This window comes from Ptychodera flava, chromosome 15 (genome assembly GCF_041260155.1).
Source record: "Ptychodera flava strain L36383 chromosome 15, AS_Pfla_20210202, whole genome shotgun sequence".
Taxonomy (NCBI): Eukaryota; Metazoa; Hemichordata; class Enteropneusta; family Ptychoderidae; genus Ptychodera; species Ptychodera flava.
The window spans coordinates 32,886,139-33,008,672 of NC_091942.1; the positions used below are offsets into that span (position 1 = coordinate 32,886,139).

The 122,534-nt window shown below is 37.4% G+C and overlaps 1 protein-coding gene and 5 long non-coding RNA genes across 9 annotated transcripts; 1 reads left to right on the plus strand and 5 right to left on the minus strand.

Moving 5' to 3' along the window:
- Nucleotides 1-2,700: 2,700 nt before the first annotated feature.
- On the plus strand, nt 2,701-119,333 carry LOC139151940 (uncharacterized). 2 transcript variants are annotated; one of them, XM_070725002.1, is made up of 7 exons: nt 2,701-3,005; nt 5,990-6,227; nt 106,861-106,981; nt 109,296-109,391; nt 115,371-115,664; nt 117,097-117,183; nt 117,799-119,333. In XM_070725002.1, exons 3-7 carry the CDS (start codon nt 106,924-106,926, stop codon nt 118,626-118,628), a joined length of 1,365 nt encoding a protein of 454 aa, XP_070581103.1. In that variant the 5' UTR covers nt 2,701-3,005; nt 5,990-6,227; nt 106,861-106,923; the 3' UTR covers nt 118,629-119,333. The 2 variants fall into 2 exon arrangements, with proteins under 2 accessions (XP_070581103.1, XP_070581102.1); XM_070725001.1 differs by lacking the exons at nt 2,701-3,005; nt 5,990-6,227 and adding an exon at nt 104,508-104,644.
- Nucleotides 12,747-14,752, minus strand: LOC139151937 (uncharacterized). Its single transcript, XR_011556510.1, has 3 exons — nt 14,575-14,752; nt 13,985-14,126; nt 12,747-13,378 (listed from the first exon to the last, which is right to left on the minus strand). It is a non-coding gene; the product is annotated as an uncharacterized lncRNA (long non-coding RNA).
- On the minus strand, nt 31,100-66,421 carry LOC139151938 (uncharacterized). 2 transcript variants are annotated; one of them, XR_011556512.1, is made up of 3 exons: nt 66,126-66,421; nt 65,691-65,823; nt 31,100-31,881 (listed from the first exon to the last, which is right to left on the minus strand). It is a non-coding gene; the product is annotated as an uncharacterized lncRNA (long non-coding RNA). The 2 variants fall into 2 exon arrangements; XR_011556511.1 differs by lacking the exon at nt 31,100-31,881 and adding an exon at nt 64,329-65,325.
- On the minus strand, nt 37,683-39,622 carry LOC139152391 (uncharacterized). Of its 2 annotated transcripts, none has more exons than XR_011556620.1 (3): nt 39,471-39,622; nt 38,976-39,117; nt 37,683-38,343 (listed from the first exon to the last, which is right to left on the minus strand). It is a non-coding gene; the product is annotated as an uncharacterized lncRNA (long non-coding RNA). The 2 variants fall into 2 exon arrangements; XR_011556621.1 differs by having other exon boundaries at nt 38,976-39,120; nt 39,471-39,618.
- On the minus strand, nt 55,920-58,194 carry LOC139151939 (uncharacterized). Its single transcript, XR_011556513.1, has 3 exons — nt 57,910-58,194; nt 57,462-57,594; nt 55,920-57,088 (listed from the first exon to the last, which is right to left on the minus strand). It is a non-coding gene; the product is annotated as an uncharacterized lncRNA (long non-coding RNA).
- LOC139152392 (uncharacterized) lies at nt 78,157-80,447 on the minus strand. The gene is made up of 3 exons (XR_011556622.1): nt 80,194-80,447; nt 79,716-79,848; nt 78,157-79,312 (listed from the first exon to the last, which is right to left on the minus strand). It is a non-coding gene; the product is annotated as an uncharacterized lncRNA (long non-coding RNA).
- Nucleotides 119,334-122,534: the final 3,201 nt, after the last annotated feature.

A 122,534-nucleotide genomic window follows, 5' to 3' on the forward strand; every position in this document is an offset into this window, starting at 1 on the left:
TCTTAAAGTTGGACATTTATTTGTGTAATTATTTTCAACGTGCACGACATTACCCGTAGATTCTGTCTACCTCATCAAGGTTTAGGCCTCTTTACCGAGCAAGCGATGTCCTTTTCGGAGAAGTGCCCCATTTTGAAACGAAATTTGAAAAGAGCTGTGTCACATAGTCATAGTAAACTAAAGATTCACATTCATCTATTTACATACAGTTGTGAAGATGAGAATACAAACAGAAGCGAGTGATACAGTTCTGTGTAAAGCTACAAGTTGATTTATTAAGATACAATCCAACTTACACAGCAACTAGTAATACCATAGTGATTACAAAACTTATTGAACAAGGCTTAAAAGCATCAGAATCTTACCACAGAGTTACGTTTCTCATAATGTATACTCTTATGATGAACGCTGGAGAAAACGGGAAAAAAACTCTAAACGAAGGCGACAAAGCAATGCAAACATAGTTGACGAAATTAAGTGATTGCGGTTGGCCAAGAGTTTTTATCTGAGGATCCTAGTGTCAGTAATGAATATATTTTACATTACATGTTAATCGCTCTAAAACAGTATATTCACAACCAAAAGCGGAACATGTTTTGTAACTTTGCGCCTTACAATTTAACGTAGATAGTTCATAAAAGTTACTTAAATCCAAATTAGTCCCAATCGTGTTTGTTATTGTTTGAAGTGGACAATATGTATTTGGACAAAGAAATCAATAGTTATGATTAACGTTTTAACGAAAGGAATCGCTTACTGTAAAGGGGACTTGACTTGGCTATGATGGACGTCGACTTTCACTTAATTTAGTGAAAGAGTATGATTTTTTTATTACTTCTATGGCAAATTTAAACGAAATTTTCAAAATCTTAAGTTGAAAGCTACAAATACTCTTTTTAGTCCACCGAGAGATATTTCTCATATGCAAATTTCCCTGTGAAAGTTGCTTTTGATCTTTTTGATCATTGGATGTTCTCATTCTGACCTATAGATAACACGATTGGAACTAATCTGGGAAAATTGCAATCTGCAATCTGCAAAAGTACGCAAACCAGTTTTTCTTTTCAAATTACACACTTGTTTTTATGAGTAATATGTAATATGCAACATTCAGCTATAGGGCTCCTAACACTTTAGAGAAATTTGAAAAATATGAAAAGTATGAAGATCCAATTATCCCCAAATTAGTTCTAATCGTGTTGGTTGTGGAATTTGGAGGAATGGAATTACTGACTAGAGAAAGTTCTTAGATACCCATGCCATAAAGAACACAATAAGATGAATACAATACTCTGATTTCTACAAAATTATATAAAGATACAAAAGTACAAGTTATCACTAACCAACAATTCTATTGCTACATTCGCTACAATTCTATTGTTTCGAGCCTACGCCATCGATACATTGAAACGAGATTAAACAGCTCAGTGTGACAAGTTGCTGTAGAATAATAAGAACACACGGCAACTTATCCTTCTCACGGAGGAAATCTGCATACTATTCCAATGTATTTTACCGTTGTAAACGAGTTATGGGTTGACAATATGATGTCGGGAGGGGGGAGGCGCTTGGAAGATTTTCGGAATCAAATTTTAAGAGGTTGCCTTTTGAAAAAATTCCAGCCAAGGATGGCAGTAAAATAAGAATGTTTGCCGACAAATATGAAGTAAAAATAATGCATAGACGAGCACTTTGAGTCTGTCCTTAAAATTTTCGGCACCCGATTTTATAACATCTTTAATTTTTGTAAAACCCTTTTGGCACACCATGTTTATAATATATTTCAATGTGGGTACCTTTCGCTCACCTTATTTTCATGTAATCTTGTATTTTCTGCTTAACTTTGATTACAACATTTTCATAACATCTGAATTCATTACATTTCATTTCAGTAATGCCCTGATTTGAATAAGATTTTAACCCACACTCTTGCTGTCGTTTGACATATACTGTGTTTTAATTTGTAACATTAAGTAGCGTTAATAATCACCTCAGAAATCGCTTGTCTAATAGGTCTTTAACGTTTCAAAATTTTTCTTCCATCTGTCTGTATAAGTGTCCACCTTGTATGAGAGAAATATTGCAAAGAAACTGTAAGCCTAATGGCAGTTTTCTATTGTGGCAATTGTTAAATGTCTGTGTATAGGTGTTCTGTTATATGAGCCATACTGAAACAACTCTTCTGCCATAGGATTGTTGTCAACGGACCTCTGCATTCACTATATCTGGTTTTATGCTATACTAGTCTTCCATGCCATCCACTCTTTTAGTAGCTACAGCACCATTAGCCCTATACTTATTCTTATTGCGCGGGTAAATTGAGAAATGCCCTATTTGAGGCTTTGGTTGTTTTCAGGAGCTTGTCGACCGGAAAGAGAGGGGGTGCAGGGCAAAGAGAGGGAGATAGTAGTGAAACGTTTGCGGTTCGGAGAGAGCAGAGTGGAGCTTTTTGTGAGAAGAAGGTAAGCGGAGAAATTTCCCGGTAGGCAAATTAGTTATTTTTAGTTCCAGAGGGCCTGAAAAGCTCTCCTGGAACTATTGTTTTGCTTGAGTTCTATGGACATTCTTTCTCGGTTGGAATTTTAACTTTATCCTGAGGGGGCGCCACACACTCGATTGCATGAAATTTTTCATGATGCTCGGTAGAGTGCGCTTAGATATAGCCTTGCTCAAGGTTGCCTTGCTCATTCACTAGCCTCGGGTGTTCAGCCAGATATGGGGCAGGGCTCAAACAAACCAGCATGCCTTTGCAAGCAAGGAATTTTGTTTCATACATTTATAAACTATCCAACTATGTGTTACCGACCAGTCGAAAAGAAAAGCCTTCGATTGTGCTACCATCGGGCACAGTGCCATGCATTAGGCAATCACACGATACTCAGCGGAGTCTACTGTCCACGGTGAAACACTCCTGAGTGTCCAGTGCAGTGGTTATTGTGAGCTGTAACACTGTTGCTGTGATTATTCAAAACAGGAAGTTTATCGCAAAGATAATGCAGAATATTGTGAGTAAATATTATTATTATTATTATTATTATTATTATTATTATTATTATTATACTTTATTGTCCTAAAAAGGATAATCACCTTACAGCTCAGAGGATAAAAATAACGACCTGACAGACATAAAAAACAAAAACAAAACAAAACACAAACTAAGTCAGAAAACACACGGAAAAAAATACACTTCAGAGATTGAGTCTCTTAATGGCTGTTGGGACAAAGCTCTTTCTGTACCTTAATTTGTTACACTTCAAGCAGCGAAATCTCCTTCCTGAAGGCAATAATTCAAAAGAGGAATACAAAGGATGGTTTACGTCAGCAGTGATTGATCGTGCTTTGCGCAGTATTGCACTATCCGTGAGCACTGAAAGGGACGGAGTGGGTTCACCAATTATCTTAGCAGCAGTTTGCGAGATTTTTAACAACTTATTGCGATTTACGGTAGAGAGCAATGAAAAGTAGCAGATATTGCAATAAGTCAGAAGTGGTTCAATAATACTCCGATATAGTAAGAGTAACAGATGTGAATCCACATCAAAGGAACGCAGTCTTCTAAGCACGTGCAACCTCTGCTGACATTTCTTTGAAGGGCTGTTGTATGATGACTAAATGAAAGTTTACTGTCGAGAATTACGCCAAGGTACTTGAAAAAGGTCACTTGTTCAACAGGTTCTCCATCAATACAAATCGGGTCATTTTGGTCAGGAACCTGACGAAAGTCGATTGTAAGCTCTTTCGTCTTTGATACATTTAGCTCTAGGAAATTCGAGCTACACCAATCAGAAAAATATTTAACAGAATTTATGTAATCAATTTTCGAGTTTAAGTCACTAAGGAGAGCAAGTACAGCTGCATCATCTGAAAATTTGAAAAATGGGCTAGTTGGAGAACTACTTTGGCAATCATTTGTATACAAAATAAACAAGAACGGACTTAAAACACATCCTTGTGGGGCACCAGTGTTTGTAGAAATCATCGTGGATTTGGACTGTCCAACCCTTACACACTGTGGTCTGTCAGTTAGGAAATTATAAACCCAATGAATAATTGAAGATGGAACATTGAACTTCATTAATTTATCTATCATAATATGTCGCTGAATAGTGTTAAAAGCAGAACTGAAATCAATGAATAGAATCTTGGCATAGTTACCAGCTTTATCAAGATGTTCTAACAATCTATGGAGAAGGCAAGCGACTGCGTCATCTGTACCTCTTTTACGTTGATATGCAAACTGATTTGGGTCCAGTTTTGATTGAACGTGGGGGAGGAGATTTGACAGGATCAACCTTTCAAAACATTTAATAATATACCGGTTAAAGTCTGTTGAGAGAGAGGTAGAAAGTTTCTACCTGCAGTTAGTCGGCCGAGCTAGGGAGAGATGTAGTAGCATCAGTCTTCCTTAACAAACAAGCCTTGATATGTGTTTGCACCATTTTGAAGGTGACGTTCTGTATATAAATCATATCAGTGTGCTTTTGAATAAAATACATACCAGCCAGAATTGCATCATTCAGTTGCATTTTTCGGCGCGCCCTTCGGGCGCATTACTTTACTTTATCATACACATATATCAGAAATATCTGAAAGTTTTCAAATTGAAAGCTGGTCTTGCGAATCACCATACCAGCCAAAATTGCATACTTCAGTTCCTGTGATTGGCTCGCCCTTCGAAGGGGCAGAGTACACAGCGAGAGTAAGCCTATAGGGTAAGATGTCGCCGGGCCGACTACTTGCCTTCTGTCCGCCACCCCAAGTCGACATATCTTTTTTTATTTACATATTTATTCAACTTCAATAATTTTTCGCTACACATCAAAGAAAAAGACATCCTAACTTACAGTGTATGAAATGAAATATTTAACATATTACATCGCGTAAAAGCTTGAAATTTTGTGCTTGAGCTCTCTGTAATAGCTCACTTTTAATCACTACAGTAGATGGAATAGAATACTTCAAATTACAGGTGTTGTATTTATGTATAGCCCATTTTCCTATTAAAATAATCAAGTTTACTAATTTATCTTTTTTCCTTTTCATTTCAATTCCTCCTACAATTATTTTATAATTCAGTAACAATTTGAAACCCAATACTTTTTCCAAGATATTTTCAACATATTTCCATATATTCGTAGCAACTATACAATCCCAGTATCTATGTTTATATGTATCCCACACTTTACATGAATCACACAAAGGAGAATTTCTAATCTTCCATTGAAATAACTTAATAGCATTTGGCACTCTGCGTATCATAAATTTCCAATGAAATGAGTGTAATTTTGTTTCTGGAGTGATTTTCTTAGCTAACGTCCACAGTTTACTTTCATCAAAATTACAATTACATTCCATTTCCCAAACTGAAATTGCACTTGTTTTGATCAAATTACTTTCCATCAAAATTTCATAAATAACTTTTGTTTTCATATGTCTTATTTCTATCTGAACTCCATTAATAACAAAAACATTTAAATAGTCATCAACAACAAGTCGACATATCTAAACGAAGGACATTAACGAGTTTTCACACACGACTTATAAACAATCCTTCGAGAATTAATTTGATACATCCCTAAAATGACTTGTATAGGACTCTTCATTTATCGTGTTATCATTTTTAGTATAAATAACTTGAATTTTACTTGGCACAATATATCCATAAGAGCTTCTAGAGTTGATTTAGATTGGACGGTATAAAAACGTCATTGACCAAATACTGAACTGAAGTTAAAATTTCCCATCTTTCAGTTTCAGAATAAACACACCGTTTTTGTATACTAATTCACTTATACAGCAGGTTTCGAAAGTTTATATTTCTTCGGCCATGCACGTGGCGATCAATACTCGAATTTTCTTGGATGTTGTTGGTCTAAGGCATTTTTGATGATGTTGTTTTCAGTATTAAATGAAGTAATCTGGTTTGATTAAGTTCGTCATCTGATTCTGTTTCTTCGATCTCCTTAATTTTATTTATTCTTCCTTGCAGCTATTTTCATTGATGGCTGTTGCTCAACGACCAGTTCAGATAAATTAATACCGAACGGAAAAGATAAGGCAAGTGGCATGAAAAAAATTAACGAATAAATTTGGCTTTCTAGCGGAACAACACCCATCTCAGACTGTCAGCAATTTCCCCTGTCGTAAGCTGTATGATCATGAAAGATTGGTATGAAGTCCATATGGTTACAAATGTTATAAGTATGGACTTGTACGTCCAGAGAAAGGTTAGTATAAGTGAACCAATATATTATGCTGCGTCCACAAATAAAGGTGAAAGGGGGAGGCTGGAGGAATCGCGATTGAAATCTTATTTATTTTTCAGGCCACCCTCAATACCCTTAAAAATGTTCATGTCTCCCCATCCATATGATCAAACTTTTTCAAATCTCCTTCACAAATTATCATATACTGCCTATTTTTAATTTAAGGGATTTACTTTCATAAAAAAATAATATGCACTGCTCAGTTCTGCTCGCAGATGTTCGACGCGACCTGTTACTAGTAGTTTATGAATAATTATTACTAACATTAGAACCATTGGATGATATAAAAATGTTGCAAACTTTTGTATTACCTACCAAACCTTAGACTCGGAAAATGTAAAAGATAAAGAGAAACCACAATATGTGCAGGTCGAAACCTTATACGAAGAGCAAAACTTTCAAGTTCCCCTCTACTCTCCTAGAATTTTAGAATCCCCCTTTACCATTATTTGTGAATGCAGCCTTAGGGACGATTCAGAATTTACTTCCAGGGGGAGGGTGGAGGATTTTCTATTTTCTCGGTGATTTTTTTCCATGGCCCCCCCTAGTAAATTATAGAAAAAATCTATGGCCCCCCCTCATCTTTCCTGTTTTTTTTCCATGGCCCCCCTAATATATACATGCATGCTTATACGGTACATTATAGACATATCTAGTCTAACAAGTTGCAGGAACTGTAGGGCCTAGTGGACATTAATCGATGATATAACAAATCATTTCGGGTTATGTGACTATAAAAGAATGATTTGCAGGGACTGCAAGTTGCACACTTTTGGAAAGGGTAGCAATAAACATATCTTGTTGTAAATTTCTGAAGAAAAGTAAATTACTAAATATGAATACTTTTTTTGTTATGTCTCACTGATACATATGATGCACACAAAGACAAGCAAAGATGTCAGTTAGAAATGGTGAACAGAAAATCAGAGGAGCAGATAATTGGCAAAGTGATATATATCTTGAAGTTTAATGGTACATCATTTGCAGATATCCAGATATTTCTGGAAAGTGAGATGTACATGTACATGCACACGTTCAGCATACATTTTCATTTGATGATGCTGAATATTTGCAGACTCACGGTGAAAGTTTTAAACATTAGGAATTAAAATTGGTGAAAAGCCAACTTGTTTTTAATTTTCTCTTTTTTTTCTAATTTGGTTATCATAAAACCAAGTAGCTGCCACTGAAAGCAAAAATGCTGAGGAATATTTCAGAACATTTCTTGGACAAAAACACCTTATCCAAAACATGAATTCACATTTTATTCTGCTCATTCCATTCACAATCCAATGTTCATATTAAAATGCAGACAACCTGTGCAAGTCAAAATTCACATTTTGTCAGCAGTATTTTTCAAAATGACAGAGCATGCATATTTCAAATTTTTTAAACAAACTTTAATTTTAAAATAGTCATGATGCGCATGTTTCAGATGACACGAAACAATACATGTTAATTTATTTTTTTGCCTTTTCTGCCAGCCGCCACTGTGAAATATTTGATTATACATATCAGAATGAATGGGACACATAAGTATTAGCATCAATACACAATGTGTAAGCCTATCCACATTTCTCCTAGCCTCATACACGCTGAGATCACTTCTTGGACTACAGCAAATTTCTTGTTTACACAATATTTCAACAATCCGACACCATAGCATTGGTGCAGTGCCACATGATCTTCTGGATGCACATACAGGATTATTGAAAATCGACCCTTTTGTAAATTTTTCACCATATATTTTTGACAGTAATACATAATATTTTATTTTCAACATTAAAAAACTATTCGCTGAAAAAGCACCTTGAAGATGAGACGGCCATAAATTTATTTTCAAAAAGTTTATAGTAGATTTAAGCACTGTAAAAAGTTATGTAGAACATTTAAAAAATTTAGAAAGGGTAAAATTGATGAGAATGAAACATAGAAAAAAGGAGCAGAAGAGTAGCAGTAGCAGTAGTTCACTCAAAGGATGAAGTGGGTGTATATTTGGGGTAAAAAACCTCAATTTTTGTATTAATGATAAAAATTTATTTAAGTCAAAATCTAGACAGTATTTTCTGAAACGTAATATTTTACTTGAAAGGAGAGTATTCATGTAGAAAAAACAACTGTTTTATTTGGCATTATCCATCCTCATTTTAAAATTGTAGGGGTTTAAAGACTGACACTCTAATAATTGATTAAAATCATGATCAGCAAAATTAAAATGCCTCGTATTCAAATGCCTCTTATTAAAAATGTAAGAGCTTTATTGCCAAACAAAACCAATTGATAGTTGTTGTGTTATATAGCATTTAAAAAACATAATGTGAAATTTCAGAAAATTTGACCCAGCCGGAGTGGAGTTAAATTCTTTGGAAATTTTGAAATTGGGAGGCAAAAGAAGCCAAGAAATCGGATGATTTGCATACATTTGCATAAATTAACACTTCTTTATCATGCAACTTTCAACTGCTTTACAAGCTACAAGGTAAACCCAACCTTAAAAAGACATTTGCTGTAATTTTTAGCATTTGTTCAATGTTCATCTCTGTGTATCAGCATTTGTTTGTTATTCTATCACTACATAGAACACCCAATGCTGTATTTAGCAACATACCAGTGTGAACATAAATGACCATTGTTATTGTTGATAAATGAATTCTAGTCTGGACTTGATCTGAGATCTCTTTTCAACAAAAACAACCCTGACTGTTCACTGTATGGTTTGTATTGACATGCTAAATACTGGACATTTCATAACGCTTCAGGGAGGAGAACAAGATACGCTATAGATGCATAAAACAAACCACTGTGAATATTACCGAATTTGGCAGCTAAAGGAGTTTAACTAAACATGTTGAGTTTATCTGTCACCCAGGTAGCGTCTATGGTTCTCTTTTGTAGAGATCAGAAATTCTGGGCAAATATGGAATTGATGTTTTTTTTTCCTTGGCCCCCCCCTAAAAGATCGCGGTATTTTTGTCTGGCCCCCCCTAAATTTTCTAGGGAAAAATGGGTGGCCCCCCCCCTGAAAATCCTCCGCCCCCCTGGAAGTGAATTCTGAATCGTCCCTTAGCGGACTTTTTAAGGCTGTCATGCTGGCTGTTTAATCACGGTCCGGACCGTGGTTCAATAAAACTTTCATCCAGATCAAAAGTTGTTCGCCCGTTTCCTAGTGTATGAACCTTTCGACCATGGTTACTCGACAGTCGACGATAAAACATTCGCCAGATATTACGGTTTTCTGTGTGCCCAAAGAATCCTTGTGTGTGGTGTGCCCGAGCCACGAAGATGCGTGTACTCGGCAAACCGTCGGTGTGCGCAAGCGCAAGGCTAATGTGCATGGATTTTGCAAATCAAAAGGCGTCTCCCTGGAACACCGCCTCTTCGTCAACATCAATACTGTCTTATTAAATAAAGACGTTTTCTTTGCAATCAATTTTAATGAGTTCAATGACAGCGTGAAATAACGTGAACAGTGTACAACAGTTATAAACCAAAGCTATATGCGTAATAAGTGATCGGGGATAACCCGACCGAGCTAGTGACGCTGTACACAAAAGTAGCGAGCGGAAAAATCCAGCATTTTTTAATAGCTTGGGTATGAGAAAAACATGACTTTTACCCTCGCATTCTGTATTCAAGACAGTTAAATCTTTGTTTGCGGTTGGCCAGTTGGTCATTTTAGTTCCTTTATTTGTTTGAGCTCTCGTCCGTTCACATCATAGACTGGTACCAGTCATTTGCCTTTTCTCGGCAGCAGTTTACAGTTTATTCTTTCAATATATTCTATGTTGATATTGAGTACATGCCCACAGACTTAGAGCGAGTCTATCCACACTTGCACTGTCATGGGGACGCTTCGTTTGCGTTCCCTGTTAATGAGTTCATTTCAAGCTTTCAATAACAGTCCTCTGTGTAAGTTGACAAGCCGTTGAAACGTATCTAATGTGCGTTTAAGTGAAGCTGGGGAAACCCCGGCTGAGCAAATGACGCTGCACACAGAAATAGCGAACGGGAGAATCCAGCATATATCTAGGGTAAGAGAAAAACAAGACCCCTTATCCTAGCATCATTTGTTCAAGACCTGGACCAGCTTAAACGAGAGAGGAATAAAAAGCAGAAATATGAGGCTACCTAACTCTGTATTCGCGTGCTTCTTTATGTGAACGGAAGGCCCCTTCCCATTATGAGCTTCAAAATTACGTGTTGTAATTAAAATCATATATGCACGTTACGTATGACACCAACATTTTCTTTGCCGCATTTCAGTCTCGGCAAATAATAGGGTTCAGATTACTTGGCATTATTGATCTGCGATTGAAACACAGAGCCACATCAGGTGTATAAATATTCGTAAAATGTGAGAATAGTAACATAATAGAAGTATTTGTCCAATTTTATTCTTTGGGTTTTCTTTCTCCTCTTTTTACGTCATTTTTATATCAGCTTGATTTTTTCGTGAGGATAAAACAATTTTACATTTTTTATGTGTCCACGTCGTGAGTCTTATGTCTTAGGATCAGATATAGGCCTATATGCGTCATATTTATTTAATCATCAATTGACAAGACTAGCTCTATGCCGGGGCTCTATGTGGACATTTTATTTTGGTGTCTGTTTTAAGGAGCCTCTGTGGTATGCATATTTCTAGTGCAAACCACAGCATACCAGTTTACACTACATCGAACAAAGCTTGTTTGTAAGAATCAGGGGTCGATCATGTTTGCACGACGCAGGAATCTGCACAGAGCAGTCACACCGCGTTTTGAAGTAGCAGAGACTTCTCATTGTATTATCTAGGTTATCCACAGTATCTCCATACTGCCTCAAGCTCAGCAACGACGAGAAGATTAAGATTGCTGATTGAATGTGAAAAAAATATCACGCGGCCGTCCCTGATATGCATAACGCCATTCAACCCTGACGGACTTGTAAGGTTGGTGACCCCAGGAGACCTCGGTCCAGCATCATTTTATGGGGTTTGATTTCGTAGGGCTTGTTGATGAAGTCCTGAACTCTAGGTCTCATTTTGACGAATTAGCTTTAATCATGGGCCAATTTGAATTTAACAGTGCGCATACGTAGGTGTGTTAAGACCTCTAAGGTGTCCCTGACTTCAAAGGTGTTTTTCAACTTGGGCGGCACACCTTCGAATGACAATATTGGGATGATCCGCCCGCCCGTCTGCCAGCTGTGTAGTAAGAGGGAAAATTCCATGAGTCATTCATAACACAAACCTATTCTGATAATGATATGAAAAAAGGCGGAACAACTGTTAATAATGTCAAACCAGTGCAATTTATTATTAAACCTACATACGTGGAAATAATTATGTACTTGATCTGCACTTTGCAAGAAACCCTTGCAAGAAAATCTTTCCCATCGTGCCCACTGAGAAATTCCAAAGACGAGGAGAAAACAGTTTTTCCTTTTTCTCTGTGGAAATATTAATGTTTACCGGTCTTGATCAGTTGGCAACCTCTGTTAGAGTTATGTATCGATTCTACTGAATGCACCTTGATTTCGTAACGTTCCAGGTTTAATTTATCACTGGCGCTAAATCATGACGAGACGTGTATACAGTGTACATACATCTGATAAGCTTACATGTGCTGTTTTTCAGTCTCGCAAAATGTTTTAACTCATTTCAGGCGGCAAAGGCCGAACACGGGGCACACAGTCCTGCCCATTAGCATGTCTGGGTCATGCGGGGCCATTTATACTAAAGATACGCCTATGATATCATCGGCTAGAAAAAGCTCAACCAAGCCAATGAATGTTAACCTATACCCTCGTTAAGTCGGCGTTCTGAGTCAATACATGGTTGATAATTTAGATGAAATCCCGGCGAAGAGTTCATCGCTTATTTGCTCAAATTTAGAGCATTGGCCGTATAAGGCGTTAAAAACCATTTTTGGAGGAGGGGGAGGGTAAAAGGGGTACTGAAACAAACTGACTCTTCGTTGGGTTGGGGACTTGAAAACGTGAGACTGAAATGGGAACTCGAAAACAAATGACGTAATGCTTCTAGGCAGCCGATTTTAGAAGTAGCTTCATGGACCGACATAGAACAAAGTCACACAAAAATTACCTTCAACAAATACATCCGTAAAATCTTACATGTATCTTGTTCAGGATCTCGGCTTCGTCTTTTGGCCTTCGCCCACACTCCAAAAGGATGAAGGCCAAATGATGAAGTCGAGATTCTAGACAAAAACTCGTCATGCACAAACACTAAAATCACACGAACACTCTCACATCCACAAATCACGTCAAGAGAAACGTTGTGCAAAACGGGTATCCAGTTCAGGATGTTTAAGGATAGTATGGCAGTGTGGCCAGAGGGCTAAGAACTACTACAGGATAAAGAAGTATAGCTATACATGAGGTTCTGCTCAAAATATGATTCGGTCATTTGACGTGTTTTCTCCACTGCAAAAGAAGAAAACTTTCAGTCAGACGAGACAGACACGAACGAAGGAGGTGTACATTTAGTCAATTTGGTTTTATTTGCCGACTACCCGAGTGTTTTTATTTTGTACATATTGTATGCATACAAAGTATCTTCGTTACTCTTCATGCAAATTCAGAATCATAAATAAATTCTGTCTAAGTCTACTGCGAAATGTGGATATCGAAAGTGAAAGTAATACAAATGAAAATGACTAAATTCAGATTTACAAATGCACGAATTGAAACAATGTGAAGTCACTTCAGTAAATAAAAAACGTACAACACAAACTGGGAGTTTCTCTACATCTTTTACTTGCTGCAACCCGTTGCCCCCTCGTCGCTCGTCCTAGTAAAATTTCGTAGTAATTGTGTGAGTTTAGTATATTCTCAAGCCAATATTTAAAACAGTATAAAAGTAGCATGGGATATATTTGTAAGTGATTTATATATGTTATTTTAAATTAGTAACCCCGTCTAAGAAGCAAATTTGTCAAATTATGAGTCCCGTCATATCCCCCCCTATCGAGTCCAGCTTGACTTTTAGAATCAGGCGTCGATCATGTCCACACGACACGTTGCAGGAATCTGCACGACGCAGTCACACAGTGTTGAAGTACCAGAGACTTCTCATTGTATTGTCTAGGTTATCCACAGTATCTCCAGTTCTGTAACGACGAGAAAATTAAGATTGTTGGTTAAATGTGACAAAATAGTACCCTTTTTGCGGTAGAGTCTTTTTTATAGAGTAATTTTTGTGTCGGTAGAGTAACCGAGTTGGTGTCATTTTCATTCGATCTGTTAGATACGGACTGTGGCTGACATGATTTGTTGGCTGTTGCGTTAGTCGTCTCGCACCCCTGCAACTCTTTTACTTTATTATCGCAATGCCTGGTGTAAACAAGTAAATTTCCCAATAATCACTGCCACTAAATGTCATGGCGAAGAAACAGACATATATATATATACCTAACATAAACGCACTCTCTGAGAACACGGTCGCTCATTGATTGTTAGGCACTTCGTACAGGGGCAATCCATTTGTCGGCTTTATCTAACAGCAAATGGGCCAACATGATAAAAATTCAAAGGGAAACAATGGGCTAACACCAAGTCAACACTCAACGTCAACAGGAACTCATGGGAGAACCAGGGGTTCAGGAATGCCCCTTAAAAATTAAGTTGTTTAAATTGCACCTGATCATGAAATACTTTCGGGGAAATATCAAACTTGGACAAAAAATAAACTCGCTTTTCAAATATTATGTATTTACCCAATGGATGGTAGTAGTGTTGATGTGGCCATCGCCATCGCGTCTTCACTGTTTGAGACATGGGCATGCTGTATATACGACATCCCATTGTTTGCTGACATATAAGTTTCATCATATTTTGGCGGTTTGCTTACCACTGAGCCTGCAAATGCAATTACAGAAACAAAACAACATCATCGGTAAATTGTTCTGCTGAAAATTCTGTATCAAAGTTAAATAAAATTTCATGATAATGCTCATGTCTGCCACATGACACTTTGTCCTCTAATGCAAAAATGATGTGGCGGAGATTGTATAAGACTGAACCAATCATTGTTTGTTGAAGACAGTTCGTTAAGAGCCTAAAAGAGAGACTACACTGAAATGAAATCTTCCAAGGAAGGAAGCTGATGTATAGATTTTTTGTAAGAAAATACAAAACTAGGTTTACATCACTGCGAGGAGGAACAAATATATGAATAGCCCACAGACAATATGATTTGTACAATGAGTAGCTTGTAAGACAGCGTAAGAGTGAATATGGATTACATGAGCTTACAGATATTATACTTTAACAGAAATCCACAGTGACACACACTCAAAAATCTTACCAGAGTAAATTGGCGTCGCCATGGAAGATTCAGAGAACTGTGGCTATTGTCCAATGAAGTGTGCCATTTTGTGAATAAAAGGAAACGATCGTCGATGTAGCACTTGGACTGTAGCTGGGACTTGCTCAGAAAATAGAATGTCGTCAAACGTGACGGCAACAGCCTTTATACAACCGATGATGTCACCTACTTGCGCACGCAGCATTGGGTTTTCCCCGTGTCGGTTCTTTCATTCTGGACTTTCCCGTTGCTATCTTAAGCTTTCGCATAGTGCAAACGGCGTTTTCCCTCTTTCGAGTTTACGTTATATTCCAAAGCAAAGAGAAAGATATGGGCCATTTTAACAGAAGGAAACATCCATCTAACAATTAAGCCCTTTGTTGTTTATTGAAATTTTATCAAGTTGGTTAATTTACTTTTAGATAAAGCTAATAATTAACCCTCCCTTAAACACGTTCTGCACTCACAAAAATGCAATATGCCCAAGCTATTTCAATACCGAAAGAGGTACAGTGCAAAGTATGTGTCTATCCAAAAGGCCGCGTAAACATCTAACAATGTATCTACTGATGAAACAAAGGCAGGTAAATGAGCGGCTTTTGGTTTACACAGAGAACCCTACTGAGAAAGAAAAACTATTATGTGTATGTATCGGCTACAATTCAGAGAGAAAGTATGGTTGTAATAGCAAGATTAGAAACCAAGCCCATTCCAGTAGTGTACTGTAGCAGCACTTAGATCAAGCTAGTCGTTCGTGCTGCAATAAAAGTTATACAGGCGAGTCATGGAAATACTTTGCTTTGCATATAAATGTGATTATCACAAAACATTTTTAACAAAGTATCGGACCAGCTGCAAAACGGAAGACCTGTTTTCCTTCGGGACTGTTTTTGGCTCTAGCAGACCAATTTCAATACCGCAAACACCGACAACCAACAACGCAAATTCGGCACACATACGTCACCGATATAAATAACGGCGTATATTAGTGATTATCAAAGAATATTAATGGTTTATTCGTACAATTGACGAATTTCATATTATGGAAAATCTCCATGAGGTGTACTTGAAAAAGGTAAACATATCAGTGATTAATATGCAGGAACCTAATATGAATGTATGAGTGAACACTGGTAAGGCCAAGAAAAATAAATAGTTTGTTTCTCATCCTAGACATATTGCAAAAATGATGCGGTTATTCCTCAACTAACAAGAACGCGCAAAAAATCATGAAAACGACATACGAATGCACGCAGTCTAAGCCACCTTGAGGTAATCCAATTCTGGCCAGGTCAATTGCTCCTGCCGAAGAGCACATAAAATGACGGTAATGAAACAGTGGGAAAATCGTGAATTCTGGCCAGTTGCCGTGTTGTCAAAGACTGAGTTCAGTGACCAACCAAGAAGATTTTTTTCAAAAGTACAAGACATATATGAATAAGATGCTACTCAAAATTGAAAATACTGGAAGGTTAAAATATTCAATCAAATAAATGTTATAATCTCTGAAATTTTGTGTGTAATAATTGCAAATTTGGTTAAAAAAAATAATTCCATTCAGTCATATATTTTTTCAGGTAATCTTTACTGTTCAAGATTTTACTTTTGTATTATTTTATGACGTGAATGTGAAAATTTAGAAAATCAAGCATGGTGACCCCATCTCTTTCTTTAATATTTGATTATTCTCATATGCTCAGGTATGCAGTGAAAGTGACACTGCAGTAGCAGGGTAGTATCTGATAGTGACACTGCCCGTAGGCAGTGGACTGTGTAACGTTGACCGAGTCTGTCTGGGATTGAAAACAGTTTAAAAATTGAGTTCAAAGTAATATAATGTACACTGTTCAGATCTTACTGATTTTATTTGAGGCCTTTCCTGTGCTGTCAACACTATGCAAACCTCCCGATTACTCGCCATCATCTTTACACAATAACAAATTAATAAAATTGTCCATTATAAACGGGCAACAGTTACCCAACACGCTTCAGTTATAACGACTTTCTCGGGCTGACATACCGAAGCCGTCTCCTATATGCCGAGACAATAAGCTTTTTCAGACTTGTTTCGGGACTTTCCAAACGCTTATCTGTCATACACCTTTACGACGTCGTACGTTGACCTCGCGTTTGTGCAAGAACGACACAAACAGTCGCTAGGGGTCCTGTCAAAGCTGTCTTTCCTTCAAATGATGGTTCTTTTCGTCCGACCTTTTGTACGACAATTGTCCAACGTAAGACACGGGTCATGACATGGGTACGCGTTAGGGTATACAATACAATATAAGAAAAACAAAATGGCTTTTACATCGCGGCATTTTATTCTCAACACGTACACAGAATCTCCGCAGAAAGGAATTGGAAGAATACAATGCAATTTGTTCTGTTTCACAATTTACAGAACATGTTAAACCTTTTTTAAAAGCTGGAAAATAAATTCTTTAAAATATTGTCATATAAGACTAGCCTTATTGGGCAATGTAACTTTAAATTTCATGATAGAGCATGTCTCTCATACTAAGTTGCACACCAGTCTATTAATTTTGATTATGTCATTCATGGTGTGTGGAGAACACCCTTCGTATAAGAAAAATATGTTCTGTTTTTCACTTCGTGTGTCTATTTTGTGCGAACATGAATGATTTGCAAACCGTTCGTGCCACAGTGCGGGGGGGGGGGGGGTCTTAAGGTGACATATGCATCATGTGATGACAACAGTTGGACAGATGCTATGCTTGAAGGCTGGCTTTCTTCAGCTGCTGTGCGAAACGTGTGGAGATAATTTTTTTAAAATCCTGAAATAAGTTGCCACAGAGTCAAACGGCGCAAATGCATGTGGCGTCATTAAAACTGACAAGGTAATAATAGTCGTATAGAGGCTATAGGGCCTATAGAGACAGATCCTGGTCAATAGTACCATACAAATATTGTTTTGTTGAAAAGCAACCATCGTTATGAAAAGATTAAGAGTTAATGGAGGGGTGCATAAAAATTAGGAAAACTTTGTCATGCACTTCCAGCAGTTTACTGTGACCTGGTGAATATAGATAACGCCAGAAGAGAAATGGAGGGACGGAACCGAACGCGATAGATCCGTCCGATTTTAGCAGAGTTTGAGTTTCAGTGTTTCGTAAGGGAACGAGGGTCTAACGGGTGTCAGCCGTAAACAACTGCTTGTGCTTCCACGGATGTCAAGAACAAACAGCCTTTATTGCTTAGGTTTGGATTGAATAATACTTTCCCACTCCAAGACCACCGATAAACTACAATAAACTATTTTCCATACATATTGGGTGTATGCCAACATTGACTGCTCTAACGTTATAAATAAGTACATATACGGCAAACCCATTCTATTTGTGCTTGGCCTACTGCCAGGCCGTGCCAGCACTCAGAGGTAATGGCTGCTGATGAATCAGACGGGAGACTATAAAAAAATAACAAAAGTTTCAGACAATCAATACAAGATAGTCGATGTGACTAGGTGACCCTTACAGAGGACAACCTTTGTCGTCAAGCCCATCCAACTGCAACCTCTAGGTGGCGGTACATACTTTTGCTATTGTTTAAATGGCGGAGAGCAGTGCACTGGCGGGCAATATGGTGGACGGTACTGGTCGTGGTGCTTCATTCTCATCGACTTCTGCACAAACCGCAGTGTCAATTTGTATTCAATCTGGCAAAAGTGAATAATACTTGGATCACTGAAAGGTGTAAACAATTCTACATCGTCCTAAGGAGTATGTTTCTGTTTGTTGTTTGTGAAAGGCCCCAAGACAAACAGTTTATCCACAGTAGGAGTGTTCTTGGAGTTTGTGGGCGGTTACCATCGTAGGGTGGGGTTACTGTGAATGTTGAACAAGAATAGGTTCTATTGGTGACAATCTCAACTTGGAACTGTCCTGTCAGATGCATTGGGTTTTCCCGAATTTGTCATTTTTGTAATATTGTGTAATTTGTAATGTTGTGTCAGCGACAAGTAAAACCAAATCTTTGTCAACGGTTTACATTAACTCACTGAAACAAATCATATGCACACCATTATGACTACCAATATTTTGTTTCAAATTCACAGTATTTATCGTGCATAACTTATGTCAATTCTTTCAATCTGGACTTTCGCGTTGCTATTTTAAGTTTTGGCAAAATGCAAACGTCATTGTCTCTCCTTGAGTTTACGTCATAATCACAGCACAGAGAAAGATCTCGGCTTTTTCTTCAGAATGAAACATCCACCTAAGGCGCCGTAAAATAAATTCTTTGTTTGCCGTCCGCGTGCGGGTAGGTTTTTGGACGAAATCTGAAAAACAAACACAGATCATATACTCGAAAATACGGTGCGTTGAGTCCTTCCTTTGTTCGCAATGTCGCAGCAATTTACTTAAATGTCGCAAAAACGCAAATGCCCTACGATAGTTTCAATACAAATCAGATTACCTATCGTAAAGGGGTACACCAACCGCTGTACGTAAAGTGTACATGTGCACCTCCTGTTAAAGTGGACTGCAGTATACCGTAAGTGAAGATCGATCGACCGTTTCACAAGTTTATTTCTCCCTCAAAGTTTCCAAATCGCGGAAGTGCGCTGTATACAAGACGGATCGAAAACAATTCTTGACTGGTTTAGCTTCGAATAAGGCATGGAACTGAATTTCCATCAGCTTCTGCGCGATCCGCGATTGATCACGAGGGGGCAAGCAGCCCTGTGGTGGGGCAAGCAGTTACCGCCTGTGAAATGTTCGTTGTTGAATGCTCCAAATAGTTCGTACGCAGTATAAGTTGCTCTTACTTTGAACATTGTTTTTGTGCTAAAAACGATGTGGTCATTTTATAAGTCCGGATTAGAATTCAGTTTTCAAAAATAGCAATGGTCATTCGGCATAGCGTGCACGCCGTGCACAAGTTGTCAATCATTTCCAGTCGTCCGTCGTGTGTGTAGCGTTCACGTTCGTTCGTGTGTGGAGCAAATGACAGCTCTCGGTCTACACGTAGGCTACCTTCCGCAAAGTTATGCTCTATTTCAAAGAAAGCATAGTCCTAGCAATTTATCACAGACGAAGATACGCTATTTTTCGGGAACAAATATCGACTGAATCTCGACGGCGCGGGCGAACACTGTAAACGTCGCGCCTGACCCTGTTTGCAATGCGTACGGAGCCCACGGTATACGCGACCAGCTTCGAGTTCGTCGTTTCCGCAAATTATTCACGTAATTCTTCGGAATATACAGGCGCTACACTCTTGTGTTTACATTGTTCGGATTAGTAATGTCGTAGTCTGTGAAATTATCGATTTCATTACATGACTTTTGATCGTGGGAGAAACATCGGCCGCCACGTTGTTTGTTACATATTTACGAGCACACCGAAGATCGACCAAAAAAAAAAAGGTCCGACGCACCAAAATTGATGACATAGACGCGGGTTGTCGTGACGTAGAACGACTAGAGAATAAATCCCGTATTTTTGTTCGGAGACGACAAACTTGGCTTGTGCATGTGATAAGGCCTCTTTACCGAGCAAGCTATGCCCTATTCGGGAAATGCCCCAAACGAAATTTGAGTTATGTCACGTCGTCATAGTAAACAAAGCTCCCCATTCGTGTATTTAGGCCTACAGTTGTTGGGGAGTAGTGTGAGGATGAGAATACTAACAGAAGCGACTGATCAGTTCTGTTTAAGCTACAAGTTGATTTATTACAATATGAATTGAGCTTACATAGCAACTAGTAATACTAGAGTGATTACAAGACTAATCAAACAAGTCCAAGAAACATATATTCTTACCACACATGCAGTTACTGTTCTCATAATATATACTCTAATGATGAACACTGCAGAAAACGTGAAAACTCTGAAGTATTTGCGGTAAAGCAATTTGAGCGGGAAACATAATTGACATAAAGTGAATGTTGCTGGCCGAGAGTTTTTATCTAAGGACCCTAGAGTCAGTAAAGAATATATTTTACATTACATGTTAATCGCTCTAAAACAGTATATTCACAACAAAAAGCGGAAAATGTTATATAATTTTGTGCCTTACAATTACGGAGATATTCAACATTAGTTGATAAAATATGTAATTACAACAACATGGAGACAGTTTTGCGACTCGACAATGGTAGCCTGCTTTGGCAGTTGTCATTAAGTTTGAAGGATTAGCTAACTGTTCTAAACTGTCCTAAAATGCAACGCAAGGCACCACCAAGGTCCCTCCCTTGTGGAGGGACCGTGGTACCACTTACTGGAACAGATGAAAGGCAAAAGAAATTAATAAAATTTGTTAAAACTTTCAAATCGAACCAAATCGCTGTAAATGATTAACTAAATTATGCACGGAAATTCCCCGAAGTGCAAATTCAGCAACTAGTCTGGCTCCCTGCCTTTTGTTCAAACGCTGCTGGCGCTACTGAGCAGCGCAGCCAGCGGTAGAAATGTGGCAGGGACCAGACTAATTCATCAACTCGCACGGCTGTCAATTTGAGAACAAGCACAAAGGATCTGGACAGTGACTACAGAGATGTAGCCATGAAAGAACTAGACCGTTAGTTGATCCATTTTAGTTGAATTTAAAATGTCAGTGATTTCTCACGATTTTAGTACTCTATTTCTGCAGTAAATGTCTCTTTTATATTTTAAAGCAAAATAGGGAGTTTTATTGTTTGATGATTTTGTGAAGTCATCGTTTGTTATGTTACTAATTTTAGTTTACGGCTCCCTTTGACATTATCTATGGAGTGATTTACTGTCGAATTGAAGACATAGCTGGAAATTCAAACTGGCTTGCTATAGGAATATAGCGGAAAATAGTTAAACAGTATATAAGCAGAAAGATGGCAATTTTCATCAACGCCATGTTGAGAAGTCTCTTTTGTAGACTATCGTGGCTATCACTGGATCTTAGTTCAGAAACTACTTTTGCTTGTGTACACATTGGAAAAAAGAACTCGGAAAGGAACAGTGATTATTGGGAAAAGTCGTTCGAATTCCACACATTATAGTATAGCAAATGGAAGTATCGGGTGGTTAGATAATTGAGTGACAACACACTCAACCCATGAGCCAATAATCAATATCAAAACATTGCATGACATGGTATCATATGAACATTTTCCATCGAGTGTGACTATTTAATGGCAGGTCTATACTCAACTGGATTTTGATTGTACTGACACTTGCCGCGTTGGTCAAAAGCCACATCAAGTAAAGTGCTATTGGTCTGCCACTGATAATCTGTTAAGATAGTATGCGCCTCGGAAGTAAAAGACTGACATGTAAACTTTTGCTCAATATTTCCCAAGTGAAAGTTTCAACCATTCTGTTATCAAATCAACAATGAAAATCGAGGTCGCCGTGCAAAGATTGGAGTATAGAGAAACAAGTTACTCAAAACTTTGCGATATTTAAATTCAAAATCAAGTCTTCAAGTCCAAATGATCGCTTTTTGCATCTCATCATGTCATATCGTAATTACGAATGTCAAGTCTTTATGTCCAAATGATCGCTTTTGCATCTGGTCATGTCATATCGTAATTACTAATGTGAAGTCTTCATGTCCAAATGATCGCGTTTTGCATCTCATCATGGCATATCGTAATTACGAAAGGCATGTCGTAATAACAAATGGCATAACTTAATTGTGATAGCCATTCAAATTATAGCCTACCACTAACGCGGGTCTGCTGAACTTTATTCCCTCAATTTATTGTGTGGCGATGCCAGTTATATGCCTGCAAACTTGGTGCGAGTCTATCCGCCCAAACTTGCACTGTCATACGGTCGCATCGTTTGCATTCCCTATAATGGGTTCACTCACAGCTTTCAAAAACAGTCCTCTATGTAAGTTGACAAGGGGTTGAATAGTATCTAGAACGAAAGGTAAACTGATGCTAATGTGCATAATAAGTGAAGCTGGGGAAAACCCGGCTGAGCAAATTACGCTGTACACAGAAATAGCGACCGGGAAAATCCAGCATTTATCAAGGTTAAGAGAAAAACTAGATTCCGTGCATCCTTTGTTCAAGACCTGGTCCTTTTTTCATGTATTTTTGGTTTTCATGTCTGCTTGAAGTTTTTCTGTGAATATAGAACACTTTCACATTCACCGTGTTTATATGTTCGTGTTAGCTATCTATGCATCAAGCTGTGTATATGTCTTCTCGACCTATCTGTAATCTCCATTGATTATAGCAGTCTTTGTGCGCACTCAACGACCTATAGCTGTTCACTGCTCGTGTTAACGTTCTTTTGATAACCTCGACAAGAGTTCATCGTATTGAATGAACCGTGATTCGTACTGTTCGGCTATATTAGCCTTCAGGTTTAATTGAACCTTGGCCCTGGCACCAAATCATGACAAGACACGTATATACAGTGTGTATATATCTGATACATGTGCTTTTTTGCAGTCTCGGAAAATTTCTTACACTGTCCACACTGTCCTGCTCATTAGCATGTCTGGGTCATGCGGGGCCTCTTGCTAAGCGCTCAAGAAAGGCAATGAATGTCAATATCAATGTCAAACCCTCTCTGAGTCGACATTCAGAGTCAATACATGATTGATAATTAGATGAGACTTTGGTGAAGAGTACTTTGCCTCAATTTCAGAAAAATTAGAATATAAGTTGCGTTCAAAACCAACTTTGGGCAGAAAAGGAGTGGGGATGGAGTTGGGTATTCGAAAAATCTGACTCTTCGTTGGGTCGGGGACTTAATGAAAACATTTTGAAACTAAAATGGGGACTTGATAGCAAATAATGCTGCTACACAGCCGATCGGAAGTATCTTATTGGACTCAGATTCAATAAAAAGTCATACAAAAATAAACAAAAACATCGGCAAATACTCATCTTTTTCAGATCTGCACTTTGTCTTTTGGCCTTCGTCCGCACTCCAAAAGGATGAAGGCCAAAAGTTTAGATCCTAGACAAAGGCTCGTCATACACATACACATACACTGAAACATGATAGGATCTCGACTTCGTCTTTTGGCCTTGTCACAACCGACAACATAGTAACTTACCGATAACATATCAAACGTAGTAAAAATTTACCGATAACGTAGTAAATTAACCGATAACGTAGTAACGAACTGATAAGCAAACGTAGTAATTTTTTCTAACCGATAACGTAATAAAAATTTACCGATAACGTATCAATGAACCAATGACGGATTAAATCAACTGATAACGTAGAAAACTCACCCAATACCGCATCAAACAACCAATAACGTATCAATTAAATGATATCTGATTAAGCGATTCATGGGGAGCGATAGATCGACCAATTTATAGATAGATAGATAGATAGATAGATAGATAGATAGATAGATAGATAGATAGATAGATACATAGATAGATAGATAGATAGGATAGATAGATAAATAGGGCGATCAATGTATTGATAGATAAATCGATCACTCAACCGATAGATCGATCGATCTATCAATCGATGTTTGATAGATGGTCGGTCGATCGATTGATCAATCGATTCATAGATAAATTGATGGGCAGATCGATCGATAGAGCAAAGAATCTATCAGTTCGATGGAAAGATAGATCAATAAATCGATAGTTCAATTGATCGATTCGATATATCAGTCGATAGATAGATCTATAGATCAATTTCTTATCACATTGTCTCTTACTCAATTTTCTTTATGTATCTTTTCAGTTTCGCGTAAATGTGACACATTTCTGTAGCACATCAATCGTGTTTCGACTGTTTTCATCGTAGTACGAACGACTAAGTTGATCTAAATGTTGTTAAACTACTGGAATAGGTTTGGAAAGTTGTTTCTCGCCTTGCTATAGTAGCTGTACAGTTTAATTCTAGTTGGCTAAAATTCAAAGAGATAGTATATCTACTGATGAAACAAAGGCAGGTAAATGAGCGGCTTTTGGTTTACACCACAGAGTAATATCATAGACTGTCTATGATATTACTCTGTGTTTACACAGAGAACCCTACTGAGAAAGAAAACTATTATGTGTATATATCGGCTACAATTCAGAGAGAAAGTATGGTTGTAATAGCAAGATTAGAAACAACTTTCCAAGCCCATTCCAGTAGTGTACTGTAGCAGCACTTAGATCAAGCTAGTCGTTCGTGCTGCAATAAAAGTTATACAGGCGAGTCATGGAAATACTTTGCTTTGCATATAAATGTGATTATCACAAAACATTTTTAACAAAGTATCGGACCAGCTGCAAAACGGAAGACCTGTTTTCCTTCGGGACTGTTTTTGGCTCTAGCAGACCAATTTCAATACCGCAAACACCGACAACCAACAACGCAAATTCGGCACACATACGTCACCGATATAAATAACGGCGTATATTAGTGATTATCAAAGAATATTAATGGTTTATTCGTACAATTGACGAATTTCATATTATGGAAAATCTCCATGAGGTGTACTTGAAAAAGGTAAACATATCAGTGATTAATATGCAGGAACCTAATATGAATGTATGAGATTTTCATTATTGTACATACTGTGAAGCATCTGGTGAAATAAAGCATTCATTCATTCATGAATGTATGAGTGAACACTGGTAAGGCCAAGAAAAATAAATAGTTTGTTTCTCATCCTAGACATATTGCAAAAATGATGCGGTTATTCCTCAACTAACAAGAACGCGCAAAAAATCATGAAAACGACATACGAATGCACGCAGTCTAAGCCACCTTGAGGTAATCCAATTCTGGCCAGGTCAATTGCTCCTGCCGAAGAGCACATAAAATGACGGTAATGAAACAGTGGGAAAATCGTGAATTCTGGCCAGTTGCCGTGTTGTAAGAGTTCAGTGACCAACCAAGAAGATTTTTTTTCAAAAGTACAAGACATATATGAATAAGATGCTACTCAAAATTGAAAATACTGGAAGGTTAAAATATTCAATCAAATAAATGTTATAATCTCTGAAATTTTGTGTGTAATAATTGCAAATTTGGTTAAAAAAACAATTCCATTCGGTCATATATTTTTTCATGTAATCTTTACTGTTCAAGATTTTACTTTTGTATTATTTTATGACGTGAATGTGAAAATTTAGAAAATCAAGCATGGTGACCCCATCTCTTTCTTTAATATTTGATTATTCTCATATGCCAGAATTCAAAAATTCCCGATTTCCAGGTCTCCTGGTCTTCCATGTGTTGCTCTCTGGCCTGATCTTGTGTACAAGTATGTTTCACTGTCATGAGCGTCATTTGACCGAAACTCTTCTTCAGCTACCATGTACATCAGGGTCAGAGCTATCTCTGTCACTGCTCAGGTATGCAGTAACAGTGACATGGCAGTAGCAGGGCAGTATCTGATAGTGACACTGCCCGTAGGCAGTGGACTGTGTAACGTTGACCGAGTCTGTCTGGGATTGAAAACAGTTTAAAAATTGAGTTCAAAGTAATATAATGTACACTGTTCAGATCTTACTGATTTTATTTGAGGCCTTTCCTGTGCTGTCAACACTATGCAAACCTCCCGATTACTCGCCATCATCTTTACACAATAACAAATTAATAAAATTGTCCATTATAAACGGGCAACAGTTACCCAACACGCTTCAGTTATAACGACTTTCTCGGGCTGACATACCGAAGCCGTCTCCTATATGCCGAGACAATAAGCTTTTTAGCTCCGCTGTCAGCGACGCGGAGCTTATCAAATAGGTTGATTTTCCGTCGTCGTCTGTCGTCGTCCGTCGTCGTCCGTCGTCGTCGTCGTCCGTCGTCGTCCGTCAACAATTGCCTTCTCCTCTGAAACCGCAAGTCCAATTGCTTTGAAATTTTATATGCAGTTCACTTGGGGTGACCTCACTTCAGTTTGTTCAAATTGTGGTAAAATTTGCATATTTGTATTTTTGGGGCAATTTTGGTGTTTTTGGTAAAAAAATCTTCTTCTCTGAAAGCACTTGTCCAATTGCTTTGAAATTTGATATACAGTTTACTTAGGGTGACTTCAGTCAGATTTGTTCAAATCGTGATGAAATTTGCATTTGTATTTTTAAGGCAATTTTTGTCATTTTTTGTAAAAAAATTTTTAAAATCTTCTTCTTCAAAACTACCAGTCAGATAGCTTTGATATTTGGTACATATGTCTCTGGGGATGATCTATTTCAGATTTGTTCAAATTGTGCAGAAATATGCAAATTTGCATTTTTGAGGTAATTTTTGCCATTTTTGGTCAAAAAATGTGTATTTCCAAAACTACTCATCTGATAGCTTTGAAATTTGGTATACAGGTTCCTACAGATCACCTTAATGATAATTGTTGAAATTATGATGAAATCTGCAATTTTGTAATTTTGGGGCAATTTTTGCCATTTTTGGTCAAAAAATGTGTTTCTCAAAAAGTACTGGTCTGACAGCTTTGAAATTTGGTATACAGGTTTCTACAGATGAGCCAAGTAATATATATTGAATTTCTGATGAAATCTGTAATTTGTATTTTTGGGGCAACTTTTGCCATTTTTGGTCAAAAAATGTGTATTTCCAAAACTACTAATCTGATAGCTTTGAAATTTGGTATACAGGTTTCTATAGATGAACTAAATGATATTTATTGAAATAATGATGAAATCTGCAATTTAAATTTTTAGGGTAATTTTTCCCATTTTTGGTCAAAAAATGTGTTTCTCAAAAAGTACTGGTCTAACAGCTTTGAAATTTGGTATACAGGTTTCTACAGATGAGCCAAGTAATACGGATATATTGAATTTCTGATGAAATCTGTAATTTTGTATTTTTGGGGCAACTTTTGCCATTTTTGGTCAAAAAATGTGTATTTCCAAAACTACTAATCTGATAGCTTTGAAATTTGGTATACAGGTTTCTATAGATGAACTAATTGATATTTATCGAAATAATGATGAAATCTGCAATTTTAAATTTTTGGGGTAATTTTTCCCATTTTGGTCAAAAAATGTGTTTCTCAAAAAGTACTGGTCTAACAGCTTTGAAATTTGGAATACAGGTTTCTATAGATGAACTAAATTTGATCTTTTGAAATTATGATGAAATCTGCAATCTTTATTTTTGGGGGCAATTGTTGCCATTTTTTGTCAGAAATTTTATTCTCACAAAACTACTCATCATATAGCTTTGGTTGACATGTTCTTAGAGATGATTCGATGTGATATATTCAAAGTATGATGAAATCTTCAATCGTGTATTTTGCAGCTTATTTTAGCCACTTTTTTCTGGCCATAGCATTGAGCTATCAAGATTTCCATCTTCTCCACCAACATGTGTCAAAAATAGTTATTCTCTACATAAATACAGCGGAGCTATATCGGCCGCTAGGTCGCTTGTTCAGACTTGTTTTGGGACTTTCCAAACGCTTATCTGTCATACACCTTTACGACGTCGTACGTTGACCTCGCGTTTGTGCAAGAACGACACAAACAGTCGCTAGGGGTCCTGTCAAAGCTGTCTTTCCTTCAAATGATGGTTCTTTTCGTCCGACCTTTTGTACGACAATTGTCCAACGTAAGACACGGGTCATGACATGGGTACGCGTTAGGGTATACAATACAATATAAGAAAAACAAAATGGCTTTTATATCGCGGCATTTTATTCTCAACACGTACACAGAATCTCCAGAGAAAGGAACTGAAAGAATACAATGCAATTTGTTCTGTTTCACAATTTACAGAACATGTTAAACCTTTCTTAAGAGCTGGAAAATAAATGCTTTAAAATATTGTCATACAAGACTAGCCTTATTGGGCAATGTAACTTTAAATTTTCATTATAGAGCATGTCTCTCATACTAAGTAGCACACCAGTCTATTAATTTTGATTATGTCATTCATGGTGTGTGGAGAACACCCTTCGTATAAGGAAATATAATCTGTTTTTTCACTTCGTGTGTCTATTTTGTTCGAACATGAATGATTTGCAAACCGTTCGTGCCACAGTGCGGGGGGGGGGGGATCTTAAGGTGACATATGCATCATGTGATGACAACAGTTGGACAGATGCTATGCTTGAAGGCTGGCTTTCTTCAGCTGCCGTGCGAGACGTGTGGAGAATAATTTTTTTAAATGCTTAAATAAGTTGCCACAGAGTCAAAGGCCGCAAACGCATGTAGCGTCATTAAAACCGACAAGGTAATAATAGTCGTATAGAGGCTATAGGGCCTATAGAGACTGATCCTGGTCAATAGTACCATACAAATATTGTTTTGTTGAAAAGCAACCATCGTTATGGAAAGATTAAGAGTTAATGAAGGGGTGCATAATAATTAAGGAAAACTTTGTCATGCACTTCCAGCAATTTACTCGAACGTGGTGAATATAGATAACGCCAGAAGAGAAATGGAGGGACGGAACCGAACGCGATAGATCCGTCCGATTTTTGCAGAGTTCGAGTTTCAGTGTTTCGTAAGAGAACGAAGGTCTAATGGGTGTCAGCTGTAAACAACTGCTTGTGCTTCCACGGATGTCAAGAACAAACAGCCTTTATTGCTTTAGTTAAATGGGATTGAATAATACTTTCCCACTTCAAGACAACCGATAGACTACAATAAACTCTTTTTCCATACATATTGGGTGCATGCCAACATCGACTGCTCTAACGTTATAAATAAGTACATATATTGCAAACCCATTCTTATTTGTGCTTGGCCTACTGCCAGGCCGTGCCTCGCACTCAGAGGTAATAATGGCTGTTGATGAAAAAAAACAAAAGTTTCAGACAATCAATACAAGATAGTCGATGTGAATGGGTGACCCTTACAGAGGACAACCTTTTTCTGTCACGGCAATCTAACTTTTGCTATTGTCTAAACGACGGAGAGCAGTGCACTTATTGGCAATATGATCGACGGTACTGGTCGTGGTGCTCCAGCCTCATCGACTTCTGCACAAACCGCAGAGTCTTAATTTGTATTCAATCTGGCAAAAGTGAATAATACTTGGATCACTGAAAGGTGTAAACAATCCTACATCGTCCTAAAATTAAGGAGTATGTTTCTGTTTGTTGTTTGTGAAAGGCCCCCAAGACAAACAGCTTATCCACAGTAGGAGTGTTCTGGGAGTTTGTGGACGGTTACCATCGTAGGGTGGGGTTACTGTGAATGTTGTACAAAAGTAGCTTTTACTGGTGACAATCACAACTTTGAACTATCCTGTCAGATGCATTGGGTTTTCCCTAATTTGTAACATTTGTTATATTGTGTAAATTGTAATATTTTGTCTAGCTACAAGGAAAACCAAATATTTGACAACGGTTTACATTTTAACTCACTGAAACAAATCACATGTACAACATAAAGACTACCAATATTTTATCACAAATTCACAGTATTTATCGTGCATAATTTATGTCAATTCTTTCAATCTGGACTTTCCCGTTGCTATTTTGGCGAAATGCCAACGGCCTCCTTTGAATTTACGTCATAACCACAGCACAGAGAAAGATCTCGGCTTTTTCTACAGAATGAAACATCCACCTAACACCCTATAACAAATATTAGACAAAACCTAACACTGAACCTTTCACTGTTTTCGATAGTTTTCGAAACATGGAGAGGATTGATCTGTTTGCCCTCCTTCTAAAATTTTGGTGAACATACTGTACCGCTTATTCTCTCTTCGATTGAATTTAGCACGTTCGGTACTTACACAACTGCCATGGGGCGTCGCTATTTTCACACTGAAACGGGGAAGAACGCACAAGAAGTGTCGATCCAAAAGGTCGAGCAGCCATGTAATATGATGGACTGGTCAATTTCTTCATCGGGGCATAGACTCCATGAAGAATAGCGTTTTAAATGTATATAGCATTAGGTAACTTCAACCCCATCAAGATCAGCGGAATTTCTAGTATTCCAACCTGTGTATTTTGTAAAGGAAATTTTGCAAGGGTGGGAGCGCCTTAGTACGAGTGATCTTCCAGGCTATGATAATAGCTGTCGAGAAAACTCTTAAAATAGACCTACAGTTGACCTACAGTTGTGTTTTTAGATAAATTTGACATCCTAGTATCGCTTAAACGCAAAGTTAATATAGATTGCTATTCAATACAATGGAAGAAACTAGAAAAGAATCACCTTTGGTTTTGATCACCATTTTTCTGTAGCCTTCGATAGTTGACTATCTATTGTAATTTCACTTATTGGTAAACTAAGGTAAAGTCTAGAGGTGACTTTACATTTTTATCTCTATTAACTTTCACTGTTGCACAGGAAGACAGCGATATTTACTCTTTTACTATCTCGTCGTAACCGATTTTTGATGGTTTATATACGATTAAAGTTGGACATTTCTTTGCATAATTATTTTCAAAGTATACGACATTATCCGTAGATTCTATCTACCTCATTCACGTTAAGGCTTCTTTACCGAGCAATATATTTTTTACTGTAACCTAAGCTATGCACTGTTCGGAGAAGTGCCCCAAACGAAATTCGAGCTTTGTCACGTCGTCCCAGTAAACCAAAGCTACCCATTAATATATTTACGTACAGTTGTGGAGGAGTAATGTGGAGATGAGAATACTAATAGAAGCGACTGATTCAGTTATGTTCAAAGCTACAAGTTGATTTATTACAATATGAATCCAACGTACACAGCAACTAGTAATACCAGAGTGATTACAAGACTAATCAAACAAGTCCAAGAAACATCTAATCTCACAATAGAGTTGCGGTTCTCATAATATATACTCTAATGATGAACCCTGCAAAAAACCAGAAAACTCTAAAGTAAGGCGGTAAAGCAATTTTAGCAGGAAACATAATTGACGAAATAATGACTGTTGATGGCCGAGAGTTTTTATCATAGGACCCTAGTGTCAGTAAAGAATAGATTTTACATTACGCGCTCTAAAACAGTATATTTCAAAACCAAAAGCGGAACCTGTTTTATAACTTTATGCCTTACAATTACGTAGATATTCAACATTAGTTGATAAAATATGTAATTACAGCAAAATAGAGACAGGATTGCGACTCGACAATGGTAGCCTGCTTTGGCAGGTGTCATAAAGTGTGAAGGATTAGCTAACTGTTCCTAAAATGTCCTAAAATGCAACGCAAGGTACCACCACGGTCTCTCCCATGTGGGGGACCGTGGTACCACTTACTGGAACAGATAAAATGCATTTAAAAATTAATAAAACTTGTTAAAACTTTCAAATCGAACCGCCAATTGCGGAAGAGAGTGCTACACGATATCCAACATCATTGCGAGTTAGTCTGCACGGATCCGTGGGAATGACGTCATCACCATTCGTCAAACGGAGTTTTGAAGTTCCATAGACTTCTTTCTAAAGATGAACAGCATGACTACAGTCTTGAAACCTGGCCGTAAAAGAATTTGCTTTTTATTGAACTTATAAGATTTATGGCATACAGTCTAGTTTTAAGTCAACAAACTATAATGGACAATAGAAATAGAATTCGTCAAGGTTCAACAATGTAAGAACATTACCTGTCAAGACCAAAGTAGTAGTACTTTAATTTTGTGCCTGGTATTGAAGTCACATCACACACAAATGCTGTTCTTCAGCGTATGTGACTCGGTAACATTGTTGAATAAACACAGCATTATGGACGATAGGCATATTTAATGCCAACATTTTCTATCATGTCGGATTAATTTGTTTAATGTAATTGAATGTTCTCTGAAGACTGATAATATCATACTTACACAATGCTATCTTCCCTTGGTTATCTGATATTTTCCACCATCGTCAACTTCACTACCACCACCAACATCACATACGGTTGCAGTTGAATTCCTGTTGCTAAAGTCTCTTTTGGGCTGACAACATACACGTGCTCTAATAGAAGAAAAAAAAAACATACTGTCAGTCTTAATTTTTCCTCAAGAAGGCGCAAGAAACATCATATACGATTGAATAAATACCATGTATTCAAATATGCAATGTTGGTAAACATGGGAATCCAACAGGAGATTATTTCCTCCTAACTTCAGTAACTTATGGTCTTCACTGATTGTTGCATGGTAACATCGAGTACATCCCTGTTATAGTTCAAATATTGAATGCACAGAAACAATACTTTCGAGAGTTACTTTAAGAGACAACTTTGCAAGTCTTCTAGGCCGAATGCCGATCGCTCACCTTTGTTGACACTTGATTGGACTGTGGTTTCCCACCGAATATCCTGCGAAGCAAAAAGTCGGGACAAACCAATAGGCTTTCGTTTCCTCGGTACCCGGGGGGTAACTCCATGGCTAATAGTACGGGGGGGGGGGGGGGCTCCGCACGAACATGGAAACCCAAACTGTTGTGATACCAGTTTCGAGCAAAAAAACCTACCCTTTCTGATACCTAGTTGTCGAAACGCAGCTATCTCTTGGCGGGGTAGCGTGAGTTGCTATGTGGGTGGGGGGATTGACCTTTGACCCGCATAGCAACTCACGCTACCCCGCCAACAGATAGCTGCGTTTCCACAGCTATCTGATACCATACAATACCATACGTATACGGATACGACTCACTCGCCTTGCGTACCAGGGGTACCAACAGTCCAACCGACAGATCGGAAATATTGATGGTAGATCTGGGATGTAGATACATGGGTTTCCAGTGTTGACAGCATGATTTTTTAACAAATGTCAGTTTGTGTTTAAAACCGGACCCTTTCTCATACCAACACCTCGTGAAAAGTATACCCTTTCTGATACCAAACAGTGCAAAAAAAACGTCCCCTTTCGCGCGGACCCTCCCGTATAGCCATCTATGGGAGTTACCCCCCCCCCCCCGGGCCTCGGTAGCATGCTATAGCATGTTTGGAACCCGGTGGTGGCAGTCTCGGAGCAGCCGGGTACGCACGCTCGTTAGAAATTTCGCGGAAAAGGGGTGATTTTCGTCGGACATCACGGAGACATCTAGGTCCGTGAAATCGAGAAAAAGGGGTACATTTTCAGATCACCCTCCGAGAATAGGTCTGGTTCTTCATACATTGAAGAAGGCAGTCTGTTACTGTGCACATCAAACACATAATCAACCCATGCTAAGCAAGTGTATTTTATGTGTTCCTTTTTCACCAAGAGTCAGCACACTTGCTTTGAAATTGGTAAATTATGGTATTCAAATGTCTTGGCAAACATTTAGGTAAAATCTCCCAGATATCGGAAAAAAGGGGTGTTTTTCGCAGTGATTTTCTCCCAGATTTTCCCCAAAAAGGGGGTGTTTTTCAGAGAAAAATTCTGGGAAAAGGGGTACATTTCAAACTCTGCTAACGAGCGTGGGTACCCACCCATCCAGAGACTGCCACCGCCGGGGTTTGGAAATCACGAAGTGCGGTGTAACACTTTGAAATACGCTGTAGATCATCGGAGCTTCAACAAAATCGACTGTGGACACTTCAAGTATATATCGACTGCGTCATCCGACAACTCTTTTATAGTGGTCACGCTGTAAATGAGTAACTAAATTATGCACGGAAATTCCCCCGAAGTGCACATTCAGCAACTAGTCTGGCTCCCTGCCCCTTTTCTAACGCTGCTGGCGCTACAGCAGCGCAGCCAGCGGTAGAAATGGGGCAGGGACCAGACTAATTCAGCAACTCGCACGGCTGTCAATTTGAGAGCGAGCACAAAGGATCTGAACAGTGACTACAGAGATGTAGCCATGAAAGAATTAGACCGTTATCGTTGGTCAATCCATTTTAGTTGAATTTAAAATTTAAGTGATTTCTCATGATTTTAGTACTCTATTTTCTGCAGTACAATGTCTCTTTTATATTTTAAAGCAAAATAGGGGGTTTATTGTTTGATCATTTTGTGAAGTCATCGTTTGTTATGTTACTAATTTTAGTTTACGGCTCCCTTTGACATTATCTATGGCGTGATTTACTGTCGAATTGTAGGCATAGGTGGACAATTCAAACTGGCTTGCTATAGGAATGAGCGGAAAATAGTTAAACAGTATATAAGCAGAAAGACGGCAATTTTCATCAACGCCATGTTGAGAAGTCTCTCATGTTTTGTAGATCTACATCTTGGCTATCACCGGATCTTAGTTTAGAAACTACTTTTTGCTTGTGTAAAAATAGGAAAATAACTATGTTGTCATGAGAAATAGAACAGTAGTTATTGGAAATAGTCACTTGAACTCAAAACATTATAGTGAAGCGCATGGAAGTACTGGATGGCTAAATCACTGTGTGAAAACACACACAACGCATGAGCCAATAATCGATATCATAATATTGCATGACCTGGTATCATATGAACATTTTCCATCGAGTATGACCATTTAATGGCAGGTCTTACTCAACTGGATTTTGATTATACTGACACTTGCCGCGTTGGTCAAAAGCCACGTCAAGTAAAGTGCTATTGGTCTGCCACTGATAATAGTATGCGCCTTGGAAGTAAAAGACTGACATGTAAACGTTTGCTCAAAATTTCCCAAGTGAAACTATCAACCATTCTCCTATCAAATCAGCAATGAAAATCGTGATCGCCGTGTAAAGTTTGAAACTATAGAGAAACAAGTTACACAAAACTTTGCCATATTTAAAATCAAAATCAAGTCTTCATGTTCAAATGATCGCATTTTGCATCTCATCATGCCATGACGTAATTACGAAAGGCATGTCGTGTTAACAAATGGCATAACTTAATTATGAAAGGCAATCAACGCCATAGCCTACCACTAACGCGAGTCTGCTGAAGATTATTCCCTCAATATATCTTGTTGTGATGTCGGTTATATGCCTACAGACTTGGAGCGAGTCTATCCACACTTGCACTGTCATAGGGTCGCATCGTTTACATTCCCTATAATCAGTCCGGGTTATGTCCATAGAGAGGATATTACGATTGACCAATCAGCGAACCTGCCGCCGCCAACGTCATGAATAATTAACCATGCAACCTTGGCTTGTACATTGCAACGAGTTTGGAACTTTTCGGCTTGATTTCGCCCTTTATTTTAGCATTGGGTAGTTTTAAGATGTAGACTTACGCACAATGTTCAGTGCGGCCAAGATGGTGACCGACACAAGTGGTTAGTACATTGAAAATTACTTATTTGGATGAATTTCCTGGCCGGGTACGGCTCCTAGAAATCAGCATTTGACCCTTGTAAATCTACAGTAAGTTATTTGTCGCCAAATATCGCCTACTTTTGGTCAAATTTCAATTTAACCTTGCCATCTGCAGTATGGAGAATGTTTCAAGCTTTGCAAAGATGGGTCAACTGTTTTAGTCGGTCATCGGAGCACGATGGAGCACGATTTTTTCGATCACCATGCGTTGCCCGGTACGATTGACCCTTCGCTCAGAAAAACGCGCGCCGGATCAATCGCCGAGAAGTTAACCAAAAGCTGGAAAAGAGAACGAAAAACGTCCAATAACTCTTTGTCGAATATGGTCAAGGGTTAAGAAACTCAGAAAACTATTCCTGAAGAAATCTTACAATTTTTAACACTGTAGAACGTCGCCAATCGACTGGAGCTAAGATACTTCCGGGTAGCCAACAGTCTCACTCGATCGGTGGATCTGTCAGGTCATATCGCGATCTGAACAAAGTGAACCAACGTAACCTTTGACCCTTGTTACATATACAGTACGTGATTGGTTCTTGCCTTAATTTCATTACATATACGGTACGCTATTGGCTCTTCCCTACTATCCTCTATATGGACATAACTCGGACTGATAATGAGTTCACTCACAGCTTTCAAAAACAGTCCTCTATGTAAGTCGACAATTCAAGGGGTTGAATAGTATCTATAACGAAAGGTAAACTGATGCTAATGTGCATAATGAGTGAAGCTGGGAAAAACCCGGCTGAGCAAATGACGCTGTACACCGAAATAGCGACCGGGAAAATCCAGCATTTATCTAGGGTAAGAGAAAAACAAGATTTCGCGCATCCTTTGTTCAAGACCTGGTCCTTTTTATTTTTGTTTTTCATATTTGCTTGAAGTTTTTCTGTGAATATAGAAGACTTTCACATTCAGCATTTTAATATGTCCTTGTTAGCTATCTATGCATCAAGCTGTGTATATGTCTTCTCGACGTATCTGTGATCTCCATTGATTATAGCAGTCTTTGTGCGCACTCAACGACCTATATCTGTTCACTGCTCGTGTTAATGTTCTTTTGACAACCTCGACAAGAGTTCATCGTATTGAATGAACCATGATTCGTACTGTTCGGATATATTAGCCTTCATGTTTAATTGAACCTTGGCCCTGGCACCGAATCATGACAAGACAAGTATATAAAGTGTATATACATCTGATACATGTGCTTTTTTCAGTCTTGGGAAATGGTTTAATTTTTTTCGGCGACAAAGGCATACTCCGGAGCACACTGTCCTGGCATTAACATGTCTGGGTCATGCGGGGTCACTTGCTAAGCGCTCAAGCAAGGCAATGAATGTCAACATAAACCCTCTCTGAGTCGACATTCAGAGTCAATACATTTAGATGAGACTTTGGTGAAGAGTTCATTGCTTTAATTTCAGAAAAAATAGAATATAAGGTTGCGTTCAAAACCAACTTTGGACCGAAAAGGCCGGGGAATGGAGTGAGTACTCGAAAAAATTTGACTCTTCGCTGGGTCGGGGACTTAATGAAAACATTTTGAAACTAAAATGGGTACTTGATAACAAATAATGCTACCGGACGGCAGATCTGAAATATCTTAATGGACCTACATTGAATAAAAAGTCATACAAAAATTAACAAAAACATCGGCAAATACTCATCTTTTCTAGGATCTCCACTTCGTCTTTTGGCCTTCGTCCACACTCAAAAAGGATGAAAACCAAAAGACGAAGTTGAGATCCTAGACAAAAACTCATCATACCATACACTAAAACCACGCACGTACTTTCTCACATACACAAATAACGTCAAGAGAAACGTAGTGCAAAAACGGGTATCCAGTTCAAGATGTTTAAGAATTTATGCTTATAGTCTACTCACTATAATTTTCAGTGTGACCAAAGGGTTGAGAAAATATTATGGGATAAAGAAGTAAATATATACTTCAGGTTCTGCTTAAAATATGATTCGGTCATTTGACGTTTTTTCTCCACTGCAAAAAGAGGAAACTTTCAGTCAGACGAGACAGACACGGACGCAGGAGGTGTACATTTAGTCATTTTGGTTTTATTTGCCGACTATCCGAGTGTTTTTATTCTACATGTTTTATGTACAGTATACAACGTATCTTTTTACTCTTCATGCGAACTCAAAATCATAAATCCATTATATGTAAGCCTACTGCGAAATGTGGACATCGTAAGTGAAAATTATGCAAAGCGAAATAACTATAAAAAAGTCAAATTTACAAATGCACGAATTGAAACAACCTTTATGCGGTCTAGCCTTGTCGATCAGAAAGTTACATTAGTGTAGATTTGAAACCGCTAGATGAAAAACGTACGACACAAGCCAACTGGGAGTTTACCAGACCTACTTACACACTTGCTGCAAACCGTTGCCCCACGTCGCTCGCCCTAGTTAATATTCGTAGTTGTGTTAGTTTATTCTCAAGTCTATATTTACAACAATATAAATGTAATATGGGGTATATTTGTAAGTGTTTTTATGTACATTGTTTTAGTAACCCCGTCTGAGACTCTAATTTGTCAAATTATGAGTCCCATCATATCCCCCCCTACATCGGGTCCAACTTGACTGTTAGAATCAGGCGTCGATGATATTTGCATAACGCAGGAATATTCGAATCTGCACGAATCAGTCACACAGTGTTGAAGTACCAGGGACTTCTCATTTGTATTGTCTAGGTTATCCACAGTATCTCCAGTTCTGTAACGACGAGAAAATTAAGATTGTTGGTTAAAGATGAGAAAATAGTGCCTTTTTTCGCCGTAGAGTCTTTTCATAGAGTAATTTTTGTCTCGGTGGAGTAACCGTGTTTCTGTCATTTTCATTCGATCATGCAGTCATAGCTTATACGGACTGTGGCATTAGTCGTCTCGCACTATTGTAACCCCTCTTCCCTGTCATTGCAATTCCTGATTAAACCATTACATTTCCCAATAACCACTGCCACTACATATTGTGGCAAGGAACAAACACCCATTACACAAATATACAAATTATAGAAATGTATACACTGAGAACGCGGTCGCTCATTGATTGTTATGCACTTCCTAAAGGGACAGGCCATTTCTTGGCTTTATCTAAAAGCAAATTGTCCAACATGATAAAAAATCAAAGGAAAATAATGGGCTAACACCATGTAAATACACAATATCAACAACTAATGCGAGGACTAGGCATTGAGAACTGCCCCTTTAATCAACTTGTAAAAATTGCATCTGATCATGGAATACGTTCGGGGGGGGGGGGGGGATACTCAACTTGACCAAAAATAATCTCGCTTCCATTGGCAATTCTTAGGAACAAATCAGATTTTCAAATGTTAATGTATTTACCCAATGGTTGCAGGTAGTATTGATGTGGCCATCGCCATCGTGTCTTCACTGTTTGAGACATGGGCATGCTGTATATACGACATCCCATTGCTTGGTGACATATGAATTTCGTCACATTTTGGCGGCTTGATTACCGTTGAGCCTGCTAATACAATTACAGACACCAAAAACAACACCATCGGTAAATTGTTTTGCCTCAAAATCTGCCTCAAAGTCAACTAAGAATTTATGATAATGACTATGTCTCCAACACGACACTTTTTGTTGAGATTGTATATGAGGCAACCAATCGTTGTTGGTTGAAGGCAGTTCGTTGAGAGACTAAAAGTTAGACCACACAGAAATTGAATCTTCCAAGGGTAGAAGCTTTACACGTATAGATTTTTTTGCAATGACGCATGTAAGAAAATACAAAACTATATTTACACAATACAAGGGCGAGCAAATATATGAATAGCCTACAGAAAATATGATCTGTGTTCAGCAAAATCTTACCAGTGTCAAAAGACGTAGCCATTGAAGCTCCAGAGAACTGTGGCCAATCCATGATGAAGTGTGCCATTTCGAGAATGAAATAGCACAACAACATGGCGTAAGCGTTATACGTGTATAGCGAAGGCAAAATCAAGAATGTGCTCGAGGGATGTGACGGCAACATCTTTTTAAACAACCGGTGGTGTCACCTGCATGCGCGCGCAATATGGTTTTCCCCGTTTGAGTGATGTCCATGTCATTATTCCATTCCGTGTAATTATGTGTTGTATTCGAATGTGACGTGATCGACAACTGGGAGAGTATTCACCTAAAGATCGTCGGGATTGGCAGTAGCTAACAACGAATCTCTAAATCATTAGCTTTTACTTAGACTGGCCCCACCCTCTGGGCTGTTTTGGCAGCAGAAACTCGCCTGCCTGTGGACTATCGCGTGCAATAGACGGTCTGCGCCCCGGGTCTGCGCCAGCCTGCAAGTGTATATCGTTTTAATTTCGCAACCACATCAACACTGTCGAGACAGCCTGCTTAAGTTATATTCCTTCCATTTTCTCTGTCTTGATATCGATATGGCCACATAATTGGGGTAATTCTTATCAAAGCAAGATAAAAGTCCTAATGCAACTTACGCAAATCACCGTTCTTCTCTGTAATGTGCCAAGTAACATGTAAAACTAAATCTTTAACAACGGTATAAGCAACTCACTGAAATGAATCGCAGGTACAACATTAAGACTGTATACTTTGGCACAAATTCTCAAATTTTATCGCATAAATCGTTCAAAGTTTTAGGTCACTCACTGAGACTAATGCCAGTTCTTTCATCTGGACTTTGCCCTTGCTATTTTAAGCCTTGGCATAATGCCAACGGTGTTTTCCCTCTTTCTAGTTTACGTCATAACCCCACGACAAAGAGAAATATCTCGGCCTTTTTCACAGAAGGAAACATCAACCCAAAAAATGTGAGACAAACCCTTCAAGTGAACCTTTCCGTATTTTCGATAGTTTTCGAAACATCGAGGGGATTATTCGATCTGTTTTGAACTGACCTCCCTCTGAAATTTTGTTGAACATACACTTTCGCACATCCCCTCATCGATTGAATTTAACTTTTTGGTACCCACAAAACTGCAATATGGCAGTGCCATCACCGAAATAGGAGCAGCGCACAAGAGGTAGATTAGTTATTGTTGACTTGAAAAGGGACTTACCCTGTCCACTGAAGGTGGAAAGAAAATAAGGTGACCCCAACAGTGCGGACGCACATAGGCGATTTTTCCGTTGTTGCTAGGCGTGTCTATTCCAGATTCTGTCGTCGTTAAGGCGAGACGACGGGCGCCACCGAGTAGAAGCTGACTGACAGGGCGACACATCAGGTAAGCTGAGCTCTCCAAATTTCATTAAATTTTGACCGTTAAATTTGATAAATATGTTTTAAGTGCGTTGGTTCAAGTAGATTGATGGTCCGACAGTTGTTTGATGGCTTTTCCCCAGAAATTTGACATTTTTTTCGGAAATACGGCAAAAACGTTCAATGTCAATTGTGGATGGGTTATGACATATCTGGCAGAAACTTGCGAAATTAATACCGTCGTTTGAGAAGTTAACATTTCCGTCTCATGGGTTTGATTTCTAAAGTTTTAGTAAATTTATTATCCTTACTCATCATTTAATGTGCTGAAGCAAAATCGGACTTGGGGAAGATCAGATGGCATTCTGAGAGCGATTTATTTTCAGCTATGTACGAACCGGAAGTGAAAACAAAGCAACCAAGGAGGCCGTACAACATGTCTGGTAATCGATTGCAACTAAAATAATATTGCAGGGTTTAACGGAACTGTTGTTTTGCAGAACATCTCTTTGGGATAAGCGGAAAATCTTCCTTCGTATCTGACAGTTTCATTAGTTTCCATTGCAACATTCTGCGTAGAGAAATAACATTTCTTCCCTTTCATCAAAAAATATTTTTACACAGATCTGATGGCCCTGTTTGATATGCTAAAAGCTGCATTCTAAAATATAAAAGCATCTGTTTATGTGTAGGATAAAAATACTTGTGTCAATAATATGTACATGCATAAAACTCGTAAGGCTGCGTTCACAAAAAACGGTTAGGGGGGCTGGAGGAATTCGGGGGGGATTCGAAAATTTTGGGGTAGTAGAGGGGGGACTTGAAAATTTTGCTCTACCTGTAGGGGGGACTTGAAAATTTTTTGGTTCCCTTTTATGTTTTACATTTTCCAATTCAAAGTTTTTGTAGGTAATTCAATGAAAAATGAATACCATTTTTATGTCATCGAATTGTTGTAATGTTGGTAATAATTTAACAAAATCTAGACCCATTTTTGTTAAATTTCATGACTTTTATCTCGAAAATATCTAAACATGTGTGATTTGTCGTAAAAAGCCAAATGAGCCTAGTTATACAGGGCAGAAGCTGCAAATGTTGATGATTTTTGCGATATTTCTATGCAATATATCAACTACAGTTTCTTGCTGTCTCCCTACAGCATGCTCAAACACACAATATTCAGTTTGTCGACAAAGCCTGTATATATAAATATGTAATTGGTGACAATTTAATTAGAGTTCAGACTGACAGTCAGTGATACAAATGCATGGTACACATACACAGGCTGTGATAGCAAGCTGAATACTGGACAGTTCAAGATGCCATAGGGTGTAGAACAAGAACTCAGTTGTATAAAGAACAAAAATATTGTCAAAATTATCAAAGTATCACTATCAGATTCTGCTCTGCTACTGTAGTGTCAATGTTACTGCATACCTGAGCAGTGCAGAGATAGCTCTGACTCTGATGTACACGGTAGTTGAAGAAGAGTTTCGGTCAAATGACGATCATGACAGTGAAACATAAAGGCCAGAGAGCAACATATGGAAGACCAGGAGACTTGAAAAGTTATCGCGAATTTTTGAATTGTGGCATATGAGAATAATCAAACATTAAAGAAAAAAGATGGGGTCACCATGCTTGATTTTCTATATTTTCACATTCTTGTCATAAAATAATACAAAAGTAAAACTTTGAACAGTGAGGACTTAATGAAAAAATATGTGACTAAATGGAATTATTTATTTTTTAGCCAAATTTGCCATTATTACACCCAAAATTTCAGAGATTAAAACATTTATTTGATGGAATTTTTTAGTCAACAGTATTGTCAATTTTGAGTAGCACTTAATTCATATATGTCTTGTACTTTTGAAACAAATTTCTGGTAGGTGACTGTGCTCAGTTTTTGACAATATGGCAATGAGCCAGAATTCATAATTTGCCTACTCTCTCATGATCGTCATTTTGTGTGTTCTTCGGCAGCAACAATTGACCTGCCAGAGTTGGATGACAAATCCAAAAAGTTCACTGATGCCTTTAAGATGAATCAATTTATGAACTTGTCTCAGGAATATGACTTTATAAAGTGCTAATAGCAGGTAGTGTTGAACACCTGTGAGCGGAACGCCGCAATACGTGATTTTTTCTGCATACACATCCTTTACAAATATGTGGGATTGTGTAATTGGGGGGATTTGAAAATTGTGATCATATAGAGGGGAGCATTTGAAAATTATTTAGGGTGTTGAGGAGGGATCTGAAAAAAATAAGATTATTATCGTGATTCCTCCAGCCCCCCCCCCCCAATCGTTATTTGTGAACGCAGCCTAAGTCTCAAGCTACCAGAGTAAATGACTAGGTGTTGGAACAGCTGATGATGTGAGAGCTCTATGTGATCTATGCAGTGACATTTACACATGTATCTAATGACTAAATATCGGTAGGTTAGTAGACCTGACTGTGTTGTGCTCAGGGATATTAGCTGAGAAAAGTCTAATACACCCGGCAGGATAACCACTAAGTAGGCAGATGACCTGACTGTGTTGTGTTCAGGGATAGTAACTGAGAAAATCTAGTACACCCGGCAGGATAACCACTAAGTAGGCAGATGACCTGACTGTATTGTGCTCAGGGATATTAAAGGTATACTGTCACCTGTTCCAATTTTGCCACAGTTACCATGGAAAGAGAAAATCTAACCAATCACAGATTTTAAGCGGGTGGCCGCTTTTTAAAAACAGCGCCCCCACACGGGCATTTTGAATACCAAGGAACGCCCCTTTGACCATATATGGGCATATTTAGATTACAGGTGACTGTAAACCTTTAACTGAGAAAAGTCTAGTACACCCGGCAGGATAACCACTAAGTAGGCAGATGACCTGGCTGTCTAACAGTATAGTGTATATAGAAATCTTGGCCTTGAATACAGGAATACTGCTAGGTACGATGAGAAGTGACTTAAACAGATGCAGGGATGTTGTATATTATGATACACAATAGAAAGAGAAAGTAGAGTAGTAGATAACGAACAATATCATTATATTAGGAAATCACTAAATAGCAGGGAGAACTAAAAAGTACCTTTGAAGTGAATAGGGTATTAAGGGGAAGGTATGCTCATTTACATAATCATATTACATGTATAGCAAGAAAATAATTGATTCAGTTGATACTAATGTAATTTACCACGTTAATATGCATTTACATTAAGAAGACCCAAGGTGTATTTTTTTTAATTGGATACATACCTAAAAATGTTATTTATACTTCCCATTAAAAGTATTGTCATAACATTTGTTTTCTACTTGCAGATCGGGGCACATCTATACAGTGAAAGAACTGACACAGCAAGTGCAAGAAGAATGTTTTGCTTTTTTAATTTAATTTTGCAATAAAATGTTAACCTTAACAATATTCCTGACTGTCCTGCAATTTTATTTAGTTGTGGCAATATGGAAGCTTGGAATAAGTGTTGTATGTGTTTCAAAAAATGTGTGGGTGTAGTACCCTTAGATAAATTACAAAATGCATGACACAGAAATATTTTATTCTATCTGAAATGAATACCAAGATGACTAAACCAAAGTCTCAGCAGTCCTGCAATCATTTTTGAAGGCAATATATGTCTGGATGTGTGCTTAGACATAAGAGCAAATAATACCTGAAATATACAGTAAAGCCCCATTAGCTGTATCTTTTCTACACATGCACTTTGCAATGCTCACCAAAATCCAAAATATATTATCTGATTTTCAAAGATAGCTTTTGCATTCCCTGTCATTACTTGAATCCATATTTGGAAGCCAAAAATTATTGTATTGTTACAAATCTAAATTGTACATTCTTCACCAAATTTAAAAACTTTTTTTATCACATTTTGGGAAGAACTTTGGCTTAGTTACTTTTGATTGTAATCATATTTAAAAATAATCCTAAAATACAGCTAATGTGCCTTAAAAGAAAACACCTTTTTCCTAAAAAAGTATGTAGGTTGTTTTACAATGATCAGACGTAGGCTTACTTTGTTAAAAGAAAGGAAAAAATCATTTATAACAAGTTACAAAATGGAAACAAAGCATCATTTCTGAACTAAAAGGCAATGATGATGAAAAATGAAATTCTAAAAAAACGACAGAGATGGCAAAGGTCATCGGTAGAGGGCAGCTTTATTTACTCGCTAGGTCATGGTCGATGGTGTTTTGGGCACATTTTAAGTTAACATTTCCGTCTCACGGCTTTAATACAAAAACCGAATACGTAGTCTCAAAGCTTAGTATCTGCGCTATCGATCACTGGCCAAATCTAATTTGGGGACGACAAGGTGACGGAGTAAAACGCTAAAATTTAGGGCGGTGTGAGTAATTTTGAGGCTAAGAACGCACGCGACGACTTTGTTTTTCACCATATTTTTTCACAAAATGGACAATTTTGTGTCGAAAGTCTGTACCGCCCTAAAGGTTACGTAGACATCTTTCATAGTATTCAGTTTTTACGGCACACGGAACTCAGGTAGACAGACCCTAAGCGAAAAATATCCATGGTTTCAATTGCAGAATGCGGCGATATAAATTTGAATTTTTTCGTTCCATACCCCCCACGTAGAGAAGTTCAATTTGGTGCGTTCCGACTATGTGCGTCGCCACTGCAATACCAATTATTACATGCCTCGTATATCGAACGTCGCGCGCTCCATAGGATTCAATGGTAACTCGTCGATGACGTCGCGGGCCGCATAGTCATCACTGGACTGAAAGTGAACCGGAACTATTTTCAACTTGAAAACTTTTGGATGTAAAAGTCTTGAAATTTCATGTTTTGCACAGAAAATCCGGTTTTTGGAAAATTTCGCAAGAAAATATTGATAAACCGCATAACGGTAGTTTAAATATATCAATGCGCCATTCGATGATGAAAATCGTTCTATTTTAACCGTTTTTCGTCTAAAATGAAAATAAAGTATTTGACTGTAATATACCAATAAACGTAAATATTTTTGGTGCAAAGTGAGTAAGAGAGGCATGTAATAAAAATATTATAGCCCAAACAAGGGACTATGTACCCTCGGGGCAGGAGACCATTTGCCCGACGTAAGGAGGGCAAATGGTCACCTACCCTCGGGCACATAGTCCCATGTTTGGGCTATAATATATATGATCGAAAACAGAGCAGTTCAGGCATAAGGTAAAAGAGGGAGAGACTTTAGACTTGCTCCAAGTCTGTGAGCACATAAATAACAAAACAGAATCAATTGAAGGACTAAACTTCGGCAGATTCGTGCTAGACTGACAGTGCGATAAGCCTCAGCTGTGGTGATCGATAGGAGAAATTAAGGGAGGGGGTGCCGATGGAACTTAAACTACAAATGAAATGCAAAAAGCAACCGCCCTCCAAATCATATTTCTAAAATTTGACCCCCTCAATACATCAATTGTTAAATGCGACCCCCAAAATTTTTCTTCAGATTTACTTCATTAACCCTTTGCACGCTATATATATATATATATATATATATATATATATATATATATATATATAATATATATATATATATATATAATATATATATATATATATATATATATATATATCGGATGAATAAATTTGCACACGTCTACAAAGTAGGACTTCATCAGGTTGAAGATGACTACAAAAGGAGAATACAGACAAAAACAGAACACTGTAAGGCTAGTGTTGATCTTCATTAAATGCTGAACGTACTTTATAGGCTGAGTAAATTAGAAAGTTACAAAATTGCTCACAGCGCCCTCGGACAAGCACCATAATAACCATTACCGCCAATTTTGAATTGGGGCAAGTTGGTAATTACCTACCAATTTAGCTAGGGATATTGCAATATACCAAGGGAACTTCCTAAGCCAAACTCTGTTTTCCTATCTGGAGCGGCAAGCTGAGATCTAAACAAACACAGCGGGGAACAAATTTTACAGCCACCAATGGTGATCTGAGACCAGGATGAACCATAATGTACTCCACTGTCCACTTTATGTTTCAGTATTTTAGCTGGTCAGAGAGAACTTTGGTAGGCATTTTGTGTGGCTCAGTTCATCGTGTAGTATGTTGAATACTGGTCTCATTGCCGGCTGGTTTTTTTACAAACACAGCAGGTAATGAGATTTTACAGCCAGCAATGGTGGTCTGATGACTGGGATGAACCATTTTCATGTAGGTTCGTTAAAAGGGGACTGGATTGGGGAATGAAAACTACAAGGAATAAAACACGATCTTAAGAGATCATATCGTGCCTTGTCTTCTTTTTGATGAATATTACACATAACTAGGTTTGAAAAGGCTGCATGAAGTAACATCATTACAGAACATGGTATTTTGTACAAAAGTTTGAGATCACCCCATGTACATTGATCTTTCAAAAGCCGGTCTTTACTGTGTGGTTCACAGGAGTCTAATTCAAAAGCACTCAGCGACTCATAAAAAGTCAACTTTACAGTCTGTCTTGAAAGCTCCATCGAAATTCGAGACAAGATGACAAAATTGTACAAAGCTACATGAAGTTGAAACTATGGTAAATATCGCTCAGAGAATAAATGCACCACAGACGGCACTTCAGCATGTCATCACCCATCTCATTCTCAGTACCATTGCCCAAAACATCCTGGAAGGCCACAACCAAAAAGTGGACCTGCACAACTAGTTGCTTAATTTTTTGTGGGTGAAGAAATATTTGATAGCAGCCAGTAAAATATTGACAAAATACTATTTTAGAATACTTGTACTGTAAAAAAACCAGCCGGCAATCAGACCAGTATTCAACATACTACACGATGAACTGAGCCACACAAAATGCCTACCAAAGTTCTCTCTGACCAGCTGACCAGTTTCTCTGACCAGTTTCATCTGAAACATAAAGTGGACAGTGGAGTACATTATGGTTCATCCCGGTCTCAGATCACCATTGGTGGCTGTAAAATTTGTTCCCCGCTGTGTTTGTTTAGATTTCATCTTGCCGCTCCAGATAGGAAAACAGAGTTTGGCTTAGGATTCCCTTGTATATTGCAATATCCCTAGCTAAATTGGTAGGTAATTACCAACTTGCCCCACCGAAGAATAATGGCCTCAACTGTAACTTTCACTGTTGCACAGCAGGACAGCGATGTTTAGTGTTTTACTACCTCGTCGTACGGAGCTTGTGGGTTTTGATGGTACATATACGCTTAACGTCGGACATTGCTTTGCATAATTATTTTCAAAGTGCACGACATTATCCGTAGATTCTGTCTACCTCATCAAGGTTTAGGCCTTCTATTTACGTACAGTTGGTGTGAAGTAATGTGAAGATGAGAATAATAACAGAAGCGAATAATTCAGTTCTGCGGAAAGCCACAAGTCGGTTTATTACAATATGAACCCAACTTACACAGCAACTACAATCTGATTAAAATCAGATGTAGAGTATGGCGACGTCTCTGTACTTGCGCGGTTTTCTCTGAGAGGCGACAGCAAGAGAAAACCGCGCAAGTACAGAGACGTCGCCGTACTCTACATCTGATTTTAATCAGATTGGAGAAAACCGCGCAAGTACAGAGACGTCGCCGTAGTAATACCAGAGTGATTAAAAGACTTATCAAACAAGGCCTAGAAGCATCGAATCTTACCACAGAGTGGCTGTTCTCATAATATATAGTCTTATGATGGACGCTGGAGAAAACGGGAAAACTCTGATAATGTAAGGGAGCCTTCAGTAATTACAGGGGGGGTGGGCCGGGGGAATTTCGCGAACACCTGTACCGTAAATTGTGACCCTCCCCACTATCCTCCTGTCTAAAATGTGACCCTCCCCCTTATCCGACATTCTAAAACTTGACCCTCCCCCAACCACTGCGGTATTCTCCCCGGGAATAACTAAAACAGTATCAGCTAATTTACATAACAATTGGTTCAATGGTTATGTTAGGGACAAATTACATAGGGGAGGGCTGGTGTTTTTGGAGGGACAGTCGCAATTTATCACGCAAGAATTGTTGAAGAGATATGGTATTTCATACATTTTAGGGAGGGTCACCATATTGTGTGCAACTATAAGAAGGCAAGATGTAGCTGATTTAGTGCTTCATCCAAAAATATCAAATCATACATGGAGTCTATCAGGCAAATTATTGACAATTTACCCCCACAAAACATGCTATATCTGTATTTTATATATGTTTGATAATGTATTTAATGTACTTTGCTTAAATAGGGAAGTAAAATGAACATTTGTGTACAAGAAATTGATTTCTGAATTTCATCTAAAAAGTTGGTTCAATATCCATGGTGTTTATGATGAAATTATGAATAGTTTTTTCCAATACAAAATTAGATAAATCTGTGCATTTATGCATGCTTGATTATTGATATAATTTTTCTTGATTAGACTACAGTGGTTACAAGTCTATGGTTGTGCAAGAAATTTGATTTTGGAATTTCACCAAAATGTCCATACACTATGCATTGGGGTCTATGATGAAACTATGAATAATTTTTTTCAGTACAAAATAAGATAAATCTGTGCATTTATGTATGCTTGATTATTCACATTATTGTTCTTGATAAGACTAGAGTGGTAACAAGTCCATGGTTGTGCAAGAAATTTGATTTTGGAATTTCACCAAAATGTCGATTCACTATGCATTGGGGTCTATGATGAAACTATGAATAATTTTTTTTTCAGTACAAAATTAGATAAATCTGTGCATTTATGTATGCTTGATTATTCACATTATTGTCCTTGATAAGAGTAGAGTGGTTACAAGTCTATGGTTGTGCAAGAAATTTGATTTTGGAATTTCACCAAAATGTCGAGTCGATTCACTATGCATTGGGGTCTATGATGAAACTATGAATAATTTTTTTTCAGTACAAAATTAGATAAATCTGTGCATTTGTGTATGCTTGATTATTAAGATTATTGTTCTTGATAAGACTAGAGTGGTTACAAGTCTATGGTTGTGCAAGAAATTTGATTTTGGAATTTCACCAAAATGTCGATTCACTATGCATTGGGGTCTATGATGAAACTATGAATAATTTTTTTCAGTACAAAATTAGATAAATCTGTGCATTTATGTATGCTTGATTATTCACATTATTGTTCTTGATAAGACTAGAGTGGTAACAAGTCCATGGTTGTGCAAGAAATTTGATTTTGGAATTTCACCAAAATGTTGATTCACTATGCATTGGGGTCTATGATGAAACTATGAATAATCTTATTTCAGTACTGAAAATTAGATAAATCTGTGCATTTAAGTATGCTTGATTATTAAGATTATTGTTCTTGATTAGACTAGAGTGGTTACAAGTCTATGGTTGTGTAAGAAAATTGATTTTGGAATTTCACCAAAATGTCAATTCACTATGCATGGGGGTCTATAAGTGTGTGCGTATTTTGTTGGTGATTTCCTATTCAGGAAATATCACACAGACAATCAAAGTTTTGGCCATAATATCAGCTTCTGTCAAAAGTGACCCTCCCCCAAGCTAGGTTTATAAAAAGTGACCCTCCCCCTTGAACTGTTTTCTAAAAAGTGACCACTCCCCCAATTCCCCCGGCCCACCCCACCCTGTAATTACTGAAGGCTCCCTAATGCGGCAAAGCAATTTGGGCGGGAAACATAATTGACCAAATGAAATGATTTTGATGGCTGAGCGTTTTTATGGCAGGATTCTAGTGTCAGTAATGAATAAATTTCAAATTACATGCTAGTTGCTCTAAAACAGTATATTCACAACCAATCACGGAACATATTTTATAACTTTGCAACTTACAATTTTACGCAGATATTTAATAAAAGTTAATAGAATATGTAATTACAACATCATGGAGACAGGGTTGCGATTCGATAATGGTAGCCTACTTTGGCAACTGTCATAAAGTGTGAAGGATTAGCTAACTGTTCCTAAAATGTCCTCTTCAAATGATATACGGTGGTCCCTGACTTTACTCACCCTCTTTGCAACGTAAGGCACCCGTGAATCTTTTAATCATACATTGACGTCTCGTACATTATTTACATTTATGGCATGGCAATTTGTTCTATAGGGTGCAGAGGTACGACGCATATTCAACGCTGGCAATATTTCTTATCTGTACGTCGCAACGAAGTATAAATCTCTTGCAGTTGCATATATGAGGCAATACATCAAAAGCAAATTACTTCCCCATTTCGTAATTCAGATTATGAAATGCAAAACTGAAGTTAATTTATAATCAGAGCCTTAAATAATCATACAAGACACAATGTTTCTAAACTATAGATGTGCAAGGAAAAATAGTCCATAATGTTTGCCTTGTTTAGATACAAAATTATCAATAAAAATTGTAAACATGTAAATCATGGAAAATATACTTGAAGAGATAAACGGCATTTAACACTTTCACTGCGTAATTAATTTTTGTACGTGCATTCCTGTGCGTAGTTTTCTATGGGTATATGGCCTTATAAATATTGATTACATGCATGTGCTATATCTTTGTAATTATTTGAGTATTCGGGACAATTTTTTCAGTGAGTATTGCAATATGAACAGAGCATCATAAAAATGCACAAAAGGTCATATGACACGCCTTGAAGATCACGTGATCATGGCGGCCATATTGGATTTTACAAAAAAAATCAAAAAATGTTGCATTTTTTGTTATTTCAATATATAAATGTCTTTTTCTCAGCGTAACACTTTAAAAATTACCACTTACGTTTTATCAACTCAAATTCAGTAGGAGGAACACATACGCTAAAACATATTCCACGTAGATGAGATTAATATGCATATTTATTACAAGTTCTTCTTCAAACAACAGGTATCATCTGACATTCAAAAGAGAGCTATGTTCTATTTAAGCTTATGTACTAGTAGCCAGTCCGATGTGTAATTGTCATTGATAGATTGATGTCGTACAACATCCACAGGATACCCCATCAACGTTTGGGATGTCAGTCACTGGTCCTTTGTCGCACTTTGTCGCATGCTCAGATTGCCTACCTGCCTGTCAGTGTCTTGCTTGCGATCTCTGTGTTTGCTCAACTGGTTTGGGAACATATTCAAGTTCTGTATTAGAGTTGTAATTTGAAATTTGACTTCCGCCATCTCGTCTAGTTCAGTTTCAAGAAGAGTGACAATTCCACTATAAGTGTCTAGAAAAACATGCTCAAGGGCTTTGTAGGTGTTAAACTGTGCCCGCATCGCCATTTTTAAATACCCTCTGAGAGAAAAACAACAACCGATCACACGATCCTTACAAATCACGGCCGAGAAATGACCGAATATGGCGGCATTTGTTTACAAATTTGGCGCGCATGCTCATTTAGGTTTGACCTCTACCTCGTATACTACGCTAGGCTTGAGGAAATAGTCAACAAACATGATGTAGATCAAACAAAGCCAACGTATATCGAACGAATATAAACGCGTACGTTCTTGGCGCGTTTACGCGCCTCCCGCAGTCTGGCCGTTGGCGCAGAATGCGCCCTCCCGCGGTGAAAGTGTTAAAGAAATTAAGAAAACGAGTTTTGTTTTGATTACATATAAGAAAATTAAACAAAAAAGTCATTTAAAAGTCTCAGTTATTCGAACCCCTTGCGGAAGAGAATTGCCAGACGATGTCCATCATAATTACGAGTTATCCTGCACAGATACGAGGGGAATGACGTCATCGCCATTCTTCAAACGAATTTTTGAATTTCGAGACACTTCTTTCTAAAGATGAACTTTGTGACTACAGTCTTGAAGCCTGATCATAAAAGAAATTTTTATTTAACGCTTACTGATGCATGAAACTCCCAAGATTTATTGGATACAGTCTAGTTTTAAGTCTACAAACTAGGTTCAAACAATATATATTAAACAATATTAATAGATGTTCGTCATGGTTCAACAATGTTAACATTGTAAGAACAAAAAATACGCTTTCAAGACCAAAGTGGTAGTACTTTAATTTTTTGCCTGGTATTGATGTCACATCAACACAAATGCGGTTCTTCAGCGTATGTGACTCGGTAAGTCCAACATCATGATTGTTGAATAAACGGAGCATTGTGTGGAAAAAGTATTTAATGCCAACATTTTCTACCCTGTCGATTAAATTGTTTATCAGTATAATTGAATGTTCTCTCAAAACCGCTAATATTATACTAACGCAATGCTATCTTCCATTGATTATCCGATGTTTTTCACAGTCGTCAACTTCACTGCCACCGCCAACATCACAGACGGTTGAAGTTGAAATCCTGTTTCTAAAGTCTCTTCTGGGCTGAGAACATAGACATGCTCTGGTAGAGGGAAAACACCACTCTGTCAGTCTAGAATTTTCCTCAACAAGGTGCAAAAAACATTCTACGATCGAGACTAAAGAATGTGAATAGAATGTATTAAAATGCAATTTTGGTAATTGCAATAATCCAACGGCAGATTACTTCCCCCACAGTTGTTGTCTTTATTAGTAGTGAAGACAACAAGTGACATCAAGTACATCCCTGATAGAGTACAGGTAAGGAATGACGCAAGAAAACATTACTTTCGAGTGTTACTTTAAGAAGAGATAGGTTAGCAAGTCTTCTTGGTTGAAGACCGGTCGTTCACATTTGTTCAATTGGTTTGACTGTGGTTTCTCACCGAATATCATCCGAAGTGAAAAATTGGGCTCGGACAAAGCGATAGACTTTCGATTCCTCGGTGACATGCTATAGCATGTTTGGAGCTCGACGTACAGTCGACTCTTATGTAGGTAATACCAGTCTGGTATTTCATCGGCTGCGTCATCCAACAACTCTATTTTTTGGGTCAAGCTGTAAATTATTAACTAAACTATGCTTGCGCAGCACGAAAGTTCCCTACAACTGCAGAGTCATTAACTCGCACGGCTGTGAGCAGCAAGGATTTCACGTTACAGAAATGTAGGCATTAAAAAACTACCATGTATATTATCGTTAAGGCGTTCGTTGATTCGTTTTGTCGAATGTAAACTTTTACTATTTCCCCAAAATTTTATTAATCTTTTTATATGCAGTACAATGCCTCTATATTTTGAAGTAAGATAGGGAGTTTTATAATTTGATCATTCTATGAAGTCATCGCTTGTTATGTTACTAATTTTAGTTTACGGCCCCTTGATCATTTTATGAAGTCATCGCTTGTTATGTTACTAATTTTAGTTTACGGCCCCTTACGACACTATCTATGGAGTGATTTACTGCAGAATTGTAGTCATAACTAGAACATTCAAACTGGCTGTGACTAGTCGTAGTCCTCTTGAATGTACATAGTACAGTTTACAGGATTTCCCATGAAAAGTTTTCTGTATGTAGAAGATATATATGGCGAGTCTTATCCCAGGGAAAACCGATATCTTTAACAATAATCTTAAGGGAAAGATTGCCCTACTTTTGGAGTTGCTACTGAGGTTCATGAAGTCAGGTCGGTTATGGCGCTATTTGGCTAAATTACAATTTTAGGTGATGAAATATCGCTGTTATTTATTTGTTGCAAAAAGAAATTCTTCAATGCCTTTAATACCAATGTTATCGTCAAACTATCTATTCATACATTTAGAAAGACGAAGGAACAAGATATAGTTCAAAAAGCACATTTCCACAATATCAGTGAACAAACCAATGTACACAGGGAAGTGGCCAGAAATTGACTGCAGATTGCTACATTTTGCTGCATGGACATACCACCGACATGTAAAAACAGCAAAAACAACAAAAAAAACAAAAATAGTGACAATAGAATTTGACTTGAGGGTTAATTGACGCAAAGAGATCTCACACACACACATATATATGTGTGTGTATGTATGTACGTATATACACATAATGAAATATCATACCAGTATGCGAAAATACGTCTATGGAAACCAATCCCTTCACATACAGTTAGGCCATTGGATGCTACCACAGTCGCTCAACAGCTGTGAGGTATGCTTTCCTAATGTATACTTCACAGCGGCCGTCATGTATTGATTCACAAGCGACTGTGGCTGCTACGTGTAATATCGTGTAGAGCAAGGTGGTTCTTTTCTACTTTCTTCTTTTTATTGAATGGCAATCTACACGATTTCTAAAGTGCGTCTGAGCGATACCAGGATATCAAGTTTCTCTAAAAACAACTGTTGGTCTGTTTCGATTGTTTATCGACAGCAACAATCATAGACTGCAAGAAAAGTCGTACGAGGGCACTCATGCCCTTCCATAACTTCCCTTGTAAAACACACAGTTTGGAACATCAGAATTTCAGCTACTCTTGTTGGGATTAAAATGATCCTCCAATCCTGTGTTGTGCAATTAAAATACTGTCTTTCTTCATGGCTTTATACATTGTATTCCACTTCTAAGATGATTCATAAAGTTGATGATGTTATCACGTTTTCAAGCCTTGTAAGATTTGAAGGAGAAGGATGCATCTTGAACGTGTTCCTCTAATAATATGATTTTAATGATATTTTTCTTTCTCTACTTTCTAGCAAGTTTAATCACATTTTTCTAGACAAGTTGCTTTGTGATTTTGTTCGTCCGCTCGACACATTTACAATTATGTAGATTTGTTTTATTTGCCACTTTGTCGGAATAATCTTTTGCGGAATACAGAAGACAGGAGCCCCCTCACATGACAGATCTTCCAGTCGGACACTCAGACGGTCTACGTCAAAGCTAACCTTGACAAAGAGATAATACTTCTGATCAACACCTGTGATTACACAATCGTACCACCAGAAGACTTCACTGAACTTTACAACATCATCGTTACATGTATTCATGTTCTTTTATAAAATTTTGAGTTTAGCATTTCTTCCAGAGTCGGTTGGGCCTTCCCCTTAAGGGAGAGTTAGGATTCACAAAAAATCCAATATCATTACAAAAAAGGTAGTCAGACGAAGTTTGACAATAAAGGAACGTGCTACACCGTGACCTCAATCAATGACTGCGGAAATATCTCTTCCGATCTGATGTATGTTTTATTCGCAGAAGTGACCCATGTGGAAAAGAAATTCGAGCTGTGTCAGGTCGTCACAGTAAACTAAACCTTACCATTGATGGGGAGTAATGTGAAGATGAGAATACAAACACAAGCGACTGATTCAGTTCTGTGTAAGGCTACAAGTTGATTTATTACAATATGAATCCAACTTACACAGCAACTAGTAATACCAGAGTGATTACAAAACTTATCAAACAAGGCCTAGAAGCATCTAATTTTACCACAGAGTTACGGTTCTCATAATATTACTATAATGATGAATGCTCGAGAAAACGGGAAAACTTTAAAACGGCAAAGCAGTTTGAGCAGGAATGATTATTGACGAAATAAAGTGATTTTGATTGGCTGAGAGTTTCTATCTCAGGTTCCAAGAGTAGGTAATGAATAAATTTCAAATTACATTTTAACCTCTTTAAAACAGTATATTCATAACCAAAGGCGGAACATACTTATATATTAAATTTGTGACTTACAATTTTACGTAGATATTTAATAAACGTTAATAGAATATGTAATTACAGCAACATGGAGACAGGGTTGCGACTCGACAATTGTCATAAAATGTGAAGGATTAGCTAACTGTTCCTAAAATGTCCTCTTCAAATGATATACGGTGGTCCCAGACTTTACCCACCCTCTTTGCAATGCAAGGCACCACTTCTTGTCAACATCTATTAATGTGCATTTATGGCATGCCAATTTGTTCTATAGAGTGTAAGGGTACGACAAATACTCAAAGCTGGCAACATTTGTTATCTCTACACCGCCATAAAATATTAACCTCTTGCAGTTGCATATATGGGGCTTTATATCAAAAGCGAATTCCTTCCCCATTTCGTAATTCTGATAATGCAATTTGCGATTGAAGTTAATCGACTCAGTGGCTTCAATCCTCATTTAAAAACCTATGGTTCTAATAGATGTGCAAAAAAAGACGATATTCCATTGTATTTGCCTTGTTTAGATACAAAAATTATCAATAAAAATTGTAAACATATGAAGAAGAAAAGATGAAACGCACTTGAAGAAATTAGGAAAATTTGTCTAAGCGAGTTTTGTTCTGATTCTATATATAAAGAAATCAAACAGTAAAGACATTTTAAGATCTCAATTCGAAAACCCTTGCGGGAGAGAAGTGGAAGACGATGCGTCCATTATAATTGCGAGATATCCTGCACAGATCCGAATGACGTCATCAACATTCGTCAAACGGATTTTTGGATTTCCAGAGACTTCTTTCTGAAGATGAACAGTATGAATACAGCCTTGAAGCCTGGTCGTAAAGAAATTTTTATTTAACGCTTAGTGATGAACGAAACGTGCAAGATTTGTGGGATACAGTCTAGTTTTAAGTCTCTAAACTAGGTTCAAACAATATATATTAGACAATATAAATAGATGTTCGTCAAGGTTCAACAATGTTAACATTGTAAGAACAAAACATAACATGTCAAGACCAAAGTGATAGTACTTTAATTTTGTACCTGGTATGGAAGTCACATCACACACAAATGATTTTCTTGATGAATAAACGGAGCATTGTATGAAAAAAAAACTATTTCATGTCAACATTTTCTACCCTGTCGGATTAATTTGTTTATCAGTGTTATTGAATGTTCTCTGAAGACCGCTAATATTATACTTACACAATGCTATCTTCCCTTGATTATCCGATATTTTCCACCATCGTCAACTTCACTGACATCGCCAACATCACAGACGGTTGAAGTTGAAATCCTGTTTCTAAAATTTCTTCTGGGCTGGGAACACAGGCGTGCTCTGATAGAAGAAAAACACCACCCTGTCAGTCTAGAATTTTCCTCAACAAGGCGCAAGAAAATATTCTACGATCGAGACTAAAGAATGTGAATAGAATGTATTCAAAATGCAATTTTGGTAATTGCAAAAATCCAACGGCAGATTACTTCCCCCACAGTTGTTGTCTTCATTTATTAGTGAAGACAACAGGTGACATCAAGTACATCCCTGATAAAGTACATATATGGAATGATGGAAGAAAATATTACTTTTGAGTGCTAGTTTAAGTAATAGACAATTTTAGCAAGTCTTCTTAGCTTAATACCGATCGCTCACCTGTGTTCACTTGATTTGACTGTAGGTTCTCATCGAATATCGTACGAGGCAAAATGTGGGGCTCGGACAAAGCGATAGGCGTTCGTTTCCTCGGTATCATGCTATAGCATGTTTGGAAATCACGAACTGTAGTGTCGATTATCACAGTATACTGTGAATGCTCCAGTAGTTCACGATTGGTTTGAAACCGAACACCCATGATCGTGCACAGTCGATCATACGAGCTCGACGTACAGGTAACTGTTGTGTGGGAAATAGCCCTATTTGGTCTATCGGCTGCGTCATCCGACATTTCTTTTATTCTGGTCACGCTGTAAATTATTAACTAAACTATGCTTGCGCACCATGAAAAAAACGCCAAATTCCGAAAATTCCTTACAACTGCAGAATCATCAACACGCACGGCGAGAGAAATGTAGGCATTGGAAAAACTATCACGAATATTATCGTTAAAGGGTTCGTTAATCCATCTTAGTCGAGTGTAAATTTTTACTGATTCCCCACAATTTTAATCTCTTTTATGCAGTACAATGTCTCTTTATATTTTAAAGTAAGATAGGGAGTTTTATAGTTTGATTATTTTTGTGAAGTCATCGCTTGTTATGTTACTAACTTTAGTTTACGGCTCCTTGTGACCCTCAGTGGAGTGATTTACTGTAGAATTGTAGTCAAAACTAGAAATTCAAACTGGCTGTGACTAGTCCTCTTGAAATAGACCCATAGTTGTGCTTTTAGAGAAATTTGACATCCTGGTATCGCTTAGACGCACGTTTAAATCGTGTAGATTGCTATTCAACAAAATGGAAGAATGTAGAAAAGGACCACCTTTGGTTGTGGTCACGATGTTTCTGTAGCCTTAGATAGTTCACTATATCTAAATCACTTATCGGTAAACTAAGGTAAAATGCAGAAATACAATAACGGTGAGCTTAATGCATGCTAACAGCCGTGTTTATAAAATCCGCATTTTTTCTCTCTCTCTTAACTTTCACTGTTGAAAGGAAGAAAGCGATGTTTACTGTTTTACTATCTCGTCGAACCGGAGCTTGTAGGTTTTTGATGGTACGTATACGCTCAAACTTGGACATTTCTTTGCATAATTATTTTCAAAGTACACGACATTTCCATAGATTCTGTCTACTTCATCCAGATTAAGGCCTTCTTTTTACGTACAGTTGGTGGGAAGTAATGTGAAGGTGAGAATAATAACAGAAGCGAGTAATTCAGTTCTGCGGAAAACCACAAGTCGGTTTATTACAATACAAATCAAAATTAAAGCTGCAAGCAGCGTTGGCGGGGCCCAAGCGGTTAATCATGTGACCGATCCAAATGTCTTTTATAAACTTGAAAGACATAAGCCTAAGGATGACCTGAGTAACATTTCAACTGAACTGGTGTTTACTTCTCAAGAAGAAGCTTTTTAAAGAGTAAATTGGTATTTTTCGAAAATCCAATATGGCGGCCAAATCACGTGACCGATCAAAATGCCTTTCGCAAACTTGAAAGAGATCACACTTAAGATGTTACTTGTCAAATTTCAGTCCAATCGGTGCATTGGTTCTGGAGAAGAAGATTTTTAAAGATTAAATCACGATTTTCGCAAAATCCAATATGGCGGCCAAACCACGTGACCGATCAAAACGCCTTTCGCAAACTTGAAAGAGATCACACTTAGGATGTAACATGTAAAATTTCAGTCGAGTAGGTGTGTTGGTTCTGGAGAAGAAGATTTTTAAGATTAAATCACGATTTTCGCAAAAATCCAATATGGCGGCCAGACCACGTGACCGATCAAAACGCCCTTTGCAAACTTGAAAGAGATCACACTTAAGATGTTACATGTCTAATTTCAGTGGAATCGGTGTGTTGGTTCTGGAGAAGAAGATTTTTAAAGATTAAATCACGATTTTCGCAAAATCCAATATGGCGGCCAAACCACGTGACCGATCAAAACGCCTTTCGCAAACTTGAAAGAGATTACACTTAAGATGTCACATGTAAATTTTCAGTTGAATCGGTGTGTTGGTTCTCGAGAAGAAGATTTTAAAGATTAAATCACGATTTTCTTAAAATCCAATATGGCGGCCAAGGTCACATGACCGCACGCGATTTTATATGCCAATTTTTAAGACCTTAGGTCATGTTTGCTATGTAAAAAATTTCAAACTGACTAGACCCCTAGGTCAGCAGAAAAAGGCATTTTTAGGTTTTTGGAAAATCCAATATGGCCGCCAGGTCACGTGATCAATCACAATTTTAAGGATAACATGCACTAGTACCCATTAGTACCTATTAGCCCTGTAAGTTTGAGAACTTAACGTTAAGCGGTTCCTGAGATCAAGAGGGGCAAAAAAGCGGCGGAAGAAGAGGAAGAAGAAGAAGCGGAAGAAGAAGAAGAATATTGAACTCCTACGAAACCAATAGGGGCCCAGCCGGTAGGCTTGGGCCCCTAATTACACAACAATAGTAATGCCATAGTGATTACACGACTTATTAAACAAGGCCTAGAAGCATCGAATCTTACCACAGAGTTGCTGTTCTCATAATATATACTCGAATGATGAATGCTGGAGAAAAAGGGGGAAAATCTGACCTAATGCGGCAAAGCAATTTGAGCGGGAAACATAATTGACCAAATAAAATGATTTTGATGGCCGAGCGTTTTTACGGCAGGATTCTAGTGTCAGCAATGAATAAATTTCAAATTACATGCTAATTGCTCTAAAACAGTATATTCACAACCAAACACGGAATATATTTTATAACTTTGTGCCTTACAATTTTACGTAGATATTTACCATTAGTTGATAAAATATGTAATTACAACAAAATGGAGACAGGGTTGCGACTCGACAATGGCAGCCTGCTTTGGCAGGTGTCATACAATGTGAAGAATTAGCTAACTGTTCCTAAAATGTCCTCTTCAAATGATATACGGTGGTCCCATACTTTACCCACCCTCTTTGCAACGCAAGGCACCACGTCTTGTCAATATACCTTGAAATCTCGTACATTAATTTACATTTATGGCATGGCAATTTGTTCTATAGGGTGCAGAGGTACGACACATACTCAACGCTGGCAACATTTCTTATCTGTACGTCGCAAGGAAATGTAAATCTCTTGCAGTTGCATATATGAGGCAATACATCAAAAGCAAATTACTTCCCCATTTCGCAATTCAGATTATGAAATGCAAAACTGAAGTTAATTCATAACCAGAGGCTTCAATGATTATAGAAGACACAAGTTTTCTAAACTATAGATGTGCAAGAAAAATAGTCCATAATGTTTGCCTTGTTTAGATACAAAATTATCAATAAAAATTGTAAAATGTAAATCATGGATAATATACTTGAAGAGATAAATGGCATTTAAAGAAATTAAGAAAACGTGTCCTAGCGAGTTTTGTTTAAATTACATATAAGAAAATTAAACAAAAAAGTCATTTAAAAGTCTCAGTTGTTCGAACCCCTAACTTGCGGAAGAGAATTGCCAGACGATGTCCATCATAATTACGAGTTATCCCGCACAGATACGAGGGGACTGACGTCATCACCATTCGTTTAAACGGATTTTTGAATTTCGAGACACTTCTTTCAAAAGATGAACTTTGTGACTACAGTCTTGAAGCCTGATCATAAAAGAAATTTTTATTTAACGCTTAGTGATGCATGAAACTCCCAAGATTTATGGGATACAGTCTAATTTTAAGTCTACAAACTAGGTTCAAACAATATATATTAGACAATATTAATAGGTGTACGTCAAGGTTCAACAATGTTAACATTGTAAGAACAAAACATACATGTCAAGACCAAAGTGGTAGTACTTTAATTTTTTGCCTGGTATTGATGTCACATCACACACAAATGCGGTTCTTCAGCGTATGTGACTCGGTAAGTCCAACATCATGATTGTTGAATAAACGGAGCATTGTGTGGAAAAAGTATTTATGCCAACATTTCCTACCTTGTCGGATTAATTTGTTTATCAGTATGAATGTTCTCTAAAACCGCTGATATTTTACTAACGCAATGCTATCTTCCGTTGATTATCCGATGTTTTTCACAGTCGTCAACTCCACATTACTTTCGAGTGTTACTTTAAGACCGATCGTTCACATTTGTTCAATTGATTTGACTGTGGTTTATCACCGAATATCATCCGAAGTGAAAAATTGGGCTCGGACAAAGCGATAGGCTTTCGATTCCTCGGTGACATGCTATAGCATGTTTGGAGCTCGACGTACAGTCGACTGTTATGTAGGTAATACCAGCCTGGTATTTCATCGGCTGCGTCATCCAACAACTCTATTTTTTTGGGTCAAGCTGTTAATTATTAACTAAACTATGCTTGCGCAGCATGAAAGTTCCCTACAACTGCAGAGTCATTAACTCGCACGGCTGTGAGCAGCAAGGATTTAACGGTACAGAAATGAAGACATTGAAAAACTACCATGTATATTATCATTAAAGCGTTCGTTGATCCATTTTAGTCGAATGTAAACTTTTTACTAATTCCCCATAATTTTATTAATATCTTTTATGCAGTACAATACCCCTATATTTTAAAGTAAGATAGGGAGTTTTATAGTTTGATCATTTTATGAAGTCATCGCTTGTTACGTTACTAACTTTAGTTTACGGCCCCTCGTGACACTATCTATGGAGTGATTTACTGCAGAATTGTAGTCATAACTAGAACATTCAAACTGGCTGTGACTAGTCGTAGTTCTCTTGAATGTACATAGTACGGTTTACCAGATTTCCCATGAAAAGTTTTCAGTATGCAGAAGATATATATGGCGACTCTTATCCCAGGGAAAACCGATATCTTTAACAATAATCTTAAGGGAAAGATTGCCCTAGTTTGGAGTTGTTAGTGAGGTTCATAAAGTCAGGTCGGTTATGGCGCTATTTGGCTAAATTACAATTTTAGGTGATGAAATATCGCTGTTCTTTATTTGTATATAAATATATATATATATATATATATATATATATATATATATATATATATATATATATATATATATATATATATATATATATATATCTGTGTGTGTATGTATGTACGTATATACACATAATGAAATATCATACCAGTAATCGAAAATACGTCTGTGGAAACCAATCCCCTTCACATACAGTTAGGCCATTGGATGCTAGCACAGTCGCTCAACAGCTGTGAGGTATGCTTTTCTAATGCATACTTCACAGCGGCCGTCGTGTATTGATTCACAAGCGACTGTGGCTGCTACGTGTAATATCGTGTAGAGCCAAGGTGGTTCTTTTCTACTTTCTTCTTTTTTATTGAATGGCAATCTACGCGATTTTTAAAGTGCGTCTGAGCGATACCAGGATATCAAATTTCTCTAAAAAACAACTGTAGGTCTGTTTCGATTGTTTCTCGATAGCAACAATCATAGACTGGAAGAAAAGTCGTACGAGGGCGCTTATGCCCTTCCCAAACTTCCCTTGTAAAACACAAAGTTTGGAACATCAGAATTTCAGCTACTCTTGTTGGGATTAAAATGATCCTCCAATCCTGTGTTGTGAAATTAAAATACTGTCTTTCTTCATGGGTTAATACATTGTATTCCACTTCTAAGATGATTAATAAAGTTGATGATGTTATCACGTTTTCAAGCCTTGTAAGACTTGAAGGAGAAGGATGCATCTTGAACGTGTTCCTCTAATAATATGATTTTAATGATATTTTTCTTTCTCTACTTTCTAGCAAGTTTAATCACATTTTTCCAGACAAGTCTCTTTGTGATTTTGTTCGTCCGCTCGACACACTTACAGTTATGTAGATTTTGTTTTATTTGCCACTTTGTCGGAATAATAATCTTTTGCGGAACAAAGAAGACAGGAGCCCCCTCACATCACAGATCTTCCAGTCGGACACTCTGACGGTCTACGTCAAAGCTAACCTTGACAAAGAGATAGTACTTCTGATCAGCACCTGTGATAACACAATCGTACCACCAGAAGACTTCACTGAACTTTACAACATCATCGTTACATGTATTCATGCTCTTTTAAAAAATCTGGAGTTTAGCATTTCTTGCAGAGTCGGTTGGGTCTTCCCCTTAAGGGAGAGGGTTACGATTCACAAAAAAAATCCAATATCATTACAAAAAAGGTAGTCGGACGAAGTTTGACAATAAAGGTACGTGCTACACCGTGTCTTCAGTCACTGACAGCGGAATTATTTCTTCCGATCTGATGTATGTCCTATTCGCAGAAGTGACCCATGTGGAAAAGAAATTCGAGCTGTGTCAGGTCGTCACAGTAAACTAAACATTACTATTCATCTTTTCATTTACAATTGTGGGGGAGTAATGTGAAGATGAGAGTACAAACAGAAGCGAGAGATTCAGTTCTGTGTAAAGCTACAAGTTGATTTATTACAATATGAATCCAACTTACACAGCAACTATAGTAACACCAGAGTGATTACAAGACTTATCAAACAAGGCCTAGAAGCATCAGAATCTTGCCACAGATTGACGGTTCTCATTATATATACTTTAATGATGAATGCTCGAGAAAACGGCAAAGCAATTTGAGCAGGAATGATTATTGACGAAATAAAGTGATTTTGATTGGCTGAGAGTTTCTATCTCAGGTTCCTAGAGTCAGTAATGAATAAATTTCAAATTACATTTTAACCTCTTTAAAACAGTATATTCACAACCAAAGGCGGAACATACAAAACTTTGTGACTTACAATTTTACGTAGATATTTAATAAAAGTTAAAAAAATATGTAATTACAACAAAATGGAGACAGGGTAGCGACTCGACAATGGTAGTCTGCTTTGGCAGGTGTCATAAAGTGTGAAGGATTAGCTAACTGTTCCTAAAATGTCCTCTTCAAATGATATACGGTGGTCCCAGACTTTACCCTTCCTCTTAGCAATGCAAGGCACCACTTCTTGTCAACATCTATTAATTTGCATTGATGGCATGGCAATTTGTTCTATAGAGTGTAGGGGTGCGACAAATACCCAAAGCTGGCAACATTTGTTATCTCTACACCACCATGAAATATAAACCCCTTGCAGTTGCTTATAAGCTTATGGGGTATTATATCAAAAGCGAATTACTTTCCGATTTCGTAATTCTGATAATGCAATGTGCGATTGATTTAGCTAACGGTTCCTAAAATGCAACGCAAGGTACCACTTACTGGAACAGATAAAAGGCAATTAAACAAAAAAGAAAACTTGTTAAAACTCTCAAATCGAACCTTCTTGCAGAAGAGACGTGCTACACGATATCAAACATCATTGCGATTTAGCCTGGACGGATCCGTGGGAATGACGTCATCACCATTCGTCAAACGGATTGTTGAAGTACCAGAGACTTCTTTCTAAAGATGAACAGCATGACTACAGTCTTGAAGCCTGGTCGTAAAAGAATTTTTTATTAAACCTTCGAGATTTATGGCATGTCTACTTTTAAGTCTACAAACTAAGTTAAAGCAATATATAATGGACAATTGAAATAAATGTTCGTCAAGATGCCAACATTGTAATAACAAAAAATAACCTTTCAAGACCAAAGTAATAGTACTTTAATTTTGTGCCTGGTATTGAAGTCACATCACACACAAATGCTGTTCTTCAGCGTATGTGACTCGGTAACATTGTTGAATAAACGGAGCATTGGATGAAAAAATTATTTAATGCCAACATTTTCTATCATGTCGGATTAATTTATTTATCAGTGTAATTGAATGTTTTCTGAATACCGCTAATATTATACTTACACAATGCTATCTTCCCTTGATTATCTGATATTTTCCACCATCGTCAACTTCACTGACACCGCCGACATCACAGATGGTTGAAGTCGAAATCCTGTTGCTAAAGTCGCTTTTGGGTTGACAACATAGACGTGCTCTAAAAGAAGAAAAAATACCATACTGTCAGTCTCAATTTTTCCTAAAAAAGGCGCAAGAAAACATCCTTTGATTACAATACGATTGAATAAATACCATGTATTCAAAAATGCAATGTTGGTAACATGGGAATCCAACAGGACATTATTTCCTATTAACTTGTGGTCTTCACTGATTATTGCATGATGACATCGAGTTCATCCCTGGTAGAGTTCAAATATGGAATGCACAGAAACAATACTTTCGAGTGTTACTGTAAGAGACAGCTTTGCAAGCCTTCTTGGTCGAATGCCGATCGCTCACCTTTGTTGACAATTGATTGGACTGTGGTCTCCCACCGAATATCGTGCGAAGCAAAAAGTGGGGACAAACCAATAGGCTTTCGTTTCTTCGGTAGCATGCTATAGCATGTTTTTAAATCACGAAGTGCGGTGTCCATGGTCGCAGTACATATGTCACAGTAGTCCACAGTTGCTGTAAACCGAGCTCCCATGATCGGCTGCGAAGCCACCACTTTGAAATGCGCTGTAGATCATGGGAGCTCGATGTAAAACGACTGTGGACACTAAGTCGTGTTGATCGACTGCGTCATCCGACAGCTCTTTTATAGTGGTCACACTGTAAATGAGTAACTAAATTATGCACGGAAATTCCCCCGAAATTCTCCCTGCCCCCTTGCTAACGCTGCTGGCGCTACAGCAGCGCAGCCAGCGGTAGAAATGGGGCAGGGACCAAACTAATTCAACAACTCACACGGCTGTCAATTTGAGATTGAGCAGAAAGGATCTAAACAGTGACTACAGAGATGTAGCCATGAAAGAATTAGACCGTTATCGTTAGTCAATCCATTTTAGTTGAATTTGAAATTTAAGTGATTTCTCATGATTTTAGTACTCTATTTTCTGCAGTACAATGTATCTTTATATTTTAGAGCAAGATAGGGAGTTTTATTGTTCGATCATTTGGTGAAGTCATCGTTTGTTATGTTACTAATTTGGTTTACGGTTCCCTGTGACATGACACTATCTATAGAGTGAATTAGGCTACTGTCCAATTGTAGTTATATTTAGAAAATTCAAACTTATTTACTATCGGAATGTAGCGGAGAATAGTTAAACAGTATATAAGCAGAAAGATGGCAATTTTCATCAACGCCATGTTGAGAAGTCTCTTTTGTAGATTTACATCTCGGCTATCACTGGATCCTAGTTTAGAAACTTCTTTTGGCGTGTGTAAACATTGGAAAAAAGAACTCTGTTGTCATGAGAAATGGAAGCGGCCGTCGTGTATTAATTCACAAGCGACTGTGGCTGCTACGTGTAATATCGTGTAGAGCCAAGCAGGTTCTTTTCTACTTTCTTCATTTTTATAGAATGGCAATCTACGCGATTTTTAAAGTGCGTCTGAGCGATACCAGGATATCAAATTTCTCTAAAAAACAACTGTAGGTCTGTTTCGATTGTTTCTCAATAGCAACAATCATAGACTGGAAGAAAAGTCGTACGAGGGCGCTCATGCCCTGCCCAAACTTCCCTTGTAAAACACACAGTTTGGAATATTTGAAATTCAGCTACTCTTGTTGGGATTAAAATTACCCTCCGATCCTATGTTATGCAATTAAGATACTGTCTTTCTTCATGGGTTAATACATTGTATTCCACTTATAAGATGATTAATGATGATTTTATTACGTTTTCAAGCATTGTAAGACGAAAAGGAGAAGGGTGCATCTTGACCGTATTCCTCTAATAATATGATTTTATTGATATTTTTCTTTCTCTTCTTTCTAGCAAGTTTAATGACTCATTTTTTCACGAAGTTTGACAATAAAGGTACGTGCTACACCGTGTCTTCAGTCGGTAGCTGCGGAATTATTTCTTTCGATCTGATGTATGTCCTATTCGCAGAAGTGACCCATGTGGAAAAGAAATTCGAGCTGTGTCAGGTCGTCACAGTAAACTAAACATTACTATTCATCTTTTCATTTACAATAGTTGGGGAGTAATGTGAATATGAGAGTACAAACAGAAGCGAGTGATTCAGTTCTGTGTAAAGCTACAAGTTGATTTATTACAATATGAATCCAACTTGCAAAACAACTAGTAATACCAGAGTAATTACAAGACTTATCAAACAAGGCCTGGAAGCATCAGAATCTTGCCAGAGAGTTACGGTTCTCATTATATATACTACAATGATGAATGCTGGAGAAAACGGGAAAACTTTAAACAAAAACGGCAAAGCAATTTTAGCGGGAATGATAATTGACGAAACAAAGTGATTTTGATTGGCTGAGAGTTTCTATCTCAGTTTCCCAGAGTCAGTAATGAATAAATTTCAAATTACATTTTAACCTCTTTACAGTGTATTCACAAACAAAGGCGGAAAATACAAATATATCAACTTTGTGACTTACAATTTTACGTAGATATTTAATAAAAGTTAATAAAATATGTAATTACAACAACATGGAGACAGGGTTGCGACTCGACAATGGTAGTCTGGTAGCTGTCATAAAATGTAAAGGATTAGCTAACCGTTCCTAAAATGTCCTCTTCAAATGATATACGGTGGTCTCTGACTTTAATCACCCTCTTTGCAATGCAAGGCACCACTTCTTGTCAACATCCATTAATTTGCATTTATGGCAGGGCAATTTGTTCTATAGAGTGTAGGGGTGCAACAAGTACTCAAAGCTGGCAACATTTGTTATCTCTACACCGCCATGAAATACAAATCTCTTGCAGTTGCTTATATGGGGCATTATATCAAAAGCGAATTACTTCCCCATTTCTAGATAATGCAAGGGCTTGAAGTTAATCGACTCAAATGCTTCAATCATATTTCAAAACATTATGTTTCTTAACTATAGATGTGCAAAAAAGACGATATTCTATTGTATTTGCCATGTTTAGATACAAAAATTATCAATAAAAGTTGTAAACATATAAAGAAGAAAAGATGAAAGGCACTTGAAGAAATTAGGAAAACTTGTCTAAGCGAGTTTTGTTCTGATTCTATATATAAAGAAATCAAACAGTAAAGACATTTCAAAATCTCAATTCGAAAACCCTTGCGGAAGACAAGTGCAAGACGATGCGTCCATTATAATTGCGAGATATCCTGCACAGATCCGAATGACGTCATCATCATTCGTCAAACGGATTTTGGAATTTTCAGAGACTTCTTTCTGAAGATCAACAGTGTGACTACAGTCTTGAAGCCTGGTGGTAAAATAAATTTTTATTTAACGCTTAGTGATGAACGAAACTTGCAAGATTTATGGGATACAGTCTAGTTTTAAGTCTACAAACTAGATTCAAGCAATATATATTAGCCAAAAGAAATAGATGACCGTCAAGGTTCAACAATGTGAACATTGTAAGAACACAACATAACCTGTCACAACCTAAGTGGAAGAAATACGTTTTGCCCTGTCTTGATGTTACGTCAGTTACAAATGTTGTCTTCAGCGCATGTGACTCGGTAAATCAAACATCATGATTGTTGAATAAACATAGCATGGTATGAAAATAATGTTTAATGTCAAATTTTCGCTGCCTTGTCGGATTAATTTGTTTATCAGTGTAATTGAATGTTCTCTGAGGACCGCTAATATTATACTTACACAATGCTATCTTCCCTTGATTATCCGATATTTTCCACCATCGTCAACTTCACTGACATCGCCAACATCACAGACGGTTGAAGTTGAAATCCTGTTGCTAAAATCTCTTCTGGGCTGTGAACACAGATGTGCTCTGATAGAAGAAAAACACCACCCTTTCAGTCTAGAATTTTCCTCAACAAGGCGCAAGAAAATATTCTACGATCGAGACTAAAGAATGTGAATAGAATGTATTCAAAAATGGAATGTTGATAATTGCAAAAATCCAACGGCCGATTATTCCCCAACAGTTGTTGTCTTCATTTATTAGTGAAGACAACAAGTGACATCACGTACATCCCTGATAGAGTACAGATGACATCAAGAACATCCCTGATAGAGTACATATATGGAATGATGCAAGAAAATATTAATTTCGAGTGTTAGTTTAAGTAATAGACAGTTTTAGCAAGTCTTCTTAGTCGAATACCGATCGCTCACCTGCGTTCACTTCATTTGACTGTGGGTTCTCACCGAATATCGTACGAAGCAAAATGTGGGGCTCGGACAAACCGATAGGCTTTCGTTTCCTCGGTAGCATGCTATAGCATGTTTGGAAATCACGAACTGCAGCGTCGATTGTCACAGTATACTGTGAATGCCCCAGTAGTTCACGATTGGTTTGAAACCGAACACCCATGATCGTGCACAGTCGATCATACGAGCTCGACGTACAGGTGACTGTTGTGTGGGAAATAGCCCTATTTGGTCTATCGGCTGCGTCATCCGACATTTCTTTTATTCTGGTCACGCTGTAAATTATTAACTAAACTATGCTTGCGCACCGCGAAAGTTCCCTACAACGGCAGATTCATCAACTCGCACGGCTAGAGAAATCTAGGCATTAAAAAACCTATCATGAATATTATCGTTAAAGGGTTAGTTAATCCATCTTAGTCGAGTGTAAATTTTTACTGATTCCCCACAATTTTAATCTCTTTTGTGCAGTACAATGTCTCTTTATAAGTTAAAGTAAGATAGGGAGTTTTATAATTGATTATTTTTGTGAAGTCATCGCTTGTTATGTTACTAACTTTAGTTTATGGCTCCTTGTGACCCTCAGTGGAGTGATTTACTGTAGAATTGTGGTCAAAACTAGAAAATTCAAACTGGCTGTGACTAGTCCTCTTGAAATAGACCCATAGTTGTGCTTTTAGCGAAATTTGACATCCTGGTATCGCTTAAACGCACGTTTAAATCGTGTAGATTGCTATTCAACAAAATGGAAGAATGTAGAAAAGGACCACCTTTGGTTGTGGTCAAAATGTTTCTGTAGCCTTAGATAGTTCAATATCTATTGTAATTCACTTATCGGTAAACTAAGGTAAAATGCAGTAATATAATAACGGTGAGCTCAATGCTTGCCAACGCCGTGTTATAAAATCCGCATTTTTTCTCTCTCTCTCTTCACTTTCACTGTTGAAAAGGAAGAAAGCGATGTTTAGGGCCTACTGTTTTACTATCTCGTCGAACCGGAGCTTGTAGGTTTTTGATGGTACGTATACGCTCAAACTTGGACATTTCTTTGCATAATTATTTTCAAAGTACACGACATTTTCCATAGATTCTGTCTACTTCATCCAGATTAAGGCCTTCTTTTTACGTACAGTTGGTGGGAAGTAATGTGAAGGTGAGAATAATAACAGAAGCGAGTAATTCAGTTCTGCGGAAAGCCACACGTCGGTTTATTACAATACAAATCAAAATTACACAACAACTAGTAATGCCATAGTGATTACACGACTTATTAAACAAGGCCTAGAAGCATATAATCTTACCACAGAGTTGCGGTTCTCATAATATAGTCTTATGATGAACGCTGAAGAAAACGGGAAAACTCTGAAGTAATGCGGCAAAGCAATTTGCGCGGGAAACATAATTGACCAAATAAAGTGATTTTAATGGCCGAGAGTTTTTATGGCAGGATTCTAGTGTCAGTAATGAATAAATTTCAAATTACATGCTAATTGCTCTAAAACAGTATACTCACAACCAAACACGGAACATATTTTATAACTTTGTGCCTTACAATTTTACGTAGATATTCAACATTAGTTGATAAAATATGTAATTACAACAAAATGGAGACAGTGTTGCGACTCGACAATGGTAGCCTGCTTCGGCAGGTGTCATAAAGTGTGAAGAATTAGCTAACTGTTCCTAAAATGTCCTCTTCAAATGATATACGGTGGTCCCAGACTTTACCCACCCTCTTTGCAACGCAAGGCACCACTTCTTGTCAATATACCTTGAAATCTCGTACATTAATTTACATTTATGGCATGGCAATTTGTTCTATAGGGTGCAGAGGTACGACACATATTCAACATGGCAACATTTCTTATCTGTACGTCGCAAGGAAATGTAAATCTCTTGCAGTTGCATATATGAGGCAATACATCAAAAGCAAATTACTTCCCCATTTCGCAATTCAGATTATGAAATGCAAAACTGAAGTTAATTTATAACCAGAGGCTTCAATGATTATAGAAGACACAATTTTTCTAAACTATAGATGTGCAAGAAAAATAGTCCATAATCTTTGCCTTGTTTACATACAAATATTATCAATAAAAATTGTAAACATGTAAATTATGGAAAATATACTTGAAGAGATAAACGGCATTTAAAGAAATTAAGAAAACGTATCCCAGCGAGTTTTGTTTTGATTACATATAAGAAAATTAAGCAAAATAGTCATTTAAAAGTCTCAGTTATTCGAACCCCTTGCGGAAGAGAATCGCCAGACGATGTCCATCATAATTACGAGTTATCCTGCTTAGATACGAGGGGAATGACGTCATCACCAATCTTCAAACGAATTTTTGAATTTCGAGACACTATTTTTGAATTTCGAGACACTTCTTTCTAAAGATGAACTTTGTGACTACAGTCTTGAAGCCTGATCAAAAAAGAATTTTTTATTTAACGCTTAGTGATACATGAAACTCCCAAGATTTATGGGATACAGTCTAATTTTAAGTCTACAAACTAGCTAGGTTCAAACAATATATATTAGATGTACGTCAAGGTTTAACAATGTTAACATTGTAAGAACAAAAAATAAGCTTTCAAGACCAAAGTGTTAGTACTTTAATTTTTTTCCTGGTATTGATGTCACATCACACACAAATGCGGTTCTTCAGCGTATGTGACTCGGTAAGTCCAACATCATGATTGTTGAATAAACGGAGCATTGTGTGGAAAAAGTATTTAATGCCAACATTTTCTACCCTGTCGGATTAATTTGTTTATCAATATAATTGAATGTTCTCTAAAACCGCTAATATTTTACTAACGCAATGCTATCTTCCGTTGATTATCCGATGTTTTTCACAGTCGTCAACTTCACTGCCACCACCAACATCACAGACGGTTGAAGTTCATATCCTGTTGCTAAAGTCTCTTCTGGGCTAAGAACATAGGCATGCTCTAATAGAAAAAAAACACCACTCTGTCAGTCTTGAAATTTCCTCAACAAGGCGCGAGAAAATATTCTACGATCGAGACTAAAGAATGTGAATAGAATGTATTCAAAAATGGAATGTTGATAATTAAAAAAATCCAACGGCAGATTACTTCCCCCAAAGTTGTTGTCTTCAATTTTTAGTGAAGACAACAAGTGACATCACGTACATCCCTGACAGAGTACAGATGACATTAAGTACATCCCTGATAGACTACAGATATGGAATGATGCAAGAAAACATTACTTTCGAGTGTTACTTTAAGACCGGTCGTTCACATTTGTTCAATTGATTTGACTGTGGTTTCTCACCGAATATCATCCGAAGTGAAAAATTGGGCTCGGACAAAGCGATAGGCTTTCGATTCCTCGGTGACATGCTATAGCATGTTTGGAGCTCGACGTACAGTCGACTGTTATGTAGGTAATACCAGCCTGGTATTTCATCGGCAGCGTCATCCAACAACTCTTTTTTTTTGGGTCAAGCTGTAAATTATTAACTAAACTATGCTTGCGCAGCATGAAAGTTCCCTACAACTGCAGAGTCATTAACTCGCACGGCTGTGAGCAGCAAGGATTTAACGTTACAGAAATGTAGACATTGAAAAACTACCATGTATATTATCATTAAAGCGTTCGTTGATCCATTTTAGTCGAATGTAAACTTTTACTAATTCCCAACAATTTTATTAATCTCTTTTATGCAGTACAATGCCTCTATATTTTAAAGTAAGATAGGGAGTCTTATAGTTTGATCATTTTATGAAGTCATCGCTTGCTATATTACTAACTTAACTTTAGTTTATGGCCCCTTATGTCAAGTCGGTTTATTACAATACAAATCAAAATTACACAACAATTAGTAATGCCATAGTGATTACACGACTTATTAAACAAGGCCTAGAAGCATCGAATCTTACCACAGAGTTGCTGTTCTCATAATATATACTCGAATGATGAATGCTGGAGAAAAAGGGGGAAAATCTGACCTAATGCGGCAAAGCAATTTGAGCGGGAAACATAATTTACCAAATAAAATGATTTTGATGGCCGAGCGTTTTTACGGCAGGATTCTAGTGTCAGCAATGAATAAATTTCAAATTACATGCTAGTTGCTCTAAAACAGTATACTCATAACCAAATACGGAACATATTTTATAACTTTATGCCAAAGAATTTTACGTAGATATTCAACATTAGTTGATAAAATATGTAATTACAGCAAAATGGAGACAGGGTTGCGACTCGACAATGGCAGCCTGCTTTGGCAGGTGTCATACAATGTGAAGAATTAGCTAACTGTTCCTAAAATGTCCTCTTCAAATGATATACGGTGGTCCCAGACTTTACCCACCCTCTTTGCAACGCAAGGCACCACTTCCTGTCAATATACCTTGAAATCTCGTACATTAATTTACATTTATGGCATGGCAATTTGTTCTATAGGGTGCAGAGGTACGACACATATTCAACATGGCAACATTTCTTATCTGTACGTCGCAAGGAAATGTAAATCTCTTGCAGTTGCATATATGAGGCAATACATCAAGAGCAAATTACTTCCCCATTTCGTAATTCAGATTATGAAATGCAAAACTGAAGTTAATTTATAATCATACAAGACACAATGTTTCTAAACTATAGATGTGCAAGAAAAATAGTCCATAATCTTTGCCTTGTTTAGATTCAAAAATTATCAATAAAAATTGTAAACATGTAAATCATGGAAAATATACTTGAAGAGATAAACGGCATTTAAAGAAATTAAGAGAGCGTGTCCTAGCGAGTTTTGTTTTGATTACATATAAGAAAATTAAACAAAAAAGTCATTTAAAAGTCTCAGTTATTCAAACCCCTTGCGGAATAGAATCGCCAGACGGTGTCCATCATAATTACGAGTTATCCTGCACAGATACGAGGGAAATGACGTCATCACCATTCTTCAAACGAATTTTTGAATTTCGAGACACTTCTTTCTAAAGATAAACTTTGTGACTACAGTCTTGAAGCCTGATCATAAAACGCTTTTAACGCTTTAACGCTTAGAGGTGCATGAAACTCCCAAGATTTATAGGATACAGTCTAGTTTTAAGTCTACAAACTAGCTAGGTTCAAACAATATATATTAGACAATATTAATAGATGTACGTCAAGGTTCAACAATGTTAACATTGTAAGAACAAAACATACATGTCAAGACCAAAGTGGTAGTACTTTAATTGTTTGCCTGGTATTGATGTCACATCACACACAAATGCGGTTCTTCAGCGTGTGTGACTCGGTAAGTCCAACATCATGATTGTTGAATAAACGGAGCATTGTGTGGAAAAAGTATTTAATGCCAACATTTTCTACCTTGTCGGATTAATTTGTTTATCAGTATGAATGTTCTCTAAAACCGCTGATATTTTACTAACGCAATGCTATCTTCCGTTGATTATCCGATGTTTTTCACAGTCGTCAACTTCACTGACATCGCCAACATCACAGACGGTTGAAGTTCATATCCTGTTGCTAAAGTCTCTTCTGGGCTAAGAACATAGACATGCTCTTATAGAAGGAAAACACCACTCTGTCAGTCTTGAAATTTCCTCAACAAGGCGCAAGAAAATATTCTACGATCGAGACTAAAGAATGTGAATAGAATGTATAAATAAAATGCAATTTTGGTAATTACAGAAAACCAACGGAAGATTACTTCCCCCACTTATTAGTGAAGACACCAATGACATCAAGTACATCCCTGATAGAGTACAGATATGGCATGACGCAAGAAAACATTACTTTCGAATGTTACTTTAGGAAGAGATAGTTTAGCAAGCCTTCTTGGTTCAATACCGATTGCTCACCTTTATTTAATTGATTTGACTGGTTTCCCACCGAATATCATCCGAAGTGAAAAGTGGGGCTCGGACAAACCGATAGGCTTTCGTTGCCTCGGTGACATGCTATAACATGTTTGGAGCTCGACGTACAGGCGACTGTTATGTGGGCAACACCAGACGATAGTTTATCGGCTGCGTCATACCACAACTTTTTTCTGGTCACACTGTAAATTATTTACTAAACTATGCTTGTGCACCACGAAAGTTCCCTCCAACTTCAGAGTGAGTCGTCAACTCGAACGGCTGTGAACAGCAAGGATTTAACGTTCCAGAAATGTAGGCATTGAAAAAGTACCATGTATATTATCATTAAAGCGTTTGTTGATCCATTTAAGTCGAATGTAAACTTTTACTAATTCCCACAATTTTAATAATCACTTTTATGAAGTACAATGCCTCTATATATTTTAAAGTAAGATAGGGAGTTTTATAGTTTGATTATTTTATGAAGTCATCGCTTGTTATGTTACTAACTTTAGCTTACGGCTCCTTATGACACTCAGTGGAGTGATTTACTGTAGAATTGTAGTCATATCTAGAATATTCAAACTGGCTGTGACTAGTTCTAGTCCTCTTAAATATACATAGTACAGTTTACCAGATTTCCCATGAAAAGTTTTCAGTATGCAGAAGATATATATGGCGAGTCTTATCTCAGGGACAACCGATACCCTAACAGATTGCTCTAATTTTGGAGTTGTTAGTGAGGTTCATGAAATCAGGTCGGTTACCGCGCTTTTTGGCTAAATTACAATCTTAAGTAATGAAATATAGCTGGTATTTGTTGCAAAAAGTAATTCTTCAATGCCTTTCATACCAACGTTATCGTCAAACTATCTATTCATATACTTATATGTATCAAGACGAAGGAACAAGATATGGTTCAAAAGGCACATTTCCACAATATCAGCTGATAGTACACAAACCAATGCACACTGGGAAGTGGTCAGAAATTGTCTGCAGATTGCTATATTTTGGTGTATGGACATACCACCGACATGTTAAAACAACAACAACAACAACAACAACAACAACAACAGTGACAAAAAAACTGACTTGAAGGTTAATTGACGCAAAGTCGTCTATGGATACCAATCCCCTTCACATGCACTTAGGCCATTGGCTCCTTCCACAGTCGCTCAACTGCTGTGAGGTATGCTTTTCCAATGCATATTTCACAGCGGCGGTCGTGTATTGATTCACAAGCGGCTGTGGCTGCAGCGTGTAATATCGTGCAGGGCCAAGGTGGTTCTTTTCTACTTTCTTCTTTTTTATTGAATGACAATCTATGCGATTTTTAAAGTGCGTCTCAGCGATACCAGGATATCAAATTCCTCTAAAAAACAACTGTAGGTCTGTTTCGATCGTTTCTCGACAGCAACAATCATAGATTGCAAGAAAAGTCCTACGAGGGCGCTTATGCCCTTCCATAACTTCCCTTGTAAAACACACAGGTTGGAACATCAGAATTTCAGCTACTCTTGATGGGATTAAAATTACCCTCCAATAGTATGCAATTAAAATACTGCCTTTCTTCATGGATTAATACATTGTATTCCACTTATAAGATGATTAATAAAGTTGATGATGTTATCACGTTTTCAAGCCTTGTAAGACTTGAAAGAGAAGGATGCATCTTGAACGTATTCCTCTGGTAATATGATTTTAATGATATTTTTCTTTCTCTACTTTCTAGCAAGTTTAATGACATTTTTCCAGACAAGTTGCTTTGTGATTTTGTTCTTCGCTCGACACACTCACAATTATGTAGATTTGTTTTATTTGCCACTTTGTTGGAATAATCTTTTTCGGAAAAAAGAAAACAGGAGCCCCCTCACATGATAGATCTTCCACAATGACACTCAGACGGTCTACGTCAAAGCTAACCTTGACAAAGAGATAGTACTTCTGATCAGCACCTGTGATAACACAATCATACCACCAGAAGACTGCACCGAACTTTGCAACATCAGCGTTACATGCATTCATGTTCTTTTATAAAATCTTGAGTTTAGCTTTTCTTCCAGAGTCGGTTGGGCCTTCCCCTTTAGGGAGAGGGTTACAATTCACAAAAAATCCAATATCATTACAAAAAAGGTAGTCGCACGAAGTTTGATAATAAATGTACATGCTAAACCGTGGAACTATTTCTTTCGATCTTATATATGTCCTATTCGCAGAAGTGCCCCATGTGGAAAAGAAATTCGAGCTGTATCAGGTCGTCACAATAAACTAAGCCTTTCTATTCATCTTTTCAGTTACAATTGTCTGGGAGTAATGTGAAGATGAGAGTACAAACAGAAGCAAGTGATTCAGTTCTGTGTAAAGCAACAAGTTGATTTATTACAATATGAATCCAACTTACACAGCAACTAGTAATACCAGAGTGATTACAAAACTTATCAAGGTCTAGAAGCATCAGAATGATGAATGCTGGAGGAAACGGGAAAGCTCTAAACTAAAACGGCAAAGCAATTTGAGCAGGAATAATAATTGACGAAATAAAGTAATTTTGATTAAGTGAGAGTTTTCAGTCTATCTCAGGATCCCAGGGTCAGGAATGAATAAATTTCAAATTACATTTTAACCTCTTTAAACAGTATATTCACAACCAAAAGCGGAACATGTTTTATAACTTTATGCCTTACAATTACGGAGATATTCAACATTAGTTGATAAAATATGTAATTACAGCAAAATGGAGACAGGGTTGCGACTCGACAATAGTAGCCTGCTTTGGCAGGTGTCATAAAATGTGAAGGATTAGCTAACTGTTCCTAAAATATCATCTTCAAATGATATACGGTGGTCCCAGACTTTACCCGCCCTCTTTGCAACGCAAGACACCACTTCTTGTCAACATCTATTAATTTGCATTTATGGCATGGCAATTTGTTCTACAGAGTGTAGAGATACGACAAATACTCAGAGCTGGCAAAATTTGTTATCTCTACACCACCATGAAATATAAATCTCTTGCGGTTGCATATATGGGGCAGTATATCAAAAGCGAATTACTTCCCCATTTCGTAATTCTGATAATGCAATTTGCGATTGAAGTTAACCGACTCAGAGGCTTCAATCCTATTTCAAAACACTATGTTTCTAAACTATAGATGTGCAAAAAAGACGATATTCCATTGTATTTGCCTTGTTCAGAAATTAAAATTATCAATAAAAATTGTAAACATGTAAAGAAGAAAAGATGAAAGGCACTTGAAGAAATTAGGAAAACTTGTCTAAGCGAGTTTTGTTCTGATTCTATATATTCGATATTTTGTTCTGATTCTATATATATATATATTCTATATTCGAAAACCCTTACGGAAAAGAAGTGTAAGACGATGCTTCCAATATAATTGCGAGATATCCTGCACAGATCCGAATGACGTCATCACAATTCGTCAAACGGATTTTTGGATTTCCAGAGTCTTCTTTCAGAAGATGAAGTGTGTGACTACAGTCTTGAAGCCTGGTGGTAAAAGAAATTTTTATTTAACGCTTAGTGATGAACGAAACTCGCAAAGATTTATGGGATACAGTCTAGTTTTAAGTCTACAAACCAGGTTCAAACAATATATATTAGCCAAAAGAAATAGATGATCTTCAAAGTTCAACAATGTGAACATTGTAAGAACACAACATAACCTGTCACAACCTAAGTGAAAGAAATACTTTTTGCCCTGTATTGATGTTACGTCAGTTATAAATGTTGTCTTCAGCGTATGTGACTCGGTAAGTCCAACATCATGGTTGTTGAATGAACGGAGCATTGCATGAAAAAACTATTTAATGACAACATTTCTACTTTGTCGGATTACTTTGTTTATCAGTGTGATTGAATGTTTTCTGACGACCGCTAATATTATACTTACACAATGCTATCTTCCCTTGATTATCCAATATTTTCCACCATCGTCAACTTCACTGCCATCGCCAACATCACAGACGGTTGAAGTGGAAATCCTGTTGCTAAAATCTCTTCTGGGCTGACAGCATAGACATGCTCTGATAGAAGAAAAAACACCACCCTCTCAGTCTGGAATTTTCCTCAACAAGGCGCTAAATATTCTACGATCGAGACTAAAGAATCTGAATAAAATGTATTCAAAATGCAATTTTGGTAATTACAAAAATCCAACGGAAGATTACTTCCCCCACAGTTGTTGTCTTCATTTATTAGTGAAGACAACAAGTGACATCAAGTACATCCCTGATAGAGTACAGATGACATCGAGTACATCCCTGATAGAGTATATATATTGAATGATGCAAGAAAATATTAATTTCGAGTGTTAGTTTAAGTAATAGACAGTTTTAGCAAGTCTTCTTAGTCGAATACCGATCGCTCACCTGCGTTCACTTCATTTGACTGTGGGTTCTCACCGAATGTCGTACGAAGCAAAATGTGGGGCTCGGACAAACCGATAGGCTTTCGTTTCCTCGGTAGCATGCTATAGCATGTTTGGAAATCACGAACTGCAGCGTCGATTGTCACAGTATACTGTGAATGCCCCAGTAGTTCACGATTGGTTTGAAACCGAACACCCATGATCGTGCACAGTCGATCATACGAGCTCGACGTACAGGTAACTGTTGTGTGGGAAATAGCCCTATTTGGTCTATCGGCTGCGTCATGCGACATTTCTTTTATTCTGGTCACGCTGTAAATTATTAACTAAACTATGCTTGCGCACAGCGAAAGTTCCTTACAACGGCAGATTCATCAACTCGCACGGCTAGAGAAATCTAGGCATTAAAAAAACTATCACGAATATTGTCGTTAAAGGGTTCGTTAATCCATCTCAGTCGAGTGAAAAAATTTACTGATTCCCACAATTTTAATCTCTTTTATGTACAATGTCTCTTTATAATTTAAAGTAGGATATGGAGTTTTATAGTTTGATTATTTTTGTGCAGTCATCGCTTGTTATGTTAGTAACTTTAGTTTACGGCTCCTTGTGACACTCAGTGGAGTGATTTACAGTAGAATTGTAGTCAAAACTAGAAAATTCAAACTGGCTGTGACTAGTCCTCTTGAAATAGACCCATAGTTGTGCTTTTAGAGAAATTTGACATCCTGGTATCGCTTATACGCACGTTTAAATCGTGTAGATTGCTATTCAACAAAATGGAAGAATGTAGAAAAGGACCACCTTTGGTTGTGGTCAAAATGTTTCTGTAGCCTTAGATAGTTCAATATCTATTGTAATTCACTTATCGGTAAACTAAGGTAAAATGCAGAAATATAATAACGGTTAGCTCAGTGTTTGCCAACGCCGTGTTATAAAATCCGCATTTTTTCTCTCTCTCTTAACTTTCACTGTTGAAAAGGAAGAAAGCGATGTTTACTGTTTTACTATCTCGTCGAACCGGAGCTTGTAGGTTTTTGATGGTACGTATACGCTCAAAGTTGGACATTTCTTTGAATAATTTTTTTCAAAGTACACGACATTTTCCATAGATTCTGTTTACTTCATCCAGATTAAGGCCTTCTTTTTACGTACAGTTGGTGGGAAGTAATGTGAAGGTGAGAATAATAACAGAAGCGAGTAATTCAGTTCTGCGGAAAGCCACACGTCGGTTTATTACAATACAAATCAAAATTACACAACAACTAGTAATGCCATAGTGATTACACGACTTATTAAACAAGGCCTAGAAGCATCGAATCTTACCACAGAGTTGCTGTTCTCACAATATATACTCGAATGATGAATGCTGGAGAAAAAGGGGGAAAATCTGACCTAATGCGGCAAAGCAATTTGAGCGGGAAACATAATTGACCAAATAAAATGATTTTGATGGCCGAGCGTTTTTACGGCAGGATTCTAGTGTCAGCAATAAATAAATAAATTTCAAATTACATGCTAGTTGCTCTAAAACAGTATACTCACAACCAAACACGGAACATATTTTATAACTTTATGCCATACAATTTTACGTAGATATTCAACATTAGTTGATAAAATATGTAATTACAGCAACATGGAGACAGGGTTGCGACTCGACAATGGTAGCCTGCTTCGGCAGGTGTCATACAATGTGAAGAATTAGCTAACTGTTCCTAAAATGTCCTCTTCAAATGATATACGGTGGTCCCAGACTTTACCCACCCTCTTTGCAACGCAAGGCACCACTTCTTGTCAATATACCTTGAAGTCTCGTACATTAATTTACATTTATGGCATGGCAATTTGTTCTATAGGGTGCAGAGGTACGACACATACTCAACGCTGGCAACATTTCTTATCTGTACGTCGCAAGGAAATGTAAATCTCTTGCAGTTGCATATATGAGGCAATACATCAAAAGCAAATTACTTCCCCATTTCGCAATTCAGATTTAAACTGAAGTTAATTCATAACCAGAGGCTTCAATGATTATAGAAGACACAAGTTTTCTAAACTATAGATGTGCAAGAAAAATAGTCCATAATCTTTGCCTTGTTTAGATACAAAAATTATCAATAAAAATTGTAAACATGTAAATCATGGAAATTATACTTGAAGAGATAAATGGCATTTAAAGAAATTAAGAAAACGTGTCCTAGCGAGTTTTGTTTTGATTACATATAAGAAATTTAAACAAAAAAGTCATTTAAAAGTCTCAGTTATTGGAACCCCTTGCGAAAGAGAATTGCCAGACGATGTCCATCATAATTACGAGTTATCCTACACAGATACGAGGGGAATGACGTCATCACCATTCGTCAAACGGATTTTGGAATTTCGAGACACTTCTTTCTAAAGATGAACTTTGTGACTACAGTCTTGAAGCCTGATGATAAAGGAAATTTTTATTTAACGCTTAGTGATACATGAAACTCCCAAGATTTATGGGATACAGTCTAATTTTAAGTCTACAAACTAGGTTCAAACAATATATATTAGACAATATAAATAGATGTACGTCAAGATTCAACAATGTTAACATTGTAAGAACAAAACATACATGTCAAGACCAAAGTGGTAGTACTTTAATTGTTTGCCTGGTATTGATGTCACATCACACACAAATGCGGTTCTTCAGCGTATGTGACTCGGTAAGTCCAACATCATGATTGTTGAATAAACGGAGCATTGTGTGGAAAAAGTATTTAATGCCAACATTTTCTACCCTGTCGGATTAAATTGTTTATCAGTATAATTGAATATTCTCTGAAAACCGCTAATATTATACTAACGCAATGCTATCTTCCGTTGATTATCCGATGTTTTTCACAGTCGTCAACTCCACATTACTTTCGAGTGTTACTTTAAGAATATCATCCGAAGTGAAAAATTGGGCTCGGACAAAGCGATAGGCTTTCGATTCCTCGGTGACATGCTATAGCATGTTTGGAGCTCGACGTACAGTCGACTGTTATGTAGGTAATACCAGCCTGGTATTTCATCGGCTGCGTCATCCAACAACTCTATTTTTTTGGGTCAAGCTGTTAATTATTAACTAAACTATGCTTGCGCAGCATGAAAGTTCCCTACAACTGCAGAGTCATTAACTCGCACGGCTGTGAGCAGCAAGGATTTAACGGTACAGAAATGAAGACATTGAAAAACTACCATGTATATTATCATTAAAGCGCTCGTTGATCCATTTTAGTCAAATGTAAACTTTTTACTAATTCCTCACAATTTTATTAATCTCTTTTATGCAGTACAATGCCTCTATATTTTAAAGTAAGATAGGGAGTCTTATAGTTTGATCATTTTATGAAGTCATCGCTTGTTATGTTAGTAACTTTAGTTTACGGCTCCTTACGACACTATCTATGGAGTGATTTACTGCAGAATTGTAGTCATAACTAGAACATTCAAACTGGCTGTGACTAGTCGTAGTCCTCTTGAATGTACATAGTACAGTTTACAGGATTTCCCATGAAAAGTTTTCTGTATGTAGAAGATATATATGGCGAGTCTTATCCCAGGGAAAACCGATATCTTTAACAATAATCTTAAGGGAAAGATTGCCCTACTTTTGGAGTTGCTACTGAGGTTCATGAAGTCAGGTCGGTTATGGCGCTATTTGGCTAAATTACAATTTTAGGTGATGAAATATCGCTGTTATTTATTTGTTGCAAAAAGAAATTCTTCAATGCCTTTAATACCAATGTTATCGTCAAACTATCTATTCATACATGTAGAAAGACGAAGGAACAAGATATAGTTCAAAAGGCACATTTCCACAATATCAGCTGATAGTGAACAACTAATGTACACAGGGAAGTGACCAGAAATTGACTGCAGATTGCTACATTTGCTGTATGAACATACCACCGACATGAAAAAACAGCAAAAACAACAAAAAACTCAAAAAATAAATTTGACTTGAGGGTTAATTCACACAAAGAGATCTCATATATATATATATATATATATATATATATATATATATATATATATATATATATATATATATATATATATTATATATATATATATATATATATCGTCGTCGTGTATTGATTCGTGAGCGACTGTGGCTGCTAGGTGTAATATCGTGTAGAGCCAAAGTGGTTCTTTTCTACTTTCTTCTTTTTTATTGAATGGCAATCTACACGATTTTTAAAGTGCGTCTCAGCGATACCAGAATATCAAATTTCTCTAAAAAACAACTGTAGGTCTGTTTCGATTGTTTCTCGATAGCAACAACCATAGACTGGAAGAAAAGTCGTACGAGGGCGCTCATGCCCTTCCCAAACTTCCCTTGTAAAACACACAGTTTGCAATATTTGAAATTCAGCTACTCTTGATGGGATTAAAATTACCCTCCGATCCTATGTTATGCAATTAAGATACTGTCTTTCTTCATGGATTAATACATTGTATTCCACTTCTAAGATGATTAATAAAGTTGATGATTTTATCACGTTTTCAAGCCTTGTAAGACTTGAAGGAGAAGGATGCATCTTGAACGTATTCCTCTAATAATATGATTTTAATGATATTTTTCTTTCTCTACTTTCTAGCAAGTTTAATCACATTTTTCCAGACAAGTCTCTTTGTGATTTTGTTCGTCCGCTCGACACACTTACAGTTATGTAGATTTTGTTTTATTTGCCACTTTGTCGGAATAATAATCTTTTGCGGAACAAAGAAGACAGGAGCCCCCTCACATCACAGATCTTCCAGTCGGACACTCTGACGGTCTACGTCAAAGCTAACCTTGACAAAGAGATAGTACTTCTGATCAGCACCTGTGATAACACAATCGTACCACCAGAAGACTTCACTGAACTTTACAACATCATCGTTACATGTATTCATGCTCTTTTAAAAAATCTTGAGTTTAGCATTTCTTGCAAGGTCGGTTGGACTTCCCCTTAGGGAGAGGGTTACGATTCACAAAAAAAATCCAATATCATTACAAAAAAGGTAGTCGGACGAAGTTTGACAATAAAGGTACGTGCTACACCGTGTTTTCAGTCAGTGACAGCGGAATTATTTCTTCCGATCTGATGTATGTCCTATTCGCAGAAGTGACCCATTAGAAAGAAATTGGAGCTGTGTCAGGTCGTCACAGTAAACTTAACCTTTCTATTCATCTTAAGTTTCCATTTACAATTGTGGGGGGAGTAATGTGAAGATGAGAGTACAAACAGAAGCGAGAGATTCAGTTCTGTATAAAGCTACGAGTTGATTTATTACAATATGAATCCAACTTACACAGCAACTAGTAATACCAGAGTGATTACAAGACTTATCAAACAAGGCCTAGAAGCTTCTAATTTTACCACAGAGTTACGGTTCTCATAACATATACTATAATGATGAATGCTCGAGAAAACGGGATAACTTTTAATCGGCAAAGCAATTTGAGCTGAAATGATAATTGACAAAATAAAGTGATTTTGATTGGCTGAGAGTTTCTATCTCAGGTTCCTAGAGTCAGTAATGAATAAATTTCAAATTACATTTTAACCTCTTTAAAACAGTATATTCACAACCAAAGGCGGAACATACTTATATATTAAATTTGTGACTTACAATTTTACGTAGATATTTAATAAAAGTTAATAGAATAAGTAATTACAGCAACATGGAGACAGGGTTGCGACTCGACAATGGTAGCCTGCTTTGGCAGGTGTCATAAAGTGTGAAGGATTAGCTAACTGTTCCTAAAATGTCCTCTTCAAATGATATACGGTGGTCCCAGACTTTACCCACCCTCTTTGCAATGCAAGGCACCACTTCTTGTCAACATCTATTAATTTGCATTTATGGCATGGCAATTTGTTCTATAGAGTGTAGGGGTGCGACAAATACTCAAAGCCGGCAACATTTGTTATCTCTACACCGCCATGAAATATAAATCTCTTGCAGTTGCTTATATGGGGCATTATATCAAAAGCGAATTACTTCCCCATTTCGTAATTCAGATAATGCAATGTGCGCTTGAAGTTAATCGACTCAGAGGCTTCAATCCTATTTCAAAACACTATGTTTCTTAACTATAGATGTGCAAAAAAGACGATATTCTATTGTATTTGCCATGTTTAGATACAAAAATTATCAATAAAAGTTGTAAACATATAAAGAAGAAAAGATGAAAGGCACTTGAAGAAATTAGGAAAACTTGTCTAAGCGAGTTTTGTTCTGATTCTATATATAAAGAAATCAAACAGTAAAGACATTTCAAAATCTCAATTCGAAAACCCTTGCGGAAGACAAGTGCAAGACGATGCGTCCATTATAATTGCGAGATATCCTGCACAGATTCAAATGACGTCATCACCATTCGTCAAACGGATTTTGGAATTTCCAGAGACTTCTTTCGGAAGATGAACAGTGACTACAGTCTTGAAGCCTGGTGGTAAAAGAATTTATATTTAACGCTTAGTGATGAAGGAAACTTGCAAGATTTATGGGATGCAGTATAGTTTAAAGTCTACAAACTAGGTTCAAACAATATATATTAGACAATATTAATAGATGTACGTCAAGGTTCAACAATGTGAACATTGTAAGAACACAACATAACCTGTCACAACCTAAATGGAAGAAATACGTTTTGCCCTGTATTGATGTTACGTCAGTTACAATTGTTATAACTTGGTAAGTCCAACATCATGATTGTTGAATGAACGGAGCATTGCATGAAAAAACTATTTAATGACAACATTTCTACTTTGTCGGATTAATTTGTTTATCAGTGTGATTGAATGTTTTCTGACGACCGCTAATATTATACTTACACAATGCTATCTTCCCTTGATTATTCAATATTTTCCACCATCGTCAACTTCACTGCCACCACCAACATCACAGACGGTTGAAGTGGAAATCCTGTTGCTAAAATCTCTTCTGGGCTGACAGCATAGACATGCTCTGATAGAAGAAAAACCACCACCCTCTCAGTCTAGAATTTTCCTCAACAAGGCGATAAAATATTTTACGATCGAGACTAAAGAATCTGAATAAAATGTACTCAAATGCAATTTTGGTAATTACAAAAATCCAACGGAAGATTACTTCCCCCACAGTTATTGTCTTCATTTTTAGTGAAGACAACAAGTGACATCAAGTACATCCCTGATAGAGTACAGGTACGGAATGACGCAAGAAAATATTACTTTCGAATGCTAGTTATAGACAATTTTAGCAAGTCTTCTTAGTCGAATACCGATCGCTCACCTGTGTTCACTTGATTTGACTGTAGGTTCTCATCGAATATCGTACGAGGCAAAATGTGGGGCTCGGACAAAGCGATAGGCGTTCGTTTCCTCGGTATCATGCTATAGCATGTTTGGAAATCACGAACTGTAGTGTCGATTATCACAGTATACTGTGAATGCTCCAGTAGTTCACGATTGCTTTGAAACCGAATACCCATGATCGGCAGCGAAGGTGATGCGCAGTCGATCATACGAGCTCGACGTAGAGGCGACTGTAAACTCTATCGGCTGCGTCATCTGACATCTCTTTTATCTGGTCACACTGTAAATTATTAACTAAACTATGCTTGCGCACCATGAAAATTTAATACAACGGCTGATTCATCATTTCACACGGCTACAGAAATGTAGGCATTAAAAACCTATCATGAATATTATCGTTCGTTCGTAATCCATCTTAGTCGAGTGTAAATTTTTACTGATTCCCCACAATTTTAATCTCTTTTATGCAGTACAATGTCTCTTTATACTTTAAAGTAAGATATAGGCAGTACAATGTCTCTTTATAATTTAAAGTAAGATAGGGAGTTTTATAGATGGATTATTTTTGTGAAGTCATCGCTTGTTATGTTAGTAACTTTAGTTTACGGCTCCTTGTGACCCTCAGTGGAGTGATTTACTGTAGAATTGTGGTCAAAACTAGAAAATTCAAACTGGCTGTGACTAGTCCTCTTGAATATACATAATACCGTTTACCACTTTTTCCCATGAAGACTTTTTCGCATGCAGAAGAGATATATGTTGCTTTTCTTATCTCTTGGATATCCGATATCTTTATCAATAATCTTAGGGGAAATATTGCCGTAGTTTTGGAGTTGTTAGTGAGGTCCATGAAATCAGGTCGGTAACCGCGCTTTTTGGCTAAATTACAATCTTAGGTGATGAAATATAGTTGTTATTTGTTGCAAAAGAAATTCTTCAATGCCTGTAATACCAACGTTATCGTCAACCTATTAAAATTTATATTGGTTTTACAAAGTTATCCAGACGAAGGAACCAGATGTGGTTCAAAAGGCACACTTACAAAATATCGGCTGATAGTACACAAACCAATGCACGCCGGGAAGTGGCCAGAGATTGACTGCAAATTTCTATATGTTGCTGTATGGACATACCACCGACATCCAAAAAAAGATGGTGACAAAAGTAACTGACGCAAAGAGATCTCATATATTATATGAAATATCATGCCAGTATGCGAAAACACGTCTATGGAAAACCCATCACCTTCAATCGAAGTTAGGCCATTGGCTGCTACCACAGTCGCTTAACCTCTACGGGGTATGCTTTTCAAATGGATAATTAACAGCGACCGCAGTGTATTCGTTCACAAGCGACTGTGGATGCAACGTCTAAAATCGTGTAGACGCTGCATCTGTTTACTACAGTGGCCCCTACACGTCACATGGAATTAAATCTGAAACATAAACTCTTATTTTTGTAGACAATATCTTTAATATTTCTCCTCTTAGAGGGGTGAGAGAACTATCCCACACAACCAAACGGAGGGGATACATAACAACATGGCGACTGATGAAGGGACCCGAATTTGGTCTCGAAACGCCGTTTAGGACGACTCACTCAAACAGAAAATCCTTCGAGGACGGAGGTCACATGAACAGATTATTTACAAGTAAAACGAAGTCAATATACTCAAAAGTCTGTTTTTATGTTTGATGCAAACGTTAAAAAAATATTTCATCATAATTAATAAGGTAGATCAGTTTGTCAAACTTTGTAAGTCTTCGACATATTAAATATCGATATGCCGGAAACGGTGGAAAACTTTCATCGAATCACAAAAAGGCAACAGTGGGCCGTTTACTTCAAAAATCGAGAAGCCCTAACTGCTTCTAAACCCAACATTTCAAATCCATCTGAAAATTCACAATTAAAAAAAAACATCAAGTATTCTTGATATACTTCGTGGTGTTACAAATTTCAAGGCACAACGCCACCGTTTATCTTAGTACATTTTGCGTCTGTTTGTTTATTTGTACATTATCGCTAGGGGCGACAAATCACTGAGTGCAAGTGCCTTGTCTCGTAGCGTAGCCGCGGAATTTCTTCAACTTTGTTAGGGTAGCATTGGTAGGTGTTTAAAAAGTGAATCCAGCTGTTGGGTCCTCTGCTTAGAGTGGATTCGTGGGACAATAAAATCATTACGATCTTAAAAAAATCAGGATGGAATGATAGACTAAATAAACAGTTGAGGTTTTAAATCAATTCAGATCGTGTTCATTCCTAATTTCCTTCATGGGTGACTTGCTTTGCTTGCAAACGATAGTTTAGTATTTAAGCTTAATTTTTCTGAAATTGTGTGGAGGGGACCATGGGACTCTTAAGTATAAAAAGTGAATTTAATGGGGCGCTACTGTAATGGTGAGAAAGTGAGTGGTAGTGGTCTCTCACGACTGCTCTGGAGAAAGATTTTAGATTTTGCGCCAAATGGAATGACTCTAGACACAAAAGTCAAGGATAGACTGACCAACACCATTGGTGCCAACAGAAAAAAATGGAGAATGAAGCGGAGAATGTCTGCTGAAATTCGGTTAAAAAAGAATGAAAGGAAACGAGGTGTACAGGGTGCAACATCTGATGACACGCAGCAGCCTTCCATTACGCAATACGTTGCAATTTAGCTTTTTAGCTTTCAGAAACAAGTTATGTGAAATCATTCCTGGGGTAAAGTCTGACCATGACGCCATTGTTATTACTATCGAAATATGTAAACAAAAACCAAGAGGACCTGGTTTTTGGAAATTTAATTGTAGTTTTTTGCATGACAAGGTGTACACTGAAAAAATGAATCATCTTAAAAGAGATACTCTAGTGATGCTGAAGTCTCAGTTATCGATCACAAATCATGGTTTTAATTTTTAAAACATAAAATTTATTTATTTATTTATTTATTTATTGGGAAAGCTTACGGGATATAGGGCCGTTTAGAGTTTCCGAAAATAAACTCAAAACAAAGCTACAATTACAGACAAATACAGTTACAGAACAAGTCACATAGCAAAAGGTAGGTCTATACAGAAAGTGAACAAAAAAAAGATAAGAAAAAGATTAAGTAGGTAAACTACCAAAAACGGAATGTCTAATGTCAGTTTTAACTGAGTATTTTTACTGCAAAGATCAATATTTGGATGGGAAAGCAACAATTCGTTAAAACTTCTCATACACCTGTTGATAGGTGAGTATTTAGAAATATTAAAACGGCTATGAGATGGTTTAAAGGTCGGACAGTTCCGTTTGCTCGGAACATTAAAACAAAGCATAAAAAGGACATGAAGCAAAGACAAAGAAATTCGCAATAATTTATACAGACTAGAAAAGGATGAAAATGTTATATATACTTTTGAAACTTTCAAGTTGAAAAAAGAGCTTGACGTGATGACAGACGAGAAAGTGCGAGGATCAGGAATACGATCCAGAGCTCAATGGTATGAAGATAGTGAAAAGAGTACAAAATATTTCCTAAATCATGAAAAAAAATCATACAAAGAATAATATAAATATGCTAAAATATTAGGACAGTAAAATTACAGACCAGAGGAAAATTTTGTACAAAATAAAAGATTATTACTCTCATCTTAAGACATCTGCTCAACCAAATTTGGACAAGGCAGACATCTATGGCTTCTTCAATGAAGCAAATATACCAAAGGTTAAGCAAGATAAACGGGCTTGTTGTGACAGTGTAATTAACAAGGGAAGAAATTTATCAAGAGTTAAAAAGCACCACAGAACAGAACCCCAAGGAGCGATGGTCTACCACCTGAGTTTTATTTGTTCTTTTGGGGTGAATAGAGAGATGCTTTGAAAAGTCCTTTAAACTCTTTTTATCAAGATGTTCTACCTAACACACAAAACAAATTGTTATTACATTATTGCCAAAACTAGAAAAAGAGCATCAGTATTTAAAAAACTGGAGACCAGTTTCACTACTTAACTCTGATTATAAAATTGCAAGTAGGTGTATTGCGGAAAGACTTGAAGGTATTCTTCCAGACATCATACATTCTGATCAGTAACCTTTTATACCAGGAAGGAAAATAATTGATAACATCCGATTTATTGTAGATATGGTGGATCTGAGTGAAAATACTGGAAAACCATGAGCAATGTTATTTGTTGATTTTACCAAAGCCTTTGACACTCTTGAATGTTTTTTTTTATCTAAAGTATTAGATTTATTTAATTTTGGTGACTCCTATAAGAAAGTGGTTGCAGTATTTTACAATGATATTGAAAGTTGTGTTTTGACAACTGTTAGTCAACAGAATGGTTTAGGAAGAGGGCATTGGCAACGTTGTCCTTTGTCTACAGCTTTATTTGTTATGGCAACAAAACTTTTAGCCACTGCTTAAATAGAAGGAATTTCTCTTCCAGATGGTCACATACAAACTAGTGGTTGGTTTGCAGATGATACTACTTTAACGCTGAGTAATCAAGATTCTGTAAAATGTGCTATCGCTTTGTCGAAAGACTCTCCGTAATTTTCCGGGATTATATTTTGATTTAGAAAAGACAGAATTGCAACTTTTGGGCAACTTAAGGCGCAATTGGATAACGATTGTATTCCACCAACTAGTGGGCCTATTAGATAATTGGATATTTTTTAGAGTTACGATAAAATGAAAAAAATCTTTTCAATATATATACTAAGATAAGAAAAATGTGTGACAAACTAGATATTTTGAGATCACGTGACCTGACAATTAGAGGGAAAGTAACACTGATGACTGTATTAAGAGAGCGAGAACGTACTTATCTCGATAAAGGCCGTTTGAAAATGATAGATTTTGAACTCAATTCAAAACGAATATCGTAATTCCTTCATTTTTTAAAATATATCTTAAAATTTTGGAAGCATTGTACAGTTTACTCCACTAACTAATTTTCAAGAAGTTATTTCAGAAATACTATGGGAATAATGAAAACATTCCGATATGTTGTAAAATGTTTGCTATAATGACTGGCTGAACAAAGGAGTCAATCACATTGCTGATCTATGAGATGATAAGGATGAATTTATTTCTTATGAATGTTTTACACATAAATACCATATAGCTACTGATTTTGTTACATATTACGGTTGCATAACATTTCTTTTGAAGGGCTGTTGTATGATGACTAAATGAAGTGTAACAAATTAAGGTACAGCAAGAGCTTTGTTCCAACAGCCATTAAGAGACTCAATCTCTGAAGTGTATTTTTTTGTGTGTGTGTGTTTTCTGACTTAGTCTGTGTTTTGTTTTGTTTTTGTTTTTTATGTCTGTCAGGTCGTTATTTTTATCCTCTGAGCTGTAAGGTGATTATTCTTTTTTAGGACAATAAAGTATAATAATAATAACAACAATAATAATAATAATAATAATAACAAGGCAGTATTGCTTAAGGCAATGAGTACTTGGGCCGTGATAGAGTAATTTTGAGGACAATATATACAACTATTCAAATATGGTCTTGAATTTCCTCCTGTCAATTAGGCATTTGATTAACTGGTTATTAAGAAGCAATGACATGACAACCGCAAATATGTCTAGCAACTTTTGTGGAGTTTGAGGCAGGGGTTCTTTATTTATAGTGGAAATTGCTTAAACTCCTTAAATATCAAATTACAGCAAATTTCTTTTGTTCTCGATGGTAGATGTCTAATATTTAGATGGGCATATTTAGATTTTTACCCTATAGTTATCCCTATATACCAAAGTCGGACATCATCCAGCTCAGAATTAGATATGCGCATAATTGATGAGGTACAATATGTGGTGTCATAAGGTGTCCCATCATACCATATATGAAGGGTGTAGCACTTGTGGTTACTGAGTTGTGGACAAATATATATATATTTGAGGTCAAAGGTCATTGAGGTCACGTGACATTTTGTCAAAATAATTGTATTGCTAAGTTATTCCTATATACCAAAAATCAGACCTCTAGCTCTATTGGCTCGCTCAAAATTAGATATGCGCATAATTAATGAGGTACAATATGTGGTGTCATAGGTGTCTTATCATACCAAATATGAAGAATGTAGCACTTGTGGTTACTGAGTTGGGGACAAATATATATATATGAGGTCAAGGTCATTGAGTCACGTCACATTTTGTCATAATTGTATTGCTAAGTTATTCCTATATACCAAAAATCAGACCTCTAGCTCTATTTTGTCGATCAAATTTCAGTAAATTTACCTTACCTAGATGAAATTTTGTCTATAGGCTGAAATTTCGCCGAAGTTTGACAAATTGCATCGATTTTTCAGGTTCATATCCGACATTTTTGAGTTTTGAGTGCAGACAGAAATAAGTTTTGAGGCAACATGGCTGCGACCCCATGTTGACCCCTACCTGCGTACGATGCTATGTGCTACAGCTAACACACAGCATCGCACGCAGGGCTAGCGATAGCCCTGCGTACGATGCTGTGTGTTCCGCTACAGCTAATAGCCCCGCTCACCACAGCCCTGCAAAGACCTGTACGTAGAGTTGGTGACTTCAAATCCATTTTTGGACTTGACGTAAAAAGCCAAATTACTGCCGAAATTCAGCGTTCTTGGGCCCAAGTCGTATCCCTGCCTACCTCAGCTACTACTCGATCGCTTCCAAAAATGCCAGTCTTTTATTCTTTTTTCGTAAATAACCGTCGATGTCGGCAACTCTCTCGCTTGCTGCGAAAACGAGCCCTGCCACTCCTTGACGTGTGTTCTGCTGGGAGTCCCAATGACCAAGCTACCCGAGTTGCAGAGGCTACGGATTCGCAGCAACTCTCTCGCTAGCCCTGCGTACGTACGCAGTGTACGCTGTGCATTCCCTGTGTGCGTTCCTAACACACAGCGTACACTGCGTACGTACGCAGGGCTAGCGAGAGAGTTGCCGACATCGACGGTTATTTACGAAAAAAGATAAAAGACTGGAACGTAGAGTTCAGCTCGCTTAGAGTATCATAACATTCTTCGGCGTTCGTTTAGATCGACCCTAATATCTCCCATTTAGGAAATAAATACACAAGCTACCTTGACAAAACTTCGTGCACCATCGATCCAGGACCAAACGCACTACAAATCTGTCACGGTCTTGACGTCATCATTTCCTTACATGGTAATCGGCATGCCGTATTTTTTAGCAAAGGAGACACAGAATACGTCGAGTATTCAGTTTCAAAACGTATTACATTGTGTGATGTTGTCAAAAAAGGTAATGTTACTGCAGTGGTATAAATTACAAAACACAAAAGTTCAAATCAGTTTATTTTGGACTGGCTTTACCCAACATTTCATATTGTTTCTTATGCCAGATTTGACCACGTGCTTACTGGCCACCCCTTTACATGCAAATTTTGTGTCAAATGGTGTGCTCTCCTGGAAAAACAAACGTACGATTTCTATATGAAGGAGGCGAAATTTGCCCTCAAAACTCGAAACCACCCCTTTATGGGGTGTACCTAGCTATTTTGAACGAGCTTCTCGAATCTGCAGCTCTATTTCGAAATGACGGTCTGGTTTTCTCAGCTCAAGGATAAGTGTTCTCCATCGCTGTGGGCATTACTATTCTCAACTGGGGGTACAGTTTCCAGTCGTAATGTTTTTCATTGTATCCGGGATATAAAACCTTTCGTTTTCACAATTTTAGTTTGATTAAAACTAGTCCACATCTTGTCAGTGATTAAACATGTTTCAAGTTTAAATGTTAAATTCTGGTCTCGAGCCCTCTTGTTCGACCAAACTGAAATTACCCCTCCCACTTTGGCTCGTCCAGTGGGTGTAGCAAGGGTCGTGCCATCGCATAGGAAACGGAGGGTGCATTAATTGTTGCATTTCGATGCACATTTTGATTATATTCAGAAGATTTTGTGGCAAAAACTCAGATAGAGAAGCATTAATATTCACATCTCACTTATTCAAGACTGGCTGAGAGTAGCACTTCCATTCAGTTAACATCATTACGCCATTTATTATGCCAAGAAAGATGAAGCCAAGGCATTTTGCCCTCCCTGGTCTCAGCCAGAAATGGTTATACCTTACAGAGTTTTTTCCCACGGAATGAAAACAAATGTACTTGGGCTGAGGCCCAAGTACAATAATAATTAATATAAGTATTATATAGAAATAATAACGCGAATAATAATAGGTTCAATTTCCGTGAAAATTTCACCATAAAGGTATTTTGGGTCGAAAAGACCAAATATGATATCGATTTCACTGCCCCATGTTTCCATGGTAACCATTTTAGGGGTTGAAAATTTCAGTTTTTCTAATATCCCATGAAAAGTTACTTTGATTGATATGAAAATTACCTAGTGGGGGAGTTCGGGTCAGAGAACACAAAAACAAGACTTATCTTAATGTTTTGAGTTGCCATGGTAACTATTTTGGGATTGAAAACGTTACTTTTTCCCTAATTCCTATTAAAGAACTATTGATTGATGTAAAAAATTGATAATAAGGGTTTTTCTTGTTAGCACACCAAAAAAATCACACTCATTTTAATGTGAGATGTTTCCATGGTAACCATTCAGGAGTAAAAATTACCAGTTTTTCAAAGATTCCACCTAAAATCCAGTAACCAACAGAATATGTTATATCAAAGGGATATTTTGGTTAGAAAGACCAAATATACAGTGTAAAAATCCAGTAATCAACAGAAATATTTACCAAAGGGTTATTTTGGGTTAGAAAGACAAAACATGATATCCATTTTTACTACCCTGTTTCCATAGTAACCTATTTGCATATTAAAATTTCAACTTGCACACCTTTAATACCAAAGGAAACAGGTATAATGGACGACAGTGGGACTCAAAAGTTCTGTGACCTATTAACAACCCGTTTCACTCTCAGAGTTGTATGCAAATTTTAAAAGTCGCCATGACAACCTGACAACAACATGGCCTTTTCAGCACTGAGACATACTGTAGCAGGGCTAAAAATTGGCCATGGCCCTTCTGCCGGGAGGAGGCATAATTTCTGTGTCATTGTGATTGATACATTATTATCAAAATGCAACGAGAATGCGTTTTTATTGGCCATCGTTTCCTGTGCCTGTCATTCAAGTACGTCAGTTCAGATATTGAAACTTTGTTGCAAAGTTCCACCGCACGGCCGGTCGTCTTCGTAATGTCCAGAACAAAGTCATATTATGTGCCTGCATTTATCTACCTCTTCCCAAAGTGACGGACGGATCTTTCAACCTTTCAGCTTGGTGAAAAACGCATTTATTGATTCGCCAAAGGCCTGTGGATTCGCTTATTTTTGCACAAGTGCTACATAGACATAGGAAAAGTTAGACTCACCCTTGCCCTCTCTATTGTTGAATACAACCACGGTCCATCATGATGAGAGTTCTCGAATCAAAAACTGTAGCCGTGCTCGAATACAAATGTCTTCTCATTAAATTACGTCATTCTTGATATACAATTGTAAGCATTCCAAATCTGTCACCCTGTTTTTTTTTCAAAGTTTGGAGAAGGGCAGCATTTCCATCTGAATGATTGAACGACGTGAAACGCAAAATTCCATCGCATATTATCCGGCAATATAGTACACTGTACAGTAGAAATACTGTATACGCTCCAGGTACGTATAACTATAAGCTTATACTCCACAAAATGGCCACAGGCGGCGTGAACTTTCTGAAAGGATTTCCTAAACGTCCTACTTGTTACCTTAGAGACTCACATGTGATGTCCTGAAAAGTATTCTCTGCAGTAATTCCAGTTTCTGTCAACACGCAAAGCTGAATGACACGAGACGTAGTGTGCAGACTACACATTCACGCGCACGTTCACTCAATTGCGCATGCTCATATTGGCGTATTACACTGGCAAACGAGTGCGCATGCGTAAAGTTATATTTGTAGCACAGATCTCGCGGAAACTCATGCCTTTGCTCTATTTCCATCCCAAAACTTCCTTGATTGCTTACAGTTAATGCACATGAACAAAATAAAACCAACAACGTCAGCATAGGGAGAGGGTTTATGGTTTTCGCCACAACTACAAATGCCACGCTGAAGATACGTTTACAAGGCCAATTACACTGGCATAGACTCTCCACAGTCGCTGTGCCTTGTTTTCTACACGCCCACGACTGCCACGATGGGCCTGCATTCGAAGGCTACGCTGTGCAGCTCAGCAGCTGTGAGCAGGCTCTGCCAGACACAGCGACTGTCAGTTTTTGCAAGTATATGAATATTCATAAGGGTAGTGATCTCAAAAGGAACACCTAACTGGGCGGAGAGAATATACGTACGACAATTAGAAGTCACCCCTATTGACAAAATTAAAATAAACAACACCTCTTTTTCAGAATTCCCACAGCTTCAATGAACTGTTATTAGATTTCTATATAATACTTATAGCCCCTAAACTTGTAATAATAATAATAATAACAAGGCAGTATTGCTGAAGGCAATGAGTACTTGGGCCGTGATAGAGTAATTTTGAGGACAATATATACTACTATTCAAATATGGTCTTGAATTTCCTCCTGTCAATTAGGCATTTGATTAACTGGTTATTAAACGAAGCAATGGCATGACAACGGCAAAATATGTCTAGCAACTTTTGTGGAGTTTGAGGCAGGGGTTCTTTATTTATAGTGAAAATTGCTTAAATATTCAAATTACGGCAAATTTCTTTTGTTCTCGATGGTAGATGTCTAATATTTAGATGGGCATATTTAGATTTCTACCCTATAGTTATCCCTATATACCAAAAATCGGACATCCAGCTCTATTGGCTTGCTCAGAATTAGATATGCGCATAATTAATGAGGTACAATATGTGGTGTCATAAGGTGTCCCATCATACCAAATATGAAGGTTGTAGCACTTGTGGTTACTGAGTTGTGGACAAATATATCTATTTGAGGTCAAAGGTCATTGAGGTCACGTGACATTTTGTCAAAATAATTGTATTGCTAAGTTATTCCTATATACCAAAATCAGACCTCTAGCTCTATTGGCTCGCTCGCTTGAAAACAATCTCATAAACCTGGCCATATGGGCAACTGTGTATGGGCAGCTGGATGCTTGACTTCCCGGAGAAGGCGAGCTGTCACGTTCAAGCTCAGGATTATTTGTCGATCAAATTTCAGTAAATTTACCTTACCTAGATGAAATTTTGTCTATAGGCTGAAATTTCGCCGAATTTTGACGAAATTGCATCGATTTTTCAGGTTCATATCCGACATTTTTGAGTTTTGAGTGCAGACGGAAATAAGTTTTGAGGCAACATGGCTGCGACCCCATGTTGACCCCGGTATCTGCTAAAAGTGCGGGTTGCGGGCTACGGGCTGCCGGTTTTTAGAATTATGGCTAGATTTCTAATATATGTAATATGGCATTTAGTATATAAGAAATAAAACCTTTAGAATGTGTCTATTATAAATAATGATGATCAGGTCTATCGTACAGTATCCCTTTTCCTGCGAAGTCCATATTTCACCATCAGGTCAAGATGGTTAAAATTAATGAAACACTACTATATGGTGTATTTTAACGTAATACTGTATATTTGAAGGCTGTTGAAAACATCAATGCTGTAAACTTGATTTATTGGACTAAAGATGCTATAACAGACCAAACCAAATGGGTGAAAATACGTTATGTTTCTGAAAAAAATCAAAATCTGCTAAACTAAAAGCGGCGATTCCGAGGACCAATTTATTTATTCCGAGCTGCCCGGCCATTACAAATAATTTCGGATCTGAATCACTTTTCTTTCTTGCCATGGATGTGAGTGAGAAATATACGTAATACCAGACTGACAAAAAAAAATCGCGCCTCGGAAATGTCGCCACTTATCGCGGAATGAAAATTGTTACATTTCTAGTATCAGGCCATAGGAAGTAAATTCTTTGTAATGCATCCATTCACAATTCGGTTCCAGGGCAACTCATACAGAAAATTAAACAATGCCTAGTTAAATGCAATGCATAAGGAAAGATTTGACTTAAAAAAGCGTAGAAGTGGTGTGTATTGTAAATGCCGTGTATTTTTCATGAAATCTTTAAAAAGAAAAAGACGTACAACAAAGGACTTAGTTTACTTTGCCGTTTCGGTTCAAGCGAGGTCGCGACCTCAGAGAACGACATTCTGCTAACATTTTACGCGAGAATTTCAGTGGAAAAATACGCCGGTGCGTTGCCTTATTTTCAGGAATCGATCTAATAGGAATATTTTTGGATGAGTTTGTGTTCTGCAGCTCTCAATAATTTATCTCCTAATATCATGAACGTATGACTTGCACCTGCAGTATGATAGTCGCTCCATGCCGGTATGCCCCTTCAAGCATTTGATCCAGCTAGCCCTGCGTACGATGCTGTGTGTTCCGCTACAGCTAATTCGCATTGCTCACCACACGATGCTGTGTGTTCCGCTACAGCTTAAATAGCCCCGCTCACCACAGCCCTGCAAAGACCCGTACGTAGAGTTGGTGACTTCAAATCCATTTTTGGACTTGACGTAAAAAGCCAAATTACTGCCGAAATTCAGCGTTCTTGGGCCCAAGTCGTATCCCTGCCTACCTCAGCTACTCGATCGCTTCCAAAAATGCCAGTCTTTTATTCTTTTTTCGTAAATAACCGTCGATGTCGGCAACTCTCTCGCTAGCCCTGCGTACGTACGCAGTGTACGCTGTGCATTCCCTGTGTGCGTTCCTAACAATAACAAGTCATCATTGATGACACAGTCCCCGCTTGTCCATTTTGTTATAATCTTTGGTGTCTAGGTAGCTGTGGTCTAGGTCGCGCTGTGGAATGACATTGATGCAACAGGTGCATCAGGCCAGGTGTGACTTGCATAATAAAGTAATCTGAGGAACGTTCAATAAATGACTCATCTCTGCCGGTAATGACCACTGAAGGAACTTTTGATTACATCACACATAACAATGCCCTCACCTCAGCCATTTCGAATCATATAATGAAACAAATTAATGTGCACAAGAATGCAGCCATAGTATTTTATCTTCGTATCACGTTTGAACAAAATCAGTCGATCGAGGGACAGTGACCTATGTTTCAAAGACATAAAAAATCACACCAAAATTGAAATCAAATGGCTGTCTATTGACCATATGGATCATAGCACAAAATTAGTAGACATGCATATGTATGCCATAGTACTTTATCTTTGTACCAAGTCTCAACAACACTGGTTAAGGAATATTTGCATATAATTAAGCCTCAAAGACATGAAAAAATCCAAAATGACCATTGGGCAGCGATATTGGAAAAAATTTACAATCTGGCAGCCATATTGGAACATGTCACGAAGTAAATTGATATGTATGCCATAGTGCTTGATCTTTGTGCCAAGTTTGGACAAAATGGGTGTAATGACCTTTGAATTACGCTTCAAAGACATGAAAAATTCCAACAAAATGGTAGTTCTGCAGCCATATTGGATCCTATCGCAAGGTTAATTGATACATGCATATGCATGCCATAGTACGTGCTTTGCCTCTGTGCTGAGTTTGAACAAAATCAGTTCAAGGATGTTTGAGTTACGGTTCAAAGACATGAAAAAATCGCAAAAAAATGGCCACCTGTCAGCCATATTGGATCATTTCACGAAATAAATTGGTGTTCATATGAAGGGCATACTGTTTTGCTTTTGTGCCAAATTTGAACAGAATCGGTTCAAGGATGTCTGAGTTATAGGCCAAAGACATGAAAAATCGCAACAAAATGGCCGCCTCACGCCCATATTGGATCGTATCGCAATATAATTTGACATGCATATGTAGGCCATAGTGTTATGCCTTTGTGCCAGGTTTGAACAGAATCGGTTCGAGGATGTTTGAGTTATGGTTCAAAGACACGAAAAATCGCAAACAAAATGGCCGCCTCGCGGCCATATTGGATCGTATCGCAAACTAATTTGACATGCACATGTAGGCCATAGTGTTATGCCTTTGTGCCAAGTTTGAACAGAATCTGTTCAAGGATGTCTGAGTTATGGTCCAAAGACATGAAAAATCGCAACAAAATGGCCGCCTCGCGCCCATATTGGATCATATCGCAAAATTATTTGACATGGATATGAAAGCCATAGTGTTATGCCTTTGTGCCAAGTTTGAACAGAATCTGCTCAAGGATGTCTGAGTTATGGTCCAAAGACATGAAAAATCGCAACAAAATGGCCGCCTCGCGGCCAAATTCGATCGTATCACAAAATAAATCGACGTGCATCTGTAGGTCATAGTGCTATGCCTTTGTGCCAAGTTTGAACGAAATTGGTTCAGCAGTGTCTGAGAAACTGTTGATGACGGACGGACGGACGGACGCACAGACGGAACCCAATCTATAAGTCCCCGCCGGACTTCGTCCGCGGGGACTAATAATGAGACGAGATCATTCTAGACCCGGTTCTAGACATCCTCCAAATTATCCAACCATTCGCGTTAGAGTTCAGCTCGCTTAGAGTATCATAACATTCTTCGGCCTTCGTTTAGATCGACCCTAATCTCTCCCATTTAGGAAACAAATACACAAGCTACCTCGACAAAACTTCGTGCACCATCCAGGACCAAACGCACTACAAATCTGTCTTGACGTCATCATCTCCTTACATGGTAATCGGCATACCGTATTTTTAGCAAAGGAGACACAGAATACGTCGGAGTATTCAGTTTCAAAACGTATTACATTGTGTGATGTTGTCAAAAAAAGGTAATGTTACTGCAGTGGTATAAATTACAAAACACAAAAGTTCAAATCAGTTTATTTTGGACTGGCTTTACCCAACATTTCATATTGTTTCTTATGCCAGATTTGACCACGTACTTACTGGCGACCCCTTTACATGCAAATTTTGTGTCAAATGGTGTGTTCTCCTGGAAAAACAAACGTACGATTTCTATATGAAGGAGGCGAAATTTGCCCTCAAAACTCGAAACCACCCCTTTATGGGGTGTACCTAGCTATTTTGAACGAGCTTCTCGAATCTGCAGCTCTATTTAGAAATGATGGTCTGGTTTTCTCAGCTCAAGGATAAGTGTTCTCCATCGCTGTGGGCATTACTATTCTCAACTGGGGGTACAGTTTCCAGTCGTAATGTTTTTCATTGTGTCCGGGATATAAAACCTTTCCTTTTCAAACTTTCAGTTTGATTAACACTAGTCCACATCTTGTCAGTGATTAAACATGTTTCAAGTTTAAATGTTAAATTCTGGTCTCGAGCCCTCCTGTTCGACCAAACTGAAATTACCCCTCCCACTTTGGCTCGTCCAGTGGGTGTAGCAAGGGTCGTGCCATCGCTTAGGAAACGGAGGGTGCATTAATTGTTGCATTTCGATGCACATTTTGATTATATTCAGAAGATTTTGTGGCAAAAACTCAGATAGAGAAGCATTTATATTCACATCTCACTTATTCATGACTGGCTGAGAGCAGCACTTCCATTAAGTTAGCATCATTATACCATTTATTATGCCAAGAAAGATGAAGCCAAGACATTTTGCCCTCCCTGGTCTCAGCCAGAAATGGTTATACCTTACAGAGTTTTTTCCCACGGAATGAAAACAAATGTACTTGGGCTGAGGCCCAAGTACAATAATAATAATAATAATAATAATAATAATAATAATAATAATAATAAATGCGATATAAAATTTATGGAAACGCATCATTCGTGAAAACAATGGTGAATGCAGAATACCTTTGATTGACAGAAATAGAATTAATAAAGAAAAAGGTGACACAAGGGACTTTTACAGGCTTTCTATAAAAATGAATTTGTGCGTGCTACTTTTGAATCAAAATGTTTACATAAGTTACGTCGATCACCCTGAGGTAAATTGGAAACAAGTATGGAGACTTCCATATAAAAAAAAAACAACAGAAGAAAACTCTTCCAATTTCAAATTCTTCACCGAATCTTGTTATTTTTGTGATAAAATCAAACCCGATATTAATTGTAAATATTGTGGTCAAGAGGAGACAATTGAACACCTTTTCTGGTAATGTAAACGTGAGCAGCATTTTTGGAATGGCTTTGAAGCTTTCTGTAATACAAAACTAAGTAGTAATAAGCTTTCACTGTCATGTTACACAGTACTTTTTGGCGTTCGTGATAATCAAGAAACAATTCTCTTAAATCATCTTATTTTTAATTGCGAAATTTCAAATTTACGCCATCAGATATACCAATACTAAGTTAACTAAGAATTTCTTTATCCAAAAAGTGAAGGAAGTAATGTCCATAGAACAATATTTTTACTGAGAAGACGTTTGAAGCCTATTGGGCTATTTGGGCCTATTGGTGTGTTTGTTCTTCCTTTTTCTATTGTGGTTTGTCCATCCTTTCTCTGTCTTTTTGTCATAAAAAATATTTTTCAAAAAGTGAATTTAATTTGACATGTTGTCTTAGGAAGATTATCTTTGGAAATGCTATGATAAATAGCACAATTGTAGTAGAAATCATTTTTCTATTCAATATGGTGGAATAGGCATTTTCGACTGATAAGTTTGCAATCCTTTGTACCTTTCGTTTTTTTTGACGATATTATGGTAAAATAATTTTTATCGTCAATCTCAAAGTTGTCAAAAATTGTCAGTGTTTTGGTATGTATCTTTCTCCGTGAGTGCCAGATAGTGACACCGCTGGATGCAGTTCTTGCTTCTTTAAGAGATAAGATCATAAAACATGTGTTGAACAGCATCTTTAGGGTTATGCTTGGCCAATTTAATGACTTTATTCGAGCGCCTAGTGTTTGTTCAATCACTGACTTCGATGACAAAATCAATGCGGAAGTTTTATTTTTAAGCCTGTTTAATGAAACGTCAAAAATAATTATCATTGAAGCGAGTAAGAGTTTCCCGACTGCAGATACAATAGAGAATAAACACGTCAGGAATACTCATGAAACAGTCTTTTACAAACTATTCACTCAAGAAACAATATGGCAATTTCCGTTCTTACACTATGACCTCATCAGGTCATTGGAAAAAATAAATGTAAACAAACAAACATCGCATGGACTTTGCCCCAAACACTATACCTAGTTCGGTTTTGCTACATTTTTGCACAATGTTGCTAGGGAAGCGTTTTTCTGAACATCTACAATTAACATAGGAGAGCTGCAACTTCTTCTTCGTAAGGTTCTCTTACGAGTAAGGTAAGAATTCGTTGCTGCTATTGATGGCAGCCCTCATTGCAAGAGATCCGCCTTTTCAAGAAAGACCATCATTCATGTACCACACGAAGGAAAACATTTCGATAGTAGTTGCTAGGTCTGAAAACAAATGACTAAATCAATCACTTGCTTGGTGAGAAATTTAAAAGCTCTTCAATATTTCGAATGTTTCCACTTCTCACCATGCATTAACTAAACAGGATTATAGCTCAATTTTTTTTATGTTAATCCCTCTATCAGACGCGTTTAGCACCTTTGAATTCTCGGATGTTGACGAAAGTAGCTGCTCTTGTTGAATCATTTTAATCTTCTGAAGCTGAAGCTATTTTGATGAAGAATTAGCCATCATTAGCAAGAAGATAACAAGTCAAGATTCAAATTCACCGGAACGAAAACAGTTGAGACTCTTTGTGAATATTGCTAGTTGAGCGAAACAGGACAATCATGTGTTTATCTACATAGTACGAGTAGAAGCCTCCGTACCGTAGGGGAAACCAACAAGGGGATTGCTTGAAATGTGCTCTTAAACAGTTCGTGACAAACCCTATAATAAGCTTAACGCTACGGAGATCTTTCCAATAGCCATAGTTTGGTCCCTAGCTGTACTGGAACCATTTGGGGAGGCTCACAGGTACTTGGAATCACAGGCGCTCGACTAATTTTAAAATCACTTGTCTGTAATTTTAATGTTGAAACATACATTTCATTAAATAAATGTATAAATGTGCAAACGGCAATCATGCGGACAGCTTTTGAGACATACAGAGAAAGGCGCCCAGTGCACGGCTGTGGCGCTTAACTCTACTGTTACTCATACACACTTACACCCCTTGGTGTATATGACAGCCGAGCGGCCACAGCCTTACTATGGGCGCTGCTCACTGTATGACTCAAAAACAGGCCGCATGATTTCTGTTCGCACATTTATTAATATGATAGCGCCTTGAGCACTTTCTACCACACTAAAGCGCTATCAACTACGGCGGTGCCCTTCCCCTGGCCCTGATCAATTCCATTCGAAAGGTTTATTGTGGAGGTTATGCTTTCTACTACACCCCCTGGACCAGTATCCGGTCACTTTTATAAAAAACGACACTCGCGCTTTAATGCATGTTTCGACATAAAAATTACAGACAAGTGATTTTAAGATGAGTCGAGCGCCTATCATCCAAACGGCCATTTTTCGCACTGAACAGACAGAGGGGTGAGCGTCATTGATATACGAAAGCAGGGACTGTGCGTATGGGACATACGTCTTTGGCGTCAGTAAAACGGCATGAACAAATGTCATGACGTATACATGTGCGATTTTGGCAATGTCCATGGTCAGTCATCTGAGACTCTCAAAATATATTAGATAGAATTGACGTATTCATTGTACGTTTTAGCCGTAGTTTAAATTTCATATCAGAGGCGCATGCAATAGGCTAAGTGACTGAAACAACTATACTTTCAATACCTTCTTTCCGTTCCTATAGAGGTTGTTACGAACTAGTTACAAGATCCGTTTTATTAGGCTGCATTCACAAACACCCCTGGAAGGGGGAGGGGAGAATAAAAAAACAAGTTCTCCGATTTTTTCAAATGCCCAAAGTAACAAACGTATATGAAACTGGCAATATCTGTGCACTATTAAATAGATGTTTGTTAATTGATATAAATCTATGTGTCAATGATTAGAATAGGATGGTCACAAGTGCATATATGTACAAGAAATTTGATTGTTAAATTTCACCGAAAATGCAGATCCACTATTCATGGTAGTCTACGAGAAAATTATGAATATTTTTTTCCAATATAAAACAAGCAATATCTGTGCGTTTGATCATTGATATCTCCTACCCAACTTCCACTTGCAAGCTGAAAACCAGCGTTCAGTTCAAAAGACTTTCTGTATCTAGTTATTGACACAGAGGGCTCAAATTCAATCCCAGCATTCTTGGCGTATGTGTTCGTTCATATCCACGGTAGTTTTCTCTCTTTTTCTATTTTTAAGGCATGATTGTAACGATATCTTGTACCAATGACGAGGTGGAGAATGATATTTTCTGGCTATGGCAGTGATACATAACATGAAAAATTTATCTTAAAATGTTTCTGCAAACAGTAAATAAAGTCTTAATGACCTCATGATTGTTGAAACATCCTGATCTTTCTTGATGATAAATGAACCGATAAACTCATACTTTAACCTGCAGGTTGGGCTCAGGGAAAAGAGGACAGTATAAATAGGCCTAACACCATATACAACTACAAGAAGCATGAGTGCTCCAGCATCAAGCAAAAACCCTTGGAAGAAGGATGAGAATAAGGGAGAAGGTAACTGTTTAATCTCTGTCTCCGACAATGTGACTTCCCTAGAGTCCGTAACCTTAACATTCATCCTGGCGGAATCGCATTTCGAAAATATGACTTATATTGAACGACTTTCAAAAATTTGTATGTTGATTCTTATCAGTCCGGAGGGTGAAAAAAACAATGGTTTTGAATTGAGCGATTTTCATATTCTTCAACTCATCTGCATACATTAGATCTGATTTATTCATTTAAAATCCCACTTCAGATCAAGGAGCTGATTTAATTAACTACGGCCTTTTACATAAGCAACAATATCGAGCTTTGACTATACAATTATGGGGAAATAGTATTTTTTGAGGATCTAATTACGTCTCTGTCATGTTTTGATCAAATGATCACATGACTGTCATGTGATGATCATATGACTGTTGTAATGGCGATCGCATGACTGTCACATGATATAGTTCGTGGACCATGTGATTGTTACATATGACGTTCTATAAAGTGCATTTTTACTATGACCTCATATATAAATTGTGTAATATGCAAATCCGTAAAGGTATGGAAATTAAAGAAAATGATATAATTGCTTGGAATTTGGTCAACTCTATAACATTTTGTGGAAAGTTGCAAAATAATATGACTGGCCTTACGAAAAATTTACATTGAGAATTTACGGTTAATTTTGATGTTAAGTTTAGGCGTGGGGAAGTTCTCAAGGGCATCCAGGTGTAAGTGGGCATCCAGGTGTAAGTAGCCTGCTAAAAATATTACCGCACCTCAAAGGCTATTACATTTGATTTCGCCTTGGGTTAAAGTGGAAGTTGAAAATGTTGCAATCATGACGTCATATGTAAACAGTACTATACGCGAAACGGTAAGGAAATTGGAAATAAAGTAATGGAAATTATGGAAATTAAAGAACTACTACCAGACATTTTGATTAGTTTTGATAAAATGAGGATCCTTCCTGCAAAATAATCTTGCTTATGCATGCATGAATGGTATGCATGGTTTAAAATGATTTTATGCATTGTCTAAAACGATTAGTATTCCCCATGTAACGGCCATATCCTAACGAGCCACAGGCGAGGGGGGGGGGGGTCATCAGTTCATGGTTAATGCTGTCTACCAGCTTTTGCCGGCTCTGGCTACCGAGGTTAAATTGGTGAGATAGATAATTTTCATTATAGCGTTATATCTAGAGATGTTATCTACGGCGAATATAGAAGTTGGTGAAAAATTTAAAGTAAAGAAAACAATGAAACTCCTTAATCCTTCGTCAGATTTACAGCAAAATATGCTGGGAAAGGGGATGAGGTTACAGCGTCAAATTGAGTATGCTAGAAATGATTCTTCAGTGTAGCCTGCATTTACATCATTTGGACACTAATGGGAGTCTGACATGCGGTAGTGATAGGAATTTTCTGACTGACTCATAGAATCTGTGATGCCTATTGTATCTTCACCATTGATTTTACAATTTTATGTCAATCTATGCTGATTTGACAGAAATCAATAAGTTGGACATGGAAAATGATGAACTAATGAGGGTATCCTATGACAATAACATGTAGAAAAAATTAAAATGTTTACATGTTGGCGGCCATTTTAAATATTTAATGGAGTCACATAACCGTAATTTGCATATTTTTGGGAAAGTGTATTATGATGACTCTGAGAATATATGGTTATTGGGATAGTCTCTGATTATATCCGAAGTCAGACGTCTCGCCACACGGTAGTTTCAAATGTCAACTCCACCCAAGGGCCTTGGGGTGCAAAGGGTTAATCATACTAATCAGAACACAATTGCAACTAATTTGGGATAATTGGACAAATAAGTAATGTCGCTTTAATCTGCAAATGTCAGCTCATCTGGTTTTCTCTTTAAGCGATGCAGTTGTTTTTGTGAGTAATTTGAAATATTGCAACACTCAGTTATACGGCATCTAACACTTTTGAGAAATTTGAACAATATGACGATCTAATTATCCAAAATTAGTTCCAATGGTGTTTCAGATTAATAATTCGAGGGGTACAACATTTTACAATTAATGAATTAGGGGGGGTCCAATTTAAAAAGATTAATTTCAGGAGGGGGTCACTTTATGCACTTCATTTGTAGCTTTAGTTCCACCTACCCCTTCTCCCCGTAAAAATTGAATGCTCCCTTACAACAAATTGACAAAAATCTCCAGCAGATATGTTCTCCCATTTCGCATCTAGTCAGTTTCCAATATTGTTTCCCAAATTTTTAAATAAGAAAATGCAAGTTTCTGTTCGACTCAAACGGTCAATGAATAAGCAATATTCACATTTACGCTATCGGTAGGTTCCTCTCAAAGTGACAAGTCCTCAACAAGTACGGCAACAGGAGTTAGCAACTTCAGTAAATATCTTGGCAGTCTAGCAGACAAGATCGGAGATGGTAAGAGTACATATTTTTGTTCGTAAATTCTTGCACTTGAATGAGTTAAAGCAGCGAGATAATGGTTTTCTGATTTCAATATTTTCCATGCTCAATAATTATTAGTGGTCGAAAAATAAAATATACTACAATATTTATCATCACCTTCTTTTGTGAAGGGAAAAATCCAATAACCTTTGGACACCTTTGTCTACAGGGATTTGCTGATGGAAAAGTCAGCGTTAGTATTATTGCTGATGACACAGTGTTCATTTGCTGGCATTCTTGCACAACAGCAGTGATCTGAATTTTTGCACACCGCGACTAAAATAGAATTGTGCGCATGCGTCTCGGCGACTTTCTTATTGTACTTGGGCCTCAGTCCAAGTACATTTGTTTTCATTCCGTGGGAAACAACTGTAAGGTATAACCATTTCTGGCTGAGACCAGGGTGGGCGAAATGTATTGGCTTCATCTTTCTTGGCATAATAAATGGCGTAATGATGTTAACTGAATGGAAGTGCTGCTCTCAGCCAGTCTTGAATAAGTGAGATGTGATTATAAATGCTTCTCTATCTGAGTTTTTGCCACAAAATCTTCTGAATATAATCAAAATGTGCATCGAAATGCAACAATTAATGCACCCTCCGTTTACTAGGCGATGGCACGACCCTTGCTACACCCACTGGACGAGCCAAAGTGGGAGGGGTAATTTCGGTTTGGTCGAACAGGAGGGCTCGAGACCAGAATTTAACATTTAAACTTAAAACATGTTTAATCACTGACAAGATGTGGATTAGTGTTAATCAAAGAGAAATTTTGAAAAGGAAAGGTTTTATATCCCGGACACAATGAAAAACATTACGACTGGAAACTGTACCCCCGGTTGAGAATAGTAATGCCCACAGCGATGGAGAACACTTATCCTTGAGCTGAGAAAACCAGACCATCATTTCGAAATAGAGCTGCAGATTCGAGAAGCTCGTTAAAAATAGCTAGGTACACCCCATAAAGGGGTGGTTTCGAGTCTTGAGGGCAAATTTTGCCTCCTTCATTTAGAAATCGTACGTTTGTTTTTCCAGGGGAACACATCATTTGACACAAAATTTGCATGAAAAGGGGTCGCCAGTAAGCACGTGGTCAAATCTGGCATAAGAAACAATATGAAATGTTGGGTAAAGCCAGTCCAAAATAAACTGATTTGAACTTTTGTGTTTTGTAATTTATACCACTGCAGTAACATGACTTTTTTTGACAACATCACACAATGTAATACGTTTTGAAACTGAATACTCCGACGTATTCTGTGTCCCCTTTGCTAAAAAATACGGTATGCCGATTACCATGTAAGGAGATGATGACGTCAAGACAGATTTGTAGTGCGTTTGGTCTTGGATGGTGCACGAAGTTTTGTCGAGGTAGCTTGTGTATTTATTTCCTAAATGGGAGATATTAGGGTCGATCTAAAAGAAGGCCGAAAAATGTTATGATACTCTAAGCGAGCTGAACTCCAATGCGAATGGTTGGATAATTTGGAGGATGTCTAGACTGATCTCGTCTCATTAAGATTATTTGGCGGTCAGTATTGAATTTCAACTGCGTCACAAGTTTGCGTCGAACGGTCAACGAACGATATTTTAGAAATCTGGAGACATGGCACATCGCAGTTTTATTTTAGTATTTTATATTTTACAAAAGATGTAAGAAGCAATGATTTTGTTGAAAATTCTGAAAAAAATATAGGAAGATTTGATCGCGAACACATTTTCACTTGGGGGTCAACTAGCCCTGCGTACGATGCTGTGTATTCCGCTACAGCTAACCGCCCGCACACCACAGCCCTTCAAAGACCCGTACGTTGGGTCGGTGACTTCAAATCCATTTTGGGACTTGACGTAAAAAGCCAAATTACTGCCGAAATTCAGCGTTCTTGGGCCCAAGTCGTATCCCAGCCTACCTCAGCTACTCGATCGCTTCCAAAAATGACAGTCTTTTATTCACTTCTCGTAAATAACCGTCGATGTCGGCAATTCTCTCGCTGGCCCTGCGTACGATGCTGTGTGTTAGCTGTAGCACATAGCATAGTACGCAGGGCTAGGGGTCAACATGGGGTCGCAGCCATGTTGCCTCAAAACTTATTTCTGTCTGCACTCAAAACTCAAAAATGTCGCATATGAACCTGAAAAATCGATGTAATTTTGTCAAACTTCGGCGAAATTTCAGCCTATAGGTAAATTTACTGAAATTTGATCGACAAATAATCCTGAGCTTGAACGTGACAGCTCGCCTTCTCCGGGAAGTCATGCATCCGGCCAGCTGCCCATATGGCCGGGAGCATGAGATTGTTTTCAAGCGACGGCGGCAGACCGTACGGGGCTCTGGATATGAACCTACCGCCGGTGTAGCTGTAATAACTGTTGCGTTGTTTTTAATCACCACGGACGAAGTCCGAGGGGACTTATAGGTTTGGTCATGTCCATGCGTCCGTCCGTCCGTTCACGCCGAGTACCCAACCCCATACAGATGCACGTCGATTTGTTTCACAATGCTATCAAATTTGGCCGTGTTAGAGGACTTTTTAGTTTACACCTCCATAGACTCCCATGTATAAGGCAGCTCTCCATAGACTCGCATGTATGATGCCAAGAAAAATAAAAATTTAGTTTCTCATCGTATTCATATTGCCTAAAGGATGCAGTGACACAGTTTTTTTGTCCCCATGGATAAAGTCCAGGGGCTTATAGATTGGCTCATATCCGTCCGTGAGTCCATCAGTGAGTCCATCGGTTCACGCAGATATCTCAGACATTTTGACAAAATATCATGTGACCTTGGTGACCTTCGACCTCAAATATACATTATTGTCCATAACTCAGTAACCACAAGTGCTAAACCTTTCATATTTGGTATGATGGGACACCTTATGATGCCACATATTGTACGCCATTAATTATGTGCATATCTAATTGTGAGCGAGCCAATAGAGCAAGAGGTCTGATTTCTGGTATATAGGGATAAGTTAACAATATAATTTGTTTGACAAAACTTCACGTGACCTCAATGACCTTTGACCTCAAATATACATATTTGTCCCAACTCAGTAACCACAAGTGCTACACCCTTCATATTTGGTATGAAAGGACACCTTATGACACCATATATTGTACCTCATTAATTATGTGCATATCTTATTTTGAGCGAGCCAATAGAGCTAGAGGTCTGATTTTTGGTATATAGGAATAACTTAGCAATACAATTATTATGACAAAATGTGACGTGACCTCAATGACCTTTGACCTCAAATATATATATTTGTCCACAACTCAGTAACCACAAGTGCTACATCCTTCATATTTGGTATGATGGGACACCTTATGACACCACATATCATATTGTACCTCATTAATTATGTGCATATGTAATTTTGAGCGCGCCAATAGAGCTAGAGGTCTGATTTTTGGTATATAGGAATAACTTAGCAATACAATTATTTTGACAAAATGTCACGTGACCTCGATGACCTTTGACCTCAAATATATATATTTGTCCACAACTCAGTAACCACAAGTGCTACACCCTCATAATGGTATGGTGGGACACCTTATGACACCACATATTGTACCTCATTAATTATGCGCATATCTAATTCTGAGCAAGCCAATAGAGCTGGATGTCCGATTTTTGGTATATAGGGATAACTATAGGGTAGAAATCTAAATATGCCAATCTAAATATTAGACATCTACCATCGAGAACAAAAGAAATTTGCTGTAATTTGAATATTTAAGGAGTTTAAGCAATTCCCGCAATAAATAAAGAACCCCTGCCTCAAACTCCACAAAAGTTGCTAGACATATTTTGCCGTTGTCATGCCATTGCTTCGTTAATAACCAGTTAATCAAATGCCTCATTGACAGGAGGAAATTCAAGACCATATTTGAATAGTAGTATATATTGTCCTCAAAATTACTCTATCACGGCCCAAGTACTCATTGCCTTCAGCAATACTGCCTTGTTATGATTGAATTTTACTATCCCTGAGGTGGGAAACTTGTTTTGCAACGGTACAGATATCGAAACTATAAAACAGATCATGAAATGCAGACAAACAGTTCAAGTGAGCTACAGGTTCAATGGCAGTTTTGTGATCTCAACACTACTGTTATGACACTTGCACGAGTTATCCACTCCACAGTGATCAAGCCTTTACAAATTTCCAAAACTCGTCGTGACCAGAAAAAATGCAATTGGTTTTCGCCTAATATCTGTCAGTAAAATTTAAATAAAGGCCGTAAAAGAAGTACTATTCCATATATTTTCTCAACAAGTATCGACAACAACGTAGACGACAGAAAATAGTCATGCACGGTTGCAGAAGTGCGGCTTCTACTTCCATTTTCCGGCCAGGATCGTTCAACGGCAGCGGACGACAACGCGCGCTCAGATATCGCAGACTGGCCATTCAAAATTCTTAAAATCTGATCAGAAAAATTTTCTCCGAGAACGATTGACTAACTTTAATTTCATGTTATATATGTTACGTTTTGTGAATATTGGATTAAGTTGTAAAAAAGTACTCGAGGTGGCTATAGCTTAAAATACAAACAATACACCGATGAGTATTAGCACCAAATGCATCACCTTCAGCGAAGGTTTACAATTTTGATTCACAAATCACCATGTGAAATGTTCGGTATCCAGAGAGCTATAGCAGAATTCATGTTGATGGTTTTTTTACAATATAAAGTAGAATCTATGAGAGTATCTATTGTTATCCACCACTGGCAATCCAGCTGCGGAATACATAACGGTAGTCACTTCTTGTACGCTCACGGCCTTTAAACCGCCTCTTCAACTGTTACTTTGAATGTTTTACTGCGGACAATGTCGTCCTCCGTCAGCGTAAAACTTGCCCTATGTCAATTTTGTTTGTGACCCGCATTTGTTAACAAAAGACATCATTATGTATATCCATGAGATATGGTGAGTCAGGTGACGTGTCTTTGGCTGCGCTATTCTATTTGTTGACTTCGGACTTTTTATTGGAAAATCATACCGTAAAATATATAGCATTTACCGACAAAATTGTTTCATTTTCAAGTCAAGTTTATTTCAGTACTTATGGCCACCGGCCAAAATGTACAAAGACATAAGTAATATCGTACATGGGTCACTTGGAAAAAGTAACTTACAATAACACCAGATCATGGAAACTAATTACAAAACAGACGACAAGATTAAGTGAAATTTACATTACTCATATAGTCGTCTCTACGCTCCATTGCAAAAAATATATATCTACTAAGTTGTCTTAGAGTTTTTAAATTTTCTGCGGACATCAACAACGTAAACTTATATAAAACAGTTGGGTTGTAATAATAGCGTGATATAAACTTAGCCTTCAGATCTTGATAATTGGGACATACAAGTAAAAAAGGGAATTCATCTTCCACTTGGTTCATGGAACACAAATTACATGTTCTGTCTAAACGTGGGGTTTTGTTCCATCGTCCTGTTTCTATTTTAAGGGAATGAGCTGAGGTTCTGAATTTGCAGAGAGCTAATCTGAACACAGGTTTTTCAAGGTGTAACAAGTATGGTTCTAGTCAAAGTTCCTTCTTGAATGTGGAGTATAGATACAATCTACTGGTTGCTCTTAATTGCTGTATCTCCATATCTATACATCGTTGCTTAAATAATTTTAAAAATCTTACTTCATCACCAACACCCTGGTTTTCCCATACCTCTCCAAAGCCATGTAGCTTTGTAGTAGTAACTTGACACTTTTCACCCAAACGTTGTAACGCTGTACATCTATGTTACTTATTTGGAACTCATAACATTTTGAAAACTATTCTATTTTTATCATTCTTAACAATCTCAGCCAATATTTGATGATTTTACTATACCTATATACATACATGGAAACTCGACCTTGTTCACCCTTTATTGCACTTGTTGATGTATTACTGTATAATATTGTTTCATTTTCACCCCAAGATGATCTGAATAAAATACTCTTTCATGCCGACGAACTCAAGCATCAGCCTATTCACAAACGAGAAAGGGAGAAAATTAAAGACCCACGCGCCTTATTTGCTAAACTGAAAGAACTTGGTCATCTTAGTGACAGCCATTACAGCACTTTAGCGGAACTTCTGGAGACAGCAAAACTTGTTAGGTTGGCAATCGAAGTCAAGGTCAGATACAGAATAGGATTCCATGAAGACATCACTGATGGCGAGCTGAAGGATATGGTCAACGCTGAACTTATAAAATCGGAACCAGCAAAAGGTAATGTGACAAACGATATAGTATTTGTAGTTGAAATTTACGTGATCAAAAGCTGATACATAAATCTTGTAAAATGTGTCAAGGATATTTGTTTCAACCTCTGGTTAGCTGTCTATGATGTGATTTTTAACAATCCGTGATTGATTTCAAGTCTAAAAAAAATAACAAGTCTTGCAAGGAAAGATAAAGACAGAAAAAAGTATTCTTAGACACACTTCTTATTGTGTTACCGATCATGGGTACAAGCTTCGACAGGAAAACCAGCAGCGTTTGTAAACAGACTTTTGTAAGTCATGCAACTTGACAGCATTTGCTAATATCTAAGCTTTCAAAAGAATACAAACTTCAATGCAGTTACATACTTGTCTTGGAACCTCGAGCCATCAAATTTGAAACAAAAAATAATTTCGTCACATGTTGAAATTAACTTGGCAAAGTCTGCCAAAGAACCATGTTTCTTACATGTTTGCCGATACAACATGGGCAATTGTAGAAGAAGGTTATTTTTGACCACTGCATCACAGTTAAGTACATGACAAATTTGACTTTTTATTTTTATTTCGCTGGTGATACACATTGTTTGAAATGTGGTTTTGGAAAAACTTATTCTCTTAGTTTGTTATTCCTTGGTCATATAAAAATCCATAACTGTCTTAATAGTGAAAGTAAAGTATAAGATTAAAGACTTATACAATTCACACGTTACCCTTACGATTAACCGTCGATCTAACAAAACAAGATGGGTGATGGTATACCACCCAAAACTTTTACGCCTCATATTCTTCTCATCGTGTAAAGTGTAACGAGGAAGACGCTGATATATGATACTGAATAGACCATGAATAATCTAGCATCAGAAAAAAAAATCACATCAGGTTTTTAAAGTCACATACCTAGCACGTACCGACAAATATATGACTTCTTCTGTTAAAATGAAGCATTTTATATTACATATACCGCTCCTGTTACTCCTCCGCTCAAACCCAACTCTGTTACAGCATAGTAAACGAAGGTGAATGCAAAACAGAACATCCCCAAACAACATATAATTGATACAAATAATTCAATCTTTTACATTCACTGCTTAAAGGTATACTGTCACCTGTTCCAATTTTGCCACAGTTACCATAGGAAGAGAAAATCTAACCAATCACAGATTTTAAGCGGGTGGCCGCTTTTTAAAAACAGCGCCCTCACATGGGCATTTTGAATACCAAGGAACGCCCTTTTGACCATATATGGGCATATTTAGATTACAGGTGAATGTATACCTTTAATGCAAATTAGTACACAACTGTTGTGAGAATATTTCAAATGCCATTATCGTGACAATAGATTGAGAATGTGTGGTAGTCATGGATGATTATCAAGGGATGTGACAAGTACTAGACACGATTTTCCTGTATCTGACTATGGCCTTGTTTTATTTCAGAGATTGGCCCAGCAAAAGATAAGACAGAGGCTATTGGTGGCACAAAATACATTGGTAACAAGAAATCACTGAATGGTCATATGGCAGGTGAGAGTTGAACATGTCATGGTGGCAATCGGGCTGCCATCACATGCAATATTTCATCCATTCAATACTTTTTGTATCGAAAAGACCACGGTTCGTCTCAGAACATAAGGCATGATATAAAGTACTGTGCGGTGAATGACTGAAATGGACCTATTTAGCTCGACAGTGGTCCTGAATGCCACATTCCATGTAAAATGCTATGATATTGGGACCTGATTATATTTCAATCTTTTGAGTTTCAGATTTAGCTAGCTGTCGATAACCTGTATGCTTATTTTACACATCAATAGACAACAGGCGTTAACAGTTTTTCTAGTTAGGTCAATAATATTGGGTGGATATGGAGTGTGTTTTTGCAGGCCAGTACCATTTTACGGGGGTTCCCTGATCATGTTAACTAGTTTCTGCTGGTAATATATGCAGACAAAAGAATGTCCCCGGGCTTTAAAGAAAATTTATTGATATGCCCAAACCTTACCAAGACATTGCATGACCTGCCATGTTTACAGAAAACATCCGTGACGATATTTTCCAATCTTAAAGGGAAATGAAAACTTTCCTGCAATTCTGTCGTTTACACTCACCTGACCTTTGACATGTGCTTTGTATCAACAGGTGCTGAGTGGATGTTGCGGGTATTGGGAAGTGTGAAACCTGGTACAGGGCCAGGACAGTTTAATAAACCACAAGATCTGACATGGCATGGAGATCAGCTTGTAATCTGTGACAGAGACAATAATCGCATACAAATACTCAATAAGAATAAGGTGGTCATAGAAATTATCAGATTTGATGGTCGCTTCGACAAGAAATTCAGGCCATATGCTGTGTTCATATCCGATAATGGTGACCTTTTTGTCACTGACGTTGGTAATAATCAAATAATCATTTGTGACAAAAATAGACAAATCGATAAAACCTTTCCCCAAAGTGCAGACATTGAGGTCAAGGGCATTACTGTAATTGCAGCATGTATTTTTGTCACTGACAGCAAAGGTAAAAGTTTGATCAAATACAATATCAGAGATGGAAAGCCTGTTAAAAGAGTCCGTGACCAATTTGTTCTGCCACACTCTGTAATGGCTACTAGCAACAACCATCTATTAGTATCAGATGAAAAAACGCATGTCATTCATGTTTTAGATTCAGATTTGAATTATCTGACTTCATATCGCAATGATAGGTTAAAGAATCCACGGGGTTTAGATGTCGATTCACACGGCAATATTTATATTGCTACAAAAGGGAGGAATGGCATTGTAAAACTGAGATTTAATGGACAATTTGACTGTTTATTATTTGAAGGTCTAGATAACGTGAATTACCCAGGGTTCATTGCTGTCACTGATGGCATCACTATGACTGTCGCTATCTCACAGCCATCATCATGGTGGTCGCCGTCGACGTCCTTCCACCAGATAAGAGTATTCTCTCTATCAAAATAGATATGTTTATTACCATCTCCTCAAAATATCACCATTTTATATCGTGCACCGTAAGTTTGGACTAAATATCCTTTGTACTCTGCGTGGCGGTCTTAGCTCTGTAGACGCCTGCAGAATCCATACCCTTTGAATTTGAAATAGACAAAAGGAAAAGCTTTATAAAATAAAACGTAAGCACAATTTAACAAGGATTCGGTGTGATGCGTACCTTCAGACGCTGCAAAATTTTGCAACTTCAGAGATGAGAATTTGTATTTATAATAAACCTATGAAAGTAGCTTTTTGGAAGCAAGTCATACATATCGTAGTGAAAAAATCCTCACCAAATCATAGCGGTGAGGATAGTGTGTTACAGTACATCTACTCTGTGTAGCTCAGAAATAATGAAAAATCGTATCAGCACTTTTGTAATTGCATACTTTACATCTTGGCTGAAGTAATCCGTGTTACAAACAAAAAAATACACACCTTAGATTACAAATAGGCTATGTGCAATGTATCATGATATATATGTAGTGAACTTCTGGAAATATTGTAAAATAGATAAAATTCACGCACTTTGGATCAAGTTAAGCAGTTGATTACCTGTTTTCTACATTACAGCTTGTATATACGGCAGAAATGTTACAATGATACAAATCAACGACAATTGCGGGTTATTATTTTACTCTGATTCTGTGATAATAAACTAGATTTCATTTATAACTCGCCTAATAGTCAATTATTAAATTAGTTAGTTATTAAATAAAGTATGTCATTGCTATTAATACAAGCAATGTGACACTTTATTTAATCACTTGCAGACGCTGCAAAAATATATTGGTGACACCAAGATCACACTTCGCGATACGTCATAAAAAAGACGCCCCTGAAGCAATACTCTTTAATCAGAATGAACATGGCATTGACGGTGTTTCAATCATAGGTATCATACAAGTCATTAAACAAGATGACAAATTTCGCAAATAACTTGAAACCTTCTGGATACATAAACTTAAAACCGTCACCATCACGTTTTCCCCAACTTTTGTGCGATTACCTGTAAAACACCCTTTATGCACTCATACCTTTTCCATCACCCGGTATCACCAAGGTAAGTCCCATAGCTTATCAGGTACGATCTTTTCTGTATGCTAGACATTTATTTCCAATAAAGATTGCAATTTTATGTTTTTGTTTAGTCAAATCCACTTCTATTCTTGCATCACTCGCTACTTTTTCAACGTCTTCTTCACAAGCAATGTTTTTAGAAGGCTTCGAAAACATTCATATAACTTAAGTGTACGCTCGATCGAACAATTTTCACTGTTATCTTGCAGTTTACTTGTATACTCATATTTGTACAGTTCATCACTCTCTTTAGACGACCTGAAGCAGCTCCAGCTGTAAAGCGAAACGTCGTATCTGACACTTTGAAATCAACTCAGATCGTTGTTTAACAGCCTAGATTTGTTAGCATTGATAATGTGCAGCGTTTCTGATATACAAAGATTGCAACGCCATGTTGATAAGTCTCTGTCGTAGATTTACATTGTGGCTAACGCTGGATCTCTGTGTACTGACTAATCGTTGCTGGTGTAAACATAGGGAAAAAAGAACTACGTTGTCATAAGAAATGAAACGGTGATTACTCTACGGCGACACGTGAAAATCACTTCCTTCATCGCGTGTTCGCTTGCGTTGCTAGAGAGCGTCATCATGCTATCTGGCATTTTGTGCATGTGCCAGGAACACTGAATGCGCGAAACATTATTTTCCTGAAGTATGCCAGACTACTGGAAAAATAGCTTTAACTTTTGATGACTTCTTTACTATGTTTATCTTTAATGCAAACCGCACTTTCTTGTTCTAGTACTGCCCAAAGCATGTTAAGATACGCAGTATTCAGCTTGTCAACTCAGTCTCAGACAACGGTATTGTTGATAAGAGATTTCGGTCCGGACCAGAATTCAAGTGTGAACAGTGCATTTTACGTGTGCATACGCAGTGTTGCCAAGTACATTGGTAATCCTTCTTCAACATCGTTGAAATGTATTTTCAAAGCAAAACTAGTGGTAACCAGATATGAACTGAAAATGCTCACGTGTTTCATTATATATTGCAGTTGTGTAAAATTGAACCTTTGCCACATGTTTACAACTTCATTGAAAGTATTATGATCAACATAATGAACAATAATCACTGCCGATTAGGTCATGAAGTATACAAATATGTAATAAGCTGAAAAAAATATTAAAGTTCTTTGACTGCTGTCATTGTATCTCCACTTTATATAGCAAGTGTAATTACCATTGGCCAAGTCCTTCAAGCCATATATGCCGAGCTGTGAAAGCTCATTAGATATGCAAATTATAAATTAGCTGACATGAAAATGTGAAATGACTTTCGATATTGTTTTAACCTGGTATAATCATCAATGTACATAGCATGTTTTGCCAACTTTGATCAAGTAAATCTCGGTATATATCCCTAATAAGCAAAGTTCATTAAATATGTAAATTAGGAATTGGCTTAAGTAAAAATGCTTAATGATTTTCAATAATGTTGTATCATGATATATGCAATAAAAGTAGCAAGTTTTGTCAACTTTGGTCAAGTCGATTCAGATATATCCCTAATTAGGAAAGTTCATTAAATATGCAAATTAGGAATTGGCTGAAGAGAAAATGCTTAATGACTGTCTTTAATGTACATAGCAAGTTTCATCAAGTCAATGCAGATAAATATCTCAAATTATGAAAATTCATTTAATATGCAAATTAGGAATTGGCTGAAGTAAAAATGTCTTTTGACTTTCAATAATGTTATATCACAGTATCTTTGATGTATACAGCAAGTTTCAACCACTACAATCAAGTTAATTCAGATATATATCCCTAATTAGGAAAATTCATTAAATATGCAAATTCTGAATTGGCTGAAGTAAAACTGTTAAATGACTTTCAATAATGTTGTATCATAGTGTCTTTAATGTATATAGCAAGTTTCATAAATTTTGGTCCTGTCAATTCATATATACATCCCTAATTAGCAAAGTTCATCAAATATGTAAATTAGGAATTAGCTGAAGTAAAAATGCTTTATGATTTTCAATAATGTTGTATTATAACATCTCCAATACATGTAGCAAATTTTGTCAACTTTGGTCAAGTCAATTCAGATATATATCCCTAATTAGCAAAGTTCATTAAATATGCAAATTAGGAATTGTCTGAAGAGAAAATGCTAAATGACTTTCAATAATATTGTATCATAGTATCTTCAATACATGTAGCAAGTTTGGTCAATTTTGATCGTGTCAAATCAGATATATATCCCTAATTAGGAAAGTTCATTAAATATGCAAATTAGGAATTACCTGAAGAGAAAATGCTAAATGACTTTCAATAATATTGTATCATAGTATCTTCAATACATGTAGCAAGTTTGTGTCAATTTTGATCGAGTCAAATCAGATATATATCCCTAATTAGGAAAGTTCATTAAATATGCAAATTAGGAATTACCTGAAGAGAAAATGCTAAATGACTTTCAATAATATGTATCATAGTATCTTCAATACATGTAGCAAGTTTGGTCAATTTTGATCGAGTCAAATCAGATATATATCCCTAATTAGGAAAGTTCATTAAATATGCAAATTAGCAACTATCTTTCATGTGACCCCTTAATGGTTCCCACTGCTGATATATCTTGGTGTGATCAACATTTGTAGCAAATCTCATCAAATTGTGTGCAGTTGTTTTAATGTATATCTGTTTTCTCTAAATCATTAATTATGCAAATTAACAAAAAGAATGCAAGCCACGCCCACCAAAACCTTTTCAGTTCTAGCCATTTGAATTCTGAAGATGTCTACCAAATTTGACTGAAATACGTTCAGCCGTTTTTGAGATAATGGGGATA

What these genes read in the sequence shown, in the direction of transcription:
- LOC139151940 (XM_070725002.1), top strand. Translation starts at nt 106,924, where the DNA reads ATGAGTGCTCCAGCATCAAGCAAAAACCCTTGGAAGAAGGATGAGAAT. An exon ending in AAAATCGGAACCAGCAAAAG is followed by an intron (nt 115,665 to 117,096) that starts GTAATGTGACAA and finishes GTTTTATTTCAG; the next exon opens with AGATTGGCCCAGCAAAAGAT. An exon ending in ACTGAATGGTCATATGGCAG is followed by an intron (nt 117,184 to 117,798) that starts GTGAGAGTTGAA and finishes TTGTATCAACAG; the next exon opens with GTGCTGAGTGGATGTTGCGG.